The 144,179-nt window shown below is 44.3% G+C and overlaps 5 protein-coding genes and 1 pseudogene across 9 annotated transcripts in view; 4 read left to right on the plus strand and 2 right to left on the minus strand.

Annotated features, from left to right (window-relative positions):
* Nucleotides 1–12,017: 12,017 nt before the first annotated feature.
* On the minus strand, nucleotides 12,018–32,295 carry LOC125898206 (GTPase IMAP family member 7-like). 2 transcript variants are annotated; one of them, XR_007450593.1, is made up of 6 exons: nucleotides 32,199–32,295; nucleotides 16,267–16,323; nucleotides 15,526–15,636; nucleotides 13,638–15,083; nucleotides 12,217–12,322; nucleotides 12,018–12,136 (listed from the first exon to the last, which is right to left on the minus strand). XR_007450593.1 is itself a non-coding variant. In XM_049591938.1 (4 exons), exons 1-4 carry the CDS (start codon nucleotides 32,209–32,211, stop codon nucleotides 14,320–14,322), a joined length of 945 nt encoding a protein of 314 aa, XP_049447895.1. In that variant the 5' UTR covers nucleotides 32,212–32,295; the 3' UTR covers nucleotides 13,081–14,319. The 2 variants fall into 2 exon arrangements, 1 of the variants encoding a protein (XP_049447895.1); XM_049591938.1 differs by lacking the exons at nucleotides 12,018–12,136; nucleotides 12,217–12,322 and having other exon boundaries at nucleotides 13,081–15,083.
* An 8-nt stretch (nucleotides 32,296–32,303) lies between these two features.
* LOC125898199 (GTPase IMAP family member 1-like) lies at nucleotides 32,304–36,450 on the plus strand. Of its 3 annotated transcripts, none has more exons than XM_049591927.1 (3): nucleotides 32,304–32,413; nucleotides 33,945–34,536; nucleotides 35,412–36,450. In XM_049591927.1, the coding sequence occupies exons 2-3, from the start codon at nucleotides 33,963–33,965 to the stop codon at nucleotides 36,242–36,244; spliced, it is 1,407 nt and encodes a 468-aa protein (XP_049447884.1). In that variant the 5' UTR covers nucleotides 32,304–32,413; nucleotides 33,945–33,962; the 3' UTR covers nucleotides 36,245–36,450. The 3 variants fall into 3 exon arrangements, with proteins under 3 accessions (XP_049447884.1, XP_049447885.1, XP_049447886.1); XM_049591928.1 differs by lacking the exon at nucleotides 32,304–32,413 and adding an exon at nucleotides 32,898–32,918; XM_049591929.1 differs by lacking the exon at nucleotides 32,304–32,413 and adding an exon at nucleotides 33,874–33,894.
* Nucleotides 36,451–37,783: 1,333 nt separating this feature from the next.
* LOC125898195 (arf-GAP with Rho-GAP domain, ANK repeat and PH domain-containing protein 1) lies at nucleotides 37,784–66,645 on the minus strand. Its single transcript, XM_049591921.1, has 26 exons — nucleotides 66,450–66,645; nucleotides 62,346–62,431; nucleotides 62,200–62,258; nucleotides 60,159–60,653; nucleotides 58,954–59,052; nucleotides 57,335–57,530; nucleotides 57,166–57,261; nucleotides 56,708–56,812; nucleotides 54,785–54,845; nucleotides 54,571–54,691; nucleotides 52,500–52,764; nucleotides 51,733–51,932; nucleotides 51,131–51,216; nucleotides 50,347–50,529; nucleotides 50,082–50,150; nucleotides 48,712–48,811; nucleotides 48,476–48,532; nucleotides 48,180–48,306; nucleotides 46,702–46,801; nucleotides 45,967–46,168; nucleotides 45,220–45,265; nucleotides 43,009–43,223; nucleotides 42,705–42,914; nucleotides 41,207–41,312; nucleotides 38,607–38,748; nucleotides 37,784–38,287 (listed from the first exon to the last, which is right to left on the minus strand). The coding sequence occupies exons 2-26, from the start codon at nucleotides 62,429–62,431 to the stop codon at nucleotides 38,228–38,230; spliced, it is 3,486 nt and encodes a 1,161-aa protein (XP_049447878.1). The 5' UTR covers nucleotides 66,450–66,645; the 3' UTR covers nucleotides 37,784–38,227.
* A 13,514-nt stretch (nucleotides 66,646–80,159) lies between these two features.
* LOC125898196 (platelet-derived growth factor receptor beta-like) lies at nucleotides 80,160–117,972 on the plus strand. Its single transcript, XM_049591922.1, has 29 exons — nucleotides 80,160–80,383; nucleotides 81,166–81,239; nucleotides 84,916–84,992; nucleotides 86,699–86,767; nucleotides 86,871–86,965; nucleotides 87,144–87,339; nucleotides 87,424–87,684; nucleotides 87,911–88,041; nucleotides 88,151–88,232; nucleotides 88,397–88,471; nucleotides 88,625–88,808; nucleotides 91,986–92,101; nucleotides 92,226–92,337; nucleotides 92,428–92,530; nucleotides 92,688–92,796; nucleotides 93,565–93,659; nucleotides 98,209–98,341; nucleotides 98,436–98,540; nucleotides 98,632–98,736; nucleotides 103,586–103,688; nucleotides 103,793–103,914; nucleotides 108,320–108,435; nucleotides 114,441–114,563; nucleotides 114,644–114,755; nucleotides 114,839–114,938; nucleotides 115,051–115,156; nucleotides 116,411–116,528; nucleotides 116,724–116,850; nucleotides 117,296–117,972. Exons 3-29 carry the CDS (start codon nucleotides 84,962–84,964, stop codon nucleotides 117,417–117,419), a joined length of 3,153 nt encoding a protein of 1,050 aa, XP_049447879.1. The 5' UTR covers nucleotides 80,160–80,383; nucleotides 81,166–81,239; nucleotides 84,916–84,961; the 3' UTR covers nucleotides 117,420–117,972.
* Nucleotides 82,548–82,667, plus strand: LOC125899063 (U2 spliceosomal RNA; annotated as a pseudogene).
* Nucleotides 117,973–143,755: 25,783 nt separating the features above from the next.
* csf1rb (colony stimulating factor 1 receptor, b) overlaps nucleotides 143,756–144,179 on the plus strand; it is a 36,665-nt gene continuing 36,241 nt past the window's right edge. For both annotated transcript variants that reach the window (XM_049591923.1, XM_049591924.1), the window contains exon 1: nucleotides 143,756–143,877. In XM_049591923.1, coding sequence (XP_049447880.1) covers nucleotides 143,820–143,877 — 58 coding nt within the window. In that variant the 5' untranslated portion in view covers nucleotides 143,756–143,819. The remainder of the gene's footprint in view (nucleotides 143,878–144,179) is intronic.

The raw sequence follows: 144,179 nt of genomic DNA on the forward strand, positions 1-144,179 counted from the left end.
ATTTTTGGCTAATCAGCTCCAACGCAATAAAGAAAAATCTCTGATACCAACAATCCAGGGGCCGTCCGGAAATTATACACAATCTCCTCAGGAGATCAATCAGATTTTCTATTCTTTCTACCATAACTTATATTCAACAGTAAACAATCCAAACCCAGAAGATATTCAGGCTTTTCTCGATAACCTAGATTTACCTCAGTTATCCACGGAACACAGAAATATGTTAGACGCCCCCCTGACTATTAATGACCTGCAGAGCGCATTAGACAAAATGCCAACAGGTAAGGCTCCAGGTCCAGACGGCTTTCCTGCCGAATTTATAAAACATTTCTGGACAATATTAGCACCACTTTTCATCAGGACAGTGACAGAGATCAAAAAGAACGGAGGTATAAGACCTCACATGAATACAGCAGCAATCAAATTATTACTAAAGCCAGACAAAGACCCCACACTTCCTTCTAGCTACCGTCCTCTATCACTAATCAACAGTGATATCAAAATTATCTCAAAGGCACTCGCTTCTAGACTGGAGAAAATAATCGCATCAATAATTCATAATGATCAAACGGGCTTCATTAATGGCAGACACTCAAGTAATAATGTCAGAAGAGTTCTTAATCTGATAAGTAAAGTACAACGTGTTAATACAAAAGCAATTATTTTGTCACTTGATGCAGAAAAAGCCTTCGACAAGGTCAACTGGTCCTTCCTATTCGCCACCCTGAGTGGATTTGGCTTTGGAGAGTCATTTATCCAGTGGGTTTCAGCCTTATACAATTCCCCTAAGGCCACAGTCACCACCAACGGGATCACATCTAAAAGCTTCATTTTGCAGAGAGGAACCAGACAAGGGTGCCCACTCTCACCTCTACTGTTTGCAATATTCATCGAACCATTGGCTATGGCAGTCCGTCAGAACAGCAAGATCATAGGTATCCATTCCGCCAATTCAGAGCATAAAATTAATCTATATGCCGACGACATTTTACTTTATCTACAAGAACCGAAATCGTCTTTACATGAAGTATTTAATCTCATAACACATTTCTCGAAACTTTCGGACTACTCCATCAACTGACAATTGATGGAGTATTGACAAATTGACAATACTGCCATTAACGGAGAACTCTTGGAATCCTGCAGACCAAAAATTTTCTCTCCCTGTGGGCAACATAAGATATCTAGGCATAAATATTTCACCCAAACTATCAGACCTGGTCCACCTGAACTTTAGCCCGCTGCTAGATAAGATCTGTGGTGACCTGAAGCGCTGGAATAATCTTCCCATCTCCCTCCTGGGACGAATAGCCACAGTTAAAATGAAAATTCTACCCCAAATTAACTATTTTTTTTCCATGATTCCATTCACACCCCCATCGAAATGGTTCCTGTCATTAGATTCTGCAATTACAAAATTCTACTCAAAGAACAAGACAGCAAAAATTAGCCTAAGCACCCTTCAGAAAAACAAATTGGAAGGGGGATTAGATGCTCCTAACTTTAAACATTACTATTTAGCTAACCAACTACAATACCTATTGAAATGGTTATATCCTAACGAAGACTACAACTCCTGGCTCGAACTAGAACAGGCGGACTGCAACAATATAAGACTCTCTGACCTCCCGTTTATCACCACTACACTCAGACGTCATAACTGTTTTAAGAACCCAATGATTGCTTCCACCCTATCAGCCTGGTGGAAAACGCTAGAAATCACAAACTCTCCGATAGAACCTTGCTTGCTCTCTCCAATTTGGCACAACCCGGATTTTGAAATTAACAAAAGACCTCTCCATTTTAGCACATGGGAGATGAAGGGAGTAACTCACCTCCATCACGTTTTCCAAGACAATATACTTATGACATACACAAACTTATTTCAAACTTTTGAAATAAGAAATGGCAATTTTCTACAATATTTACAATTGATAAAAACAATCAAGAGGAGAATTCCAGCGCCTCAGGACACTTTGCAGCCACCAGAATTTGCCAAACATATTACAAAGCTTTCTCCGAGTAATAAGAAGAACCTTTCTAAGATCTATAAATTACTGTCAAAGACCAGTTCTATACATTTACCAACTTTAAAATGGGAAAAAGAGCTGGGTGTATCACCGGACCCTGACTTCTGGACTCAGATATGCAAAAATACATTTAAGATGACAAGACACACTAATATACAACTTATCCAATTTAAAGTACTCCACAGAACACACATCACCCAACAAAAGATGAATAGAATGGGCTTCAGTCAATCTGACACATGCACTCAGTGTACTCAGAACACTGCAGACACCTACTTTCATGCACTCTGGTTATGTTCACCCGTCCAGCACTTCTGGTCAACAGTCACTCAAAAACTCTCCTCCATTTTGGACTGCAGGATCCCATTATCTCCCAACCTGTGCTTAATTGGTGACCTGATGGCAATTGACCTCCCAAACAGCCACTGCAACTCTCTTCTTGTAGCTCTTGCCATCGCCAAGAAAACAATCCTAGTCAATTGGAAAGATAAACAGACCCTCAACATCAACCATTGGCTGAATCTCCTTGTAGAACATATTTCGCTGGAGAAAATATCTGCTAGCCACAGAAACCAATTAACATACTTTACAGAAAAATGGTCACCATTTATTCACTCACTAAACGTGTCTGTATAGTGCCACTCAGCCTGTGAGCATATGCCACCTGTACATATAAATATTACAACTCAAGAAAGACTGTTGTGTAATATGTAACGTGTTTCTGTTAATGATGTAACCCCTAATCCCTCTATCTCTCTCACCACAATACACCACAGCGGTTCATCAGAACTCAAGGTCTTAAGCATGTGTTAGGTGCACCTTCTTCCCTTTGAATCCGGGCCTGCTCCCTAGCTCTGTGGGGGATCGCGGGGCCGGGCGGTTTCCCCTGGGAGCGGATGCGTCTGGACTGCTCGCCCTGTGTGCCTGGGGCGGGGTCTCCTCGGGCTCCCTGGGCCTGGGGCGGCGTGGCCGGTCCCCCCTGGGGGGCTGTTTCCGCCCCTGGTGGTGCGGGGTGGGTGGGCTCCCCCCCCCTTCGCTCCGCTCCTGCCCTTCTCCCTCCCTCCTCCCTCCCCCCTCTCCCCGTCCCTCCCTGCTCCTCCCTCCCGGCCTCGGGTGGCCCGGGGTCCTCCCCTGGGTTGGGGGGCCTGGCGTGGGGGGTGGATGCTGCCCGCGGGGGGTGTTCTGGTGCTGCGCAGTGTGGGCCTGCCCGTTGGTGTGCGGCCGCCGGTGGGGCGGGTCGGATGGGCTGGGGTCCGGCCTTGGGTCTGTGGCGGTCTGGGGGGGTACTGGCGGGGTTGCGGGTTGGTCTGTGCTCCTGCGCGTCGGGGTTCGGGGGGGCTGGGGGGTGCCTGTCGTCCGTGCACCCTGGTGGTGCGCCTTGCCCTTCTGCTGGGGGCCGATTTGCTATGGGCGGTGTGGCCCAGGTCGGGACCACTGCGGGGGCCTGCCACTGCAGTTGCCAGTGGGGCGGGGTTAGGTAGGGGGCCCGTTGTGTTTCCCTGGGGACCGCCTGGCCCACTGTCCATGGGTGCTGGGGGCCTCGCGGCGCCGGGGTCTGGTTGGTGCCACCTCCTAGCCCCTCCCATCCATTCCTCCGGCCCTCGGGCCGGGCCTACACTGGCCTGGCCTCCTAAACCACATTTAGTTCACTCACCACACATTCCACAGTTTTAATGCACCACATACACTCACTCTTCGAGTGCGGACCACGGATGGATTGGGGGCTACATGATGGGGCAGGCTATGGGACAGTGGTGTCCGGTAGCCCTCCATGCTGCCCCCCGGCCCATCCTTATCTGCTCTCTAATTTTAAAGCACCACATACACCTACATTTTGGGGGACAGATGGGAACAGGTTCCAGGTGCCTTATGGCTGCACGGGCTGCAGGACAGCAGTGGGCTGTAGCCATCAGCCTTGCCCCCACCTGTCTCCTATGTCCCTCAATTTTAATGCACCACATCACACTTATGGGCACTCACATTCACATTCACGGTGTAGGGTTAATGTTTCTCCGTCAGGGATCGGAGAATCATAGTAAGGGGGGGGTGGTGGGTTTACACACACTGTAGATACGCATGGCATGGCTAGTGGGGCCGGCCCTCCTGGGCTGAGGGTTGAAGCCAGGGAGCCCATTTACATCATGGTGGTTTGGCTGGATTCCCGGTGTCCGGGGGGTCCTGCGGCCCCATGGCGGGTGGGCCGGGTGGCGCCCTGGGGGCTCTGTGGGTTCCTGCCGGGGTTCTGCCTCCTGACCGGCTGTGGTTTATGGGCCCTCTGCTAGGGGGTCCCGATGGGGGATTGACTGCTCGTGGCGGTCCGCTCTCGTGTGTTGGTGGGGGCCCATCCTGGTGGGTTCGGGCGGGTGGCCCTTCGCGGTCCCCTGGTTCCCGATGCGCCGGGGACATATGCCTTGCAGTACCACCGCCTCCTTGCCTCCCTCGTCCGCCCGGGCCTGGGTGGGCTCTCACTACTGTCCGGTCCGGCGTCTGCTGGTGGCTGGCGCCTGGTGCGGGCCCGTCCGGTGCGGTGCTGGTTCTCTCCCCGGGGGCGGTGCCGGGCCCCCGCGCCTGGCTCCTTGGGTTGGGGGTGGTCCCTGGGTGCATCCGTGGGTGGGGGGTGGGGGTGGGTGCGGGCGGGTGGTCGGGGGCGGGTGGTGGTTGGGGGTGGTGGGGGCGGTCCGCGTCGGGCGGTGGGGGGGCGGTCCGCGTCGGGCGGTGGGTGGGCGGGCCCTCCTGCCCCGCCTGTCTGGGGTGTGTCTCTGGCTCTCTGGGGGTGCCGGCCTTCGCTGCCCCGGGTCCTTGGGCCTGCGTGGTGTCCTGCGGCCTCTGCGGCTCCCTGGTCTTGGGGTCTGGGCGCTCCTGCGTTCTTGGGGTGCCATACCGCCCCCCTTCCCCCGCAGGGCTGGCCCTGGACCCTGGTGATGGTTTTCATAAACACATTGGGAGGGTTCAAATACACGCATGCATGTTCGATACTTCAGCTCCGTGACGCATCGCAAAGAACCGATGGGATCACTCCAAAGGGGCCCACTTGCTTCTCAAACCTACCACACCGCGCTGGCAACTCTTCTCTGCAATCGGGCTTTCCCCCTCCACCAAGACTCTCACATTTTTGGTGTTCAGTATAGACTTCTCTTTTGTTTTTGTTTTTCAGTACAGTATAGTAGACATGTATATGTTTATTTTTGATAATCTGCATGAAGCACAACCACCTTAAGGCTACAATACATCAGCTACACTGCCTGTTTCTCCCCGTTTTTTTTCTTTCGTTTGTTTGTTTATTTGTTTGTTTTTCCTCCTTCTTCTCCGCATGCACTGTCACTATATAACTCAGGACTTAAGCACCTACCCCCTCCCCCTTGCTTGTTTCCTTACTTTCCCCCTGACACACTTTGGTGTATCACGGCCCTCTCTGACTCATATTAGGAAGTTTTTCCAATAAAGGCTGTTAGGCTAGTCTCCAGGGAGGGTGGGTGATGGTCACAACCACGCATTATGGGTATAAAATACTTGACTGCAAGATTAACAGTGCATCAATCTTCACAAGAAGCTTACACCCTTTTGTGGCGCTAAGCTATGAAGACCAATGCAGACAAGTATTAAAAAAAAAAGAAAAAAAAAAAAAGAAGAGCTTGGATACAGGGAAGTGTTTCTGTTAAAGCTCCAGTGTGTCAGATTCAGGAAGATTCAGTGTTGTCTGTCAGTGCGGACTCAAACTGCTCCTGGTCAGAATTCCTTCAGAATTCAGGAGCTGAATTATCGAGAGGAACAAACACACCAGCTGATTCACACCAGGAAAGACTCTGAAAACACAGATTCATGTTACAGATCAGACTCGGGGAGATGATCCAGGCCTGCGCAGATCTGACCGTCAGTGACTGCCGCACAATGCATGCTGGGTAGTTTTGTGCTGGACTTCATCCTGCCTGCGCCTCTGACGTCATACAAATGTGGACAGTGATAATGTGGTGAGAGCGAGGTGGCTGCAGTTTGTAGAGGTAGACACTGCAGCGACTCTCCGCCGACTGTAAGACCCAGGGCATGATGGGAAACACCTGGCTCTCACCTGATCTAACAGCTGATTGGTTCAGATGTTGCCTCAACAAGATGACCCTTTAGATAAACTTTTCATTTGAGTTGAGTTTCAGAGATTAAGATTTGATTTGATGTGAAGGTTAATGAACAGAGTCCGTGTTGTGTGACTGAATCATGAACTCTGCAGAGACTTGGACTGTTTGAATGAGTCGAGTATTGTTTCATCTCCTTATCGATGCAGTTCATATCAAAGTACACAGCCAAGTGTGTTAATTGGTGTGGTGGTTTACTGTCTTTACTGGATATTTCTTTCTCAGGACCATCTGAAGTTACCACATTTATCCCTGTCAGTCCTTTCGTTAAACAGTGGTTTTTACCCTCACGTTAAAATATCACACAGCATTAAATCATCTCTAATCTCTGATATCTGCATATGTCAGCAACAGCTGGTTCTGAGACTGAGTCAGTCCCTGTTCAGAATAAAACCTCTGTCTATGTCTTTGTGTGAGCGGTCGTCACACTGTGAGTCTTCACACAGACAGCTGTCAGACTGTATGAGCACTTTACTAAGATGTTTATAGCATGTAATGTGTATCTCAGTTTTAATCATAGAAATAAAATGACTGGAAAAATCAGTCGGCATGAATAACTGTGTCTATCACTCATGCTGTGATTGGTCCCATTGACACAACATAACTCTTATAATACTGGAGACTGTTAATATTTCCTGACAGGAAACAGTCCAACTCTACAGGAAGTGTCTTCACACCGCACCGCTCACTGTTTGTTCATTCATTCATGTCAGAGCTCCTCCATAATCTGTCATAATCCAGACCTGGATTCAAACCAAGAAATGATCCAGGAGCTCTAATCATCCTCATTTCTCACATATGAAAACTATATTAACAAATATAGCCTACAGTGTTTGATGATGTCACCACATGTGAAGAGAAGTAAGCAAACAAGCTGACACTTCTTCTGGTCCTACACTTGCTACTCATTCGAGCTATTGGAAACTTAATTGCTCTACACTACAAAATGAAGAAAATAAAAAAAGATTATGGATATGATGTCATTCTTCTGGTGTAAAGCAAACAATGAAAACTCTTTTGGGCTTAACTGGGAACTTCTCAAATATGAGACAGGAACATTTTTAAGAAAGAGTGGTGCTCAAACAGTAAAAGCCAGGAAAGTGGAGGAGTTAAAGATTGTCTCAAGTATAACTAACTTATCCAGCAAAGACCCTGATTCCCTAACAGAGGAAGAAGAAGAAGAACTAGCTTACTCACAAATTAAACTTGACGAATTATTTCGGCAAAAAGCAAAGGGTGCTTTCATAAGGTCTCTCTGGTGTGGTTAGAAGAGGGGGAACAAAACTCATCATTTCTTTAATCAAGGGAAACATCGCTCCACCAGCAACAATATTAGTAAATTAAATATTAATGGAGCTATTACTGAAGATCAGCATAAAATAGCAGACTTTTGCTCAATGTTTATAAAGATCTGTATAGCTCTAAATTTAGCCAAATTGCAGCAGATCATTTCTTAAATTCCCTTTCAGTTAAAATAATAAGTGAAGCAGATAGAGAGTCCTGTGACAGGCCCATATCTCCTCAAGAAGTACAGCAAGCTATAAACCAACTCAAAAACGACAGATCTCCAGGGTCTGATGGACTGACATCTGAATTTTATAAACTCTTTGTTACTGATCTGACTCCTTTCTTACATAAAGTCTTTGTAGAATGGGTTAATAATGAATTTCTGACACAAGGAATTACTGTTTCAATTCCCAAATTAAACAACGACAAATTACTTTTAGACAATTGGTGTCTGATTTGCCTACTGAATAACAATTATAAAATAATAGCTCTCTTATTGGCTACAGGATTAAGGTCAGTACTGGACTCTATCACAGAAGAAACACAGTCAGGTTTAATAAATAAGAGGCATATAGCAAATAATGTTAGGCTAGTCTTAGACATTTTGGATTATCCAGAGATGGTGGGCTCATGCTGTTTGTAGATTTCTACACAGCATTTGACACTGTTGAGCATCCGTTCATTTTAAAGTCCCCTAAGAAATTCGGTTTTGGCAGTTACTTTTTTCTCAGCTATCAAAAGTCTGTACAACAAAAGTAATAGCTCAGTTAAACTAACGGGTGGTATGTCTCCCAGATTTAACGTGTCTAGAGGCATTAGACAAGGTTGCCCTGCTTCACCTCTTCCTACTGGTGGCTCAGCTTTTGGCTGATCACATCAGATCAAGTGAGGTAAATGGCATCAATATTTTAGGCAGAGAGCTTATTATTACTCAGCTGGCTGATGACACCACACATCAAGTTTCCATTGCAATAAATACTATAAATGAGTTTTCCAAGGCCTCTGGCTTCAGTTTGAATCTTAATAAACGTGAAAGGATTGTTCTAAATCATCTATTTGTAGTATCTCAGTCAGAAATGAAGTTGTTTACTTAGGCATAACAAAAAAGAACTTCATTAGATTTCAATCCTAATATCCAAAGAACAAAAAAAAAAAAAAAGAAGCTAAATCAGTGGTGATTACAGGATCTGTCTCTTAGAGGTGGAGTTCTACTCACTAAGGCAGAACATCTGCATCTCTATGTCTGTATGTGGACATCACACTTATTACTAAGACAAGCTGCTTTTCAGTTTCTTGTGGAAAAACAAAACTCATCATCCGAAGAAATCTGTTCTAATGAATGACGATGAAAATGGTGGACTAAATTAATCTAGATTTCTGCACCTTAAATAAATAACACGTTTAATATTAACTGGCTGAAACATTTTTCTAAAAACCTTAACTCTAGATTTAAATCTAAAGTCAGTATGCTGCTTATTTAACTTTGAATATTAACTGGTCAGGGGTATAAACTAGGGGTAGGGCATGACAAGCTTAGTGCTTCTCCCTATCCCCTTTTCTTTCAGACATATGGACTCAAAAATTATAAAAAAAACCCCCAAAAAACTGTTGAGTTTTCTAAAAAGGGTGTAATGATAGGATTTGTATTTCCTTTTGCATTTTTTTTCCTTTTCTCTCTTCATTTATATTTTCAAATAAATGTATTCTATTTGAATGTATTCTATTTTCTTTGTCCAACATCCGAAAAAATTAATAAACTAAACGTCACACCCTTCCATATTCTATCAAAACTGCGTGGGTTCAACTTTTTCTTAGCCTGTAACTTCAATACTGACAAAATGTCTTTCTTTCACTGCCAGGCCTTCCTTTCATGGTCTCTCACTTTCAAACAGAACTTTTCAGCCCATAAATATTATCTATGGAACATACTGTTTTTATTGAACACTGGTTTAATAATAACATTGTGTATGCAGCTCAGTTATTTAACAGGGACGTCTTCTCTACTCTTAGAATGAGTTTCTAGCAGAATACAATGTTCCTGTGTCACCTGGAGACTTTGCAAAAGTCTTTGGAACAATCCCTTCTGGTGTTTGCATGTTATTTAGATCTCAACCACGAATGTAAACCCAACAACTATCCCTGTTATCCTTGACAGACACTCCAGCTGGTACAATCTGTCTGTCCTGTGCTCATGGTAAAAACAATAAATTGATTAGATTCCTGTCATTACAGTTCTGTATGCGGTCTCACACTGGAATAAATACATGGTGGACAAAGGTCTGGCTCCTTCCAACCGATACCTGTTGACCAGCAAAGTTAGAGGAATTTCATTTAAAATAACTGATAGATTTTATCCATCTAATGATCATATTGTTAAAAGATTTAAAAGAGACATAGATGAGAAATGCACTTTCTGTTCTGTAAATACTGAAACTGTTACTCCTTTATTTTGGCACGGCCCCACTGTCAAAAGCCTCTGGAGTGATGTTTGTAATTTTATTGTGAACAATATTGAAAAGGAATTTAATCTGTTTTGGAGGGATGTTTGGACTTTAACAGAAATGCGGCAAAACCCAATGAAACATTTAATATTAATCTCATCTTATTTCAGTGTGTGAGGAGAAGAAACAGCTGATCAGCTTCAGCTCTGTGTGACACTCTTGAACAGAATATATCCTATCAACTGTCACAGGTATGGTTTGAACCCAATGGCAGCACTGACTTTAATATATAGCTTGTCCATCACAGAATGAGCAGGCAGGTGAAGCAACAGTGAAATCAGTTTCATGGTTCAGGGCCTTCTGAGACTCAGGGTTCAGTCCAATACTATTGGTGTAGCACACCGGAGCAGAGAGCAGGGGGGTATTCCATCAAAGTCGCTAAGAAAATCGGGACTATGGTGTAATCTTGAAGCTTGAATGAACGGCAACTCCAAACCAAACCCCAACCCGTTCCATCAAACGAGATCAGCTGGCTCCACTTGACGCTAATTCCAGCCTCACCTGTTAAGCCTCACACTGAGCGCCTCCCCGCGGAATATAAAAAGACCCAACAAGTCGAGTGCTGAAAGTGTTGCAAAATGGCTCAGAATGCCGCCAAACCACGGGCAGAGAGTTTCACTGCTGCTGAACAAACTCTCCTGATGGAACTATATGATGATTACCGGGAGATAATAATGAAAAAAGGTAACACCGCTCCAATAAACAAAGCCAGAGAGGCAGCATGGAAGACAATTGCCGACAGGCTGAATGCGTAAGTCTGAATGTTAAATATTATTCATGTTGTTTGCATTGTCAAAATTAATAAATCAAATCCTGCTGCAGCAGACTACCCCATCCTCAACCGGAAGGAGTGAAGTGAGTTACCATTCTTTTCTTTTTCCCGTTTTCAAAATCACCAGTAGCTGCATTTTGGCTGCACTCTGACACATTTTCTGATCATAGGATGTGAAGGTGCTCTACAAAAGGTACCTGAAGCTGCAGATCCAGCATAAACAACTGCAGATAAAAAAATTTAAAACTTGAAATCAACAAGATGGAAAAGGATGTAAGTATGAATCCATATGAGAATAAGGTCATTGTTTTTACAGTATTTAATTCTGTAGCATTCTGTCTCCCCAGCTTGGTGACTCAGGACAATAAATATTCAAAAGCCATTTGGTCTTGTTATTCCGTCTTGTTTCAGTGAGGGTCTAAGGGTAGAGGATGTCATGTTGCTATGTGAAGCCCTTTGTGACGCACTGTTTGTGAAAATGGGCCATACAATGTGGGGTGGGGGAATAAAGTGGCTAGGCTCAATAAATGGACATGACAAGGAATTTAACAAAATAGGGGGGTTGGGTTCAAGAGAAATAGGTGTCCCTGTACAGATTCCTCAGGATCCTCCCATCTCTGGGTTCCTGTACAGGGCAGGCTCTTCCCATCTGTCTTGGGTAGAAGCTGTGGAAGCCTCTCCTCCGGATGGTGGCTATGTTGTGGAGTACTCTGCCGCAACCACTATGTCGCAGAGCCGGTCAGGAGCCCGCCTTAGATATTTTAAGCACTGGAACCTGCAGAGATTGGAACAAGAAGACATGTTAAAATAAAATTCTGCATTAAAGGTTGATCAAAGCAGTCTCTAACCTGGACTTGAGCAGGCCAAAAACCATCTCAATTCATGCCCTCTTGGCGCTGAGGGCATTATTAAAGGCTGCCTCAGCTGCAGCCCTTGGCTCAGGATATGGGGTTAAAAGGTATGGGAGGCAGGGATAACCCCTGTCCCCGAGAAGGACCCCCTCAAACCCCCCTGCAAGGTGAGAAAACAGTGGCTATGAATTACATGATTCATTCATTCATCTTTGCAGACCCTCATCCATACTAGTGTTGAGACATGATGAAGGTTGTCTTACCTTGTGCAAGCCTTTGTGCCAGATGGCTTTCCTTAGTATCCTAGCATCATGGACACCGCCAGGCCATTTGGCCTCGATGTTTGTGATGAGCAACTCAGAATCACAGATCATCTGTCAGCATGCAGGGTGACATCAGTGACACTGGACACTAGCAGTGGGACATGTACAGTAGCTCCATGGGCTATGTACCTGCACATTCAGGCTGTGGTTATTCCTTCGATCCACAAAGTCCCTTTCCACAGGTCCAGGTGGGGCCTGGATCTGGATATGCGTGCAGTCAATGCAGCCAAGGACATTGGGAAAGCCTATGTAAAAGGATAAAAGTGCAATATGTCAACCTGTGGAACATTTAACTTCACATTGCATGCATTTAAATGTCACATACCTGCAATTGCATAAAATCCCTCTTTGATCCTTTGTATCCCATGATGGCTTGGGAAGGTGATGAAGATATTGAGGAACTCTTTAAGGGCAAGACAGACTGCTCTTACCTGTAATAAAGGTTTTTTTTTGTTAATGTATTAATTCATATCCATGTAATGTGATCATCTTGCAACCTATGTATGATGTTTGGTGATGTAAGAAATAATCCAACTGATCTAAGTTTTTATTTATTTATTTATTTTAGTAGGCCTACCTCTCTGCAAACAGTTGCCTTACTTAGTCCCTCAGCATCTCCAACACTATACAGAAATGTACCGCTGGCAAAGAACCGCAGTGCAATACATACAGATTGCACAGGGGTCAGTGATTGGCTGCGGCGAGTGACCTTCCTTATGTGTGCCTCCAGCAAAGTGCATAAATACACTATGCTTTGCCGGCTGAATCGATACCTCTCCCACAGGAAAGAATCACTTTGTTCCAGCGGGTTAGTCCTCTCCTGGAAGACCCTCGGGGCTGGTGGTCGCCTGAAGAAGGCCCTTTGAATTATTTGTGCCCCTTCATCAATTGGCTCCTCATCCTCAATGAATGGACATGCCATGTTCTCTTAGTCTTTGTCTCTGCTGAATGTGTGTCCCTCTGCCTGTCTTGACTGCTCTGCTTAATAGTCTCCACCTGGTGCAGTCATTTGGAGGACATTTTAGGTGACTGATGTAGGCTTCCTCTATGTGTTTTAATCATACCTTTAAATTTATTCATTGTAATTTATTTTATTTTATTTAATTCATCTTTATCTATAAGGATGAAATCAAGATAAACGAAAACAGATTGATTTTTATTTGTTACAAAATCATAATACTTACCAAATGCACTTTTTGCTTAGTTTCCAAAGTGGATGGAAAGCACGTTTTGGTTTCACAAATTATTTTATCAGTGCATTGTGTATGTAAATGCAAAACAGACATGTCTTTTGGACATTAGTGGAGTTCATCTTCACCTTAATCCTGCTCCAGACCAGGTTTGGCCGGCAGCATAAGTCACCATGGTTACAAGGCTGGCATTCGTGTTAACCACTTTCATGGAACAGAATTGAGGCTCAGATTGATGGAACAGAAAGTCAGAGCTTAGCTCCAAGTGTCCGACTTAGCCAGAACCATGTTTCCATGGTTACCAAGTTGGAGCTAATCTTAGCCACATTGGTGGAACTGAACTCTCACTAAAATAAGCGGGACTTGGCCATTTGAGCCAGACTTTGAGCTAAGCGAGCTTGATGGAATACCCCCCAGGTGAGTCCCTGGTGTCCGCTGAACGCACACAAACAGCAAACAGTTGAAATTGCACAGCGGTACTGTGAGGGAGCAGACAGGAGGTGACATCAGACGAGCAGAGGGTCCGATACCATATGAACACATGACGCCAACACACCTGTGAGGAGCCTGCTGCAGGTTGGTCAGAGCTGGCAAGGAGTCGAGGAACCAGCGGTGATGATGAGTTAATCCTGCGGCGCACACACGAAGGCAGAACGTACAGCCACATGGCGAGGTAATCCACAGCACAGGAAATGACAGGCAGCAGAACAGGTAATCTCACAACAAAGAGCTGACTAACAGTCCCTCCGCTCAGCCACAGGGAACAGGTGAGCAGAAACCAGAACACTGAAGCAGAACTCTTGATTGAGACATAAGGGTGAGTGGTTAATTAGGGAGCAGATGAAGCAGGAGACTCAGAGACAGGGAAGCGGTCTGGGAATAAATGCTGGAAAGTCTTGCTTCCCTGATACCATGGCACTACCAGAGGAAGACATTGGGGGACTTCAGATGGTACCATGGCACTACCAGAGGAAGACATTGGAGTACTTCAGATGGTACCATGGCACTACTAGAGGAAGACATTGGGGGACTTCAGATGGTACCATGGCACTACCAGAGGAAGATGGCATGGGACTCTCGACAGTATCATGGGGATGAGAAGACAATTCCTCATTTGAAAATCACAGAATCAAATGATAGTAAATTTGTTGCATTAATTCTCAAAAAAATTATGTTTTGAATTTTAAACAAAGCTGAAACACTTAAAGTCTGACTGGATGAGGACAATCAAACAGAGTTTAGTTCAGTTTCAGAGCCTCGTGAAACTTGAGAATGTTTTCCATGGAGTCAGTCGGCACCGTCTGCTCCACGACCTGACGGACTCCGCTCTCTAAAACCCGATAGTAGCGCTTCACCTCCTGCAGCTCAGCCTGCAGCCTCTCCTCCACCTTCTGACGCTCCTGTTGAGCTTCACTCAGCTTCTTCTGGTACTTTGACTCCACACGTTTGATTTCTTCCTCCACTTTCTTCTCGTAGAACTCTCTGAGCTCGGCCTCTCTCTGACGCAGCATCGTCACCACCTCCTGGTAGGTGTAGTTGGAGTAAAACTCTCCTCCGTTGGCACCAACCATCTCCTCCACCTTCTCCAGCAGATCCAGGACCTGTCCACGATCGTTGACTTTGATGTTGTTGAAGATGTGATACCTGTTTCCTGCCTTCCTCAGGACCTCCTGCAGCTCAGGTCCCGCCTTCTCCACCAGCAGTCTGAAGTCTGACGTGACTCTGTCTCCGTGTGTGAAGAGGATGATGGTGTACTTCCAGGCGTCCTCCCCAAAGATCTCCTCCACCTTCTTGACGGCGTCTCTTTCCTCTGCTGTGAAGGGCCCCAGCTTGATGACCAGCAGGATGGCGTGGGGCCCCGGGGCCGACATGTTGATGCATTTGGAGATCTCTCTCTTCACGGTGTGTTCAGCCTCAGAAGTGTCAAAGAGTCCTGGAGTGTCGATGACAGTCACCTGTCTGCCGAACACTTCACCTGTCTGCTTACAGCACTCTCTGGTGACTGAGGACAGAGAAGACATTATGTTGATTATTGATCAGATCAGTATTATTATCTTATCGGTATCTGACTTCCTGTGATCAGTGAGGAGATGTCATTGGAAAATCAACTGTCTAGCACAGTGGTTCCCAACTGGTCCAGATTTCTCCTTAGTCATCAGTTTAATGTCCTCAGTGTCATACCTGCATTAGTCCATGTCGTTGAGCATGTTCGTTGTCTCTGTCATGTAACTGTCCGTTAGTCACTAACTCTAAAGCTGGAGACGGCCCTTCAAAATAAGAGGTCTGTGCCAGAAATTCACTGCATGTCAAAATAACGTGTGTTTTTTTACAAACTTGACACTTTTGCTAGTCACTTGTGGTCCTGTCAGAATGGACCCTGAACCACTGGTCTGGCAGAAGGAGGTTTAATATTGTCAGGAATACAGTGTGTGTGTGTGTGTTACCTGACAGTCGGCTGACAGCTGCTGTAAAGGTGAGTCCTCCCAGTATGGTGTTTCCACTGGAACTCTTCCCTGACCCAGTCTTCCCAACAACAACCAGTCGCATGTCTGACACTGGAGCACAGAAAGAAGCACTGAGTCTGGAGGGAAGGTATTGATAAGTGATACTGATTTATCAGAAGCAGATCTCGTGATGTGTCTTGTGCTCTCAGTGAAACTACATAAATAAAGGTTATGACTTTAATGATCTGTGTCTTTGATGACTTATTTCAGGTTCCTGCAGTTAATGTTCATGTTTCAAACAGAAAATATTATTGATTCACAGTTTGATGAACATGAAACTCTTCTGTTTGAATCATGAAAACAAAACTGAACATATAACAGATATCAGGTTTTTGATAAAAGCTACAGGACATAAAGACTGAAGGAGAGATGTTAACTACACGCATTACATTAGTAATGACATGATATTAGGAAATATATCTTTATCACCAAACCCTTACTCCACGATCACCGTGTTATTACTGAGCTGAAATGTAAAGTGCTACAGAGAGCATGTGAGGTAACAGAACAGGAAACAGCGACTCTTCTAACCATCAAACAAACTGCTTTTGCTCTCAGAGTGGAAACATGAATCATCTCTGTGATGACAGTAAATCTCTCCAGACAAATAAAATACTGAAACAAACATAATCCAGAGCAACTTGTTGGAGAAGTTCAGTGAACTGATGAAATGTTTCAAACCTGTTGGAGGTTCGTCCATACTTAGTCTTCTTCTTCTGCCCTTTTCCCCCTTTGCTCCTGTTCATTTCAAAAGATAGAGAGAGGAGACATTTCACATATGGACAATTAAATATCTGATCCTGGACAGGTCACCAGACTATGACAGGACTGACACATAGAGACAGACAACCATTCACACCTACGGACAATTTAGAGTCACCAATTAACCTGCATGTCTTTGGACTGTGGGAGGAAGCCGGAGACAAAGTTGATCTGTTCTCTTCCAAAAGCAGGAGGTTATATGTTGAAGAAAAAAAAAAACATCAGGGTTTGTCTCAATGTCTTCAAAGAGCCGGTTCAAAGACTCGGCTCGTTCGCTAACGTCACATCACTAGTGCAGCATGACAGTTAAAAGACAAACATTAAATGGGCTAATAGGCTATCAACAGCATCCACTTTGTTGAAAATGAGCCAGCCAAGAAAGCGTAGCAGCATTTGGATGCACTTCAATTACATTGGTAATGACAGAGCTGAGTGCATGGTTTGCAAGGCAAAGATTTCATATCGAGCAGGCTCGACAAATAACCTGCATCGCCATTTAAAAACACGGCACACACACGAACAAGTTTCCCAGTCAAGAGGTAACGTTACCAATGAAGATAACGTTAGAGATACTAGATGCCAAGATGAAGATGCGACAGGACCAGGTACAAGTCAGGCCCCTGTTAATCAAACCCAGGCAGCCGATCCTCACTCTCAACCCAGAACAAGGGAATGTCTCCTTTGGCTAGTCACTGGGGCCAAACACCAGGAGCACGGCTAACGTTACAGGTGGTGCATCCAGTCGTGAACCCCCACTGCTGCCAAACAGACAGACACTGATACATGACTACCACAGTAAAGCACGTAGAGATACATTAACCCCTCTAGAAGTGGCGCAGATTGATGATACACTGGTCAAAATGATTGAAAAAAACTTTCAGCCATTCAAAATGGTAGAAGATGAAGGGTTCATTGGAAACAGCCAAGCTCTGTGCCCGTGTACGTGCCCCCATGTACAAGAACAGCTTCCAAACAGTGTAAAACCCTTGATGGGAGAGAGAGTGCCTCTTGGACTGTGTTGAAATGAATGAGAAGCACACGGCTGAAAATTTGGCCCAAACGCTGCGTCGTGTAGCACAAGAATGGAAACTGGAGAGTAAAGTTGTGGCCTGCATAACAGACAACGCTCCTAACATTGTCAAAGCTGTTAAAATCCTAAAGTGGACCCACCTTCCATGCCTGGCTCATGCCATCAATCTCATAGTTAAAGATGCCCTGAGACAGACAAGGCGAAAGAGGCGGAGGCATACTTCCATAACAGTACAGTGGCTGCTGAAAAACTACACAGATCCAGATGGGGATGGACGAGAGTCGACCCAAACAAGAACGTCCCACAAGATGGAACTTGACTTATGAGATGGTGAAGAGTGTTGTGCAATCCAAGGAGGCAATGGTCTCCACCCTGGCCATCCTCAATGCACCAGTCAGCCGCTCTCTCAGGAAGACTGGAACATTCTACAGGAGGTCTGCATGGTCCTGGAGCCCCTCAAGGATGTCACTGTTGAGATCCACTCTTTTCTCCACCAAACTGACCTTTGATATTTATCTGAGACAATAGAACACATCAACCACTTGTGTCAACCAACTGTGTTCTCCTCCTCTCACCGTGTTCTCCTCCTCTCACCGTGTTCTCCTCCTCTCACTGTGTTCTCCTCCTCTCACCGTGTTCTCTCCCTCTCACTGTGTTCTCCTCCTCTCACTGTGTTCTCTCCCTCTCACTGTGTTCTCCTCCTCTCACTGTGTTCTCTCCCTCTCACTGTGTTCTCCTCCTCTCACTGTGTTCTCCTCCTCTCACTGTGTTCTCTCCCTCTCACCGTGTTCTCCTCCTCTCACTGTGTTCTCTCCCTCTCACCGTGTTCTCCTCCTCTCACTGTGTTCTCCTCCTCTCACTGTGTTCTTTCCCTCTCACTGTGTTCTCCTCCTCTCACTGTGTTCTCTCCCTCTCACTGTGTTCTCTCCCTCTCACTGTGTTCTCTCCCTCTCACTGTGTTCTCCTCCTCTCACTGTGTTCTCCTCCTCTCACCGTGTTCTCTCCCTCTCACTGTGTTCTCCTCCTCTCACTGTGTTCTCTCCCTCTCACTGTGTTCTCCTCCTCTCACTGTGTTCTCCTCCTCTCACTGTGTTCTCCTCCTCTCACCGTGTTCTCCTCCTCTCACCGTGTTCTCTCCCTCTCACTGTGTTCTCCTCCTCTCACTGTGTTCTCCTCCTCTCACTGTGTTCTCCTCCTCTCACTGTGTTCTCCTCCTCTCACCGTGTTCTCTCCCTCTCACTGTGTTCTCCTCCTCTCACTGTGTTCTCCTCCTCTCACTGTGTTCTCCTCCTCTCACCGTGTTCTCTCCCTCTCACTGTGTTCTCCTCCTCTCACTGTGTTCTCCTCCTCTCACCGTGTTCTCTCCCTCTCACTGTGTTCTCCTCCTCTCACTGTGTTCTCTCCCTCTCACTGTGTTCTCTCCCTCTCACTGTGTTCTCCTCCTCTCACTGTGTTCTCCTCCTCTCACTGTGTTCTCCTCCTCTCACTGTGTTCTCTCCCTCTCACTGTGTTCTCCTCCTCTCACTGTGTTCTCTCCCTCTCACTGTGTTCTCTTCCTCTCACCGTGTTCTCCTCCTCTCACCGTGTTCTCCTCCTCTCACCGTGTTCTCTCCCTCTCACCGTGTTCTCCTCCTCTCACCGTGTTCTCCTCCTCTCACTGTGTTCTCCTCCTCTCACTGTGTTCTCTCCCTCTCACTGTGTTCTCCTCCTCTCACTGTGTTCTCCTCCTCTCACTGTGTTCTCTCCCTCTCACTGTGTTCTCCTCCTCTCACCGTGTTCTCCTCCTCTCACTGTGTTCTCCTCCTCTCACTGTGTTCTCTCCCTCTCACTGTGTTCTCCTCCTCTCACCGTGTTCTCTCCCTCTCACTGTGTTCTCCTCCTCTCACCGTGTTCTCCTCCTCTCACTGTGTTCTCCTCCTCTCACTGTGTTCTCCTCCTCTCACTGTGTTCTCTCCCTCTCACTGTGTTCTCCTCCTCTCACTGTGTTCTCTCCCTCTCACTGTGTTCTGTGTTCTCTCCCTCTCACTGTGTTCTCCTCCTCTCACCGTGTTCTCCTCCTCTCACTGTGTTCTCCTCCTCTCACTGTGTTCTCTTCCTCTCACTGTGTTCTCCTCCTCTCACTGTGTTCTCCCCCTCTCACTGTGTTCTCCTCCTCTCACTGTGTTCTCTTCCTCTCACTGTGTTCTCCTCCTCTCACTGTGTTCTCCCCCTCTCACTGTGTTCTCCTCCTCTCACTGTGTTCTCTCCCTCTCACTGTGTTCTCCTCCTCTCACTGTGTTCTCCTCCTCTCACTGTGTTCTCTCCCTCTCACCGTGTTCTCTTCCTCTCACCGTGTTCTCCTCCTCTCACCGTGTTCTCCTCCTCTCACTGTGTTCTCCTCCTCTCACCGTGTTCTCCTCCTCTCACTGTGTTCTCCTCCTCTCACTGTGTTCTCTCCCTCTCACTGTGTTCTCCTCCTCTCACTGTGTTCTCTCCCTCTCACTGTGTTCTCCTCCTCTCACTGTGTTCTCTCCCTCTCACCGTGTTCTCCTCCTCTCACTGTGTTCTCCTCCTCTCACTGTGTTCTCTCCCTCTCACTGTGTTCTCCTCCTCTCACTGTGTTCTCCTCCTCTCACCGTGTTCTCCTCCTCTCACTGTGTTCTCTCCCTCTCACCGTGTTCTCCTCCTCTCACCGTGTTCTCCTCCTCTCACTGTGTTCTCCTCCTCTCACTGTGTTCTCTCCCTCTCACCGTGTTCTCCTCCTCTCACTGTGTTCTCCTCCTCTCACTGTGTTCTCCTCCTCTCACTGTGTTCTCTCCTTCTCACTGTGTTCTCCTCCTCTCACTGTGTTCTCCTCCTCTCACTGTGTTCTCCTCCTCTCACCGTGTTCTCCTCTCACTGTGTTTTCCTCCTCTCACTGTGTTCTCTCCTTCTCACTGTGTTCTCTCCCTCTCACTGTGTTCTCCTCCTCTCACTGTGTTCTCTCCCTCTCACTGTGTTCTCCTCCTCTCACTGTGTTCTCCTCCTGTCACTGTGTTCTCCTCCTCTCACTGTGTTCTCCTCCTCTCACTGTGTTCTCCTCCTGTCACTGTGTTCTCCTCCTCTCACTGTGTTCTCCTCCTCTCACTGTGTTCTCCTCCTGTCACCGTGTTCTCTCCCTCTCACTGTGTTCTCCTCCTCTCACTGTGTTCTCCTCCTGTCACCGTGTTCTCTCCCTCTCACTGTGTTCTCCTCCTCTCACTGTGTTCTCCTCCTCTCACTGTGTTCTCTCCCTCTCACTGTGTTCTCTCCCTCTCACTGTGTTCTCCTCCTGTCACCGTGTTCTCTCCCTCTCACTGTGTTCTCCTCCTCTCACTGTGTTCTCCTCCTGTCACCGTGTTCTCTCCCTCTCACTGTGTTCTCCTCCTCTCACTGTGTTCTCTCCCTCTCACTGTGTTCTCCTCCTCTCACTGTGTTCTCTCCCTCTCACTGTGTTCTCCTCCTCTCACTGTGTTCTCCTCCTGTCACCGTGTTCTCTCCCTCTCACTGTGTTCTCCTCCTCTCACTGTGTTCTCCTCCTGTCACCGTGTTCTCTCCCTCTCACTGTGTTCTCCTCCTCTCACTGTGTTCTCCTCCTGTCACCGTGTTCTCTCCCTCTCACTGTGTTCTCCCCTTCTCACTGTGTTCTCCTCTCACTGTGTTCTCCTCCTCTCACTGTGTTCTCCTCCTCTCACTGTGTTCTCTCCCTCTCACTGTGTTCTCCTCCTCTCACCGTGTTCTCCTCCTCTCACTGTGTTCTCCTCCTCTCACTGTGTTCTCCTCCTCTCACCGTGTTCTCCTCCTCTCACTGTGTTCTCTCCCTCTCACTGTGTTCTCCTCCTCTCACCGTGTTCTCCTCCTCTCACTGTGTTCTCTCCCTCTCACCGTGTTCTCCTCCTCTCACTGTGTTCTCCTCTCACTGTGTTCTCCTCCTCTCACTGTGTTCTCCTCCTCTCACTGTGTTCTCTCCCTCTCACTGTGTTCTCCTCCTCTCACTGTGTTCTCCTCTCACTGTGTTCTCCTCCTCTCACTGTGTTCTCCTCCTCTCACTGTGTTCTCCTCCTCTCACCGTGTTCTCCTCCTCTCACTGTGTTCTCCTCCTCTCACTGTGTTCTCCTCTCACTGTGTTCTCCTCCTCTCACTGTGTTCTCTCCCTCTCACCGTGTTCTCCTCCTCTCACCGTGTTCTCCTCCTCTCACCGTGTTCTCCTCCTCTCACTGTGTTCTCCTCCTCTCACTGTGTTCTCCTCTCACTGTGTTCTCCTCCTCTCACTGTGTTCTCTCCCTCTCACCGTGTTCTCCTCCTCTCACTGTGTTCTCCTCCTCTCACTGTGTTCTCTCCCTCTCACCATGTTCTCCTCCTCTCACCGTGTTCTCCTCTCACTGTGTTCTCTCCCTCTCACTGTGTTCTCCTCCTCTCACCGTGTTCTCCTCTCACTGTGTTCTCTCCCTCTCACCGTGTTCTCTCCCTCTCACCGTGTTCTCCTCCTCTCACTGTGTTCTCCTCCTCTCACTGTGTTCTCCTCCTCTCACTGTGTTCTCTCCTTCTCACTGTGTTCTCCTCCTCTCACTGTGTTCTCCTCCTCTCACCGTGTTCTCCTCTCACTGTGTTCTCCTCCTCTCACTGTGTTCTCTCCTTCTCACTGTGTTCTCCTCCTCTCACTGTGTTCTCCTCCTCTCACTGTGTTCTCCTCCTCTCACTGTGTTCTCCACCTCTCACTGTGTTCTCCTCCTCTCACCGTGTTCTCCTCTCACTGTGTTCTCTCCCTCACTGTGTTCTCCTCTCACTGTGTTCTCCCCCTCTCACTGTGTTCTCCTACTGTCACTGTGTTCTCCCCCTCTCACTGTGTTCTCCCCCTCTCACTGTGTTCTCCTCCTCTCACTGTGTTCTCCTCCTCTCACCGTGTTCTCTCCCTCTCACTGTGTTCTCCTCCTCTCACTGTGTTCTCCTCTCACTGTGTTCTCCTCCTCTCACCGTGTTCTCTCCCTCTCACTGTGTTCTCCTCCTCTCACTGTGTTCTCTCCCTCTCACTGTGTTCTCCTCCTCTCACTGTGTTCTCCTCCTCTCACTGTGTTCTCTCCCTCTCACTGTGTTTTCCTCCTCTCACTGTGTTCTCCTCCTCTCACCGTGTTCTCTCCCTCTCACTGTGTTCTCCTCCTCTCACTGTGTTCTCCTCTCACTGTGTTTTCCTCCTCTCACTGTGTTCTCCTCCTCTCACTGTGTTCTCCTCTCACTGTGTTCTCCTCCTCTCACTGTGTTCTCCTCTCACTGTGTTCTCCTCCTCTCACTGTGTTCTCTCCCTCTCACCGTGTTCTCCTCCTCTCACTGTGTTCTCTCCCTCTCACTGTGTTCTCCTCCTCTCACTGTGTTCTCCTCCTCTCACTGTGTTCTCCTCCTCTCACTGTGTTCTCTCCCTCTCACTGTGTTCTCCTCCTCTCACTGTGTTCTCTCCCTCTCACTGTGTTCTCTCCCTCTCACTGTGTTCTCCTCCTCTCACTGTGTTCTCCTCCTCTCACTGTGTTCTCCTCCTCTCACTGTGTTCTCCTCCTCTCACTGTGTTCTCAACCTCTCACTGTGTTCTCCCCCTCTCACCGTGTTCTCTCCCTCTCACCGTGTTCTCCTCCTCTCACTGTGTTCTCCTCCTCTCACCGTGTTCTCTCCCTCTCACTGTGTTCTCCTCCTCTCACTGTGTTCTCTCCCTCTCACCGTGTTCTCCTCCTCTCACTGTGTTCTCCTCCTCTCACCGTGTTCTCCTCCTCTCACTGTGTTCTCCTCCTCTCACTGTGTTCTCTCCCTCTCACTGTGTTCTCCTCCTCTCACTGTGTTCTCCTCCTCTCACTGTGTTCTCTCCCTCTCACTGTGTTCTCTTCCTCTCACCGTGTTCTCCTCCTCTCACCGTGTTCTCCTCCTCTCACCGTGTTCTCCTCCTCTCACTGTGTTCTCTCCCTCTCACCGTGTTCTGCTCCTCTCACCGTGTTCTCCTCCTCTCACTGTGTTCTCTCCCTCTCACTGTGTTCTCTCCCTCTCACTGTGTTCTCCTCCTCTCACTGTGTTCTCTCCCTCTCACTGTGTTCTCCTCCTCTCACTGTGTTCTCCTCCTCTCACTGTGTTCTGTGTTCTCTCCCTCTCACTGTGTTCTGTGTTCTCTCCCTCTCACTGTGTTCTGTGTTCTCTCCCTCTCACTGTGTTCTCCTCCTCTCACTGTGTTCTCTCCCTCTCACCGTGTTCTCCTCCTCTCACCGTGTTCTCTCCCTCTCACTGTGTTCTCCTCCTCTCACCGTGTTCTCCTCCTCTCACTGTGTTCTCTCCCTCTCACCGTGTTCTCCTCCTCTCACCGTGTTCTCTCCCTCTCACTGTGTTCTCCTCCTCTCACTGTGTTCTCTCCCTCTCACTGTGTTCTCCTCCTCTCACTGTGTTCTCCTCCTCTCACCGTGTTCTCTCCCTCTCACTGTGTTCTCCTCCTCTCACTGTGTTCTCTCCCTCTCACTGTGTTTTCCTCCTCTCACTGTGTTCTCCTCCTCTCACTGTGTTCTCCTCTCACTGTGTTTTCCTCCTCTCACTGTGTTCTCCTCCTCTCTATGTGTTCTCCTCTCACTGTGTTCTCCTCCTCTCACTGTGTTGTCCTCCTCTCACTGTGTTCTCCTCCTCTCACTGTGTTCTCCTCTCACTGTGTTTTCCTCCTCTCACTGTGTTCTCCTCCTCTCACTGTGTTCTCCTCTCACTGTGTTTTCCTCCTCTCACTGTGTTCTCCTCTCACTGTGTTCTCCTCCTCTCACTGTGTTCTCCTCCTCTCACTGTGCTCTCCTCCTCTCACTGTGTTCTCCTCCTCTCACCGTGTTCTCCTCTCACTGTGCTCTCCTCCTCTCACTGTGTTCTCCTCCTCTCACTGTGTTTTCCTCCTCTCACTGTGTTCTCTCCCTCTCACTGTGTTCTCCTCCTCTCACCGTGTTCTCCTCTCACTGTGTTCTCTCCCTCTCACTGTGTTCTCCTCCTCTCACCGTGTTCTCCTCTCACTGTGTTCTCTCCCTCTCACCGTGTTCTCCTCTCACTGTGTTCTCCTCCTCTCACTGTGTTCTCTCCCTCTCACTGTGTTCTCCTCCTCTCACTGTGTTCTCCTCCTCTCACTGTGTTCTCTCCCTCTCACTGTGTTTTCCTCCTCTCACTGTGTTCTCTCCCTCTCACTGTGTTCTCCTCCTCTCACTGTGTTCTCCTCCTCTCACTGTGTTCTCTCCCTCTCACTGTGTTCTCCTCCTCTCACTGTGTTCTCCTCCTCTCACTGTGTTCTCCTCCTCTCACTGTGTTCTCCTCCTCTCACTGTGTTCTCTCCCTCTCACTGTGTTCTCCCCCTCTCACTGTGTTCTCCTCCTCTCACTGTGTTCTCCTCCTCTCACCGTGTTCTCTCCCTCTCACTGTGTTCTCCCCCTCTCACTGTGTTCTCCTCCTCTCACTGTGTTCTCCTCTCACTGTGTTCTCCTCCTCTCACCGTGTTCTCTCCCTCTCACTGTGTTCTCCTCCTCTCACTGTGTTCTCTCCCTCTCACTGTGTTTTCCTCCTCTCACTGTGTTCTCCTCCTCTCACTGTGTTCTCCTCCTCTCACTGTGTTCTCTCCCTCTCACTGTGTTCTCCTCCTCTCACTGTGTTCTCCTCCTCTCACCGTGTTCTCTCCCTCTCACTGTGTTCTCTCCCTCTCACTGTGTTCTCCTCCTCTCACCGTGTTCTCCCTCTCACTGTGTTCTCCTCCTCTCACTGTGTTCTCTCCCTCTCACTGTGTTTTCCTCCTCTCACTGTGTTCTCCTCCTCTCACTGTGTTCTCCTCTCACTGTGTTTTCCTCCTCTCACTGTGTTCTCCTCCTCTCACTGTGTTCTCCTCTCACTGTGTTCTCCTCCTCTCACTGTGTTTTCCTCCTCTCACTGTGTTCTCCTCCTCTCACTGTGTTCTCCTCTCACTGTGTTTTCCTCCTCTCACTGTGTTCTCCTCCTCTCACTGTGTTCTCCTCCTCTCACTGTGTTCTCCTCTCACTGTGTTCTCCTCCTCTCACTGTGTTTTCCTCCTCTCACTGTGTTCTCCTCCTCTCACTGTGTTCTCCTCTCACTGTGTTCTCCTCCTCTCACTGTGTTCTCCTCCTCTCACTGTGTTCTCCTCCTCTCACTGTGCTCTCCTCCTCTCACTGTGTTCTCCTCCTCTCACCGTGTTCTCCTCTCACTGTGCTCTCCTCCTCTCACTGTGTTCTCCTCCTCTCACTGTGTTTTCCTCCTCTCACTGTGTTCTCCTCCTCTCACTGTGTTCTCCTCCTCTCACTGTGTTCTCCTCTCACTGTGTTCTCCTCCTCTCACTGTGTTCTCCTCCTCTCACTGTGTTCTCCTCCTCTCACTGTGCTCTCCTCCTCTCACTGTGTTTTCCTCCTCTCACCGTGTTCTCCTCCTCTCACTGTGTTCTCCTCCTCTCACTGTGTTCTCCTCCTCTCACTGTGTTTTCCTCCTCTCACTGTGTTCTCCTCCTCTCACTGTGTTCTCCTCTCACTGTGTTCTCCTCCTCTCACCGTGTTCTCTCCCTCTCACTGTGTTCTCCTCCTCTCACTGTGTTCTCCTCCTCTCACTGTGCTCTCCTCCTCTCACTGTGTTCTCCTCCTGTCACTGTGTTCTCCTCTCACTGTGTTTTCCTCCTCTCACTGTGTTTTCCTCCTCTCACTGTGTTCTCTTCCTCTCACTGTGTTCTCCTCCTCTCACTGTGTTCTCCCCCTCTCACTGTGTTCTCCTCCTCTCACTGTGTTCTCTCCCTCTCACTGTGTTCTCTCCCTCTCACTGTGTTCTCCTCCTCTCACTGTGTTCTCTTCCTCTCACTGTGTTCTCCTCCTCTCACTGTGTTCTCCTCCTCTCACTGTGTTCTCGTCCTCTCACTGTGTTCTCCTCCTCTCACGGTGTTCTCCTCCTCTCACTGTGTTCTCCTCCTCTCACTGTGTTCTCTCCCTCTCACTGTGTTCTCTTCCTCTCACCGTGTTCTCCTCCTCTCACTGTGTTCTCCTCCTCTCACTGTGTTCTCCTCCTCTCACTGTGTTCTCCTCCTCTCACTGTGTTCTCTCCCTCTCACTGTGTTCTCCTCCTCTCACTGTGTTCTCTCCCTCTCACTGTGTTCTCCTCCTCTCACTGTGTTCTCTCCCTCTCACCGTGTTCTCCTCCTCTCACTGTGTTCTCCTCCTCTCACTGTGTTCTCTCCCTCTCACTGTGTTCTCCTCCTCTCACTGTGTTCTCCTCCTCTCACCGTGTTCTCCTCCTCTCACTGTGTTCTCTCCCTCTCACAGTGTTCTCCTCCTCTCACCGTGTTCTCCTCCTCTCACTGTGTTCTCCTCCTCTCACTGTGTTCTCTCCCTCTCACTGTGTTCTCCTCCTCTCACTGTGTTCTCCTCCTCTCACTGTGTTCTCCTCCTCTCACTGTGTTCTCTCCCTCTCACTGTGTTCTCCTCTCACTGTGTTCTCCTCCTCTCACCGTGTTCTCCTCCTCTCACTGTGTTCTCCTCTCACTGTGTTCTCCTCCTCTCACTGTGTTCTCCTCTCACTGTGTTCTCTCCTCTCACTGTGTTCGCCTCCACTCCCTGTGTTCTACGCCTCTCACTGTGTTCTCCTCCTCTCACTGTGTTCTCCTCCTGTCACTGTGTTCTCCTCCTCTCACTGTGTTCTCCTCCTCTCACTGTGTTCTCCTCCTGTCACTGTGTTCTCCTCCTCTCACTGTGTTCTCCTCCTCTCACTGTGTTCTCCTCCTCTCACCGTGTTCTCTCCCTCTCACTGTGTTCTCCTCCTCTCACTGTGTTCTCCTCCTGTCACCGTGTTCTCTCCCTCTCACTGTGTTCTCCTCCTCTCACTGTGTTCTCCTCCTCTCACTGTGTTCTCTCCCTCACTGTGTTCTCGTCCTCTCAATGTGTTCTCGTCCTGTCACTGTGTTCTCTACCTCTCACTGTGTTCTCATCCTCTCACTGTGTTCTCCTCCTGTCACCGTGTTCTCTCCCTCTCACTGTGTTCTCCTCCTCTCACTGTGTTCTCTCCCTCTCACTGTGTTCTCCTCCTCTCACTGTGTTCTCTCCCTCTCACTGTGTTCTCCTCCTCTCACTGTGTTCTCCTCCTGTCACTGTGTTCTCCTCCTCTCACTGTGTTCTCCTCCTCTCACTGTGTTCTCCTCCTGTCACTGTGTTCTCTCCCTCTCACTGTGTTCTCCTCCTCTCACTGTGTTCTCCTCCTGTCACCGTGTTCTCTCCCTCTCACTGTGTTCTCCTCCTCTCACCGTGTTCTCTCCCTCTCACTGTGTTCTCCCCTTCTCACTGTGTTCTCCTCTCACTGTGTTCTCCTCCTCTCACTGTGTTCTCCTCCTCTCACTGTGTTCTCTCCCTCTCACTGTGTTCTCCTCCTCTCACCGTGTTCTCCTCCTCTCACTGTGTTCTCCTCGGCTCACTGTGTTCTCCTCCGCTCTGCGTGTTCTCCTCCTCTCACTGTGTTCTCTCCTCTCACTGTGTTCTCCTCCGCTCCCCGCGTTCTCCTCCTCTCACTGTGTTCTCTCCCTCTCACTGTGTTCTCCTCCTCTCACCGTGTTCTCCTCCTCTCACTGTGTTCTCCTCTCACTGTGTTCTCCTCTCACTGTGTTCTCTCCCTCTCACTGTGTTCTCCTCCTCTCACCGTGTTCTCCTCCTCTCACTGTGTTCTCCTCTCACTGTGTTCTCCTCCTCTCACTGTGTTCTCCTCCTCTCACTGTGTTCTCCTCTCACTGTGTTCTCCTCCTCTCACTGTGTTCTCCTCTCACTGTGTTCTCCTCCTCTCACTGTGTTCTCCTCCTCTCACTGTGTTCTCCTCCTCTCACCGTGTTCTCCTCCTCTCACTGTGTTCTCCTCCTCTCACTGTGTTCTCCTCTCACTGTGTTCTCCTCCTCTCACTGTGTTCTCTCCCTCTCACCGTGTTCTCCTCCTCTCACCGTGTTCTCCTCCTCTCACCGTGTTCTCCTCCTCTCACTGTGTTCTCCTCCTCTCACTGTGTTCTCCTCTCACTGTGTTCTCTCCCTCTCACTGTGTTCTCTCCCTCTCACCGTGTTCTCCTCCTCTCACTGTGTTCTCCTCCTCTCACAGTGTTCTCTCCTTCTCACCATGTTCTCTCCTCCTCTCACCGTGTTCTCGACCTCTCAATGTGTTGTCCTCCTCTCACTGTGTTCTCCTCCTCTCACCGTGTTCTCCTCTCACTGTGCTCTCCTCCTCTCACCGTGTTCTCGCCCTCTCACTGTTCTCCTCCTCTCCCTGTGTTCTCCTCCTCTCACTGTGTTCTCTCCGTCTCACTGTGTTCTCCTCCTCTCACTGTGTTCTCCTCCTCTCACCGTGTTCTCCTCTCACTGTGTTCTCCTCCTCTCACTGTGTTCTCTCCTTCTCACTGTGTTCTCCTCCTCTCACTGTGTTCTCCTCCTCTCACTGTGTTCTCCTCCTCTCACTGTGTTCTCTCCCTCTCACTGTGTTCTCCTCCTCTCACCGTGTTCTCCTCCTCTCACTGTGTTCTCCTCCTCTCACTGTGTTCTCTCCCTCTCACTGTGTTCTCCCCCTCTCACTGTGTTCTCCTCCTCTCACTGTGTTCTCCTCCTCTCACTGTGTTCTCCTCCTCTCACTGTGTTCTCCTCCTCTCACTGTGTTCTCCTCCTCTCACTGTGTTCTCCTCCTCTCCCTCTCACTGTGCTCTCCTCCTCTCACCGTGTTCTCTCCCTCTCACTGTGTTCTCCTCCTCTCACTGTGTTCTCCTCCTCTCACTGTGTTCTCCTCCTCTCACTGTGTTCTCCTCCTCTCACTGTGTTCTCCTCCTCTCACTGTGTTCTCTCCCTCTCACTGTGTTCTCCTCCTCTCACTGTGTTCTCCTCCTCTCACCGTGTTCTCTCCCTCTCACTGTGTTTTCCTCCTCTCACTGTGTTCTCCTCCTCTCACCGTGTTCTCTCCCTCTCACTGTGTTCTCCTCCTCTCACTGTGTTCTCTCCCTCTCACTGTGTTCTCCTCCTCTCACTGTGTTCTCCTCCTCTCACTGTGTTCTCCTCTCCTCCTCCTCTCTCTGTGTTCTCCTCCTCCCCCTGTGTTCTCCTCTCACTTTGTTTTCCTCCTCTCCCTGTGTTCTCCTCCTCTCACTGTGTTCTCCTCTCACTGTGTTCTCCTCCTCTCACTGTGTTTTCCACCTCTCACTGTGTTCTCCCCCTCTCACTGTGTTCTCCTCCACTCTCTTTTTTCTCCTCTCACTGTGTTCTCCTCCTCTCACTGTGTTCTCCTCCTCTCACTGTGTTTTCCTCCTCTCACTGTGTTCTCCTCCTCTCACTGTGTTTTCCTCCTCTCACTGTGTTCTCCTCCTCTCACTGTGTTCTCCTCTCACTGTGTTCTCCTCCTCTCACTGTGTTCTCCTCCTCTCACTGTGTTCTCCTCCTCTCACTGTGCTCTCCTCCTCTCACTGTGTTCTCCTCCTCTCACCGTGTTCTCCTCTCACTGTGCTCTCCTCCTCTCACTGTGTTCTCCTCCTCTCACTGTGTTTTCCTCCTCTCACTGTGTTCTCCTCTCACTGTGTTCTCCTCCTCTCACTGTGTTCTCCTCTCACTGTGTTCTCCTCCTCTCACTGTGTTCTCCTCTCACTGTGTTCTCCTCCTCTCACTGTGTTCTCCTCCTCTCACTGTGTTCTCCTCCTCTCACTGTGCTCTCCTCCTCTCACTGTGTTTTCCTCCTCTCACTGTGTTCTCCTCCTCTCACTGTGCTCTCCTCCTCTCACTGTGATCTCCTCCTCTCACTGTGTTCTCCTCCTCTCACTGTGTTCTCCTCCTCTCACTGTGTTCTCCTCCTCTCACTGTGTTCTCCTCCTCTCACTGTGTTCTCCTCCTCTCACTGTGTTCTCCTCCTCTCACTGTGCTCTCCTCCTCTCACTGTGCTCTCCTCCTCTCACCGTGTTCTCCTCCTGTCACTGTGTTCTCCTCTCACTGTGTTTTCCTCCTCTCACTGTGTTTTCCTCCTCTCACTGTGTTCTCCTCTCACTGTGTTCTCTCCCTCTCACTGTGTTCTCCTCCTCTCACTGTGTTCTCCTCTCACTGTGTTCTCTCCCTCTCACTGTGTTCTCCTCCTCTCACTGTGTTCTCCTCCTCTCACTGTGTTTTCCTCCTCTCACTGTGTTCTCTCCCTCTCACTGTTCTCCTCCTCTCACTGTGTTCTCTCCCTCTCACTGTGTTCTCCTCCTGTCACTGTGTTCTCCTCTCACTGTGTTCTCCTCCTCTCACTGTGTTCTCCTCCTCTCACTGTGTTCTCCTCCTCTCACTGTGCTCTCCTCCTCTCACTGTGTTCTCCTCCTCTCACTGTGTTTTCCTCCTCTCACTGTGTTCTCCTCTCACTGTGTTCTCCTCCTCTCACTGTGTTCTCCTCTCACTGTGTTCTCCTCCTCTCACTGTGTTCTCCTCTCACTGTGTTCTCCTCCTCTCACTGTGTTCTCCTCCTCTCACTGTGTTCTCCTCCTCTCACTGTGCTCTCCTCCTCTCACTGTGTTTTCCTCCTCTCACCGTGTTCTCCTCTCACTGTGCTCTCCTCCTCTCACTGTGTTCTCCTCCTCTCACTGTGTTTTCCTCCTCTCACTGTGTTCTCCTCCTCTCACTGTGTTCTCCTCTCACTGTGTTCTCCTCCTCTCACCGTGTTCTCTCCCTCTCACTGTGTTCTCTCCCTCTCACTGTGTTCTCCTCCTCTCCCTCTCACTGTGCTCTCCTCCTCTCACCGTGTTCTCTCCCTCTCACTGTGTTCTCCTCCTCTCACCGTGTTCTCTCCCTCTCACTGTGTTCTCCTCCTCTCACTGTGTTCTCCTCCTCTCACTGTGTTCTCCTCCTCTCACTGTGTTCTCCTCTCACTGTGCTCTCCTCCTCTCACTGTGTTCTCCTCCTGTCACTGTGTTCTCCTCTCACTGTGTTTTCCTCCTCTCACTGTGTTCTCCTCCTCTCACTGTGTTCTCTCCCTCTCACTGTGTTCTCCTCCTCTCACTGTGTTCTCCTCCTCTCCCTCTCTGATGAACCAGAACCTGACGGAGAGTTGGAGGGAGACGGTGATTTTACAGCTGACTTCATGTGAAGCCTGTGACGGAGACAAACAGTCCTGAGGCTGAGGACAAACAGTCTTGACCTGTCTGTCCATGAAGACGTGATGCTGCTCTGCAGGACACTGGGTCTGTGTGCAGCTGACAACAAGGTCACCTGTGGGGGGAGGGGCGGGGCTTACGCGCAGGTGTCGGACACACAACACACCTTTAACTGAGATTCGATGGCACAATACCAAAAAACAGAAAAGCTTGTGTCACAGAGGGCTGTGGTCGACTCAGAGGGTGAAGGGCAGCTGCGTGAGCGCCACCTGGAGTCCACCTGTGCACCTGCCTGCAGTCCCTCAGTGAGACAGCAGACTGTCAGTGTGAGGAGGAGGAAACACACCTGCAGGGACATGTTCAAACCTGCAGCCTCAATGTGAGGAAGCTGAGACCAAACCTAGCCATCATCATCATCATCATCATCATCATCACTGTTTACACCATCCAAAACATCAGGTGTGAAAGTCTTCTTAGAGTGACGTAATCTCGAACACCTGTGTCACTTTGTTGTGAAGCTGAAACAGTGAAGCTTTTGAAATGCGGAAGCGTGACTGATCACACAGCTGATCCCGGGTCAGTGTCAACACTCCTGTTTCAACTTCACCTCCACACAATACCTGGCGCGGGCGGACGCACACGTACACACACACACACACACACACACACACACACACACACACACACACACACACACACACACACACGTGTAAAAGAACAAACTCACCTTCTTCTTCCATCGCGTCTGATGAAGCTTGGTTTCTGTTTCTGAACTGACGACTTCTCTTTGAGCCGAGTCACGAGTCAGTCGGTCCGTTTCCTGTCAGGACCTTCACAATAAAGTCCAGCTGCAGGACTCAGGAGACGAGCTGCGGATCCAGATTCAAAGATTCAAAGTGTGAGTCGGTCAGGAAGAAGACAGATCCAGTCAGCTGCTCTCAGGTCAGTGTTTCAACCTTTACTCATGTGTCCTTCATGTCTCTGGACTGTCTGTCTCCTGCTGGACCTGTGAGACACGTCCATCTACTTCCTGTTTATAAAACACCCCCACAGTAAATGTCACCTCACAGTTTAACTGTCAAACTTCTTTTTTTTCTGTTTCCTCCTTTGTTGTCAATCTGAGTGTTTTCACGTAACAAGAGGAAGAAGTTTTGATTCAGTAGTTTTAGTTTCGTTTTGACAATCTCAGTCTTTCTTTATATTATCACTTAAAAGTAGTTTAATGTCGAATATTTCAGGAGACGTTATCAACATCAGCCATCACATGTGTGACCTGACAGCGTGGAAACCAAACCTGCATCCAAAAGACTTCAATAAAAACAGTTTATTTATGTTTAATATTCAAACTGATTAACTTTATTGTTCTGTGTTAATCTGCAGCAGGTTTAATAAAGTGGAGTCCGAGACACACCTGTGTGTGACCTTCCACAGGTAAACAGGTCAACAGGTAACAGAGTGAGACACACCTGTGTGTGTGTGTGTGTGTGTGTGTGTGTGTGTGTGTGTGTCAAGTGACTCTTGTGAGGTTTAACCTGCAGCTTCCCCCCCTTGAAAAGGCAGCTTGCTTCAGAAGATTGGACAGGGATTCACTCAATGACCAAGATTCAGCTTTCTTTTTTTTATTTTTGAAAGTTGACGAGGCCAATAACAGGTGAAAAACCTTAAATACAAACACAAAAAAGAGCTTTAAGAAAATGTAACCCAAGAAACCATAACCAATTAACATAACCTAAACTTAAATACTTACATTTAAACCTACTAGAGATTAATCTTGAAAATAAGTAGAAAATACCAACACTTAAGCAGCTAAAATAAATTAAATATATTCTAAAGCACTGTTAAGTAATAATTTAACCAATCTTTAGCAGTTTTTAACTCTTTCAAATACACATAAAAGTTTATTAAATTATTTTTAGCTTGAATACTTTTTTAAAAATACACACCATTTCTTAACTGTACTTTTAACCCACATGATTATTAAATATAGTACATTTTAACTTGCATTTTAATCACAACCTTTTAATTCACCACGTTTTAACCTAAATTTAATCAGATTGGATTTTCCAAATGCTCAAGTCTACAGCCGTCCACAGTTCACAATGAAAGCTACAAACACATGACATAAATGAAAGCTCATCGGCTCCTTCTTCTTTGTTTGAAACAAGCTTTCTCCTGCAGTCTCCTTTTCCAAGCCCAGTCTCTCCAAACATTTCTTTCACACACTGATTCCTCTCACCATCCTGTGAGTGAGTGAGTGAGTGCCTTCCAACTCCCCCGATCACCAAATCATCTCCACCTGGTGCACTCAGTCTGCTGCCTTCAGGCTGGGAGACACACCCAAACCTGATGCACTCAGGCAAAGAGGGGCGCGGCCTGCAGCTCAACTCAACAGTGTGACCTTCCACAGGTAAACAGGTCAACAGGTAACAGAGTGAGAAACCATCCAAGATTTTTGTCTTTTTGTCACCACCAGGTTTTGTGTTGCTCAGACATGGATCCAGGTCCAGGTCCAGGTCCAGGTCTGACCATCATCCTTCTGGGAAACACTGGAGTTGGTAAAAGTGCGTCAGGAAACACCATCCTGGGCTGCCAGATGTTCGAGTCAGGACCTTCCCTCAAGTCACTGACAACAAAAATCAGTGAAGCCACTGAAACTGTGTTTGGGAAGCAGATCTCAGTGGTCGACACTCCAGGGATCTTAGGACATGAGGAGGAGATCCAGACCTGGTGTCAGGAGCTCCTGCAGTCCAACAGACCCTGTCTGTTCCTGGTGGTTCTCAGCGTCGGACGCTTCACTGATGAACAAGAGAAAGCTCTGAAGGCAACCATCTCTGTCCTCGGGGAGGAGGGGTTGAAGAGGAGTTACATGCTCTTCACAAATGGTGATGCCCTGAAGAAGATGTCACTGGAGGATTTTATCTTTGAAGAAGAAGACGGTTCACTTCCAGACATTGTTAAACTGTTTGCAGGAAAGTATCATCTGTTCAACAATGAAAATGGAGAACAGGAACAGGTCAGAGAGCTGCTGGTGAAGACAGGTCACCTTCAAGGATCTCATCCACCAGGTATCATGACATCATCATCATCTACCCTGTCTGTCTGTCTGTCTGTCTGTCTGTGACTCAGGGTGAAGTCGCACTAATTGAATTTTTCACATCAGATCCATCAGTTTTTTTCTCACCTTTGTTCTGACTGCCAACAAATGAAGACCTTCCTCAGATCATACGTACACACAAATGATGATGATGATGATGTCTCACAGCAAGTAAACAAACACACTTTTTAACTAGAGCTGCTTTCATTTAAAAAAGCTTTACTACACAACAATAATTTACTACTGCAGGTATTTATCTGACACCTGTTCATCCTCATCAGGTACAGTGGACTCTGAGAATTGGTTTTATTAATAAGAGGGTATATAAATTTTCTGGTCTTCCTCTGAGCAGGCGTTCAGACTTCATAGCTGAGTCTGTTGAAACATGTTAGTCCTTCAGGAGAGAGCCAATCACAGACCGGCATGTTTGAACCCGTCTGAAGAGTTGACAGGAGTGTCAGGACTTTAATGTGTGTGTGAAAACAACTTCTCTTCCTCCATGACACTCCTCCGGACTAACAGATTTCCTTGCATAGAGAAAAGGGGGCGTGGCAGTGAGCTGATGGCAGATTGCGGCAGCGTGCCCGTCAATTTAAAATCATTTTCATTCACCAACAAATGCACGTTGGTATAAACAAGATCAGGTGGTGTGTACGTGTCATTAATCTGACGGTGACTTTGTGTATTTAATGTGCAGAGTAAGAACATTTCCACACACACATTAGTGAATGAGGTCCCTTGTCATATTTGACTTGTTCCCACGAGGACCTCGGTGATAGTTACAGTCAGTGTTTATGAAAAGGTTGTCTCATATTTTTGGTTGACTCGATGTCTTCTGTCCTCCAGCTGTAGGTTCTGCGGAGTCCACAAGGTTGGAAGAAACAAGGATCGTGCTGCTGGGTCTCCCTGGAGGAGGGAAGAGTTCCTCAGGAAACACCATCCTGGGGTCACATCAGTTTGAATCAGGCTGTGACTTCGATTCAGTCAGTACTGAGACTGTCTGTAAGTCAGCAGAGGTGGAGGGTCGTCGGGTCACAGTGGTCGACACTCCTGGATTCACTGATGAAGTTCTGACTCCTGAACAGCTGTACCTGGAGATCATGAGGTCAATAGTTGAGGCCCAACCAGGACCTCATGCTTTTGTCATTGTGGTGAAGATTGGCAGGGTGTCCAGAACAGACTCTGCCCTGCTACACATGCTGCCTCAACTGTTTGACAACAATGTTCAGAACTATGCCATGGTCCTGTTCACCCATGGAGACGAACTGGGAGGTCAGTCCATTGGTCAGAAGATCCAGTCCAGCAGCTGTGTGAAAGATCTGGTCTCCATGTGTGCTGATAGATTCTGTGTGTTTGACAACAAAGGAAGACGAAGCAGACGGCAGGTTCAGACCTTCATGAAAATAATCGATGAGATGGTGTCAGTGAATGGTGGAGAGCACTACACCTCTGACATGTTCAAGATGGCCAACACGTTTGTTGAAGAAGCTGTAAGAACTCGGACAGTTGGGACTGTGGAGGAGCCGAGACAAGCTGCACAGAGACGACTGCAGCCTCATGTTAAACGCGGCTGGCGGTCAGTTTGCTGCTGTTTCACAGCATGCTGCCTTGGTCAACAGAGCGGATCAGATGATGAAGAAGAACCTCTCTTAAACACATCAAGTCCAGGAGTCAACTGAGAAATGTGAACCTTGATGGGATTACCTTCACAGAGTGGATGAAAGGTTTATGTTTTTATGTCTGTCTGTGAAAAGGTCACTTTTTATAACTTCAGATTCAGACAGTTGATTCTGTGGCGCAACACCAGCCAATTCCTGGAAATGAAATCGGATGGAAACCTGACCAACATTTAATATGTAATAAAATCCAAGTGCTCTCAGCTGAAGACGCAGGTGTTCAGAAAGTTTAATATTCAACAGGTTCAGTGCATTTAAAGCTGATCAATTACCTTTACGTTTACCTGATGATCAGTGATGAGCTGAGGGTGGGACCTCCAAGTCTCTCAGATTATTGATATTGTTTGTGAGGTCATTAAATCGAGCCAGTTCGTCCAGAGTCTGACAGGAAACAGAAGCAGTGATTCATTCCCAGAACTGTTCTGTGTTCCAGCAGGATTTATTAAAGAACGCTAACATCAGCGTCACATGACACATTGTTTGGGTTAAACATGAGCATGTTACAGTCCTGGAGGATTATTAATGTGCACCTCCTCCTGTACTGCCTTAATATGCACATTCAGCACATCCAATGCATCAAAACATTGTTTTCTAGTTGGAGCCGCGTTTGCCTCGTTTTCAAACTGTATGCTTTGACTAAAATGAACAATGACAGCAATATAGTCCACGATGAGCAGCGCTAAAATCAACCTGCGTAGTTGTCCCTCCATTGTGACATTAGAAAGTGTCACATTTATCTTGCAAGTGTACTCTTCTTCAACGTTTGCTTTACTTCCTGGATTTTTCCCACATGGAAATTCTGACCAATCAAGAGCAGCTTTCTCACACAAGGCATTTGATCTGGTCCTCTTGTAAATGCTGCCGTGAGAACACCAACCAACTCTAGGCAATTATACAACTTTGGAACAACACAAGTCCCTGATTCAGACCAGAGGAGACCGCTCTAGGGCTGACAGCAGCCTGAGACACAGATGAATGTATCAATAAGCACTGAAATAATTATTTACCACTACAGTGACCTGAAGTTACCTACAGATGAGAATATTACTCTCCAGAGAAATAAACAAACTTCATCTGTTAGGGACAGTGGGGACACCCTGTGGTAAATCATAGGTACTACAATGGCGTCACACACAGCAGACGTTTCTCCTCACAGGAAACAGCTGTTAACCTCTGTGTTCACAACAGCACGACTTTGTCTTAAACATACGACAGATAACAGCAACTAACTTCATATTTCCTCCAGTTAATTATAGTTCGTACATCGCAGCACTACTGGGACAACTGTTAGCACACTGCACACTCATGACACGACACGACACGACACGAGACGACACAACAAAGCAACAGGCACTTACGTTCCATCACCAAGTCAGTACTCAGAGTGTCATAATGAGGATCAGCTGCCTGGCTCAGAGGCACTGTGGCAGTCCTGTTCACACTGAGAATCAAAAAACAAACCTGCTCATTAAAAACCACGCTCAGGAGCCTCATGAAGCACTTCCTGTTTACACATAAAATGAACAAGGTCAAAACAACATGTGAGCACCAGACTTTTAATTTGACGAGACAGTTTAGGTTTAACCAAAATATGACAGAATAAAACTAGACACGTAAAATGTCCTCTGTTTTTCTGTGAGGAAAAATACACTGTAATATTTTTATAAAGAAGATGAATAAACTTTTTCTGAGAGGAAACATCGTCCTGCAGAGATGTTACAGACTTTATAGACAGACAGGGGGCGCTGTCTCTGCCCCAACATGGATCACACTTAAAGAACAAACAAGAGAAATTAAATATAAACTGAAGTAAACAGTAAAGTTTTAATCATAAAACAAACTTTATCTAAAACTATTTTTAATGAGGAGAAAAAAGATTTTATATTTTCATCCAAAAAACAAACTTAAAATCAAACTGAAGAGTTTTTAGAGTTTATCAGGAAATAATCTGAGATCTGAGGGAACAGACGTCCAACTTCATCTTCCTCAGAGGATGGTGATCTGCTCTTCATCCTCCTCTTCATTCTCTTTCTCTCTTTCTGGTGTCTGCACAGAAACAAATTCATTTAACCCTTTAAATCACCATCAGCACAAAGTAAACAACAACAACAACAAGTCAGTAAACAACAGAAACATTATTTGTATTATTCTGAGGAGCAGACTGTGGCTGTAAATAATAATATTAATCTAATTACTGATTTCTATCTAAAGTAACAGTGTAATCAGACGGTCCTGTTCAGTGAGTTGCTCGTTAATCTGAAATAAATCACAATACAGTGATGGATGACCGCCATGTGACATGTTTATGACACGTTTATAACATGTTTATAACGTGTTTAACATCAGAGCTGTGTGTGAGGTTTACCAGGAAGAGCAGCGTGTGGTGGATGATGAACTCTCTGGTGAGTCTGAGCAGATCCTGGTTCAGAGTCTGAAACAGAGTCGGGACCAAAACCAGAGCCAAGTTCTGAGCCGACATCTTGTTCACCTGAGAGAACACCTGGACCCTGAAGAGGAGGAGGAGACACCACTGAGGTCTACTGATCGCACCTGATTATTACACTGACACTAGACACTGACTAATCTCAGACACTGACTGACTGATGACATCAGAACACTGATTTAAAGACGACTTGAGAAATGAAAGTCATTTCAAATTTCTCTCCGAACATTGTTTTAGTCCTAAAACTGTCTTAACATTAATATTTCATTATAATACTTAACACTTTTGTCTGAAACAGGTCAGCCTGATCAACATGTGCGATCTGTGTGTGTGACAGTACGATCTGAAATATACTTCATCTTTAATTTAAACTTTATTAAACTGCAGCCCCAAGGGGGCACAAGCCAGTGTTCTCATTGGGCTGGTCCCAAGCCCAGATGAATGCAGAGGGCTGTATCAGGAACGGCACCTGAAGTAAAACCTATGTCAAATCAAACATGCGAATCCCGAATATGACCTCCATGCACGATCGGTCAAGGCCCGGGTTAACAACAACCGCTACCAGTGCTGTTGACCTACAGGGTGCCGGTGGATGTTGGATTACTGTTAGTCAAAAAAGGAGAGGAGGAAGGCGTGTCCATAGGCAGAGGGAGAAAAGGAAAGGCAAGAGAACTGAGAGTTGGGACTTTGAATGTTGGGACTGTGACAGGGAGAGCTAGAGAGGTGGCTGACATGAAGCAGAGGACGAGGTGGATATACTGTGTGTTCAGGAGACCAGGTGGAACGGTAGCAAGGCCAGAAGCTTAGGAGCAGGGTTCAAACTGTTTTATCATGGTGTGGATGGGAAGAGAAACGGAGTAGGAGTTATGCTGAAGGAGGAGTTTGTTAGGAATGTTGTGGAGGTGAAAAGAGTGTCAGATAGGGTGATGAGTCTGAAGCTAGAAACTGAAGGTGTAGGGGTTACGTCTCACAGGTAGGATGTGAGTTAGAGGACTACATCTTGTGTAGACGATGTAATCTGAAGGAGATCAGTCAGGTGAGAGTGTAGCCGGACAGCATAGGATGGTGGTGTGAAGGGTGACTCTGGTGGTGAGGAAGATGAAGAGGACAAAGGCAGAGCAGAGCACAAAGTGGTGGAAGCTGAAGAAGGAAGAGGGTTGTGTGATTTTCAGGGAGGAGGTGAGACAGGCTGTGGGTGGCCAGGAGGTGCTCCCAAATGACTGGACAACTACAGCTAATGTTACCAGAGAGACAGGTAGGAGAGTACTGGGTGTGTCATCTGGAAGGAAAGGAGATAAGGAGACTTAGTGATGGAGTGAGGAAGTGTAGGAGTGCATACAGAGAAAGAGGTTAGCTAAGAAGATGTGGGACGCTGAGAGGACTGAAGAGAGTCGACAGGGGTACACGGTGATTCAGCGTAAGGTGAAGGTGGAGGTGGCAAAGGCCAAACAAAGTGCATACGACTTGTATGATCGGTTGGACAGTCAGGAGGGAGAGACTGATTTATACAGGTTAGGGTGATTAAGGACAGAGATGGGAAGGTACTGACAGGTGCCACAAGTGTGATGGGAAGATGGAAAGAGTTCTTTGAAGAGTTGATGAATGAGGAAAATGAGAGAGAACAAAGAGTAGAAGAGGTGACCATCGTGGAGCAGGAAGGAGCAAAGATTAGTGAGGATGAAGTGAGGAGGGCACTGAGGAGGATGAAGAGTGAAGGCAGTTGGTCCTGATGATATACCTGTGGAGGTGTGGAAGTGGAGTTTCTGACTAGGTTTTTCAACAAGGTCTTAGAGAGTGAGAGGAGGCCTGAGGAAGAACAAGGGAGACGTGTAGAGTTGTGGCAACTACAGAGGGATAAAGTTGATGAGCCATACAATGAAGCTGCGGGAAAGAGAAGTGGAAGCTAGACTAAGAGCAGAGGTGAGCGTCTGTGAGCAGCAGACGTACAGAGAAGGTCAGAGGGAACTGCATATGACAGGGTGCCGAGAGAGGAGCTGTGGTGTTGTATGAGGATGCAGGTTAAAAGGAAAGGTGAACAAGACGGTGGTGAGAGCAGCCATGTTGTTTGGTTTAGAGACAGTGGCACTGAGGAGAAGACAGGAGGCAGCAGAGATGAAGATGTTGAGGTTCTCTTTGGGAGTGATGAGGATGGAGAGGATCAGGAATGAGGACATCAGAGGGACAGCTCATGTTAGATGTGTTGGACATGTTCAGGGGAGGGACAGTGAATATATCGGTAGAAGGATGCTGAGGTTGGAACTGCCAGGCGAGAGGCCGAGAGGAAGACCAAGGATTTATGGATGTAGTGAGAGAGGACATGAAGTCAGCTGGTGTGAGAGAAGAGGGTGCAGAGGACAGGGTTAGATGGAAGCAGATGATTGGCTGTGGCCACCCCTGAAGGGAACAGCCCAACATCCAGATGATTAGAAACATGACAGAGACGACCTGAGTGTTAAACATCTCACTGACTCATCTACTGCTGTGTGTGTGTGTGTGTGTGTGTGTGTGTGTGTGTGTGTTACATGTAAAAGTGTCCAAACAGTGCGTTCAGCGTTGCTCGGTTGTTGTCAGGAAGTTGCCGAAGCAACCGTCGGTAGGCTGAGAACCTGGAGCGCTCGTCTGGAATGACTGAGACAGAAAAAGTGCTGTTAGAGTAGAAATACTGCTGAAATACTACTGTTACTACTGACACTACTGACACTACTGTTACTACTGACACTACTGACACTACTGAAACTACTGACACTACTGACACTACTGTTACTACTGACACTACTGACAGTACTGAAACTACTGACACTACTGACACTACTGTTACTACTGACACTATTGTTACAACTGACACAAGTGACACTACTGTTACTCCTGACACTACTGACACTACTGAAACTACTGACACTACTGACACTACTGTTACTACTGACACTATTGTTACAACTGACACAAGTGACACTACTGTTACTCCTGACACTACTGACACTACTGAAACTACTGACACTACTGACACTACTGTTACTACTGACACTATTGTTACAACTGACACAAGTGACACTACTGTTACTCCTGACACTACTGACACTACTGTTACTACTGACACTATTGTTACAACTGACACAAGTGACACTACTGTTACTACTGACACTATTGTTACAAGTGACACCACTGTTACTCCTGACACTACTGACACTACTGTTACAACTGACACAAGTGACACCACTGTTACTCCTGACACTACTGTTACTACTGACACTACTGTTACTCCTGACACTATTGTTACAAGTGACACTACTGACACTACTGACAGTACTGAAACTACTGACACTACTGTTACTACTGACACTATTGTTACAACTGACACAAGTGACACTACTGTTACTACTGACACTACTGTTACTCCTGACACTATTGTTACAAGTGACACTACTGACACTACTGACACCACTGTTACTCCTGACACTACTGACACTACTGACACTACTGTTACTCCTGACACTACTGTTACTACTGACACTACTGACACTACTGTTACTCCTGACACTACTGACACTACTGTTACTACTGACACTACTGACACCACTGTTACTCCTGACACTACTGACACTACTGTTACTACTGACACTACTGTTACTCCTGACACTACTGACACTACTGTTACTCCTGACACTATTGTTACAACTGACACTACTGTTACTACTGACACTACTGACACCACTGTTACTCCTGACACTACTGACACTACTGTTACTCCTGACACTACTGACACTACTGTTACTCCTGACACTGCTGACACTACTGTTACTCCTGACACTACTGTTACTCCTGACACTATTGTTACTACTGACACTACTAACACTACTGTGACTACTGACACTACTGACACTACTCTCATTACTGACACTACTTCCACTACTGCCCCTGATGTCACCATCACCATGACGCTTACACAAACACTGCAGCACGGTTGTACAGACACCTGACACACAGGTACATTAAACACACAGTTCAGGTACATGTACTAACCTGCAGCGTGGACCCACTGCTGGCGGTCTCTGTCGGGGATCAAACTCTCTTGCTGGCGGACATATTGTTTGAGGGCGGAGCCAGCGTCTAAGACACCCTGCTCGTCATTCTCTAGAGGGGCAGAGCTGGGTGATGCCATCAGAGCCTTCACCAATTGATTGACTTTGCCGGCGAGGCCACAGCGACGGTACACGCCCTCCACCTTCAGACCTGAGAGACACAGACAGACAGAATGTCCCATGATGCCTCAGTCCTCTCTGACTGTCTCAGAGTTTCTGACTGTGTGAACATAAAGTGTTCGGACCGAAGGCTGTGATGTGGGAGATGCAGCGCTCCACAGCCGGTGGGACTGAACCCCTCGAGTCCACATCTATCACCGGGTACAGAGACTGACGAGCTGAGCTCTGATTGGGTGCAGGTGGACGCTGTGGAGCCGCCCTCTGATTGGTCAGAGCTCTCTGCAGGTGGTCGAACCAGGACTGACAACTGTGCTGCTCCTCGAAACGCAACAACACCCTCCTGGTGAGAAAAACAAGACCTAGCCTGTGATGTCACATTTACCTGTGGGAGTTCAGCCAGTCAGACGTCAGGAAATATAAAACCCTTAAATCATGTGAAGTGACAGTTCAGACCAAAGATTCAGGACCAGACGAGGTCAAACAGGAAGCTACTGTAAAAAGCTGGCGGTTCACAGGAAGTGACCACGATGAGACGGTGTATCATCTCTAGTCAACAACTCTGTGTAACCAGCATCAGATGGACTGTATTCATAATCAATACGCCACAATAATATAAATAACCAGCACCAATTCATCAGTCAGTGAGAATGTTTGTGTGTGGGCGGGGCATAAGCACTACCAATCCTATTCACTCTATATATGCTTCCTTTAGGTAACATCATAAGAAATCACTCTATAAATTTCCATTGTTATGCGGATGATACTCAGTTGTATTTATTGATGAAGCCAGAAGAAAGCAATCAATTAACTAAACTCCATAACTGCCTTAAAGACATAAAAACCTGGATGAGCACCAATTTCCTGATGTTAAATTCAGACAAAACTGAAGTTATTGTTCTTGGCCCCAAACAACTCAGAGACTCTTTATCTGATGACATAGTTTCTCTAGATGGCATTGCTCTGGCCTCTAGCACTACCGTAAGAAACCTCGGAGTAATATTTGATCAAGATTTGTCTTTTAATTCTCATTTAAAACAAACCTCACGGACTGCATTTTTTCATCTGCGTAATATTGTGAAAATTAGGCCTGTCCTGACCCGAAAAGATGCAGAAAAATTGGTCCACGCTTTTGTTACCTCAAGGCTGGATTACTGTAACTCTCTATTATCAGGTAGCTCTAGTAAGTCCTTAAAAACTCTCCTGCTAATTCAGAATGCAGCAGCACGTGTACTAACAGGAACTAAGAAACACGATCATATTTCTCCTGTTTTAGCTTCTCTGCACTGGCTCCCTGTAAAATCCAGAATTGAATTTAAAATCCTACTGTTAACTTATAAAGCTCTAAATGGTCAAGCTCCGTCATATCTTAGAGAGCTCATAGTGCCATATTATCCCACCAGAACACTGCGCTCTGAGAACGCAGGGTTACTCGTGGTCCCTAAAGTCTCCAAAAGTAGATCAGGAGCCAGAGCCTTCAGCTATCAGGCTCCTCTCCTGTGGAATCATCTTCCTGTTACGGTCCGGGAGGCAGACACCGTCTCCACATTTAAGACTAGACTTAAGACTTTCCTCTTTGATAAAGCTTATAGTTAGGGCTGGCTCAGGCTTGCCCTGTACCAGCCCCTAGTTAGGCTGACTTAGGCCTAGTCTGCCGGAGGACCCCCCTATAATACACCGGGCCCCTTCTCTCATTAGTCATACTTCTTCTGTTATTATACACATATGATTATTGTCACACATGTATACTGTCAGGTATTAATACATACTTTCAACATATTGTACCACAGTAGCCAGAACTATAACTATAATATTATTACTTTCATTAATGTTGTTGTAAGCTACTGTCATTACCGTCTGTCCTGCATCTCTCTCTCTCTGTCTCATTGTGTCATACAGATCCCTCCTCAGTTGCTCTTCCTGAGCTTTCTACCATTTTTTCCGCCATTAAAGTTTTTTTGGGGAGTTTTTCTTCTTTTAAGGACAGAGGGATGTTGTATGCTGTAAAGCCCTGTGAGGCAAATTGTGATTTGTGATATTGGGCTTTCTAAATAAAACTGATTGATTGATATATTGATTGATACAGCTAGCAGCAGCAGCAGTGACCCACCGTCTGACACCGGCACACCGTGAGTTTTTCTTCTTTTAAGGACAGAGGGATGTTGTATGCTGGCCATTTGACCAGCTGAGTGTCAGGTGACACCATCAGCTGGCTTGAGTCGAGCTCAGATCGGCCAGTTCACACCACTGACACTTTTCTCTGACACGTTTCATCTCGTCGCGAGTCTTTGGTCTGAACTGGACTTTAAGAATCTGTTGATGAGAGAAAAGTTTCACACCTGTCAGCCGTCACCATGGTGATGATGTTTTCTGATGGATCCATTTCTGAAAAAGAGTGTAAATCAAACTTTGATTCACAGGTTGTTGGTTTTTTTTTTTTTGTTCATTCACACCAGTTTAACCTTGTTACATCTAAAGTTTGTGACACTGAGATCAAATACGTCTCTTTCAGCTGATAAAACATTTTCCACACCTGGTGACATTGCACTGAAAAATACTGAGGGTCTGTGAACGTAACACCCAGAGCATACATCATTTCTTTATTTAAAACACTGATATTTCTGTCTTCATCGAACCTGACAGGACACTGAGATGACAGAGGATAATAACAGACAGATTTCTTACCTGCAGTGTGAGACATATTTGAGTTATCTGTGAGCTGGTTTCTATTTTAAGAAATGAATAAAACTCCTAGTTCTGTCCCGACTCAACTGCAGATGTTCTCACACTGATCTCAGAAAATATAATATTTATAATATATAATATTTATATATTTATAACATGTAACAGGCTCAGATCTTCTGTACCAACAGCTGTAGAGAGCTGCGTTTCGTCTGCATAGAGACGAACTCAGTCTGCTTTGGTAACATGTGAAAAGTGGAGGACCCAGGACGGAGCCCTGTGGGACTCCAGCTGGGTCCATGTTTCTCCTCATATTAAATACATACAGAAACAAAGCCTTTCAGATCTAACAGTGCAAACACAGGTGTGACGTGTCGTCTGTAAGAGACAATAAACACTGTTACCGTGGTGACTGAGCGTGCTCAGATCCATCTTCAGAGGCTGCTGTGTGTGTCTGTGGACGGGATGAATGCTGACTCCGTCCTCCCACAGCAACAACCAGGCATCAGAGTGAATAGAAGCTCCGCCCACTTCTACAACACACACTTTACTGGCTGCAGAAGCTCCGCCCACCTCAGCATAACTCACGCCCCCTGGGAGAATCACCTAGAAACATAAACTCAGGTTATAGTGATGAGTAGTGTTGTGTCTCAAATCAAATACTTCTGTCAGCACATGTACAGCTAGTACACACACTACATAAAGTACACACACGATACTGTGTGTACTTTGTGTAGTGTGTGAATTTTGAACGTAGATTTTAATATTAACGAGTTACCGGTCGCCAAGATGGCGCCTATTTATTCCAATGGAGCTGCTCGCCTGGCCCATACGCCAAAAAACTTTTCTGGACGGGTCCAACAAACACTGGACTTTCACCCGTGATGCCGCCATTCACTTCCTGTATGAATGTTGAGCAAAACCATGAATTTTTTTTCTAACCTAACCAGGTGCATTTGTTGATGTCCCGACTTTGGTAGTGGCAACATTTCATGAGTTCATAACCAAAGTCTGGACATCCTAAAAGTCTAAATTTAAACTGAACCCTGAGACAGAGACGTCTGAAAGTGAGGACACTTTGTCCTCTTTTCTTCTTCTACTGTCTGACACTCCGTCCTCACAGAGGCACTCAGGTGTACCTTCAGGATGTGAACCAGGTGACTCAGCAGTGCCTCCTTGTTGTCAGCAGCACAGATCATCTGATCGCTCAGCGTCACCATCTCAAACTGATGAACCGGTCTGGGAACACAGGAAATCAAATACAGGAAGTCAGAATTCAAGTACAGGCAGTCAGAAAACTCAACTCAACTCAACTTTATTTATAGAGCACTTTAAAAACAACCACAGCTGAAACAAAGTGCTGTACAAAAATAAAAACATAAAACAAACAATAAAAACAATAAAACAGTAAAACAAGAACAGAGTCTCATGCTAGGTTAAAAGCCAAGGAATAAAAAAACAAGTACAGGAAGTAGTAAGTCAAATACAGGAGGTCAGAAATGAAGAACAGGAAATCAGAAATCGAGTACAGGAAGACAGAATTGAAGTACAGGAAGTCAGAAAACAAGTACAGGAGGTCAGAAATCAAGTGCAGGAAGTCAGAACACAAGTACAGGAAGTCAGAATTGAAGTACAGGAAGTCAGAAAACAAGTGCAGGAAGTTAGAAATCAAGTACAGGAAGCAAAGAGCATGGATACCAAGAGGCGAAGCTCTGTTGAATTTCTGCCAACAGCCACTGGGGCGCTGCCGCCATTTTGGACTGTTGAGCTTGGACTGTTGCGCCCAGACAACATGCAGGATGTCAAGGAGAGAGGAGACGAAAAGTAAAAGAAAACAGTGTAGTGCAATTAACTGCAACAACTATCAGTGGAACACCCCGCACCTGGCCTTCCACCGTTTCCCGAAGAATCCCGACAGGTAGGCCTATATATGGCCTCTTGGACCATTTATATCAGAACTGATTACTGCTTTAGCATTAAAATATATCATATTAAAACAGCCTGTATATTATTATTATTACTGTCCCCTTACTGTACAAACTGTAAATAAATCTTTATTCCTGACTATGTGACGTCACCATTAATGTGTTTGTAGTTAAAATATTGATTTATTTTTTATTTTATGTTTTGGTAGATTGGCTTATGGGGTGATTTTGAAGGAGTAATTAAGTTAATCTTCTCATAAGTGGATGTAATATGTAGAGATGCCATCTAGGCCGTTTTTCTTCTTTTGGTTTTTTTAAAAGTCTATATTTTGCTTTACAAAAACGTGAAAAAGCAGCTGTGACCAAGCTATCACGAGGTGAGTAGCATTGTAAGCATAATTAATAGCGATATACTTCAGTTTGTCTGTGTGTCTTTGTATGCAAGCGGGTCTGCTGACAGTCCAAAATGGCGGCGGTAGGACGAAACCATGGGCGAGTCTGTTGCTATGGGGCGTTCTGTTGAGCTTCGCCTCTTGGTATCCATGCTCTTTGCAGGAAGTCAGAGATCAAGTACAGGAAGTAGTAAGTCCAATACAGGAAGTCAGAAATCAAGTACAGGAAGTACTAAGCCAAATACAGGAAGTCAGAGATCAAGTACAGGAAGTAGTACCAGTAGTATTTATAATATTTACCCATCCTTGAGGAACACTGAGAGAACTTCTCGCAGGTCGAGGACGTCACATGCAGCTGAATCATTTTCTAATGAGAAGAGGAAACGATCGTCCTCCAGTTTACCATGAAGCTCCTCCTCTTCCTCACCTGCACACACAGGTAACACACACACACACACACACACACACACACACACACACACGGTGAACAGAATGACTTCATCAGATCTACGGTGGCCTTTTGGTCTCATTTTCCTGAAGTCTGTTCATCATGTTTCACTCCTGCAGTCACTTTTAATCTGTGTGTTCCATCCTACCTGAGGGGGCGGAGTCAGCTCTCCTATTGGCTGACTGTGGCAGGTATGGCGGGACGTCTGAATGAAAATAAAAGTAGATAAATAAACCACCAGAGTCTGACATCACTGCAGCCAGGTGAGATGGTTCACCACAGGAGGTGAGCAGAGACCAGATTTACACAGTGCTGTTACCTGTGTGTGTGTGTGTGTGTGTGTGTGTGTGTGTGTGTCTGTGTGTGTGTGTGTGTGTGTGCTACCTGTGTACTCGTTGAGGCGGAGCAGCTCAGTTTGCAGAGCCTTCCCAGCCCTCTCGGCCAGCAGGATGGGGGAGGGGCTCTGAGGGTCTGACTGACACACCTGCACACAGGTAACATCACCTGTCACACTTCTCTCAGTGATGTCACACCAGGAGTTCTCTACCTGACTGGAAACACGTTCCACATGCTAACTGAAGCTAACAATGCTAATGCTAACAGCACTAAGACACAGTAACTGGGTTTCCATCCAAATGTATCACAAATTTTAAGCAAATTTTGTGAAAATGTGCAAAAGAAAATGCAAATTTCTGCACGTCTTCATTCATTATTGTTTTGTGAGTATTGGGAGTCAACAGGTCGAGCAGTAGGTGGCGCTTCTCGTGAAAAATAAAAATGCAAAAGAACACCCGTAGCAGAGGAGGGCGCCGTGAGATGACGTCATTGAGCGTCTCATGTCCACAACTGATGTGAACAACTACCGGCACATCCATGACTACGACGAGATGGAGAGATTCCCTGGGAACTTCTTGGCTATTGCGAGAGATCTCATCACACTCATATCAGCGTTGTCAGCGTAGCCTACATAATGCCATGATGTCTGTGTTGGTACACCAGGCAGCGCACATGATGCAGCGGTATTCAACACGTCCAGTCTATTCAGGTAAGTTGTGAAATACACTCACCTGACACTGGAGTAATCACACACAAGTTCACACAGGTGTGTGTGTGAAGTAGAAGCAGGATCTGGGAGCCTATGTCATTGTTTATTCGCTAAATCTGTTTCCATTGCCAAAAGTCACATTTTCCTAATATTGTCACGCTGACTTTTCCACTCCCTCCAAGCACAAAAACCTTTTTTTCTCGAATTTCTTCCTTTTTTTCTCAATTGTTGAAAATGCAAATAAAAACAGGCGGATGGAAAGCAGACTAGAGTCACGTGGTGCAGTCACCATGACAACAGAAACACATCAGTTATTTCATGGATCCTGATTGGCTGCTGAGACGTGACTCTTATTGTGTCACTCCCCAAACAACGAAACACTTCAACTTCCTGTTGTAACAAAAAAAACGACCTCCTGAGGAGTCGTTCAGAAAAACATCAAATACTGAACAACAGAGACACAAACAGGAAACTGGGACTGATGTAAATATTTATATTTACATTTATCTTTTCAGGTAAACTTCATGTGTGATGTCATCTGTGTGATGTCATTAAACATCAAATAAAAACACTGAAAACATATTTACAGCCATATGTTTCAAATTACTATTATGACACCTGTGTGTGTGTGTGTGTGTGTGTGTGTGAGATCAATCATTAATGACTTATTGTATGGGTCATGAAGGACCAAAGTCTGAGACCATCAGACCTTTGCTCCGGAGCAGATCAGAGACATCGTCTCCTCCACGTCGTCTCCACATACCACCTGACGCAGCCTCTGAAACACACACACACACACACACACACACCATCATCACCATCACACACGTCCAGGTGATGTTTGTATCGACTCATCTACAGCTGATCATGTTAAACAAACATGTTACATCCTGTGTGACTGTACGTATCAGACTCTACTCGACCTGACGTCTGTTACCACGGTAACGAGTCTACAAGTGTGAATGGAGTCAGACCTGATCCATCAGAGAGTGTGAGGAGGCCAGAGCGTGGACTCGTCTGTAGCGCCCCCTGCTGTATTTATCCTGGATGAACCTGAACCTCTCCTCGTCAGATGACTCAGGAAGCAGCTGCTCCGCCGCCGGTACCGCCGGAGCCCACATCTGATTGGCCAGCCGGTTACCATAGGTAACAAACAGCTGGGAGGGGAACAGGTTAAAAGTCAGACATGCCTCCTGTACAAGTGGCTAAGCCCCCCCCCCCCCCCACACACACACACATACACACTTGTATGAGTGGTTCAGTCCCCCCCTCACCTGTACAAGTGGCTAAGCCCCCCCCCCCCCCCCCACACACATACACACTTGTATGAGTGGTTCAGTCCCCTCACCTGTACAAGTGGTTCAGTCCCCACTTGTATGAGTGGTTCAGCCCCACTTGTTTGAGTGATTCAGTCCCCACTTGTATGAGTGGTTCAGTCCCCCTCACCTGTACAAGTGATTTAGGCCCCCTCACCTGTATGAGTGGTTCAGTCCCCACTTGTATGAGTGGTTCAGTCCCCCACTTGTATGAGTGGTTCAGTCCCCTCACCTGTACAAGTGATTTAGGCCCCCTCACCTGTATGAGTGGTTCAGTCCCCACTTGTATGAGTGGTTCAGTCCCCTCACCTGTACAAGTGATTTAGGCCCCCTCACCTGTATGGCGGTTCAGTCCCCACTTGTATGAGTGGTTCAGTCCCCCACTTGTATGAGTGGTTCAGTCCCCCCCTCACCTGTACAAGTGATTTAGGCCCCCCCTCACCTGTATGAGTGGTTCAGTCCAGACTTTGTTGTCCATCTTCAGACTGCGTACCTTGGACAGGTTGGTGCCCAGAGCTCGATGCTGACCTGAGAACAGACCCCTTTTAGCAATATTATCATTCTGCATTAAAACTAATGTATCTGTTAGCAACATTAGAATTCTGCATTTAAACCAATACACCTGCTAGCAACATTAGCATTAAACACAGGTGTGTTAGACACCTGTCCTCAGGTAGTTCAGATGACTGCTCGTCTAAATAAAATCTCCTTTATCTGATGAACGATCCTTTCTAGCTCCCCGATGTTTTAACTTAAGGTCCGCCTACTTTGACCAGCTCCTCACATTCCAACGTCTGAGTCATCTGAGTCATCTGAGTCATCGTCTGAGTCGTCGTCTGAGTCGTCTGAGTCATCTGAGTCATCTGAGTCATCTGAGTCATCGTCTGAGTCGTCTGAGTCATCGTCTGAGTCATCTGAGTCATCGTCTGAGTCGTCTGAGTCATTGTCTGAGTCGTCTGAGTCGACCTGGTTTGACACCAGCAGTCATGTCCAGGTCCAGGTCCAAGTGTGTTGTACACGTGATTAGCCTTCGTTAGCTCATACCTGCACAGGCCTGACAGATGACCAGCAGCAGGTTGACCGACGCCCACTCAGGATTGGCTGAGCCGCAGTCACCACACACCTTGTTGTCGGGGTTTTCCCAGAGACGCAGCGCCACCTGGCTGCTGGACAGAGCGCTGCGGATAGATGAGGACAGACTGTCCAACCACATGGACAGGTCCTTTGACGAATCAACAGACAGGCTGCAGGCAGGGGGCGGGGCCAAGGGGAGACAAGGGGGTACAGGGGGTGGGGTCAAGTGGAGTTTGGGGTGGGGGCGGGAAGAACACAAGAAAAAACGTTACACAGGTAGATACAGACAGGTGGAGACAGACAGGTGGAGATGGACGGTTGTACTTGAAGCTCCTGTGGGGTGGGATGAAGGTAAAGAAGTGTTTTCCTGTATGTCTGACCATAGAGAGACAGACAGGTGGAGACAGAGATAGAGACAGAGACAGAGATACAGGGACAGAGACAGAGAGACAGACAGGTGGAGACAGAGACAGATAGGTGGAGACAGAGATAGAGACAGAGACAGAGATACAGATACAGATACAGAGACAGAGAGACAAGGACAGGGAGACAGAGACAGACACAGACAGGTGGCAACAGAGACAGAGAGACAGAGACAGACAGACAGACAGACAGAGACACAGATAGAGACAGACAGGGACAGAGACAGAGACAGACAGACAGAGACAGACAGACAGACAGAGACACAGATAGAGACAGACAGGGACAGAGACAGGTGGAGACAGACAGGTGCGTACTTGAAGCTCCTGTATGGCGTGATGAGGGTGAAGGAGTGTTTTCCTGTGGGTTTGACCGTGGCCACGTTCAGGGGGACGGAGAAGGAGGCAAGACCCAGCTGGAAGCCTTCCTTGCTGGGGTAAATCCAGAGGTCGTGACCCCACAGGGCGGCGTAGGCGCGGCTCCGTGGGTCCTTGATGGTGATTTGTCCATGGAGTTCTGGGGGGGCGGGGCTTGGCTGCCCTCGAGATGCTAGCAGAGATGTGACCCAACCTTCATGGACCTCTGAGAGACGAGAAAACCAAGAAGAAGAATCAGTACAAAACAGATTCAGCCTGGAGACTGTTTGTCCCTCAACGTCCCTCGACATCTTCCTGCAGATAACCTCCGTCCTGCTCATATAGCACGCAGCCACCATGTTTTACTGATCCTGGTACAGTTGGACGCAGCTGATGACCCGTAGCTGAACGTATAAATGAACGTACCCACAAACACCTGTTCTCATTCTGAAGTCATCAAACACTTTGATTTCGGAGTCAGACACCTGACCGCTGTAACGCCACCTTTAGCGGCGGTATGTGCTGCCAGGCGGTGTCAGTTGTTAACACGGTTGGATAGTGTTATGATATGCCGCCGGTCGGCTGGACGGCGCCTGTTGCACCCTGGAACCCTGGACTATGACCTTGGATGTTTTTTTCTAAACCAGGTGATTTGTTGATGTCCCCTCTCAGAATGTCACCAGGAGACACAGTACGATACCCTGGGTGTAATATGTAGACGTGAAAGTCCGCTGACGAAGCGTCTATATTTGACGAGATGAGAACACGTTGGTCTTTTCTCTGACACGTTAAAGGAGAGGTCTGGTATTTTGCACTTTGAGCTCCATTGCTGGGTTGTTTATGATGAAATAGAGTGGCTAAGACCAAAACAGTGATGATTGCTCATTTTCAGAGAATTTGTCTTTCCCCTGCCTGGCTTATCACTGCTGCCTATGGCCATGTGTGAACCTGTCCTCAAACCACCCTAAACGTTCGTTTCCAAAGCCATGAAACTCACTGAGTGGTCAGTGGTGTTCGCTGATGTTCTGGCATAAAAATCGTAGCAAACTCTGGTTTCCATCGTGTTTTCGCTGTTCATCGCGATTGTGGAACTATTTTTTCAGCCGCCTCACACCCGTGGGTAAACTTCCACTTGATCGTTCGTTTGACCCTGAAGCATTACACACTCCAGCCCACTTGATGGTGATAATGCTCCTTTACGTGGGTGTCGCCAACTGGCAGGAAACCATTGCAATGTAATGGGACACAGAAAACAAGAAGGTTGGCGTTGTGTTTCAAGGCATCATACTGCGAAGGTTGTTTACAAGAGAGTAATAATGGGCAAGTTTTGTGCAGTCAGTGACTGCGGGAGAATTCCTCCGAAGAGGAGTTGTCATCGACCTCCCTTTCTCCAGGACCGCACACAGCTGTGTCGAGTCGGCACTTTCGCTGAGCTAAAAGACTACAATGACTACAACCTTGTTGTAAACAACCCCCTTTACGTTTCTGACAATGAGGCTTCTATAGGGTAGACAAAATGTCAAATAAATCATCACAGAAACCAAAGTTTGCTACGATTTTTATGCCAGAACATCAGCGAACACCACTGACCACTTGGTGAGTTTCATGGCTTTGGATACAAACGTTTAGGGTGGTTTGAGGACAGGTTCACACATGGCCATAGGCAGCAGTGATAAGCCAGGCAGGGGAAAGACAAATTCTCTGAAAATGAGCAATCGTCACTGTTTTGGTCTTAGCCACTCTATTTCATCATAAACAACCCAGAAATTGGGCTCAAAGTGCAAAATACCAGACTTCTCCTTTAACAGGTGTTCAATAAGTAAGAACGTGCACCTGTCACACGTTCCTCTGACAGGTATCAGCTGAGATATCTGCAGTGATATGTAGATAAATATTACATCTCAGGTGAGACATAACCATATGATAAAACACTGCTTTTAGGTTGTTTGATGGTGTTATTATTTCTGCTGCATAGACTCAGTTTTATTTTTGGATGCAGCATGAACGGCGGTGACAGCAGTGATGATCTCACCATCATTATGAGCCATGAAGTCATAATGTTTCTTCTTGAAGTAAATGGAGAATCTGCCTTTGTCCTGTTTCTTCACATTGGTGATACTGGAGACGTGAAAGAGCAGCTCACTGAACCGGTTCTGATCAAAGAAACAAACACACCCATCACTGACAGGAAGACAGACAGGTATGTATCCACAGACAGACAGACAGACAGACAGACAGACACTTACTGTGCGTTTTTTCCACAGAGACATCAGCTGTCCGTCCAATGTCGCCCATAAAACACTGTGTCTGTGAGACAAAGAGAGAAGACATGTCTGTTTATCTTTGTCTCTATCTGCCTCCGTCCATCCATCTGTCCTGATGAACAGCTGTTGGTCTGGTGTCCCTCAGGGGTCAGTTCTGCATCTCCTGTTGTTTTACATTTAAATGATCACCTGACCGGTCTGATGCAGCTTCACTAACACACTGTTACTGATGGACTCAACTTAATGTCTCTGTGAATACTGAAGCACCAGAGTCTGAAGGACAGATCACTGAGGTTTGTTATTAAAGTCTTAAGATGACCCTAAATTCATCTTAAAAAGATTCTTTCAGAATCAAACCCGCAGTAAAATGTACACACATGGTCTCATCTGAAAGGAAACACTGTGGTTTCTCCCAACACTCAGAATCTCTGTCAGAGCTTCAGTTACTGAGTCAGACATTCATTCATTCATTCATCTTCTAACCGCTTCATCCTCTTGAGGGTTGCGGGGGGGGGGGGACTGGAGCCTATCCCAGCTGACACTGGGTGAGAGGCAGGGTTCACCCTGGACAGGTCGCCAGACTATCACAGGGCTGACACATAGAGACAGACAACCATTCACACTCACATTCACACCTACGGATAATTTAGAGTTTATCAATTAACCTAGTCCCCAATCTGCATGTCTTTGGACTGTGGGAGGAAGCCGGAGTGCCCGGAGAGAACCCACGCTGACACGGGGAGAACATGCAAACTCCGCACAGAAGGGCTCCCGCACCCGGGATCAAACCGGCAACCCTCTTGCTGTGAGGCGAGAGTGCTAACCACCACACCACTGTGCCACCCTGAGTCAGACATGTTTAATAAGAAGATTTTTATCTGAATGTTCTCTTGAACAAAGCTGCTGCAGATGACTGGGAGGAGTGGGAGGACTGGGAGGACTGAGGAAACTGGGAGGACTGGAAGGACTGGGGGAACTGGGAGGACTGGAAGGACTGGGGGAACTGGGAGGACTGGAAGGACTGGGGGAACTGGGAGGACTGGGAGGTATGAGGTGTAAAGACAGTGGGACCAGATGACTCAGCGTCACACAGTCAGAGTTGACAGTAGCAAATCAACATGTGTTTGTGAGGTGAAACAATGAAATGAATGATTGTGAATGAAAGAGTGATGAACACAGGCACAAAGGTCTCTTCAGGATCTGACTGTGAATCAAACACAGAAACACAGAGGACACAGAGACACACAGACACAGAGGACGCAGAGGACACATCACTTCATCATGTCTCTACATGTCTCACAGTCTGTGGGACAAGAAGGCTCCAAATCTGCTCACTGACTACTTGCTGGCTACTGATTGTCTCTGTAACCTGAGAAGGGAGGTGGGCCCTTGGTGGCTGATACAGACATGTTGGCTCCTATTGGCTGAAGTGAGGTGTCAATGAAAAGGTCAGGAGGTCACCTCCATTTTGGCAGCGAGCAGTCGATATGTTTACAGACAGGACAGAAGACATGATGACAGAATGAGGAGACATATCAAGGGTTGAAAGGAGGCAGCAGCGGTTGGTGGATATCTGTGGATGTGATCATGTGATTGGACCAAATATTTGACAGGATTTAGATCGTCCGGACTGTTGTCAGTATGTATTAATATTACTGATCTGTGGGTTATGATAACACTTTATAGGAGAGTAATAATTGTTTGTTTGTCTGACAGGTGTTTATTGTGGTGGTTGTATCTTGAAATGTTCCGTGTTAGTGGAACCACGAGGAGCAAAGCTTTCAGATGATTCGTCGTATGAGTAAATACAGCTGCTGTTTATGTGTCATCTGATAAACCATACGAGGGCCCACAGGAGGGCTGTCGGATTAATGATAATACTGATACTGATACTGATGATGTTACCTGAAGCCCTTCCAGACATCCAACCAGCTGGCTCTAACCACGGTGCCCTGTGGAGATGAACTCCCGCTGCCGCCCTTCTTCCTGGACACTCTGATGGTCGCCGCCCTGCAGGACAAACAGCAGAATTCTGATACAGAAACACCTGTAGACTCTAAACAACCCCGGGCCTGAGTGTTGGCTAAACATAACCACATGCTTTTATTTTGAAAGAGATTGTATCAAACTGTACATTTCCTGTGAAAACAGAAGTGTATGTTGAAAACAGACAATGCATGTAATAGGCTGAAGTTGACACGGCGTCCCAGAACGTCAACAACCAACACACCCAGGGTACCTTGGACGCCATATGTGGACGTGGAAAGTCCATGACCAAACGTGGACATGTGACGAGGTCACAGTGAGGATGATGATGGTGAATGTGACTGTGTGTGTGTGTGTTTGTGTGTTTGCAGGTGTACCGCGGGGTCTTCTGTTTCACAGGCTTTGCTGATTGTCTGGGAGGATGAGGAGGAGGCGGGGCTGGTCGAGTGGGGACGATCCGATTGGTCGGGATGCTGCAGAACACAAACACCAGTCATGAGTCAACAGCAGGACGCAGCAGCAGGTAGTGCAGTACTTTATACTCACCTGTTGGTGTTTGAAGATGGGTCAGAAGCAGGATCCTCACTCACTGGTCCATCAGCACCAGAGGGGGCGTGGCCAGTGCCTGTGTCTTCATCCTCATTGGATGAGTCAGTGTCAGGTTCCTCTTGACTCGCCCAGCTCGCCAATATGGTGATGTACGGGTTCTCTTCTCTGGGAGTGTGAGGAGGCTGTTTGACACCTGCAACCCGGAAAGGAGGAGAAGATGAGACTGAGGAGGAGCAGGAGAAGGTGGAGGAGGAGGAGGAGGAGCAGGAGGAGGAGCAGGAGGAGGAACAGGTGGTGCTTCTCAGAGTCAAGGATCCTTAAACGTCCGAATTTCCATCATTGAATTGATGGACCAATGTGACATCAAGGGTCCTTTGAAGTGTCCTTCCTTCGTCTCGTCTCTATACTTGTTTTATTAGATCTTAGTGCGGCGTTTGACACTATTGACCATCAAATTCTACTGCAGAGACTGGATCACTTAATTGGCCTAAAAGGTTCTGCACTAAGCTGGTTTAAATCTTATTTATCTGATCGTTTTCAGTTTGTTCACGTTCATAATGAATCATCCTTATGTACCAAAGTTTGTTTTGGAGTTCCACAAGGTTCTGTGCTTGGACCAATCCTATTTACTCTATATATGCTTCCTTTAGGTAACATCATTAGAAATCACTCTATAAATTTCCATTGTTATGCGGATGATACTCAATTGTATTTATTGATGAAGCCAGAAGAAAGTAATCAATTAACTAAACTCCATAACTGCCTTAAAGACATAAAAACCTGGATGAGCACCAATTTCCTGATGTTAAATTCAGACAAAACTGAAGTTATTGTTCTTGGCCCCAAACAACTCAGAGACTCTTTATCTGATGACATAGTTTCTCTAGATGGCATTGCTCTGGCCTCTAGCACTACCGTAAGAAACCTCGGAGTAATATTTGATCAAGATTTGTCTTTTAATTCTCATTTAAAACAAACCTCACGGACTGCATTTTTTCATCTGCGTAATATTGTGAAAATTAGGCCTATCCTGACCCGAAAAGATGCAGAAAAATTGGTCCACGCTTTTGTTACCTCAAGGCTGGATTACTGTAACTCTCTATTATCAGGTAGCTCTAGTAAGCCCTTAAAAACGTCCTGGAAGAGGGATCCCTCCTCAGTTGCTCTTCCTGAGGTTTCTACCGTTTTTTCCCCGTTAAAGGGTTTTTTGGGGAGTTTTTCCTGATCAGCTGTGAGGGTCATAAGGACAGAGGGATGTTGTATGCTGTAAAGCCCTGTGAGGCAAATTGTGATTTGCGATATTGGGCTTTCTAAATAAAATTGATTGATTGATTGATTGATTGATTGATTCAGAGAATTTACAAGGACATGTGTGTGTCCTCAGCTGACAGGAAGTATCCATAATTCTTTGTGCACGATTTGCCTGAATTCAAAGCGGAGCCTCTTTAGTGACTCACAACTGGGCCCACGTTAACCTGGGTCCATCATGCGTTCACTTAACGTTAGGAAGGAGTCTCACCGAGACTCTGTAGAACCCTTTTTAGGTAGGAAGAATCCTTCCTACCTAGGAAGCATCCTTGACCTTGAGAAGCTTTGAGAGTTAACCCCTTCAGTACCTTCCTCTGGTGGCTCAGCTGCTCCCTCTAGAGGAGGTAATGTGACTCCTGCATTCTGGTCTAACGCTGACATCACCAGCTGTGACAGCGCTCCCACATCTGGACACACAAACACAGACAACACGTTTGTTTCCTGCTGTAAAGATTAATCGATCAGTTCTTTATCACCGATTGATCTGATCATCAGTTCATCAGTTTTTTTATTTAACAGAAAGTCAAATATTCAGATTTAATGTGAATATTTTCTGGTTTCTTTGCGACACTGAACTGAACGTCTCTGAGGACAAATCAGGACACTGATCGATCCATCATGGAACTGATCGATCCATTGTGGTAGTGATCGACAGACGAATCAATAATGAAAACAATTTTTAGTTTCAGCCTCAGTTTTGAGCTGTCAAGCTTTAATCTGCTGAAAGAGTTAAAAACTGACCTGAGAGCAGTTTCATACAATAACAGGGACGCAGACTTTGGGGGTTCGTGAAGGACTCTCAGTCTCATCCTGTCAAACACGTCGCTACGTCAGACATCTCAGCGCCAGACTGCGACACACAGAGGAAACCTTCGGTGGCGGCAGATTGTGACGCTGCCCTCAAAGGGCCGTGATATAAAGACCGAGACAGTGCGTACAGGTCAGGTGGGAGCGGAGGTGGGCGGGTCAAACAAACTCTGAACTTTCAACAAGAAGCTCGCTGTTCACTTCCTGTCAAACTAAAAGTCACTCCAGCTATTTTAATAACAACGTAGAGTAGCAGTACGTGTAGCATGCTATGCTAGTGATGACACGGTAACAACCATCGTTTTTTTAAACCAAACCATGACGTGTTTTTGTTTGTTTGTTTGTTTTTTTTAACCAATCAGGTGCTTCCATGTTTAAACATCAGGAAATCAACCTAAAAACAAAAAGTTTAACCTACAGTCTGAATTTATTTTGAAAAAGATTGTACACAGAAACTGTCTACTTCCTGTCAATACTAAACTTTATTTTGAAAAGCCACAGTGAATGTAACAAGTGCAAATTAATATGCCGTCCCTGAACGTCCTGAACTGAAGCAGGACAGAGCGTCATATTTAGACGTGTTGGTCTCTGACAAAGCGACGGTATTTGGCGAGTTGAGACAAGAACATGTTGGTTCCCCCAAAATAAAACTGTTAAGGAAGAAGAAAGACAGCAGTGCCTCCGTCTGATTGGCCGACGGCTGTACCTGTGTGAGTGGCTCCAATCCTTGGCAGTGACGGGGGTCGGGGTTTACCAGCTGAGGGGGGCGGGGCTGACGGGGTGGCCAGAGTCGCATCGGTGCTAACAGCAGGGTTAGCCACACTGCTAACAATCCCTGCTAGCATGGGTATGTTAGCTAATGAGCTAACAATGTTGTCTAAGCTAACAGCATCAGCAGCAGGTGCAGGTGTGGCGGTGGAGCCAGAGTTTAACGGAGCAGTGGCAGCACCTGGGTTAGTCACAGTGCTAGCAGTTCCTGCTAAGCTAGGTATGTGGCTGGCGATGCTGTTAGCCACACTGTCTAAGGACGGGGGGGGTGGGGGGGCTGAGGGGGTGGGGGGGCTGTGGGCGGAGCCTCCAATGGCGGTGGCAAATCCAGCCAATGACGGGATACTGGTGGCGATGATGTCAGTGACTCCGGCCAGAGACGGGAAGACAGCGCCACGGTCCAGCCCAACGACAGGAGGAGGAGCATATACACCTGAGGAGGAGGACACAGTGACATCATCATCGTCATCATCAACATCATCAATCAAACACAGCTGCAGTTCCTCTGATGTCCACTAGGAGATGATCACACTGAAAACTACAACTACAAACACAGGAAGTACAGTTTTTTCACAATAAGAGTCTTATTAAAGAGGGGAGACTTTCAAAGTTAATGTTACTAAATAAATAAATGTTTGATTCAGAGTCAAACAGGAAGTGGAGGTTCACTGAGTTCATGTGATTTTGCCTGTCTTTAACATCACCAGTTAGACTGGTTTGACATAATCACCAGCTGCTTCACAACAACATGGACAAACTGGTTCTACTGAAAACACAACATGCTGCAACACGTCAGCACAGTCAGCATGCCACCAACATGCCACCAACACGCTCTGACCTCAGATCAGTTTAGTAAACTGTCTGCCCACAGACGGTTAGACTCAGATCACACCTCAAACATCCTCACTGTGACCTCGTCACATGTCCACGTTTGGTCATGGACTTTCCACGTCCACATATGGCGTCCAAGGTACCCTGGGTGTGTTGGTTGTTGACGTTCTGGGACGCCGTGTCAACTTCAGCCTGTTACATGCATTGTCTGTTTTCAAACTACACTTCTGTTTTCACAGGAAATGTACAGTTTGATACAGTCTCTTTCAAAGTAAAAGCACTACGGCAGTACAACACCACCAACTGATGTTTTTTTCCTTCAACAACACACATGTGGTTACGTTTAGCCCACACACACACACACACACACACACACACGTGGTTATGTTTAGCCGACATACACATGTGGTTACATTTAGCCGACACACACACACACACACACACACACACACGTGGTTATGTTTAGCCGACATACACACGTGGTTACGTTTAGCCGACACACACACACACACACACACACACACACACACATGGTTACATTTAGCCAACACACACACGTGGTTACGTTTAGCCGACACACACACGTGGTTACGTTTAGCCGACACACACACGTGGTTACGTTTAGCCGACACACACACACGTGGTTACGTTTAGCCGACACACACACACGTGGTTACGTTTAGCCCACACACACACACACACACACACACACACACACACACACACACACGTGGTTATGTTTAGCCGACACACACACGTGGTTACGTTTAGCCGACACACACACACACACACACGGTTACATTTAGCCAACACACACACGTGGTTACGTTTAGCCAACACACACACACACACACACACACACACGGTTACATTTAGCCAACACACACACGTGGTTACGTTTAGCCGACACACACACACACACACACACATGGTTACATTTAGCCAACACACACACGTGGTTACGTTTAGCCAACACACACACACACGTGGTTACGTTTAGCCGACACACACACGTGGTTACGTTTAACCGACACACACACACGTGGTTACGTTTGGCCAACACACACACACGTGGTTACGTTTAGCCGACACACACACGTGATTACGTTTAGCCGACACACCGTGTATGTGTGTGTGTGTGTGCGTACCTGTGCTCAGGAGAACTCCATTAGAGAAAGCTGGTTGTTGATTTTCAGTGTTCTCGTCTCTGAAACACAAAAAAGTCACCTTTATTCTGTGTGTGTGTGTGTGTGTGTGTGTGTGTGTGTGTGTCTGTGTGTGAAGGTCAGCTCACCTGTCCAGTGAGGAGGCGGAGCTCAGACTGTCCCTCATGTAACGAGCTCGAGGTTTGGGGACCGGAGGAGGAGGAGGAGGAGTCATCTGGAGGAGAAAGGAGACTGTCAATATGATGCATGGACATCAGAGCCATTGTAAGTGCGTGAGACAAGTCCCGGAAATATACCGAAACCAACAGTCAGACCCTCAAACCGACTTAATGTTACTCATGTCGGTGATTTCGGCACTTTCTCCGTGCTGTCCCCTTGACAAAAAAAAAAAAAAGCCGTGTAAGTCACGTGACTCCGCCCCCTCCATCTAGTCTGCATTCACTCAAAGCAAGTCTGACGCTGCGTACATGGAGGAGACGAGCACAAGGCCCACTGGCATACTGCATACTACTACTACGTACTACCACTAGATACTACTCCTACCTACTAAACAAGTTGGGTCCATTCGGACATACTAAAATATTGGTGGGAAAACACTCCATCTGCTGGCAGAGCAGAGGTACGGCACATGTGCCATACCTCTGCTCTGCCAGCAGATGGAGTGCCTATGAAAGCACTCCATCTGCTGGTTTGGCTGAGGTACTGCACCAAAATCTGAACGCACCTGTGACAATTAAAATTGCCCAAAAATGAAGCTGGCCACTCTTTACCCACCTGACTGTTCTTTGGGTCTGTCCCCTGTCCCCTCTCACTCATGTAACATGTAACGTGAGGTTTTACAGCTGTACACTTGTGATGTGACAATAGTGTTTATTCTGATGTCTGATTGTTGGGCTCATAAATGTCGCTAAATGTTACAGCAGGGCTGTACAGTGCTACAGTCTTTATAGCATATGCTACTAGAAATGATCCCGTGCTAAGTGATATCTGTATCTACTGCACATGTGCTGGTGAGTTGTGAAAGGTTTGCAAGATATTACATCCAGGGTGTCTGCAGAGATTTAAGAAGTATTGAAAGTTGATGAATCAATTTAGTGAAAATTGAGGCCTTTAAGTTTAACATAGTCTAATATTCCTCTAATATTACACAGTTGGTTTGGCATCCAGAGGTCACATGGTCAATAATAGCTTAATATGAGTATTTTTTTACATTTAAAAAGTCCTCAAAACTTCATAGGCTACATAGGATATATTTCAAAAAGAAGTGTTGTGGCATGTGAGGAATATTAGCCTCCATGTTAAACAGTTGGTTCGACATCATTCACTCAAATGGTTTTAGCATATAATAGATATTTACTTTTCTTTTGAATGCCAAACGAATGTGAATGTCCAATATCAAACTAACTTAATACTGGTATAACACAGACCACTTTGTTCATAATCATATTAGCAGAAATACATTTTTGACCAATGAAAGCTGTGTGTGTTGATAATTGTATATTTGTGCAACTTAAATCTTTAGCTTGTCGCACATAATGAAGGAGGCGTACAGACCTGTGCAGCCACAACAATGCCACATTATACATGAAATGGTCAAACAGATTATACATACAGATTATACATACATACATATATATATATATATATACATATACATATATACATATATATATATATATATGTAATGTAACAAAGTGTGCGTGTAGTTAAATCTGTATTGATGCGCTGCTCCAGCCGCCAGCTGCCGTTGCTCAGCCATGATGTTCTGAATCTTGTCGGGCAGTGAGCACATTACATTTAAATAGGAGACTGATGATGGCGGTAACATGCTGTGCAACGTCTACAGTGAAGAAGAAGAAGATGAAGAAGAAGCCCATGGTGCATTTTGGGTAAGTAGTAGCCCTGCAGTATGCTCTGCGATCATACTACAATGTAGGCGTGTTTAGTAGAGGTGGTAGCATACTACTCCTCCCTACTACGGTTTCGGACATACTACATACTAATTTGGTCTACTACAATCCATACTACTTGGCCTTTCAGACGCAGCCCGAGCCAACAAATCGACTGGAGCAGTTTATACCCAAACACAGGGTTGTCCCTGCCTATCTAAGACAAAGGTGGGACGTTTGGGTGATTTTGGCCACTGCCTTGGTTAAAGCGTGTGTGTGCACGGGGGGCGTCCAGATGTAGCGTCTTTTGCGCACACAAACCCATTACTTTCATGTGTGCTCACAACCCAAAGCGACACCATAGCAGCGCACATTCGGTATGACGCACTTATTTTTTCGTCCGGCGCACACAGCTCCATGGACCTGCTTCTCCCTCCGGTGTTGTGTCAGATCCCGGTTCGTTGCCTCCGAGATGTAGAATGTGTATTATAGAAGAGAAACACACATTTCAGGACTGCTGACTTGTGTCATCAGAACAGACATGTTCTATGATTTTCAACCTCCTTTCATATTTAATAGGGAGGGGACAAACAAGAGGGAGACTGACAGGCGCCCTGCAACTAGTGCTTCCACAAAGCAACTGTTGCTGTCACAGGCGTTTACAAATGGCACACAATATGCAACAGATTCAAGAGTAATAGCCAAGCATATTAACCCCCCCAAAAGATTTTTTTTTTTTAAATAATAAAATAATTCTTCATTTATTGTAATCAAGGTTCAATTACTCATGATATTGATTTTAAGTAATATTGCCCAGCCCTAACTGAAATATTGAGAGCCTTCAACTATCAGGCTCCTCTCCTGTGGAATCATCTTCCTGTTACCGTCCGGGAGGCAGACACCGTCTCCACATTTAAGACTAGACTTAAGACTTTCCTCTTTGATAAAGCTTATAGTTAGGGCTGGCTCAGGCTTGCCCTGTACCAGCCCCTAGTTAGGCTGACTTAGGCCTAGTCTGCCGGAGGACCCCCCTATAATACACCGGGCACCTTCTCTCTCTCTGTCTCTCTCTCTCTCTCTCGTATCCTATTACTGCATCTTGCTAACTCGGCCATTCTGGATGTCACTAACTCGGCTTCTTCTCCGGAGCCTTTGTGCTCCACTGTCTCTCAGATTAACTCATATCACAGCGGTGCCTGGACAGCGTGACGTGTGTGGTTGTGCTGCTGCTGTGGTCCTGCCAGATGCCTCCTGCTGCTGCTGCTGCCATCATTAGTCATTAGTCATACTTCTACTGTTATTATACACATATGACTATTGTCACATATGTTTAGCCAACATATGTTCATGTGTGAACAGTAGTTTATAATTTATTCCAGTCTACAAACACAATCAGAACATCATGTAATAATCTACAAACTGCAGATACTTTGACAGTTTAATTCAAAACTTTACAGTGAAGTCACTGAACCGACTGATGCTGCAGCTGAAAACACCGACTCTTTAACAACACGTCATATTTCATGATCAACAACAACACAAACCACAACAGGTAAACAAGACAACATAGCAACAAAAACACAACACACACACAAACTTTAACTTCCTGTCCGCAGCTCTTCTACCTCAGTTTGATCAGTTATTGTCATATGTGATTAAACATTAGTTGATCTCAGCTCCTCACTGTAACTGCTCCAGTAACTGACTCCTGTCATGGCGTCGCTCCGTCTGAACAGCTCCATCACTTTCTGTCTTTGTCAGGTAATAGTTGTTGTTTTTCTCCGTAGATGATCTGATCTGTTTTAAAGTCCACTGACTCACTTTCATATTTCAGAGTCTTTAGTTTAATAGATAATAATTAATGAGTGTGTTGGTCTGTCTGAGGTTTAATGGCTCTCTGATGAAGGAGGAACGTTAAGGTCAGAGAAACATCTGCTCCATCTTTAAGAAGAAATAAACTTAATCATCCTCAGTGTTCAGATGCTCACTTCCTCATCACCAACATTTACTTTTACTCTCAGTACTTGATTACATTTAAACACACACACACACACACACACACATATATATATATATATATATTTACATATACATACATACATACATATATATATATATATATATATATATATATATATATGGATACATCCTGACGTCTGACAGTCAGAGTCCCACACTCAGTAAAGTCCAGGTACGTCAGACTGTGCTGAAGTATCCGAGTAAAAGTACTGAGCTGTGTTAGAAACATTTAAGCACAAAGGACAAACTGAGTCCAACACACAGAATGAACACATGAATATTCACCAGTCAGAAGAAGAAAGAGTCTGATGTTAAAGTTCTTACCTTGTTTTAAACTCCTCTGTGCCGACACACCTGAGAAACACCTGAGATACCTGCTGCTGCCTGTTTACTTGTGTATTTACCTGTGTGTGTGTGTGTGTGTGTGTGAGAGTGTGTGTGTGTGTGTGTGTGGAGCTTGACATGTGGACCGTCCTGTTTCAGATCTACCTGCACTCATAAACAGTGAACCATCTAATCAGCTCTCTGCAGGTGTGTCTGTCTCTGTGAACACCCGTGTGACAGGCTGAGTCCGTACCTGCAGAGGTCACATGGACACAACCAGAGCTGTGATTGGTCAGTGGATACACACCTGGACACCGGAACCTGTCAGCTGGTTTAACTCTGTCTGTTTTTACAGTGAACTCAGAAGAATGTCACCAAACCTGCTGCAGGAATATGACGGTGTGTGTGTGTGTGTGTGTGTGTGTGTGTGTGTGTGTGTGTGTGTGTGCGTGTGAACTTTGTCACGTTACAGTCGTGTTCAGCTGTTCTCATCTGCAGAAAAACAGAAACACATTAATGGTTCTTAGAAACAAGGAGAACTCTGAATCAACAGAGGAGGAGGAGGAGGAGGAGGAGGAGGAGGAGGAAGAAGACAGAGACCTGCACGATGAATGTATCCACAGTTTCTGTCTCAGGGTGGAGACATGTTGTGTAACTGAGTGAAGACAGAGACAGAAACTATGAAGACGTCTTTGACTGTCGAGGAGACAGCGACCTCCTCTGTAGGAGGAGCAGACTGCAGGCAGGAGGAGGAGGAGGAGCAGAAGGAGGAGTAGGAGCAGTCTGCGGGCAGGAGAGAGGAGGGAACCATGAAGACATCTCTGGGCGTTTCTCAGAGTCAAGGATCCTGCAGAGACAAGAGTCCTCCCTCTCATTCATTGGACCAGACTAACAGGTATCCTCATGTGATCATCATTATTCACCATGGTGACATCACAGAGGCCCAACGTTCATCTGTCTGTGTTATTTATTTATCCTATTTAATAAACAGTTAATGTTCCTGTTGTTACTGATCGACCTGTCATCAGTCACCTGATGTCGTACAGCGTCTGGTCACTGTGACTCCTGACAGTCGATGAGATGTATCGTCTGCTGTGCAGAGGATTGTGGGTCAGAACGCAGTAACTCATGGGTTAGCTCACAGACGGCAGGATCAGACCGGACGCTGTACGACATCCTGGTGTTTCTGGCGTACTGCATCTGACACACTCTGTATTTGGACACACTAAATCTCTTCCTGCTGTAGCATAGCTTACAATAACGTGGCGTACAATAACATGGTGTACAGTACTGTGGCATATAATACCGTGGCGTACAATAACATCGTGTACAGTACTGTGGCATATAATAATGTGGTGTATAGTACTGTGGCATATAATAACGTGGCGTACAATAACGCGGCGTACAGTACTGTGGCATATAATAACGTGGCGTACAATAACGTGGCGTACAGTACTGTGGCATATAACAATGTGGCGTACAATAACGTGGTGTACAGTACTGTGGCATATAATAACGTGGCGTACAATAACGCGGCGTACAGTACTGTGGCATATAATAACGTGGCGTACAATAACGTGGCGTACAGTACTGTGGCATATAATAATGTGGCGTACAATAACGTGGTGTACAGTACTGTGGCATATAATAACGTGGCGTACAATAACGCGGCGTACAGTACTGTGGCATATAATAACGTGGCGTACAATAACGTGGCGTACAATAACATGGTGTACAGTACTGTGGCATATAATAACGTGGCTTACAATAACGTGGTGTACAGTACTGTGGCATATAATACCGTGGCATATAATAACGTGGCGTTCAGTACCATGGTGTACAATAACGTGGTATACAGTACTGTGGCATATAATAACGTGGCTTACAATAACGTGGTGTACAATAACGTAGTGTACAGTATTGTGACGTACAATAACGTGGAATACAATAACATGGCGTACAATAATGTGGCTTACAATAACGTGGTGTACAGTACCGTGACGTACAATAACATGGCATACAATAACGTGGTGTACAATAACATGGTGTACAGTACTGTGGCATATCATATAATAACGTGGTGTACAATAACATGGTGTACAGTACTGTGGCATATCATATAATAACGTGGTGTACAATAACGTGGTGTACAATAACGTGGTGTACAATAACGGTGTACAGTACTGTGGCATATCATATAATAACGTGGCGTACAATAACATGGTGTACAGTACTGTGGCATATCATATAATAACGTGGTGTACAGTACTGTGGCATATCATATAATAACGTGGCGTACAATAACATGGTGTACAGTACTGTGGCATATCATATAATAACGTGGCGTACAATAACATGGTGTACAATAACGTGGCATATAATAACGTGGTGTACAATAACATGGTGTACAGTACTGTGGCATATCATATAATAACGTGGTGTACAATAACATGGTGTACAATACTGTGGCATATCATAAAATAACGTGGTGTACAATAACATGGTGTACAGTACTGTGGCATATCATATAATAACGTGGTGTACAATAACATGGTGTACAGTACTGTGGCATATCATATAATAACGTGGTGTACAATAACGTGGCATATAATAACGTGGTGTACAATAACGTGGCATATAATAACGTGGTGTACAATAACATGGTGTACAGTACTGTGGCATATCATATAATAACGTGGTGTACAATAACATGGTGTACAATACTGTGGCATATCATATAATAACGTGGTGTACAATAACGTGGCGTACAATAACATGGTGTACAGTACTGTGGCATATCATATAATAACGTGGTGTACAATAACGTGGCGTACAATAACGTGGTGTACAATAACGTGGCATATAATAACGTGGCGTACAATAACGTGGCGTACAGTACCGTGGCATATAATAACGTGGTGTACAATAACATGGTGTACAGTACTGTGGCATATAATAATGTGGCGTACAATAACGTGGCGTACAATAACGTGGTGTACAGTACCGTGGCATATAATAATGTGGTGTACAATAACATGGTGTACAATAATGTGGTGTACAATAACGTGGTGTACAATAACATGGTGTACAATAACATGGTGTACAGTACCGTGGCATATAATAATGTGGTGTACAATAACGTGGCGTACAGTACCGTGGCATATAATAATGTGGCGTACAATAACGTGGCGTACAGTACCGTGGCATATAATAATGTGGTGTACAATAACATGGTGTACAATAATGTGGTGTACAATAACGTGGTGTACAATAACATGGTGTACAATAACATGGTGTACAGTACCGTGGCATATAATAATGTGGTGTACAATAACATGGTGTACAATAATGTGGTGTACAATAACGTGGTGTACAATAACATGGTGTACAGTACCGTGGCATATAACGTTGTGTACAATAACATGGTGTACAATAACGTGGTGTACAGTACCGTGGCATATAACGTTGTGTACAATAACGTGGTGTACAGTACCGTGGCATATAATAACGTGGTGTACAATAACATGGTGTACAGTACCGTGGCATATAACGTTGTGTACAATAACGTGGTGTACAGTACCGTGGCATATAATAACGTGGTGTACAATAACATGGTGTACAATAACATGGTGTACAGTACCGTGGCATATAACGTTGTGTACAATAATGTGGTGTACAGTACCGTGGCATATAACGTGGTGTACAATAACGTGGTGTACAATAACATGGTGTACAATAACATGGTGTACAGTACCGTGGCATATAACGTTGTGTACAATAACGTGGTGTACAGTACCGTGGCATATAACGTGGTGTACAATAACGTGGTGTACAATAACATGGTGTACAGTACCGTGGTATATAACGTTGTGTACAATAACGTGGTGTACAGTACCGTGGCATATAATAACGTGGTATACAATAACATGGTGTACAATAACGTGGCGTACAATAACGTGGTGTACAATAACGTGGTGTACAGTACCGTGGAATATAATAACGTGGTGGGTGTACAATAACGTGGTGTACAATAACGTGGCGCATACAATAACGCGTGGCATATAATAACGTGGTGTACAATAACGTGGCGTACACTACCGTGGCATATAATAACGTGGCGTGCATATAACGTTGTGTACAATAACGTGGTGTACAGTACCGTGGCATATAATAACATGGTGTACAATAACATGGTGTACAATAACGTGGCATATAATAACGTGGCGTACAATAACATGGTGTACAGTACCGTGGCATATAATAACGTGGTGTACAATAACGTGGCGTACAATAACATGGTGTACAGTACCGTGGCATATAATAACGTGGTGTACAATAACATGGTGTACAGTACCGTGGCATATAATAACATGGTGTACAATAACATGGTGTACAGTACCGTGGCATATAATAACGTGGTGTACAATAACATGGCGTACAATAACGTGGTGTACAGTACCGTGGCATATAATAACGTGGTGTACAATAACGTGGCGTACAATAACATGGTGTACAATAACGTGGTGTACAGTACCGTGGCATATAATAACGTGGTGTACAATAACGTGGCGTACAATAACATGGTGTACAATAACGTGGCGTACAATAACATGGTGTACAATAACGTGGTGTACAGTACCGTGGCGTACAATAACGTGGTGTACAATAACATGGCGTACAGTATCGTGGCGTACAATAACGTGGTGTACAATAACATGGTGTACAGTACCGTGGCATATAACGTTGTGTACAATAATGTGGTGTACAGTACCGTGGCATATAACGTGGTGTACAATAATGTGGTGTACAGTACCGTGGCATATAATAACGTGGTGTACAATAACATGGTGTACAATAACATGGTGTACAGTACCGTGGCATATAACGTTGTGTACAATAATGTGGTGTACAGTACCGTGGCATATAACGTTGTGTACAATAATGTGGTGTACAATAACATGGTGTACAGTACTGTGGCATATAATAACGTGGCGTACAATAACGTGGCGTACAGTACCGTGGCATATAATAACGTGGCGTACAATAACGTGGCGTACAGTACCGTGGCATATAATAACGTGGCGTACAATAACATGGTGTACAGTACTGTGGCATATAATAACGTGGCTTACAATAACGTAGTGTACAGTATCGTGACGTACAATAACGTGGTGTACAGTACTGTGGCATATAATACCGTGGCATATAATAACGTGGCGTTCAGTACCATGGTGTACAATAACGTGGTATACAGTACTGTGGCATGGTGTACAGTACCGTGGCATATAATAACGTGGCGTACAATAACGCGCCGTACAGTACCGTGGCATATAATAACGTGGTGTACAATAACCTGGTGTACAATAATGTGGTGTACAATAACGTGGTGTACAATAACATGGTGTACAATAACATGGTGTACAGTACCGTGGCATATAACGTGGTGTACAATAACGTGGTGTACAATAACATGGTGTACAATAACATGGTGTACAGTACCGTGGCATATAACGTTGTGTACAATAACATGGTGTACAATAACATGGTGTACAGTACCGTGGCATATAACGTTGTGTACAATAACGTGGTGTACAGTACCGTGGCATATAATAACGTGGTGTACAATAACATGGTGTACAGTACCGTGGCATATAACGTTGTGTACAATAACGTGGTGTACAGTACCGTGGCATATAATAACGTGGTGTACAATAACATGGTGTACAATAACATGGTGTACAGTACCGTGGCATATAACGTTGTGTACAATAATGTGGTGTACAGTACCGCGGCATATAACGTGGTGTACAATAACGTGGTGTACAATAACATGGTGTACAATAACATGGTGTACAGTACCGTGGCATATAACGTTGTGTACAATAATGTGGTGTACAGTACCGTGGCATATAATAACGTGGTGTACAATAACATGGTGTACAATAACATGGTGTACAGTACCGTGGCATATAACGTTGTGTACAATAACGTGGTGTACAGTACCGTGGCATATAACGTGGTGTACAATAACGTGGTGTACAATAACATGGTGTACAGTACCGTGGTATATAACGTTGTGTACAATAACGTGGTGTACAGTACCGTGGCATATAATAACGTGGTGTACAATAACATGGTGTACAATAACGTGGCGTACAATAACGTGGTGTACAATAACGTGGTGTACAGTACCGTGGCATATAATAACGTGGTGTACAATAACGTGGCGTACAATAACGTGGTGTACAATAATGTGGTGTACAATAACGTGGTGTACAATAACGTGGCGTACAATAACGTGGCATATAATAACGTGGTGTACAATAACGTGGCGTACAATAACGTGGCATATAATAACGTGGCGTACAATAACATGGTGTACAATAACGTGGTGTACAGTACCGTGGCATATAATAACATGGTGTACAATAACATGGTGTACAATAACGTGGCATATAATAACGTGGCGTACAATAACATGGTGTACAGTACCGTGGCATATAATAACGTGGTGTACAATAACATGGTGTACAGTACCGTGGCATATAATAACGTGGTGTACAATAACATGGTGTACAGTACCGTGGCATATAATAACATGGTGTACAATAACATGGTGTACAGTACCGTGGCATATAATAACGTGGCGTACAATAACATGGTGTACAGTACCGTGGCATATAATAACGTGGTGTACAATAACATGGCGTACAATAACGTGGTGTACAGTACCGTGGCATATAATAACGTGGTGTACAATAACATGGTGTACAATAACGTGGCATATAATAACGTGGTGTACAATAACATGGCGTACAATAACGTGGTGTACAGTACCGTGGCATATAATAACGTGGTGTACAATAACGTGGCGTACAGTACCGTGGCATATAACGTGGTGTACAATAATGTGGTGTACAGTACCGTGGCATATAACGTGGTGTACAATAATGTGGTGTACAGTACCGTGGCATATAATAACGTGGTGTACAATAACATGGTGTACAATAACATGGTGTACAGTACCGTGGCATATAACGTTGTGTACAATAATGTGGTGTACAGTACCGTGGCATATAACGTTGTGTACAATAATGTGGTGTACAGTACCGTGGCATATAATAACGTGGTGTACAATAACATGGTGTACAATAACATGGTGTACAGTACCGTGGCATATAACGTTGTGTACAATAATGTGGTGTACAGTACCGTGGCATATAACGTGGTGTACAATAACATGGTGTACAATAACATGGTGTACAGTACCGTGGCATATAACGTTGTGTACAATAACGTGGTGTACAGTACCGTGGCATATAACGTGGTGTACAATAACGTGGTGTACAATAACATGGTGTACAGTACCGTGGCATATAGCGTTGTGTACAATAACGTGGTGTACAGTACCGTGGCATATAACGTGGTGTACAATAACGTGGTGTACAATAACATGGTGTACAGTACCGTGGCATATAACGTTGTGTACAATAACGTGGTGTACAATAACGTGGTGTACAGTACCGTGGCATATAATAACGTGGTGTACAATAACATGGTGTACAATAACGTGGCGTACAATAACGTGGTGTACAATAACGTGGTGTACAGTACCGTGGCATATAATAACGTGGTGTACAATAACGTGGTGTACAGTACCGTGGCATATAATAACGTGGTGTACAATAACGTGGCGTACAATAACGTGGCATATAATAACGTGGTGTACAATAACGTGGTGTACAATAACATGGCGTACAATAACGTGGCATATAATAACGTGGCGTACAATAACATGGTGTACAATAACGTGGTGTACAGTACCGTGGCATATAATAACATGGTGTACAATAACATGGTGTACAATAACGTGGCATATAATAACGTGGCGTACAATAACATGGTGTGCAATAACATGGTGTACAGTACCGTGGCATATAATAACGTGGTGTACAATAACGTGGCGTACAATAACATGGTGTACAGTACCGTGGCATATAATAACGTGGTGTACAATAACGTGGCGTACAATAACATGGTGTACAGTACCGTGGCATATAATAACATGGTGTACAATAACATGGTGTACAGTACCGTGGCATATAATAACGTGGTGTACAATAACATGGTGTACAGTACCGTGGCATATAATAACGTGGTGTACAATAACATGGCGTACAATAACATGGTGTACAGTACCGTGGCATATAATAACGTGGTGTACAATAACATGGTGTACAGTACCGTGGCATATAATAACATGGTGTACAATAACATGGTGTACAGTACCGTGGCATATAATAACGTGGCGTACAATAACATGGTGTACAGTACCGTGGCATATAATAACGTGGTGTACAATAACATGGCGTACAATAACATGGTGTACAGTACCGTGGCATATAATAACGTGGTGTACAATAACATGGTGTACAATAACGTGGTGTACAGTACCGTGGCATATAATAACGTGGTGTACAATAACGTGGCGTACAATAACATGGTGTACAGTACCGTGGCATATAATAACGTGGTGTACAGTACCGTGGCGTACAATAACGTGGTGTACAATAACGTGGTGTACAGTACCGTGGCGTACAATAACGTGGTGTACAATAACATGGCGTACAGTATCGTGGCGTACAATAACGTGGCGTAGAGTGGCATACAGAAGCGTAGCGTACGATACATAGCATAGCATACAGTACCGTGGCGTACAGTACTGTGCTAGCTCCTTTGTTGTGGTAGTGTGTTGTGGTAGTTTGTTGTGATTGTGTGTTGTGTTAGTTTGTTTTGTTAGTGTGTTGTGTTAATATGTTGTGTTAGTCTGTTGTCTTAGTGTGTTGTGTTAGTGTGTTGTGTTAGTGTATTGTGTTAGTTTGTTGTGTTAGTGTGTTGTGATAGTTTGTTGTGTTAGTGTGTTGTGGTAGTGTGCTTTGTTAGTATATTGTGTTACTGTGTTGTGACAGTTTCTTGTGTTAGTGTGTTGTGTTAGTGTATTGTGTTAGTGTGTTGTGTTAGTGTATTGTGTTAGTTTGTTGTGTTAGTGTGTTGTGTTAGTGTATTGTGTTAGTTTGTTGTGTTAGTGTGTTGTGTTAGTGTGCTGTGTTAGTGTGTTGTGACAGTTTGTTGTGTTAGTCTGTTGTGTTAGTGTGTTGTGTTAGTGTGCTGTGTTAGTGTGTTGTGATAGTTTGTTGTGTTAGTGTGCTGTGTTAGTGTGTTGTGTTAGTGTGCTGTGTTAGTGTGTTGTGTTAGTGTGTTGTGACAGTTTGTTGTGTTAGTCTGTTGTGTTAGTGTGTTGTGTTAGTGTGCTGTGTTAGTGTGTTGTGTTAGTTTGTTGTGTTAGTGTGTTGTGACAGTGTGTTGTGTTAGTGTGCTGTGCTAGTGTGTTGTGTTAGTGTGTTGTGGTAGTTTGTTGTGTTAGTGTGTTGTGTTAGTGTGTTGTATTAGTTTGTTGTGGTAGTTTGTTGTGTTAGTGTGTTGTGTTCGTGTGTTGTGACAGTTTGTTGTGTTAGTGTGCTGTGTTAGTGTGTTGTGTTAGTGTGTCGTGGTAGTTTGTTGTGTTAGTGTGTTGTGACAGTTTGTTATGTCAGTGTGCTGTGTTAGTGTGTTGTGTTTGTTGTCTTAGTGTGTTGTGTTCGTGTGTTGTGACACTTTGTTGTGTTAGTGTGTTGTGTTAGTGTATTGTGTTAGTTTGTTGTGTTATTGTGTTGTGTTAGTTTGTTGTGTTAGTCTGTTGTGTTAGTGTGCTGTGTTAGTGTGTTGTGTTAGTTTGTTGCGTTAATGTGTTGTGTTAGTTTGTTGTGTTAGTGTGTTGTGGTAGTGTGCTGTGTTAGTGTGTTGTGTTAGTGTGCTGTGTTAGTCTGTTGTGTTAGTGTGTTGTGTTAGTGTGTTGTGGTTGTGTGTTGTGTTAGTGTGTTGTGGTAGTTTGTTGTGACAGTTTGTTGTGTTTGTCTGTTGTGTTAGTGTGTTGTGTTAGTGTGCTGTGTTAGTGTGTTGTGATAGTTTGTTGTGTTAGTGTGCTGTGTTAGTGTGTTGTGTTAGTGTGTTGTGACAGTTTGTTGTGTTAGTCTGTTGTGTTAGTGTGTTGTGTTAGTGTGCTGTGTTAGTGTGTTGTTAGTTTGTTGTGTTAGTGTTTTGTGACTGTTGTGTTAGTGTGCTGTGCTAGTGTGTTGTGTTAGTGTGTTGTGGTAGTTTGTTGTGTTAGTGTGTTGTGTTAGTGTGTTGTATTAGTTTGTTGTGGTAGTTTGTTGTGTTAGTGTATTGTGTTAGTGTGTTGTGACAGTTTGTTGTGTTAGTGTGCTGTGTTAGTGTGTTGTGTTAGTGTGTCGTGGTAGTTTGTTGTGTTAGTGTGTTGTGACAGTTTGTTGTGTCAGTGTGCTGTGTTAGTGTGTTGTTTTTGTTGTCTTAGTGTGTTGTGTTAGTGTGTTGTGACACTTTGTTGTGTTAGTGTGTTGTGTTAGTGTGTTGTGTTAGTGTGTTGTGTTAATTTGTTGTGTTATTGTGTTGTGTTAGTTTGTTGTGTTAGTCTGTTGTGTTAGTTTGTTGTGTTAGTGTGCTGTGTTAGTGTGTTGTGTTAGTTTGTTGCGTTAATGTGTTGTGTTAGTTTGTTGTGTTAGTGTGTTGTGGTAGTGTGCTGTGTTAGTGTGTTGTGTTAGTGTGTTGTGTTAGTTTGTTGTGTTAGTGTGTTGTGGTAGTGTGCTGTGTTAGTCTGTTGTGTTAGTGTGTTGTGTTAGTGTGTTGTGGTTGTGTGTTGTGTTAGTGTGTTGTGTTAGTGTGTTGTGGTTGTGTGTTGTGTTAGTTTGTTGTGTTAGTTTGTTGTGTTAGTGTGCTGTGTTAGTGTGTTGTGTTAGTTTGTTGCGTTAATGTGTTAGTGTGTTGTGGTAGTGTGCTGTGTTAGTGTGTTGTGTTAGTTTGTTGTGTTAGTGTGTTGTGGTAGTGTGCTGTGTTAGTCTGTTGTGTTAGTGTGTTGTGTTAGTGTGTTGTGGTTGTGTGTTGTGTTAGTGTGTTGTGTTAGTGTGCTGTGTTAGTGTGTTGTGATAGTTTGTTGTGTTAGTGTGCTGTGTTAGTGTGTTGTGTTAGTGTGTTGTGACAGTTTGTTGTGTTAGTCTGTTGTGTTAGTGTGTTGTGTTAGTGTGCTGTGTTAGTGTGTTGTGTTAGTTTGTTGTGTTAGTGTTTTGTGACTGTTGTGTTAGTGTGCTGTGCTAGTGTGTTGTGTTAGTGTGTTGTGGTAGTTTGTTGTGTTAGTGTGTTGTGTTAGTGTGTTGTATTAGTTTGTTGTGGTAGTTTGTTGTGTTAGTGTATTGTGTTCGTGTGTTGTGACAGTTTGTTGTGTTAGTGTGCTGTGTTAGTGTGTTGTGTTAGTGTGTCGTGGTAGTTTGTTGTGTTAGTGTGTTGTGACAGTTTGTTGTGTCAGTGTGCTGTGTTAGTGTGTTGTATTTGTTGTCTTAGTGTGTTGTGTTCGTGTGTTGTGACACTTTGTTGTGTTAGTGTGTTGTGTTAGTGTGTTGTGTTAGTGTGTTGTGTTAATTTGTTGTGTTATTGTGTTGTGTTAGTTTGTTGTGTTAGTCTGTTGTGTTAGTTTGTTGTGTTAGTGTGCTGTGTTAGTGTGTTGTGTTAGTTTGTTGCGTTAATGTGTTGTGTTAGTTTGTTGTGTTAGTGTGTTGTGGTAGTGTGCTGTGTTAGTGTGTTGTGTTAGTTTGTTGTGTTAGTGTGTTGTGGTAGTGTGCTGTGTTAGTCTGTTGTGTTAGTGTGTTGTGTTAGTGTGTTGTGGTTGTGTGTTGTGTTAGTGTGTTGTGTTAGTGTGTTGTGGTTGTGTGTTGTGTTAGTTTGTTGTGTTAGTTTGTTGTGTTAGTGTGCTGTGTTAGTGTGTTGTGTTAGTTTGTTGCGTTAATGTGTTGTGTTAGTTTGTTGTGTTAGTGTGTTGTGGTAGTGTGCTGTGTTAGTGTGTTGTGTTAGTGTGTTGTGGTAGTGTGCTGTGTTAGTGTGTTGTGGTAGTGTGCTGTGTTAGTCTGTTGTGTTAGTGTGTTGTGTTAGTGTGTTGTGGTTGTGTGTTGTGTTAGTGTGTTGTGTTAGTGTGTTGTGGTTGTGTGTTGTGTTAGTGTGTTGTGGTAGTTTGTTGTGAAATTCACCACATGTGTAAATTAATATTAGTGACAGACTGTTTATCACATTTATCACATAACTGATTGTAGATTATGACATTTCTGAAATGATCAGTTTATAGGAAATAATCACATGACATTTATCTATTGATTGTAGATAATGACATTTAGCAAATCCATCAGTTCAGTGGAGATGAGGAAAACTATGAAGTGAATGCAGGTGAGAGTGAATCAGTTATCTATTTCTCATCATGTGGGAGTCAACTGTGAGCTCTGTCCCTGATTATATCAAAATAAGGAAAACCCCCTTAAATGTATGGCATGTGCTATAGGATGAGGAACAGACAGACCTCAGTGGTGTGTGTCCCATTTTCATCCCTCACTGTGATGTCTCAACAGAAGCAGGCTCAGTAGCCAGAGGAGGACTTGGCAGCAGGTCAACATAAGACCTAAGAATATAAACTGAAATGTGTCAGTCAGTACAGGTGTAAAGCTGTGACTCTGTGCTTTGCAGCTACCAGGAAAAGAACGCACATGATGGCTGCTGGTGGGGGACCCCCACCTGAAGAGTTTACTCCAGCAGAGACCCTGGCCCTCAGTCTCAATAAGGGGCCCAAAATCAATGGGATCCAGGGGGGGAGCTCCTCCAACCCTGTGGCCCCAGAGATCTGGGCCCCATATGTTGAAGGTATTGTCCATCAATGCCCCTCAGTCTGTATAACTAGCTCTCCTCCTGTGTTTCTGTCAGTGGTAGGGCACAAATTAATCTTCTGGATCCTCCAGTCCTACCAAGGCCTGAGGAGGCAGTCAGGCCAGAAGACCACCCAGTAGGTCCCAACCTGTTGAACCAACAACTGATTGGCTCTCCTGTTGTGTTTTTTTTAATTATCTTGTTTTTATTACATTTTAATTTGTTTTTTAATAATTCATTTTTTTTTTATTAATTATGTTTTATATTTTATAATCTACATATTATTTTATCCTGACAGTTGTGAGGGTGTAAAGCTCTGGCAGAACTGTCTTTTAGGTGTCTGTCTATTGATCATAGATGGAGCTAATCCTCACCTTAATCCTGCTACAGACCATCATAAGTTACCATGGTTACTAGGCTGGGATTCAGGTTAACCACCTTGATGGAACAGAGTTGTGGCTCAGGTTGATGGAACAGAAACCGGAGTTTAGCTCGATGTATCAGGCTTAGCCAGAGCCATGGCACAAAGCTTCAGCCTGTGTTGAAGAGAAAAAAGAAACATCTGATTGGACAGGAGATAAAACCTGTGATGACATCATCAGTAATCATCAGAGCATCACAAACAGACGCTCAGATCCTGATTTATTACTGATCAATTCAGCACACACACACACACACACACACACACACACACACACACACACACACACACACACACAGCACTTTATTTAATCAGCTCGCACCAGTGGAAACCTCACAGAAAGACCTCTGTGTGTGTGTGTGTGTGTGTGTGTGTGTGTGTGTGTGTGTGTATGTGTGTGTGTGTTGGATGGGGTTCACTTCCTGTCGGGGTGGGGGGGGCAACAGATTGAAAACAGACGTTGGCACTCGCTGTGAGTCAGTCTGTCTGTTGGTTTCCATTCGTCGTCAGTCTGGAATGAACTCCGACTGAAGAGGAGGAGTAGGAAGAGGAGGAGGAATACAGAGAGTCGTGGAGGAAAGCAGAGTAAAAAGCAGTGAAGAAGACCAAGAAAAGGAGTAGGAAGGAGAGGACGAAGAAGAAAGGAGAAGAAGAGGAGGAGGAAGGAGAAGAAGAGGAGGAGGAAGGAGTAAGGGTGGAGGATCATCAGCATCAGAAGGTTTGAACAAACTAAACATCTCCATCTTTTCTTCTTCTTCTGTGTTTCTGTTCCTGCTGAGTGGACGTGTTAATACTCTGATTACTCTGCAGTGACAGTATCAGAATAATACTCTCTGTAGTCACAGGTCCTATCAGATTAAAGTACAGATTAATTATAGATTATTGATTATTATCAGTGATGCTGTCACATGTACAAACTATAATACACACACAGGTTCATGAGTTCAATAAACTGATCACATGACATCACACATTCAGGTTCACATGTAAACACACACACACGCACGCACACACACACACACACACACACACACACACACACATTTTATATCAAAATAATATTATTATGTGACAGATAATTTTAACGTTTTACACTGTGAAGATTAAATGATTCTTAAACATGTTTACGTTCTATTCAGTAGAAATTTGATTATACACACGCACACATATATATATATACACATATGTGTGTGTGTGTATATATATATATATATACACACACACACATATACATATATATATATATATATATATATATATATAAATTAACACAGTATACTGTAGAAATGTAATAACATAAATCTAAACCTTCACAATAAAAGCCCAGGACGGGGTCGGTGGTCTTTGAGTCGTTGAGAGCTTTTATTGTGGTACTCCCACAGGAAGTGGATCTTATTGAGTTTCAGCTCAGCAGTGAAAATAAAAGTTTGATATAAATATTAACGTGTCAGCTGATAATCAATATTATATGTAAAGTTTCGGTTGTCTCTGACTCTGAAGGTCGCTGACAATCATCTGATCTCAACCAATCAGGACGCAGAAAACAACCTTCAACATGGACCAGTGACAGACAGGTGAGTTCACACCTGTACAGCAGTGATTACACACCTGGTTAAATGTGGTTCAGGTGTGACGTGTCAGAGGATCAGCTGACAAACAACAACAGGAAGTGTAGAAACTTAAATTACTGACAGCAGGTACGGAGACGCAGCTCCGTCCTGCAGCGTCCGCCATCATAAACCTGTGACACTGGTGACTCTGTCTGCTGTGAGTGTTTGATCCAGGGAAGGTTTAACCAAGCTTCAAAAACATCTACACCCTGCAGTTCCTCTAACATCCACCAGAGGCTGTCTCCAGGACTGAGTTCGTCCCCACAGTCCTCCATGTTAATGTCATGTTTACAGCCTGTCTGGTCTCTGCAGATCATTTCAACATCCATGACACATCTTATACAACTCACCTGTTTACATTTATTAAGTTACATCACTGAGTGTCGACCTACCAAGACAGACCACCGTAGAGTCACTTCCTGTATCTGTGTCACATGGGTTACTCCTCTGCTCCACCCCTTTAGGAGACTGGTGGCGGTCCTGTGAGTCCTCCAGTCAACATGGGTTCAGATTATGAATGTTTCCATCACCTCAAAGTCACTGAAGTAAATGGTAGACCCATTTATCACAAGCCCCACCCCCTTAAACATCCTGACATCATGTTTTTCAGACACACAAATCAGGAGAAAATTTATTTTATTGTGACAGCAGCCTCACACTCTGCTGATACCAGATGTTCAGCGGGCTGATAAAACCAGAACAAACATAAATCTGTACTGTGTCGTGTTGTTTTCAATCTGATTCACTTACCCAGAGTTGAGATCAGGACTCAGAGTCACAGTCTTACACACTTCTCTGAGCTTCGAGTGCAGTTACCCACCCATAGTTTTATACAAACGGTGTCTGTCCCCCGACCACCTAAATTATTTAAATCTAAAATTAAACAAAGAGGAGCTGTGCATAACAACCTCATAAAAATTAAAACCTCTTCTGTGACAGAAAGACAAAACGGGAGAATTAAATGTGGACTGTTAAATATCAGGTCTCTATCGTCTAAAGCAGTGTTAGTAAACAAATTAATATCAGATAATCATATTGATTTACTCAGTCTCACTGAAACCTGGCTGTGTCCAGATGAATATGTCAGTCTAAATGAGTCCACTCCTCCCAGTCATAATAATACCCACATTCCTCGAGGCAGCGGCCGAGGAGGGGGAGTTGCAGCCATTTTTAACTCTAGCCTGTTAATCAGCCCTACCCTCGATCTAGTTCTGACGTATGGAATTGAAATTGATAACCTAACAGTCTTTCCACAGAATCCCTCGCTATCGGATCACTTCTCTGCCTTTTGGCTAAGATTAAGTGTAGTATCTGTTTTTTGGGGGGCGGCAGTAGCTCAGTCCATGGGGACCTGAGTTGGGTCGCCTGTTCGAGTCCCCATCCGGACCAAATATGGAGCGTGGACTGGTAGCTGGAGAGGTGCCAGTTCACCTCCTGAGCACTGCCGAGGTGCCCTTGAGCAAGGCACCGAACCCCCCAACCACTTGGGGCACCTGACCAAGGCACGCCACTCAGCAACAGTTACTATAGGCCTACTAGATGTTTATCAGATAGTGCTGTCACAAAATTTAAGGAAAAGATTACTCCGTCATTAAATTCAATACCAGGTCCCTAAGTAACAGAGGTTTCCTGTATCGACTTTGATCATCTTGTCGATATCGCTGTAGGCTTGCTGCGAACAGCACTTGACTCTGTAGCTCCTCTTAAAAAGAAGTTAACAAAGCAAAGAAAGTTCGCTCCTTGGTATAACTCTCAAACCCGTAAGTTAAAACAATTATCGCGAAAATTTGAAAGGAATTGGCAATGAACCAAACTGGAAGAATCTCGTTTAATCTGGGCAGACAGTCTCAAAACTTATAAGAGGGGCCTCCGCAATGCCAGAGCAAACTATTACTCAGCATTAATAGAAGACAATAAGAACAACCCCAGGTTTCTTTTCAGCACTGTAGCCAGGCTGACTGAGAGTCAGAGCTCTATTGAGCCTTGTATTCCTTTAGCCCTAAGCAGTAATGATTTTATGAGCTTTTTTAATGACAAAATTCTAACTATTAGAGGCAAAATTCATGACCTCCTGTCCTCAGATAGTACCTATCTAACCTCAAACACAGCTGTAAAACCTAATATATATTTAGATTGCTTCTCCAAAATTTCTCTTCAAGAATTGACCGCAGTGATTTCTTCATCTAAATCATCAACGTGTCTCTTAGACCCCATCCCAACTAGGCTACTTAAGGAGGTCTTTCCTTTAGTTAACACTCATATATTAGATATGATCAATATATCCTTATTAACAGGCTATGTACAATCAATCAATCAATCTCAATCAATTTTATTTATAAAGCCCAATATCACAAATCACAATTTGCCTCACAGGGCTTTACAGCATACGACATCCCTCTGTCCTTATGACCCTCACAGCTGATCAGGAAAAACTCCCCAAAAAACCCTTTAACGGGGAAAAAATGGTAGAAACCTCAGGAAGAGCAACTGAGGAGGGATCCCTCTTCCAGGACGGGCAGACGTGCAATAGATGTCGTACAGAACAGATCAACATGATAAATTAACAGTAATCTGTATGACACAATGAGACAGAGAGAGAGAGAGAGAGAGAGAGACAGAGACACAGAGAGAGAGAGAGACAGACAGAGAGACAATGAGAGAGAGAGACAGAGACATGTTCAAATGTAACACATATGAAGAACTTAGAACCAAGTTCTTTTCAAAAATGAAACATAAACTCCAAGATTTTGATCCCCTCTGTGATCAGGAGAACATGCATCATCTACTTGGAGAAAACAATGTCAGTGCCATAGAAGCAGCAAAATATGTCAGTGCATGTCACAGCCTGAGAGACACAACAACACAGTCTCCTTATAACACTCTGCCTATTTAATGTAACATGGACTTAATGTAAAATATTGAATGTATTTGTATTAATTGTATTGTAATTGAATTGTATGTTTGTATGTACGTTCTGCTTTCGGCAACAACAGTTGATACCATTCATGCCAATAAAGCTAACTGAATTTAATTGAATTGAAATTGAATAGGTGCCCGATGTATTATAGAGGGGTCCTCCGGCAGACTAGGCCTAAGTCAGCCTAACTAGGGGCTGGTACAGGGCAAGCCTGAGCCAGCCCTAACTATAAGCTTTATCAAAGAGGAAAGTCTTAAGTCTAGTCTTAAATGTGGAGACGGTGTCTGCCTCCCGGACCATAACAGGAAGATGATTCCACAGGAGAGGAGCCTGATAGCTGAAGGCTCTCAATATTTCAGTTAGGGCTGGGCAATATTACTTAAAATCAATATCATGAGTAATTGAAGCTTTTACCTTGATTACAATAAATGAACAATTATTTTATTATTTAAAAAAAAAAATCTTTTGGGGGGGTTAATATGCTTGGCTATTACTCTTGAATCTGTTGCATATTGTGTGCCATTTGTAAACGCCTGTGACAGCAACAGTTGCTTTGTGGAAGCACTAGTTGCAGGGCGCCTGTCAGTCTCCCTCTTGTTTGTCCCCTCCCTATTAAATATGAAAGGAGGTTGAAAATCATAGAACATGTCTGTTCTGATGACACAAGTCAGCAGTCCTGAAATGTGTGTTTCTCTTCTATAATACACATTCTACATCTCGGAGGCAACGAACCGGGATCTGACACAACACCAGAGGGAGAAGCAGGTCCATGGAGCTGTGTGCGCCGGACGAAAAAATAAGTGCGTCGTACCGAATGTGCGCTGCTATGGTGTCGCTTTGGGTTGTGAGCATGCATGAAAGTAATGGGTTTGTGTGCGCAAAAGACGCTACATCTGGACGCCCCCCGTGCACACACACGCTTTAGATTTCAACAAATGACAAATCATCTGTGGTCCTGTGAATCCACACTGTAATCAGTTACTCATTACACATTACTGAGTGAAAAGTAATTAAATTACTTTATAAATTCAACAATAAACTGACATAAACTAAATACAGATAAAGTCTTACATGACTCGTCAATCTCGTTAAACAGCTTTAAATCTTCCACAACCTCATCACATCATCTGACTTTAACTGCAGCTAGCTTAGCATTAGCATCAGCTGTTCAGACCATGGATTTATAAAAAGACCTGGATACAGTGTTGGAGGCGGGGCCTCGTTCATTCCTGTGACAGTTGTTTAGTGAAACCAAAAACACTCTTTGTCTGTGGTATGAAAATACTCCGATGATCAGCGCTGCCTCCACATTATTGGACCCACGGAGCAGACGTACAACAGTTGTCCACCAACTGAACTGCTACTTCCTGTTTAGTGCTCCGCTAACCTGAATGGAGATGCAATGATTTAATCTTTGGCACTGAGACTCTCCAGATGTTCTCAGACTGAATGGATCAAACACTGATAGTGAAACGAGACGTTTCTCTGTGGTTGTGACACTAAAAATAAACGTGTCCACTGATTAACAGACGTCTCTTTAACAATTGGAGTGTCCATGACATCACGTGATTAACCAGGAAATTGTATTTCCATGTTTGGTCACTACAGTGGCTTCAAAGCATGCCGCCGTTCGAGGTCTGACTCAGACCCTCAGATTCAGAATCAAACCTGCTGAGTCCTGGACACGTGGCCCCTCCCTCCGTCAGGTCTGCAGATACGTCCTAACACTGTAGATCAGTAACATCATCAGTGACATCACTGCGGTCCTGCAGGACTGAACTCGGGGCAGATTGAAGTGAAGCAGTGGCTGCACGGCTGTGATTGGCTGAAAACTGTGTGAAGAACTGATGTTAGAGTGGTGCAGGAGCGACTCCTCTCACTGCCGCCCACAGGAAATACTTCACTGTTTATTTTCTTCTTCTGTGGTCAACCCACATTCCTCACACACGTTCAGTCAGACCTCTGATTGGCCCAAATCCCCAGATTGGACGACTGGATTCAGTCTTTTTATTTTCCTCTGAAAGACGAAGAAGAAAAACACACACACACACACACACACACACACACACAGTGACACACACACACACACACACACACACACACACACACACACACACACACAGTGACACACACACACACACACACACACAGAGTCAGAGGAATGTGTTGAGGTCTGCTCTGACCATCAGAGCTCTGACTGGATGATTTAAACAGACTGTTTGTGTTTCACTGACGGCCGACAAATTTCAGAATAAAAGTCCTTCAGTCAGCAGCTGTTTGAAAAACACCACATTTCCCATCATGCCCTGCCCCGTAATCAGACTGTGTTACAGTAACTCTGTGAAGAATTTTACCCAGATACCTGAGGAGCAAATATATAAATAAAGGTTATACTGACTGTGCTCCAGATGTTTCACAAACACAAAGAGCTGCTAATGTTTCTCTGGTTCGACCAAATCAGACTTTTAATTTGAAATCTCTCCTTGTTGTTGTTGCTGTTGCTCAGGATCAGCAGTCATGATGGCATCCACTAGAGGACAAACAGGAAGTCTGAGTGTGCTGCACTTCCTGTTTGGTGGGTAACATGTCAGACTTTAAATGTGGACTGATAGCTGTCTGTCTGTCTGTCTGACTGACTGTCTGTGTGTCTGTCTGACTGACTGTCTGTCTGTCTGCAGGTGTGTTCCTGTTGTGTCCTGATGGAGGTGTCTCTCTGGAGCTGCTTCCTTCAAACCCTGAAGTTCTGCTGAACTCAAACTCAAACTACAGTGTGGTCAGTAAACACTTGTCTGTCTCTGCAGATGTGGTCAGGTACCTGTCTGTCTCTGCAGGTGTGTTCAGGTACCTGTCTGTCTCTGCAGGTGTGTTCAGGTACCTGTCTGTCTCTACGGGTGTGTTCAGGTACCTGTCTGTCTCTGCAGGTGTGTTCAGGTACCTGTTTGTCTCTGCAGGTGTGTTCGGGATGGAGTCAGGTGACGTGGCGGTTACCTCAGGACACTCAGGTGGACGGGGTTGTTGTGGAGAATCAGGGGTCCAGCAGCATCCTGCAGCTCTTTAACGCCACCTGGAGGAATTCTGGGAGATACACCTGTGAGGAGGCGTCGTCCTATCAGAGAAGAGACGTGGACATCTTCATACCTGGTCGAGGTGACATGATATTCATCATGTAGCCATGATGTCCGTCCCACCTGTGAGACACCTGTTGTCCTGACCCTACCTGTCCCCCCTCAGGTCCGGAAGAATGGTTCGTCCTGCTGGGTCCAGGTGTGGTGATGAAGGAGGCGGAGGAAGACACCATCCCCTGCGTGGTGTCCGACCCGCAGCTCAACGTCACGCTGTACCAACGTCCCGGCAGGACGCCAGTTACCGGGATGACATACGAGCCGGGCCATGGCTTCACGGGTCGTCTGAACGACACGTCATACATATGTGTGGCCTCCCACGGAGACGAGGAGACAGAGTCACAGGTGTACTACGTCTTCAGCATCGTAGGTGAGTCCATCAGGACGAGATGAGAGGACGCTAATGTCTCAGCACCTGATCTGTATGTCTCTCTCTCCACCTGTCTGTCTGTCTCTGTCTCCACCTGTATGTCTCTGTCTCCACCTGTCTGTCTGACTTTGTCTCCACCTGACCTGTCTGTCTGTCTCCATCTGACCTGCCTGTCTCTGTCTCCACCTGACCTGTCTCTGTCTGTCTCCATTTGTCTGTCCCTCAGTTCCTAAGGTCATGGAGGTGGACCTGACGGTGTCCAGCAGTGTGTTGAAGCAGGGGGAGGTCCTCACTGTCAACTGCACCGTCAAAGACACAGAGATGGTCTTCTTCACCTGGGACTTCCCCCGAAGACAGGTACCTGTCTCTGTCTCCATCTGTCTCTGTCTCTGTCTCTTTGTCCGTCTGTCCGTCTGTAGTGTCTGGTGTGTTCTCTGTTTAAAGATCTTCTCTGGTGTCGATTCAGGAAGTTGAGCCTCTGACTGACTTCCTACCCAATCGGATTCGCTCCTTCGTCAATATCTCCACGGCAACTGTGGCAGATTCTGGTAGGTCACTGATGTAACCCTGACTCTAACTCTCCAGACAGACCGCAAGCTAAAGTCGTTCAACAGATACAGCGAAATCACTAACATATATCAGTTGCTATGGTAACATGTGGTTTGTCTCCTGGGTAACCAAGGTGACGGGGACGTGTGTGTGTTTCCTGTAGGTGTGTATGTGTGTGTGGTGCAGGAGACGGTGCAGGAACGAACCGTGAGGAAAAACATCACAGTGACAGTGCTGGGTGAGTACACACACACACACACACACACATACACACACGCACACACACACGCACGCGCACATGCACACACACACACACACACACACACACACACGCACACGCACACACACACACACACACACACACACAGGTAAAGTGTGTGTGTCTCTGCAGATCGAGGGTACGTCTACCTGTGGCCATCAGGTGACACCAACATATCGTCTCTCCTCCATCACACGGTGGAGTTCAGTGTGGAGGTCGACGCCCATCCCGCCCCCACCGTCCTCTGGACCAAAGACAACCAGACCATCGCCACGGAAACCACCTCTGTCACCACCACACACCTGACAGGAAGCAGGTAGATCACAGCTGATACCTCAGTGGTCACACACAAGCTCATAGCTTGGCTCATCAGTCAAGTCAGACTTCTCGTCCTGTCTGAGTACGTCTGACTCCAACTCGATAGGCGGCGCTGTGTCCTTTTTAATATTGTGTGTATTGAGTGAGCTGCGGTTGACTCAAAGAGGAAGCTAATGACGAATGAAGATGACAGAGATGAATATATGGAAATACCATCCATAAACTTCCAAATGTTGAGCTCCGTCAGCTGTGACTGTAGTTTCCTCGTCCGTCCAGAGGTGCCTCTTCTGCTTCTCGGTCATCATGGTGTTTGTTTGTTTGTTTTTCGGGGAGTAACTGAACTACTGCTATGACATCTCCTTCTTCTGGGTGAAAGAAAAAGTGGTGCATGTGCAGAAAGCCGAGTCTGACTCCAGTCACACTGACTCCAGTGTCACTGACTCCAATGGCACTGACTCCAGTCACACTGACTCCAGTCACACTGACTCCAATGGCACTGACTCCAATGGCAATGACTCAGGTCACACTGACTCCAGCGGCACTGACTCCAGCGGCACTGACTCCAGTGGCACTGACACCAGTCAAACTGACTCCAATGGCACTGACTCCAGTCACACTGACTCCAGCAGCACTGACTCCAGCAGCACTGACTCCAGTCACACTGACTCCAGCGGCACTGACTCCAGCGGCACTGACTCCAGTCGAACTGACTCCAATGCCACTGACTCCAGTCACACTGACTCCAATGGCACTGACTCAGGTCACACCGACTCCAGTGGCACTGACTCCAGTCACACTGACTCCAGTCACACTGACTCCAATGGCACTGACTCCAGTCACACTAACTCCAATGGCACTGACTCAGGTCACACCGACTCCAGTGGCACTGACTCCAGTGGCACTGACTGCAGTCACACTGACTCCAGTCACACTGACTCCAGCGGCATTGACTCCAGCGGCACTGACTCCAGTGGCACTGACTCCAGTCGAACTCACTCCAATGTCACTGACTCCAGTCACACTGACTCCAGTGGCACTGACTCCAGTCACACTGACTCCAATGGCACTGACTCCAGTCACACTGACTCCAGCGGCACTGACTCCAACTCCAGTGGCACTGACTCCAGTCACACTGACTCCAATGGCACTGACTCCAGTCACACTGACTCCAGCGGCACTGACTCCAGTGGCACTGACTGCAGTCACACTGACTCCAGTCACACTGACTCCAGCGGCATTGACTCCAGCGGCACTGACTCCAGTGGCACTGACTCCAGTCGAACTCACTCCAATGTCACTGACTCCAGTCACACTGACTCCAGTGGCACTGACTCCAGTCACACTGACTCCAATGCCACTGACTCCAATGGCACTGACTCCAGTCACACTGACTCCAATGGCACTGACTCAGGTCACACCGACTCCAGTGGCACTGACTCCAGTCACACTGACTCCAATGGTACTGACTCCAGTCACACTGACTCCAATGGCACTGACTCCAGTGGCACTGACTCCAATGGCACTGACTCCAGTCACACTGACTCCAGTCGAACTGACTCCTGCGGCACTGACTCCAGTCACACTGACTCCAATGGCACTGACTCCAATGGCACTGACTCCAGCGGCACTGACTCCAGTCACACTGACTCCAATGGCACTGACTCCAATGGCACTGACTCCAGTCACACTGACTCCAGTCGAACTGACTCCGGCGGCATTGACTCCAGCGGCACTGACTCCAGTGGCACTGACTCCAATAGCACTGACTCAGGTCACACTGACTGCAGTCACACTGACTCCAGCGGCACTGACTCCAGTCACACTGAGTCCAGCGGCACTGACTCCAGTGGCACTGACTCCAGTCGAACTGACTCCAGCGGCACTGACTTCAGTGGCACTGACTCCAATGGCACTGACTCCAGTCACACTGACTCCAGTCGAACTGACTCCGGCGGCATTGACTCCAGCAGCACTGACTCCAGTGGCACTGACTCGAGTGGCACTGACTCCAATGGCACTGACTCCAGTCACACTGACTCCAGTCGCACTGACTCCAGTGGCACTGACTCCAGTCACACTGACTCCAGTCGAACTGACTCCAGCGGCACTGACTCCAATGGCACTGACTCCAGTCACACTGACTCCAGCGGCACTGACTCCAGTGGCACTGACTCCAGTCGAACTGACTCCAATGGCACTGACTCCAGTCACACTGACTCCAATGGCACTGACTCCAGTCACACTGGCTCCAACGGCACTGACTCCAGTCGCACTGACTCCAGTCGCACTGACTCCAGCGGCACTGACTCCAGTGGCACTGACTCCAATGGCACTGACTCCAGTCACACTGACTCCAGTGGCACTGACCCCAGTCACACTGACTCCAGTCACACTGACTCCAGTGGCACTGACTCCAGTCACACTGACTCCAGTCGAACTGACTCTGGCGGCATTGACTCCAGTGGCACTGACTCCAGTGGCACTGACTCAGGTCACACTGACTCCAGTCGAACTGACTCCGGCGGCATTGACTCCAGCGGCACTGACTCCAGTGGCACTGACTCCAGTCACACTGACTCCAATGGCACTGACTCCAGTGGCACTGACTCCAGTCACACTGACTCCAATGCCACTGACTCCAGTCACACTGACTCCAGTCGAACTGACTCCGGCGGCATTGACTCCAGTGGCACTGACTCCAGTGGCACTGACTCAGGTCACACTGACTCCAGTCGAACTGACTCCGGCGGCATTGACTCCAGCGGCACTGACTCCAGTGGCACTGACTCCAGTCACACTGACTCCAATGGCACTGACTCCAGTGGCACTGACTCCAGTCACACTGACTCCAATGGCACTGACTCCAGTCACACTGACTCCAGTCGAACTGACTCCGGCGGCATTGACTCCAGCGGCACTGACTCCAGTGGCACTGACTCCAGTCACACTGACTCCAATAGCACTGACTCCAGTCAGACTGACTCCAATAGCACTGACTCCAGTCACACTGACTCCAGCGGCACTGACTCCAGTCGCACTGACTCCAGTCGCACTGAGTGGACACATGCAGTATTATTATTGTTGGACTGAGCTGATAGCTGCATGTAAACGTACTGACTGAAGGCTGGTTGATTGATTGGTTTATTGATTGATTCATTGATTCATTGATGTGCAGGTATGTGAGCACACTGACACTGGTTCGAGTCCAAATGGATCAGACAGGAAGTTACACAGCGACCGTTTCCAACGAAGACGATGCCGAGGAGGTCATCTTTAACCTGGAGGTCAAAGGTCAGAGAGACAGACAGTGTGTGTGTGTGTGTGTGTGTGTGTGTGTGTGTTTGTTTACTTGTGTGTGTGTGTTTGTTTACCTGTGTGTGTGTGTGTGTGTGTGTGTGTGTGTGTGCGTGTGTAGCGGCTCCCAAGATCACATCTCTGTCGGAGGTCGACAGTAAGGCAATGGTGTGTGTCAGCGAAGCAGGTCCGCCCCCCTCTGTTACCTGGTACACCTGTCACAGCTCACACAGGTAAACACACACACACACACACACACACACACACACACACCAGTGTGACAGTATGCGTGTTGCCTTGGTTATGGTGTTCGTCTCCTCCAGGTGCAGTAATGTGACAGGTGGCTGGAGGAGCCTATCAGCAGCCTCGGAGGGCGTGGCTCTACAGGAGACCTTCACTGAGGTGGAGGAGAGAGGCGTCACCCAGGTAACCAGTGACATCATCAGTGTGATGTCATCAGGTGATGTGAAGATGACTAACAGCTGTGTGTGTATGTGTGTGTGTGTGTGTGTGTGTGTGTGTGTGTGTGTGTGTGTGTGTGTGTGTGTGTGTGTGTGTGTGTGTGTGTGTGTCACCTGTGCAGGTCCGCAGTGTGTTGACTCTGCAGAGTTTCAGCTCGCTGTCAGCTGTTCGCTGTGAAGCCAAAAACTCTGCAGGACGAAGAGCCAGAGACATGCGAGTCGTGTCCAACTGTACGTACTGTCCACCTGTCCAACTGTCCACCTGTCCTACTGTCCACCTGTCCAACTATACGTACTGTCCACCTGTCCTGCTGTCCACCTGTCAATCTATACGCACTGTCCACCTGTCCTACTGTCCACCTGTCCAACTGTACGTACTGTCTACGTGTCCACCTGTCCAACTGTACATACTGTCTACCTGTCCTACTGTCCAACTGTATGTACTGTCCACCTGTCCTACTGTCTACCCTTCCACCTGTCTACCTTTCAACCCTCTGTCCTTGGATTCTGTTGTTGAACCCCCTGCCCTTGAACTCTCAGTCCTTGGACTCTCTGTCCTTGGACTCTCTGTCCTTGAACCCTCTGTCCTTGGACTCTCTGTCCTTGGACTCTCTGTCCTTGGACTCTCTGTCCTTGATCCCTCTGTCCTTGGACTCTGTCCTTGGACTCTCTGTCCTTGAACCCTCTGTCCTTGGACTCTCTGTCCTTGAACCCTCTGTCCTTGGACTCTCAGTCCTTGGACTCTCTGTCCTTGGACTCTCTGTCCTTGGACTCTGTCCTTGGACCCTCTGCCCTTGGACTCTCTGTCCTTGGACCCTCTGTCCTTGGATGCTCGGACTCTCTGTCCTTGGACTCTCTGTCCTTGTCCTCTCTACAGGATGGACAGACAGTAATCTGTAGTGATGTACATTATTTATCTGTGTTCTTGTCTCTCTGTCTGTCCGTCCTCCTGTCTGACTCTGTCCTCCTGTCTCTCTCTGACCTCCTGTCTGTCTCCAGCTCTTCTGTCTCAGGTCACAGTGTTGGCGGTTGTTCTGGTTCTGGTCATCCTCGCCGTTGTCTTCCTCATCATCCTCATCCTCCTCTGGAGAAAAGTCAGTACTATGACGTACTGTAGTTTCAGTGTTACAGTAGTTTGTAGTTTCAGTGCTACAGTAGTTTGTAGTTTCAGTGCTACAGTAGTTTGTAGTTTCAGTGTTACAGTAATTTGTAGTTTCAGTGTTACAGTAGTTTGTAGTTTCAGTGTTACAGTAATTTGTAGTTTCAGTGTTACAGTAGTTTGTAGTTTCAGTGCTGCAGTAGTTTGTAGTTTCAGTGTTACAGTAATTTGTAGTTTCAGTGCTACAATACTTTGTAGTTTCAGTGTTACAGTAGTTTGTAGTTTCAGTGTTACAGAACTTTGTAGTTTAAGTGTTACAGTAATTTGTAGTTTCAGTGCTGCAGTAGTTTCTAGTTTCAGTGCTACAGTAGTTTGTAGTTTTAGTGTTACAGTAGTTTGTAGTTTCAGTGCTGCAGTAGTTTCTAGTTTCAGTGTTATAGTAGTTTGTAGTTTCAGTGCTGCAGTACTTTGTAGTTTCAGTGTTACAGTAGTTTGTAGTTTCAGTGCTGCAGTACTTTGTAGTTTCAGTGTTACAGTAGTTTGTAGTTTCAGTGCTGCAGTAGTTTGTAGTTTCAGTGTTACAGTAATTTGTAGTTTCAGTGCTGCAGTACTTTGTAGTTTCAGTGTTACAGTTCTTTGTAGTTTAAGTGTTACAGTAGTTTGTAGTTTCAGTGCTGCAGTAGTTTGTAGTATCAGTGTTACAGTAGTTTGTAGTTTCAGTGTTATAGAACTTTGTAGTTTCAGTGTTACAGTAGTTTGTAGTTTCAGTGTTACAGTAATTTGTAGTTTCAGTGCTACAGTAGTTTATAGTTTCAGTGTTACAGTAGTTTGTAGTTTCAGTGCTACAGTAGTTTGTAGTTTCAGTGTTACAGTAATTTGTAGTTTCAGTGCTACAGTAGTTTATAGTTTCAGTGTTACAGTAGTTTGTAGTTTCAGTGTTACAGTAATTTGTAGTTTCAGTGCTACAGTAGTTTGTAGTTTCAGTTTTACAGTAGTTTGTAGTTTCAGAGTAACAGTTCTTTGTAGTTTCAGTGCTACAGTAGTTTGTAGTTTCTGTGTGACAGCAGTTTGTAGTTTCAGTGCTGCAGTACTTTGTAGTTTCAGTGTTACAGTAGTTTGTAGTTTCAGTGCTGCAGTACTTTGTAGTTTCAGTGTTACAGAATTTTGTAGTTTAAGTGTTACAGTAATTTGTTGTTTCAGTGCTGCAGTAGTTTGTAGTTTTAGTGTTACAGTAGTTTGTAGTTTCAGTGCTGCAGTACTTTGTAGTTTCAGTGTTACAGTTCTTTGTAGTTTAAGTGTTACAGTAGTTTTTTCGTTTCAGTGTTACAGTAGTTTGTCGTTTCAGTGCTGCAGTAATTTGTAGTTTCAGTGTTACAGTAGTTTGTAGTTTCAGTGTTACAGTAATTTGTAGTTTCAGTGCTACAGTAGTTTGTAGTTTCAGTGTTACAGTAATTTGTAGTTTCAGTGCTGCAGTACTTTGTAGTTTCAGTGTTACAGAATTTTGTAGTTTAAGTGTTACAGTAATTTGTCGTTTCAGTGCTGCAGTAGTTTGTAGTTTTAGTGTTACAGTAGTTTGTAGTTTCAGTGCTGCAGTACTTTGTAGTTTCAGTGTTACAGTTCTTTGTAGTTTAAGTGTTACAGTAGTTTGTCGTTTCAGTGCTGCAGTAGTTTGTAGTATCAGTGTTACAGTAGTTTGTAGTTTCAGTGTTATAGAACTTTGTAGTTTCAGTGTTACAGTAGTTTGTAGTTTCAGTGTTACAGTAATTTGTAGTTTCAGTGCTACAGTAGTTTATAGTTTCAGTGTTACAGTAGTTTGTAGTTTCAGTGCTACAGTAGTTTGTAGTTTCAGTGTTACAGTAATTTGTAGTTTCAGTGCTACAGTAGTTTATAGTTTCAGTGTTACAGTAGTTTGTAGTTTCAGTGTTACAGTAATTTGTAGTTTCAGTGCTACAGTAGTTTGTAGTTTCAGTTTTACAGTAGTTTGTAGTTTCAGTGTTACAGTTCTTTGTAGTTTCAGTGCTACAGTAGTTTGTAGTTTCTGTGTGACAGCAGTTTGTAGTTTCAGTGCTGCAGTACTTTGTAGTTTCAGTGTTACAGTAGTTTGTAGTTTCAGTGCTGCAGTACTTTGTAGTTTCAGTGTTACAGTAATTTTTGTAGTTTAAGTGCAGTAGTTTGTAGTTTTAGTGTTACAGTAGTTTGTAGTTTCAGTGCTGCAGTACTTTGTAGTTTCAGTGTTACAGTTCTTTGTAGTTTAAGTGTTACAGTAGTTTTTTCGTTTCAGTGTTACAGTAGTTTGTCGTTTCAGTGCTGCAGTAATTTGTAGTTTCAGTGTTACAGTAGTTTGTAGTTTCAGTGTTACAGTAATTTGTAGTTTCAGTGTTACAGTAGTTTGTAGTTTCAGTGTTACAGTAATTTGTAGTTTCAGTGTTACAGTAATTTGTAGTTTCAGTGTTACAGTAGTTTATAGTTTCAGTGCTGCAGTAGTTTGTAGTTTCAGTGTTACAGTAATTTGTAGTTTCAGTGCTGCAGTAGTTTAAAGTTTCAGTGTTACAGTAATTTGTAGTTTCAGTGCTACAATACTTTGTAGTTTCAGTGTTACAGTAGTTTGTAGTTTCAGTGTTACAGAACTTTGTAGTTTAAGTGTTACAGTAATTTGTAGTTTCAGTGTTACAGTAATTTGTAGTTTCAGTGCTACAGTAGTTTGTAGTTTTAGTGTTACAGTAGTTTGTAGTTTCAGTGCTGCAGTAGTTTCTAGTTTCAGTGTTATAGTAGTTTGTAGTTTCAGTGCTGCAGTACTTTGTAGTTTCAGTGTTACAGTAGTTTGTAGTTTCAGTGCTGCAGTAGTTTGTAGTTTCAGTGTTACAGTAATTTGTAGTTTCAGTGCTGCAGTAGTTTGTAGTTTCAGTGTTACAGTAATTTGTAGTTTCAGTGCTACAATACTTTGTAGTTTCAGTGTTACAGTAGTTTGTAGTTTCAGTGTTACAGTAATTTGTAGTTTCAGTGCTGCAGTAGTTTGTAGTTTCAGTGCTACAGTAGTTTGTAGTTTTAGTGTTACAGTAGTTTGTAGTTTCAGTGCTGCAGTAGTTTCTAGTTTCAGTGTTATAGTAGTTTGTAGTTTCAGTGCTGCAGTACTTTGTAGTTTCAGTGTTACAGTAGTTTGTAGTTTCAGTGCTGCAGTACTTTGTAGTTTCAGTGTTACAGAATTTTGTAGTTTAAGTGTTACAGTAATTTGTCGTTTCAGTGCTGCAGTAGTTTGTAGTTTTAGTGTTACAGTAGTTTGTAGTTTCAGTGCTGCAGTACTTTGTAGTTTCAGTGTTACAGTTCTTTGTAGTTTAAGTGTTACAGTAGTTTGTCGTTTCAGTGCTGCAGTAGTTTGTAGTATCAGTGTTACAGTAGTTTGTAGTTTCAGTGTTATAGAACTTTGTAGTTTCAGTGTTACAGTAGTTTGTAGTTTCAGTGTTACAGTAATTTGTAGTTTCAGTGCTACAGTAGTTTATAGTTTCAGTGTTACAGTAGTTTGTAGTTTCAGTGCTACAGTAGTTTGTAGTTTCAGTGTTACAGTAATTTGTAGTTTCAGTGCTACAGTAGTTTATAGTTTCAGTGTTACAGTAGTTTGTAGTTTCAGTGTTACAGTAATTTGTAGTTTCAGTGCTACAGTAGTTTGTAGTTTCAGTTTTACAGTAGTTTGTAGTTTCAGAGTAACAGTTCTTTGTAGTTTCAGTGCTACAGTAGTTTGTAGTTTCTGTGTGACAGCAGTTTGTAGTTTCAGTGCTAGAGTTCTTTGTAGTTTCTGTGTGACAGCAGTTTGTAGTTTCAGTGCTAGAGTTCTTTGTAGTTTCAGTGTGACAGTAGTTTGTAGTTTCAGTGCTGCAGTAGTTTGTAGTTTCAGTGTGACAGCAGTTTGTAGTTTCAGTGTTACAGTTCTTTGTAGTTTCAGTGTTACAGTAGTTTGTAGTTTCAGTGCTGCAGTAGTTTGTAGTTTCAGTGTGACAGCAGTTTGTAGTTTAAGTGTTACAGTAGTTTGTAGTTTCAGTGTTACAGTTCTTTGTAGTTTCAGTGTTACAGTAGTTTGTAGTTTCAGTGCTGCAGTAGTTTGTAGTTCAGTGCTACAGTAGTTTGTAGTTTCAGTGCTACAGTAGTCTGTAGTTTCAGTGTCACAGTAGTTTGTAGTTTCAGTGCTACAGTTCTTTGTAGTTTCAGTGTTACAGTAGTTTGTAGTTTCAGTGCTGCAGTAGTTTGTAGTTCAGTGCTACAGTAGTTTGTAGTGTCAGTGTCACAGTAGTTTGTAGTTTCAGTGCTACAGTAGTTTGTGGTGTCAGTGTCAGAGTAGTTTGTAGTTTCAGTGTCAGAGTAGTTTGTAGTTTCAGTGCTACAGTAGTTTGTAGTTTCAGTGTTTCAGTAGTTTGCAGTTTCAGTGTTTCAGTAGTTTGTAGTTTCAGTGCTACAGTAGTTTGTAGTTTCAGTGTTTCAGTAGTTTGTAGTTCAGTGTAACAGCAGTACCTCAGCAGAATCTTTTATTTGACCAAGTTCTTCCTGTTTGTTAGAAACCTCGTTATGAAGTTCGTTGGAAGGTGATTGAGTCGGTGAGTCCTGATGGACAGCAGTACACCTACCTTGACCCCGCCCACCTGCCCTACAACTCCACCTGGGAAGTACCACGAGACAACGTAGTCCTAGGTAATACTCTGAGTACTAGGTACTGATACTTCTTAATCCCCACAGACAACTGTGGATCAGAAATCTCTGATTCTGTCTGCCTGTCTGTCTCCAGGTCGGGTGTTGGGTTCAGGTGCGTTTGGTCGTGTTGTCGAGGCGACTGTCTCCGGTCTGCTTCACTCTCATTCTACGACTAAAGCAGCCGTTAAGATGGTCAAACGTATGTACCTGTCAGACTGATTATTGATTAACTTCAGTCCTGAAATCAATTCTGTAACGTCATCTGTCTTTGTGTGTGTGTGTGTGTTCAGCCAGCAGTGGTGCTGTTCAGTCTTTGATGTCGGAGTTGAAGGTGTTGGTTCATCTCGGTCCTCACCTGAACGTTGTCAACCTGCTCGGAGCGTGCACCAGAGGAGGTGAACACTTGGATCCTGAACTTATCCTTACTGAACCTCCTGAGACCCTGCATCCTCACATGAGGACATTGTCACAAACCGGGCCAGTTAGTTGCAACAAGGGAGTCCACACATGAAGTACCAAATCAAAATATAATTTATTACTAAATCATTTAAGTTGAAATTAGATCAAAATAAACCAAGAAGTATGAGTGGGATTAAATGTTAAGTGTCAGTCATGCATGCAGTGTATGGGTGAGTGGAGTGTGCTGTGTCAAAGTGTTGAATGCAGGAGGAAACAATACTTAGTTCCCCATGGCAGGTGGAAACCAGCAAGCAGCAAGAGGGAGAATGCCAGTTTAGACAGCCCTTCAATACCCTGGTCCACATACACACAGGTGAGGCAAATTGGCCTGACAACCTGCCCACAACTTCCACCCAGGAAGTGAGAAAGCCAGAGACCGGGCAGAGGAGCAGCATCTCATTCTGGGTTTCATCCTGCTTCACTCAGACCTGTTGTCCTCCATCGTGGACACTCTCTGTCCCACCTAGTGGTAGTGAGACCACAATACACTAATCCATGTAAAAACAAGGTGTCTGCCATCTCTGCCAAGTCAGTCTGCGGCTGATCCTGAGACAGACATGGAAAAAACCTGATCAGAGTTTATGGTTCAAACTTTATTTATGATAAATAATGTTTGTAAAGGACACTGGGACTGTATTATTGTCAGACTGTCTCTACAGACAAAAGGACAGACCTTGCTCAGAGTATGGAGCAAAGAAAATTCATCCACAGTTACAAACAAATCACAAAAGATTTTTCACAACAACGTTCAGATATTGAAATTAACAGTTTGATTCTTTATGACACACTGTGTGTGTTGAAATTAAACATCCTCATATGAGGACATCTGTTTTTTCTAAAACTACTTCCTGTTTAAAGACAATGTTAAGTTTTTCTATTCATCAGGTCTGACTGATCCCAAACAGCTCAGAGACATTAAAGATTCAGACCAAACAGAACCTGAGGTCTCAGGAGGTTCATCATCTAATCTTGAGTTAATCCACATTAATCTGATCTAATCTCACAGTTTGTTTAACGAACCAATGAACTAACTAACTCGTCTGTGAACTGAGAGCCTGGTGAGATGGCCTGATGTTGTGAGCTCTACATGTTGTTTGTACTAGTCTGGACTCTGACACCTCAGACACTTTCAGGAGGACTCACCTGGACAGACAAACTCCTTCAGCCAATCAGAGAAACAGAACACCAGGAACATCAAGTCAGCTGACAGGCTTTTCTCAAATCTGTCAGAAGAACGATGACAACGTTGTTTCCTCTGAGAAACTCTGTGAGGTCAAACTGTTGTTGTTGTTGATTGATTGATTGATTGATTTATTTCAGGAAGATGATAAGACAGTAATCCTAAGGATGACATGCTAAAGTAAAATACTTATTTCCAGCATGGCCCTTGGTGTTTACACACAAGAAACAAATAAACAAGAAGCAGACAAAATCCACATGACATTGAATCAGAGTTAATACCAACAATTTATTTCTTCTTTTTATTGTCTTGTGATATAAAACTTCAACTTACAGGCACATTTGGCTAAAATTTTGGCTGCAATGGATTCACCTATAAGTGATTGATCCAGTGTTAGACCCAAATATGTGACACTTGATTTAGACACAATTTCAGACCCATTACACATCACCTTTAAAGTTTAGCTTTAAGTGATTTTATTAACTTCCTTTTTGTACCAAACAAGATTGATTCAGTCTTGCCGAGATGCATAGAGAGCTTAATGTCTACAAGCCACTGGTAGACAGACTCAAACTCTATGCCAAGAGTATTTTCAATGTCTTTAACATTACACCCTGGGACAAGTAAAGCAGAATCATTGGCATATAATAGCAACTTGCACCGTACCGCAGCTGACATGTCATTTATGTATATTAAAAATAACAGGGGCCCCAGGATCGAACCTTGGGGCACCCTGCATGTTATACTCTGCGGATCAGAGAGGGTCCCCTCAACATCGTATACTTGTGACCTATCCGTTAGGTAAGAAGTGAACCATTTGAGTGTTTCTAAAACCCATGCACTGTAATTTAGAAATCAAAATGTCATGGTTCACAGTATCAAATGCTTTTTGCAAGTCAAGTAGAAGCACACCAACATAATTCCCTAGATCAAAATTCTGATGCACATAGTCGAAGAGGTGAATGAGACAGGTGTCAGTAGAATATGCAGCTCTAAAACCAGACTGGAGCTCATATAATAGATCATGCCCAATGAGATACTCCTCCACCTGTTTATACACAAAATGCTCAAAAATCTTTGATATAGTTGACAGACTGGCCTATAATTCCCAACATCAGCTCTGCTATTTTTCTTTAAGAGCGGAACCATCCTAGCATTCTTCATATCGTTTGGGAAAACATCCTGACTTATGGACGGATTTATGACATAGCTAAGAATACTAGATGTAACCCCAGCACTATCCCTAAGAAACCTGGAGGGGATAAGGTCCAAGCCAGTGGACCACTTTATCCTCTGAGACAGGACTAATTGCAAATGCATCTGCAGAGACATTTTTGCTTCTATAAAAGGAGTTAACAAATGAATTGCCATATTTATCAGAAGCACCTGGCAATTTACTGACCAGACAGGCAGCAACAGTTGTAAAGTAATGGTTAAAATGGCAGGCAATCAGCCGCTTATCAAAACACATCTCATCTTCAATAATAAGCCCCGCTTTACCAGACTTTGATTTTGATTTTGCTGTTGATCCCATATCATTGAGAATTTTCCATAGTTTTTTAGGCTGTTTTGCATTTGCAGCAATGGAATCAGAATAAAATTCAGACTTAGCCTGTTGGACCTTGTAACTAACTTGATTTCTAAGATTAGCATAAGAGTTATAGTCAGCTGGTAGTTTAGACTTTTTAAACTTTATGAAATATCTGTTACGTTGTCTGATCAGATCAACTATTTCAGATGACATCCAACATGCACTTCTGTGCTTAATTCTTGTTTCCCTCATTGGTGCAACTTTATCAAGAACAGCTATGAAATGTTGCTTGAACAAATCCCAAGCTTTGTCAACATCATTACATTCGAGTACATCCGACCAGTTTCTCTCAGATAGCCTTTGATTGAACACCTCAGCAGAGTACTATTTGGTACATCTGTATTTGATGGAACAATGCTCATTTATTGGCTGAGATTTCATTTTCTTGCGTGTGCAAAAAACTGCATTATGATCACTGAAAGCCACATCCAACACACCTGAGTGACATATCATTCCACAGTCAGATACTAAAATCAAGTCAAGAAGGGACTGGCTATTAATAGACAACCTAGTCAGCTCAGTAATTAATTGCTGTAAACCAGACACCTTACAGAGACATGAAAGAGACTCTTTTAGGCTATTTCGTGGCAATAATAGATTTGTATTAAAATCACCTATGATGATATATTCTTTCTCTAGGCAAATATTGGTTTTGCAACAGACAGATTCAAGGAGTTCATAGAAGTCTGTTTGTTTAGGTGGGCGGTAACAGACACCTACAATGATGGGCTTGGTTTTAGGAAGAATTAACTCCACCCAAGCTGCCTCCAAGCCATCCACCTGTAGATCATGATGCGGATTGAAACTTATGTCAGTCCTTATAAAAAGGCACACTCCTCCTCTGTGTCTGTTGCGATCTCGTTGGCAGATGTAATAACCTAAAAGCCCAACTTCACCATCTTGAATAGAACTGTCCAGCCAGGTCTCCGACACAGCGATCACAGCAGCCTTTGAAGTAGTCGTGAGGTGCCCGATTTCATCCAGTTTGGGAAGAAGACTCCTGGCATTGACGTGAATAAAATGCATCCCTTTCCGATTTAAAAGGCCGAGTGAATCATAGTCTCTCCCATCGATGCAATCCTCATCATAAGTCCTCATATCATTTGTGTCATCAAAGACATCGGTGCTGCACATTTCCTGCACACAATACCGGTTACAAACCAGCGGGATATCTGACTTATTTCTTACAGCCTGGTCATACAATTTTGGAGCAATATTTCCGCACCTTATATGAGCAAAAATGTCACAAAAGTCACATGCAACTGCTTTGGAGTTTGCGCTTACCACCTTTCCGCAGTTAGGGCAGCGGCCGCTGCTGCTGATGTTAGGCTTATTTTGCCGGTGTTTTGTTGTTTGCAAGTTTGTAGGGCCCGGACACTGATGGATATCTCCCGAAAGCAGTAGGCAGATTGATAATATTTTGCCGAAGGCATCGGGTCACTGGGTTCCTCTGGAACTTGCTTTGAATGCGGCTTTAGACTGCAAGGTGATCCAGGCAACACTGCCATATCCACAAAGCTTGTCAGCTTTGACTGACAGGCGACAGATTTCGTCCAAAAACGCTCAGTTCTCAGCTGCGTAAACATATCATATCCAAGGCACTCCTCAGAATTTTTAAAATGGTGACCTAAAATGCTTAAAAACACAGCATAAACTGATACTGCTACCAGAGCTCCAAACGCACCTGGCGCAACTGACGCCGTCTTAAAACGATGTTGTTTACTTGTTGTTATTTACTCTGTGTCTGCAGTAACATCATTCATTGTTGTATTCACTAATGTCAGAGTCAGCGCCTACAGTGCTGATCCCTGATTGGCTCTGATTGGATTTGAATTATCAGGTGTGTGAGGCGTCAGTGAGTCCAGACAGAGACTGAGCATAGAGCTCACAACATCAGGATGGTCTCACCAGGTTAGAGCTCTGCAGTGATGCCACCCTGTGGAGGAACAGAGAACTACAGCTGATTATACAGGACACATCAACTGGCTCTTTGTCTGTCTGTCTGTCTGTCCAGGTCCTGTATATCTCATCACTGAGTTTTGTCGTCATGGAGACCTGGTGAACTACCTGCAGAGGAACAAACACACCTTCCTACAGAGTGACACACACACCAAGAGGTCAACACACACACACACACACACACACACACACACCTGTCTCTCTATCTCTACCTGTCTGTCTCTGAGGTTGACACTGCCTGTCTTTCTGTCTGTCCCTGCAGTGAGAGTGATGGAGGGTACATGGACATGAATAAAGAGGAGAGCGTTCAGTATGTGGCAATGAAGGAGCTCAGCTATGCCGATATTGAGCCTGCGGTCTACGAGACACCGTACATGCCCACAGGTGATACATGACATATTCTGTGTACAAATACTGTACATATTACATGTGTTTACATTCATGTGTTTTATATGTTCAAACTGAAGGACGTCACAGTGTTAAAGACAGGATCTTTATTTTGATCTTTGACAGAATCATTCACATAAACCCTGATCAGGTTTTGTCCACGTCTGTCTCAGGATCAGCTGTAAACTGTCTTTTTTATTTTTTTTATTTATTTAACCTTTATTTAGCTAGGTTAGTCCCGTTGAGATTAAGAATCTCTTTTTCAAGGGAGACCTGGCTAAGACGGTCAGCAGCAAAAACACAAAGTTGCAGACAGAGACGTACAGGGAGAACAAGTACAATTCACAAGCACTAAAATTTGCATAAAGAAAAACTACCAATAAATCAAGACAAGTGTTTCTGGGAGTAATTTGTACAAACAGTCAAGCTAAAAACATCGACATTCCATAGAAACTGCTTCCAAGTCCTTCATTTTAGATTTAAAAACATTTATCGACATGAGCTCCTTCAGTTTTAAATCATTCTGCAACAAATTCCAGGCTGAGGGTGCAGAATACCCAAAAGCCCTTTTCCCAATTTCAGTCCGAGCATTTGGGACAGAGAGCATAAAGAGGTCCTGAGAACGCAGGGAATACTGCCCGGTGTTTTTTTGCGTGATGAAAACACACAGGTAATATGGAAGCAGACCAAGAATTGCCTTATATATAAAGGTGTACCAATGTAGGAGCCTACGGGTCGCCAGGGGGGGCCATCCTACCCGAGAGTACAACTCACAGTGATGAGTCAGTGCTTTACAATTTGTAATGAACCTTAGGGACGCATGGTAGGCTGAGTCAACCATATGGAGACATTGAGCAGAGGCATGCATGTACAAGAGATCACCATAGTCTAATACAGGTAAAAAAGTTGCAGCAACTAGACGCTTTTTTACATTAAAAGAAAAACACAACTTATTCCGAAAATAAAAACCCAGTTTTAGCCTCAGTTTTTTCACCAGGTTCAGCACATGAGGTTTAAAATTAAGGGAGTCATCGATCAAGATACCCAGGTACTTGTACGAGTTAACAACTTCTATCTCCTTTCCATCAACAGTGACCACCACAGGTACATTTTGTAACCTAGCCTTTGAGGTGGTAAACAACATAAGCTTCGTCTTATCTGCATTTAAAACGAGTTTCAGCTCATGCAGTTTATCCTGAACAACCACAAAAGCATTTTGCAAGTGCTCAACTGCCAGTGCAAGAGATGCTGCACAGCAGTATAAAACAGTGTCATCAGCATAAAAATGGAAAGTAGCATTTGACACATTTTGACCCAGATTATTCACATAAATAGTGAACAAAAGTGGACCTAATACAGAGCCTTGTGGCACACCTTTGTGGATCGACACAAAATCTGAGCATAGACCATCATACTTAATGCACTGAGACCGATTACTAAGATAGTTTGAAAATCAAGAAACTGCTTCTTTTGAGAGACCTGAGTTCAGAAGTCTAAGTTTTAAAACATCGTGGTCGACTGTGTCGAAAGCTTTGGACAAATCAAGAAAAAGTGCTGCACAATGTTGCTTCTTATCAAGACCTACAGAAATGTCATTTACCACCTTCAGTGCAGCCATGATAGTGCTATGCTTTTTTCTAAAACCTGATTGATATGTTGATAAAATATCATTGGTGTATAAAAACTCCTTTAGCTGAGCACTCACAAGAGATTCAAGAATTTTAATCAGTACTGACAAATTAGATATTGGCCTATAGTTATTTAAAATACTTGGCCCCCTTTCAATAAGGGGAGGACAAAGGCAGATTTCCATATTCTTGGAATTTCCTTAGTCAGCAAAGTTAGGTTAAAAAGATATGTAAGAGGCTCGGCCACAAAATCGGCTGCCAATTTCAAGAAATAAGGATCAATCAAATCAGGTCCTGAAGGTTTTCTCGGGTCTAGTTCTTTTAGAGCCCTACAAACTTCCTGTGCAGAGAAAGGCACAAAGTTAAAAGACTGACCAACACAGACAGACACATCAGTACTGGGTTTCACAGACGCACTGCAAGCAGAGTCAAACAGGGAGCCAGTAGCCACAAAATGCTCATTACAACAGTTCAAAATTTCCATTTTGTCATGAATAGCAACAAAATCCTTCATAACAAGGTTGGGCACTGTTAGGGAATGATTGCTGACAGAAAAGGACTTTATGGCTTTCCAAAATTTCCTTGGATCATTTAAATTTTTTGTGGTGACAGACAAATGATATTCTGATTTTGCTTTCTTAATAAGAGAGGAACATTTGTTTCAGTTGTCTGAAAATAGTCCAGTCAGTAGCAGAACCTGTTGCCCTTGCCTTCGCCCAAGCCACATTACGTGCATGAATAAATTCAGTTAGTTCAGGGGGAAACCAGGGGTTATCACGCCCCTTAACTCTGTATCTTTTAAAAGGTGCATGTCTATTTAAAATTTGTGTGAAACCATCATAAAAAAATGTCCATGCTGCTTCAACATCAGGGATCTGCTCTATTCTACTCCAATTAAAATTGAACAAATCATGAAAAAACCCCTGTTCATTTAAGTGTTTAAGATCCCTCTTCAAAATAACACGTGGCTTGGATTTAGGGATTTTAGTGTTTCTAGTAACAGCAACAACACAATGGTCACTTAAATCATTGCAAAAAACACCAACAGCTGAAAATTTATGAGGAACATTATTCAGGATCAAATCAATTAGAGTGGATCTCTCGGGCTGTTTAGGATTTGGCCGAGTTGGTGAATTAATCAACTGGGTAAGACTGACAGAGTCACAAAATGATTTAAATTCATCTGATACTGGCTTGAGCCAATCCCAGTTAAGATCACCAGCTAACACAATTTCATTATAATTTAGTTTGGATAAAAGGTGCATCAAAGACTGCAACGCATCACTCAGTGCAGATGGGGGTCTATAACACCCAACAACAGTTAAACAGAGACCCTTAGACAATTCTAAACTCACTGCCAGAAATTCCAGCTGTTTGCTGAGTGATTCAGTCAGAATTACCCTAACACAAAATTTTGATTTTACAAAAATGGCCACACTGCCACCTTTCTTTGGTCTGTCAGCACGATAAACATTGTATCCATCTATGTTAATGTCTCTGTCAGTGACTGATTTTGTCAGCCATGTTTCTGATATTACAACAATGTCCTCATCTGTTGATTTAACCCATATTCTGACCATATCCACTTTAGACAACAAGCTGCGCACATTGAGATGAATGATTTTTAGCCCTGACAGAGATTTAAAATCAGATGGTGTCTGAACACACTGCAGCTCAGGGCCCGGGTTAGGTTGTACATTACCAGATATAAGCAACAGCAAAACAATCAACCACCTCCGTTTGACACAGTTACATGTGGAAACCTTCGTCATCTCATATTTCTGGTCCGACTGAGATTTCTCATTCAATGTAAAACAGTCATTTAAAGTCAGAAGGCTTTGAAGGCGGAGCAAGTCTTTGGGCAAAGTTTGTGAAATGTTTATGTCCTGTGCCAAACACTTCGGGGTTTGCACGGATTTAAACACAGTCAAAGCGCAAGTGCCTCCATACGCAATGTCCTGCAGGCAAAACACATTGTTAGACGTACTCACCCAGGAGAGATCACTTGCTCGCAAGTCCCAGACAGATAACGTGAAAAGTAGTCACGAGAAACGCCATTCTCATTGTCCAGCAAGAGATAGTGTGTGCGTGTGTGCGTACCTGTGTGAGTATGTGTGTGTGAGACAGAGACAGCGCAAGCGAGCGCACTGCAGGCCGTCAGCCAAAGCCGCACAGTCAAGGAGGAGGAGGGGGTGTGGTGGGGAGGCCGGGTGGCGAGGCAGGTGAGAGCCTGGGAGGCCTGGAGGATTTTTGCAACCCCGGAGCGCTGGAGAGCAGGCCGCCGGTAGAGAGGGGTGGGAACCGGAGTAGGAGATGCAGTGGCAAAGCCCAGGAGGAGAGGCCAGGCAGGTAGAGCCGGTGAGGCGCAAGAGGGCCCAGTGGCCAATGCGTAGACCACAATCAGATTCAGAGGATCGGATCAGTTTAAAATCCAATTCGATGAGCCAGAAAGGGGAGACTTTTAGAGAAGAGTGTGCATATATGCACTATGAAGGTTCTTTGCTTAATTTAAATGAATGTTAAAAGAATAAGAGCATTATTAGTAAAAACAGAGGACACATAACACCGACGTGAACAGACATGCCGCCATCTTGGATTTACGAGTCTTGGCAGAGATGGCAGCCATCTTGTTTTTACATGGATTAGTGTATTGTGGTCTCACTACCACTTGATGGGACAGAGAGTGTCCATGATGGAGGACAACAGGTCTGAGTGAAACAGGATGAAGTATAAGGAGCATTAAACCTGTAACTGACCGTGTCCTTCTCCTTCAGACCAGAAGGAGGCGCCAGCTGTCCTCCTCAGTGACTCTCCTGTCCTCAGTCTCAACGACCTCCTCAGTTTCTCCTACCAGATCTCTCAGGCCATGGACTTCCTGTCCTCCAGAAACGTACGTCACTCAGTCATCAACACTGCTGCATGTTCATGTATTGTGTGTTCACGTCTTGTGTGTTTATGTGTTGTGTTGTGTGTTCATGTGTTGTGTGCTCATGTGTTCAATCAATCAATCAATCAATTTTATTTATAAAGCCCAATATCACAAATCACAATTTGCCTCACAGGGCTTTACAGCATACGACATCCCTCTGTCCTTAAGACCCTCACAGCTGATCAGGAAAAACTCCCCAAAAAACCCTTTAACGGGGAAAAAAAACGGTAGAAACCTCAGGAAGAGCAACTGAGGAGGGATCCCTCTTCCAGGACGGACAGACGTGCAATAGATGTCGTACAGAACAGATCAGCATGATAAATTAACAGTAATCCACATGACACAGAGAGAGAGAGAGAGAGAGAAAGAGAGAGATGCAGGTAATGACAGTAGCTTACAACAACATTAATGAAAGTAATAATATTAAAGTTATAGTTCTGGTTACTGCGGTACAATATGTTGAAAGTATGTATTAATATCTGGCAGTATACATGTGTGACAATAATCATATGTGTATAATAACAGAAGAAGTATGACTAATGACTAATGATGGCAGCAGCAGCAGGAGGCATCTGGCAGGACCACGGCAGCAGCACAACCACACACGTCACGCTGTCCAGGCACCGCTGTGATATGAGTTAATCTGAGAGACAGTGGAGCACAAAGGCTCCGGAGAAGAAGCCGAGTTAGTGACATCCAGAATGGCCGAGTTAGCAAGATGCAGTTATAGAATACGAGAGAGAGAGAGAGAGAGAGAGAGAGAGAGAGAGAGAGATGTTGATAAAATATCAACTCACCATCTACATTTTTCTTTATTCATTTTTTTCCCTATATTATATATTGGTGTATTGTATTGTAGATTGGTGTATTTTGTATTATATAACATATATTTAATCTTTTTTTTATAGTTTTCTGACTTACTTTTATTATTGTACTTTATTTGTAAATTTTTAATGTCTTTGGCAATATTGTTAATCTACAGTCATGCCAATAAAGATTATTGAATTGAGAATTGAGAATTGAGAGAGAGAGAAGGTGCCCGGTGTATTATAGAGGGGTCCTCCGGCAGACTAGGCCTAAGTCAGCCTAACTAGGGGCTGGTACAGGGCAAGCCTGAGCCAGCCCTAACTATAAGCTTTATCAAAGAGGAAAGTCTTAAGTCTAGTCTTAAATGTGGAGACGGTGTCTGCCTCCCGGACCGTAACAGGAAGATGATTCCACAGGAGAGGAGCCTGATAGCTGAAGGCTCTGGCTCCTGATCTACTTTTGGAGACTTTAGGGACCACGAGTAACCCTGCGTTCTCAGAGCGCAGTGTTCTGGTGGGATAATATGGCACTATGAGCTCTCTAAGATATGACGGAGCTTGACCATTTAGAGCTTTATAAGTTAACAGTAGGATTTTAAATTCAGTTCTGGATTTTACAGGGAGCCAGTGCAGAGAAGCTAAAACAGGAGAGATATGATCTCGTTTCTTAGTTCCTGTTAGTACACGTGCTGCTGCATTCTGAATTAGCTGGAGAGTTTTTAAGGACTTACTAGAGCTACCTGATAATAGAGAGTTACAGTAATCCAGCCTTGAGGTAACAAAAGCGTGGACCAATTTTTCTGCATCGTTTCGGGTCAGGATAGGCCTAATTTTCGCAATATTACGCAGATGAAAAAATGCAGTCCGTGAGGTTTGTTTTAAATGAGAATTAAAAGACAAATCTTGATCAAATATTACTCCGAGATTTCTTACGGTAGTGCTAGAGGCCAGAGCAATGCCATCTGGAGAAACTATGTCATCAGATAAAGAGTCTCTGAGTTGTTTGGGGCCAAGAACAATAACTTCAGTTTTGTCTGAATTTAACATCAGGAAATTGGTGCTCATCCAAGTTTTTATGTCTTTAAGGCAATTATGGAGTTTAGTTAATTGATTGCTTTCTTCTGGCTTCATTGATAAATACAACTGAGTATCATCCGCATAACAATGGAAATTTATAGAGTGATTTCTAATGATGTTACCTAAAGGAAGCATATATAGAGTAAACAGGATTGGTCCGAGCACAGAACCTTGCGGAACTCCAAAACAAACTTTAGTACGTAAGGATGGTTCATTGCGAACGTCAACAAATTGAAAACGATCAGATAAATAAGATTTAAACCAGCTCAGTGCAGAACCTTTTAAGCCAATTAAGTGTTCCAGTCTCTGCAGTAGAATTTGATGGTCAATAGTGTCAAACGCCGCACTAAGATCTAATAAAACAAGTACAGAGACAAGTCCTTTGTCTGAAGCAATCAGAAGGTCATTTGTAATTTTAACTAGTGCTGTCTCAGTGCTATGATGCACTCTAAATCCTGACTGAAATTCCTCAAATAAATTATTATCATGGAGAAAATCACACAGCTGGTCTGCGACTACTTTCTCAAGGATCTTTGACATAAAGGGAACATTAGATATTGGTCTATAGTTGGCTAACACCTCTGGATCCAGGGTGGGCTTTTTTAGTAGAGGTTTAATTACAGCTATCTTAAAAGACTGTGGTACATAGCCTGTTAATAAGGATATATTGATCATATCTAATATATGAGTGTTAACTAAAGGAAAGACCTCCTTAAGTAGCCTAGTTGGGATGGGGTCTAAGAGACATGTTGATGATTTAGATGAAGAAATCACTGCGGTCAATTCTTGAAGAGAAATTGGGGAGAAGCAATCTAAATATATATTAGATTTTACAGCTGTGTTTGAGGTTAGATAGGTACTATCTGAGGACAGGAGGTCATGAATTTTGCCTCTAATAGTTAGAATTTTGTCATGAAAAAAGCTCATAAAATCATTACTGCTAAGGGCTAAGGGAATACAAGGCTCAATAGAGCTCTGACTCTCAGTCAGCCTGGCTACAGTGCTGAAAAGAAACCTGGGATTGTTCTTATTGTCTTCTATTAGAGCTGAGTAATAGTTTGCTCTGGCATTGCGGGGGCCCCTCTTATAAGTTTTGAGACTGTCTGTCCAGATTAAACAAGATTCTTCCAGTTTGGTTAATCGCCAATTCCTTTCAAATTTTCGCGATATTTGTTTTAACTTACGGGTTTGACAGTTATACCAAGGAGCGAACTTTCTTTGCTTTTTAAACTTCTTTTTAAGAGGAGCTACAGAGTCGAGCATGTTCGCAGCGAGCCTACGGTGCTATCAACAAAATGATCAATTCTGGAGAGGTTAAAGTCGGCACAGGAAACCTCTGTTACTGAAGGTATTGGTATTGAATTTAACGACGAAGTAATCTTTTCCTTAAGTTTTGCGACAGCACTATCTGATAAACATCTAGTATAGTAACTGTTGCTGAGTGGCGTGTAATCGAGTAAAAAGAAATCAAAAGTAATCAGATAATGATCCGATAGTGAGGAATTCTGTGGAAAGACTGTTAGGTTATCAATTTCAATTCCATACGTCAGAACTAGATCGAGGGTATGGTTAAAACAGTGAGTGGGGTCATGTACACCCTGACTGAAGCCAATGGAGTCTAATAATGAGATAAACGCGGTAGCCAGGGAGTCATTATCAACGTCGACATGAATGTTAAAATCGCCTACAATAATAACTTTATCTGATTTAAGAACTAAACTGGATAAAAACTCTGAGAATTCAGATACAAATTCAGAATACGGGCCAGGAGCACGGTACACTATAACAAATAAAAGTGGCTGCGAGGTTTTCCAGGTCGGATGTAAAAGACTAAAACGAGGCTTTCAAATGAATTATAATCTAGTTTAGGTTTAGGCTGATTAACAGACTAGAGTTAAAAATGGCTGCAACTCCCCCTCCTCGGCCGCTGCCTCGAGGAATGTGGGTATTATTATGACTGGGAGGAGTGGACTCATTTAGACTAACATATTCATCTGGACACAGCCAGGTTTCAGTGAGACTGAGTAAATCAATATGATTATCTGATATTAATTTCGTTTAGTAACACTGCTTTAGACGATAGAGACCTGATATTCAACAGTCCATATTTAATTCTCCTGTTTTGTCTTTCTGTCACAGAAGAGGTTTTAATTTTTATGAGGTTGTTATGCACAACTCCTCTTTGTTTAATTTTAGATTTAAATAATTTAGGCGGTCGGGGGACAGACACCGTGTGTATAAAACTATGAAAATTATGGCTGGGTAACTGAACTAGAAGCTCAGAGAGGCGTTTAGGACTGCAACTCTCTGTCCTGGTCTTAAATTACTAATAAAGTTTGCCAGGTCCCTAGAAATGAGAGCAGCTCCATCCAAAGTGGGATGAATGCCGTCTCTCCTAATAAGACCAGGTTTTCCCCAGAAAGTTTGCCAATTATTAACGAAACCCACATCGTTTGCTGGACACCACCTGGACAGCGGTTAAATGATGACATGCGGCTAAACATGTCATCACTGGTCAGATTTGGGAGGGGTCCAGAGAAAACTACGGAGTCCGACATCGTTTTTGCGTATTCACACACCGAAGCAATATTAATTTTAGTGACCTCCGATTGGCGTAACCGGGTGTCATTGACGCCGACGTGAATAACAATCTTACTGAATCTACATTTAGCTTTAGCCAGCAGCTTTAAATTTGATTCAATGTCGCCCGCTCTGGCCCCAGGGATACATTTGACTATGGCCGCTGGTGTTGCTAACTTCACGTTTCTCAGAATAGAGCTGCCAATAACCAGAGTTTTATCCTCAGCGGGTGTGTCACTGAGTGGGGAAAAGCGGTTGGAAACGTGAACAGGCTGGTGGTGAGCCGTGGGCTTCGGCTTGGAGCTGTGCTTCTGGCGGACCGTGACCCAAACTCCCGGCTGAACGGGAGTTACCGGAGGACAGTTAGCGGAGGCTAAGGCTATGCTATGTGGCTCCGCACCGGCTACAGGGGACTGGCTAACTACCGCAGCTGCTGAATGGTTTTCCATGGTGCGGAGCCGCGCTTCTAATTCACTAAGCCTCGCCTCCAACGCAGCAAATAAGCTACACTTATTACAATTACCACTGTCGCTAAAGGAGGCAGAGGCATAACTGAACATTTGACACACCGGGCAAGAAAGAGCAGGAGAAGGAGAAGCCATGGCTAAGCTAATGTAGCTAACAAGGCTAAGAGCGTGCAAACAACAGCTAAGAGATTAGCGAGAAAGTCATAGAAAGGAGGAGAGCTATAGGTGCTTAAACAGAACCAGTGTGGGTTATGACTTGAAGTAGACGTAAAAGCAGCGTTAAAGCAACTGAGGTGAGAAAGCAGGCAAGTGGAATTCACCAGAGCAGCACAGAGACGCTGTCACAGAAACACCGGAAATGACACAACTTGCTTACCGCAATACGTCAGCACGTCAGCAGGCGTAAGGTGTTGTGTGTTCATGGGTTGTATGTTCATGTGTTGTGTGTTCACGTGTTGTGTGTTTATGTGTTGTGTGTTCACGTGTTGTGTGTTTATGTGTTGTGTTGTGCGTTCATGTGTTGTGTGCTCATGTGTTGTGTGTTCATGGGTTGTGTTGTGTGCTCATGGGTTGTGTGTTCATGTATTGTGCATTCACGTGTTGTGTGTTTATGTGTTGTGTTGTGTGTTCACGTGTTGTGTGTTCACGTGTTGTGTTGTGTGGTCATGTGTTGTGTGTTCATGTGTTGTGTTGTGTGTTCACGTGTTGTGTGTTCATGTGTTGTGTGTTCAGGTGTTGTGTGTTCATGTGTTGTGTTATGTGTTCATTTGTTGTGTTGTGTGTTCATTTGTTGTGTGTTCATGTGTTGTGTGTTCACGTGTTGTGTTGTGTGTTCACGTGTTGTGTTGTGTGTTCACATGTTGTGTGTTCATGTGTTGTGTTGTGTGTTCAGGTGGTGTGTTGTGTGTTCATGTGTTGTGTTGTGTGTTTAGGTGTTGTGTCGTGTGTTAATATGTTGTGTTGTGTGTTCAGGTGTTGTGGTGTGGGTTAACATGTTTTGTTATGTATAGACACGTGTCACTCTGCTGTCCCACAGTGTGTCCACAGAGACCTGGCAGCGAGGAACGTCCTGGTGTGTGAGGGGAAGCTGGTGAAGATCTGTGACTTTGGTTTGGCCAGGGATCTGATGAAAGACCAGGACTACGTCGCCCGAGGAAACGTCAGTGAATGACATTGATTATTAATAAACAATCGTAGTTTCATAAACAGACGGTAAAAAGTGCAGCCTGTAATTTTCAGAGCTTCCTGCCGGTGAAGTGGATGTCTCCAGAGAGCATCTTCCAGAACATTTACAGCTCTCAAAGCGACGTCTGGTCCTATGGAGTCTTACTGTGGGAGATCTTCTCTCTAGGTAAACCAGTTTAGACCAGTGCACACACCAGTCCACCCATTCTCCATCTGCCTCACTGCAGCATGATATGTGTTTTGTCCCAGGTGGGAGCCCATACCCTGACCTCCCCATGACCCAGGAGTTCTACTCGTCCCTGAAGAGAGGATACAGGATGAGTCGACCTGATCACGCTTCGCACAACATGTATGAGTCAGACTGAGCTCCGCATGCTTCGCTTTACTGTCATTATGACATCATCTGTTTCATCTCCACATCAGTCTGAGGTGTCCTCATGTCTGTCTCTGTGTGTCCTCAGTTACGACCTGATGAGACAGTGTTGGGAGGAGAAACCTCAGTCTAGACCATCTTTCTCCTCATTGGTCGTCTCCCTTGCCAACACGTTGACTGACGACTACAAAAAGGTACCAAGTCACTTTATTATGATTCGTCCTAGGTGAGTCTGTTCAACCAAACTCACAACAAAAACATCATTACAGGAAGTCCAACTTGTTACTGTTTCCTGTTTGACACAAACACTCTCTTCCCAAAACCGAACCATCCTCCTCCCCCGTCACAGAGTGTAACTCCATCTGTCCCCTCTGTCACAGCTGGATGAAACTGCTTTGTTATAGTGGAGGAGATAAATACGGTTGTGTTTGATTCTTTCTGGTGTTGTGTTTGACTCTTCCCGGTGTTGTATTTGATTCTTTCTGGTGTTGTGTTTGACTCTTCCTGGTGTTATGATTAATTCTTCCTGATGTTGTGTGTTTGATTCTTCCTGGTGTTGTATGTTTGGTTCTTCCTGATGTTGTGTTTTATTCTTCCTGGTTTTGTATGTTTGATTCTGTCTGGTGTTGTGTTTGAGTCTTCCTGGTTTTGTATGTTTGATTCTGTCTGGTGTTGTGTTTGATTCTTCCTGATGTTGTGTTTCATTCTTCCTGATGTTGTGTGTTTGATTCTTTCTGGTGTTGTGTTTCATTCTTCCTGATGTTGTGTTTGATTCTTCCTAATGTTGTGTTTGATTCTTCCTGATGTTATATGTTTGGTTCTTCCTGATGTTGTGTTTGATTCTTTCTGGTGTTGCATGTTTGGTTTTTCCTGATGTTGTGTTTGATTCATGCTGATGTTGTGTGTTTGATTGTTTCTGGTGTTGTGTTTAATTCTTCCTGATGTTGTGTGTTTGATTCTTTCCGGTGTTGTATTTTGGGTTCTTCCTGATGTTGTGTTTGAATCTTCCTGATGTTGTGTGTTTGATTCTTTCTGGTGTTGTATGTTTGGTTCTTCCTGATGTTGTGTTTGATTCTTTCTGATGTTGTGTGTTGATTCTCCCTGATGTTGTGTTTGATTCTTCCTGGTGTTGTATGTTTGATTCTTTCTGGTGTTGTGTTTGATTTGTCCTGATGTTGTGTGTTTCATTCTTTCTAGTGTTGTGTTTGATTCTTCCTGGTGTTGTGTTTGATTCTTCCCAATGTTGTGTTTGATTTTTTTCTGGTGTTGTGTGTGATTCTTCTTGATGTTGTGTTTGATTCTTCCTGGTGTTGTGTTTGATTCTTCCTAATGTTGTGTTTGATTCTTTCTGGTGCTGTGTTTGATTCTTCCTGGTGTTGTGTTTGATTCTTCCTGATGTTATCTCAGATACAGCTCTCTCAGTACCTGTTGTTGTTCCTGTGTTTCAGCGTTACCTCCGGCTGACGGAGGACTTCATGAAAGGGGACCATCCAGCTGTTGTTGGATCCAGACTGAGTCCATCCAGAGCTGCTGGTGATCAGACTGATGGACAGACAGACACAGACGGTCAGAGACACACTGACGTCATGCTATTGAATGTGTTACTGATCACGTCATCGATCGTGTTATCGATCTTGTTACTGATCATCTTTTCGATCATGTTCCTGATCATGTGACTGATCATGTGACTGATCATGTCACCGATCATATTATTGATCAGAGAAGATGAACTCACGAGATCACTCGTCGTGTTGTTAACAGGACGCCCCGCCCCTCACATTTCAGAGGTGGGGCCAGAGGAGGCAGGCCCCTCCCACGGTACTTACATCATCCCAATCACTGACATCACCATAGAAACCAGCGGAGATGCTGCGCTGGCCGCAGTCAGGTAAGAAGGTGTCTGAGGCTCATAAAGAAGGATCTCTTTATTACATCAGATTAATGATGACACAACATGTTTATGTTGTTTCTGTATTATATTGTTGTTGTTGTTGATAGATTTAGTTTTTATTGTTTAGCTTTTTTTTTTTGTTGTTATTTGTGTCTTTGCTGATAATCTGAATCAGCTGCTGTGTGGAGTCCTCTGCTGGATGTTTACAGTACTGCATGTTTCACTTGAAGCAAAGACTGCTGGGAAATCTGGATGATTCATTCATTCATTCATTCATTCATTAATGATCAGAGTCTTTAACTGATTACTCTGATGTTTATTTTCATTTATCTGAATTCACTGATCAATTAGTTTTATTCAAAATTCTTTGTGAACTAGATAATACTACTGATGATGATGATGATGATGATGATAGTGATGAAGATGTCTCTCTTCTCTGCAGCCCTCAGCTGTCTCAGGACACACCAGAAGTACAGGAAGTGACATCATCAGAGGACAGCCATCAAGTTGAGGATGCTCCTGAGTCATCCCAACGGCGTGAGAAAGAGGAGGAGAGCTGCCTGTGAAGGCTCCGCTGCCTTCCAGACAAGAGGAAGGGTTTAATTAACCCTCAACAACGGGTGATTAATTCATTCATAAAGACATGACATCATCAGACAGGTAACGTGGGTTGTTTTTACTCACAGTTATGACTGTAAGGCGCCAAAGGAAACAGGATTGTTTACATGTTTGTGTTTGTAAACAGAAAACAGAACTCTTCTTCCAGCAGGTCCTGAGTCAGATTAATGACGTTATAATCTGCAGCTGTATATTCTGTATTTACTCTGTGATATAATCTCCTGCATCTTTATTCTAACTGCTTTTAGACAAACTGATCAGAGTCAGAACGCTTTATTAAAGATACTTTTCAGAGTAAAATCCTCTCAGCTTGTCTCTGTCTTTCATTAATTATTATTTTAACTGAAGGTTTCTGATGTGTCTCCTTTATAAAGACTATAATCCATGAGATTATTTATCACCTGGGCCCAGTATTTCAAAGTGATCTGATAGCTTTATCCTGGCTGGATTGGATTAAATCCTGATCTGATCTGAAAACTGGGTATTTCAACACAGATCCTGAGGATCAGGATTCAGATCTGGTAATGCAATCCTCCCTTTAATCCAGATAAAGGCTGCATTTGGGTATTTCAAAGTTAAGGCAGAGATCTGGATCAATTTGATACCAAATTTCAGGATTATTTGGATCCCACCTCAGAGGTGGATTTGACAAAACCTCAGCTCCACTTCTCCTAGATATTGTTACTCAAGATGTTCATTACACTTAATCTAAATTAGTGTTTTAGTTGTAAGTAATTTCAAGCATAGACAATATTATTTGGCCATACTTCCTGAAACTGCTGTGAATAAGAGTAACAAATACAGACCTATTTCTCAACGTCTAGTTTCACCTAACAGTGAGCGCGTTTACATGCGCACTAATAAACCGATCATTATCTGATTTCTGGAGTTACCTGATTATTCAAGTGGTCATGTAAACAACATAATCCGATAGGCTTTATCAGATAAAAGACATTATCTGATTATGAGAAATCAGATAAACACACCTAGCTTTTTCCCCAATAGTCAGATTATTCTGTGCATGTATACCCTTTAATCTGGTTTCTTTCGGGTTTTGCTATTTTATACTCCCACTCCACTACAGTTTAGAGGGCAATATTGTACTTTCTACTCCACTACGTTAATCTGACAGCTTTTGTTTCCTTTCAGATAAAGATTTTCCATAAAATAATATATTTTTATATCCTCAGTGTTTAAATTGTCACTTTTATTTTATCTTACTTCTATGTTATGCACTTTGTGTGACAAGTTTATATACAATACACTCGTATATTGCACTTTGCAGTACTTTTACTCCAAATCTACCCAAAGTATGTAAAACTGGCTCCACACTGATAAACTACACATTAGAATGCTCTCACATGTATTTGTTAATGATAAAAACAAACAGTACTGTAAAAATATAAGATGTCAGCATGATGGGTGCTTTATTTTGCAAATATATGACTTGCATACTTTTCGAGGTGAGTACCTACTGTAACAAGAAGATTGAGTTTTATGTCATGTACTTGAGGAGAAATCCAACTGAAGGACTGAATCATGTAAACCAGGTTTTTCTGATTATCAGATTATTGAAGTGCACGTTAACACGTCAAATCAGATTATTACCATTACCTGATTATTCACAGTTATCTGATTATTGTGCGCATGTAACCGTGCTCATTGTAACTTGTTTGTACCAAAACATCCAACATATGTTTGTGGTCAGACAAAGGCAAGGAAATGCAATGCACATTTATTTGTATAGCACATTCTTTTCTTTACAGAGAGTGACAGAAACAACACAGGGATTAACATAATAAGCACATGGACAACAACTCAGTCCTCTGACACTTCTGAATGAACCACATAATTCATACTAGTACTGTGTATTTTTCGTATACTGCAGCAGTCTGCTCTGCACACATGTAAATTAAAAAAAAAAAGTCTGCTGTGTTGGCAATAACATGACGTTAACCTCTGAACAGGTTGGTGTTTAAAGAGTTCATGTATGCAAGTTCATGCAAGTCAATGGAGCCGCATCAGCTACTGTTAGCATGACCTCAGCTCAATTAGAGATCGGTACGGCCACATTTGAAGTAGGTGACAAATCAAATAGCGGGCTCACATCAGATGGTGGGTGGCCTTTGTATGGTCTTAACCCTATGGGCCCTACATTTTTGGGGTATTTTTACTGCCTTTACTTTTAAGCTTATATCACAGTCATTATAAAGGCTACATCTTGGTTTTTTTCAGGACAGTATGGGCTATCCAGATTTGCCATCATTTCATGTCTTTCTATGTGCCTGTATTTTATATTAATTTTCATATCAATGAAAAAAACAAATCTGTGTGACTAAATTCTTACATTTTTACATGTATCTCACCATAGCAAGTTGGAAAAAGACATATTCTGCCATATATGAAGAGGGGAGACTCTCTGGAATCTGGCAATATAAGAACCATGATGCTGGGACATTCTGTCACTTCACAGCTGTCCAAAACATGTGGTTTGTGCCAGTATTTTTTCATTATTGCAAGAAATTCCATTGACTCATTCACAAGTCAAAAATGTGTTTTATCTGAAGGAAACATGCAATATTTACATCTAAGATATCAGAAAAATAGTCAACCCAGTGCAATGATGTCCTCCAAGATAATATTTGCCACTTTGTTTGCAGTAAACAAAGTTTATTGTTGTTTTTCAGTTTCAGTTATATATTGGGGGGCATTTTGGGCATTGTTGGGGGGGGGCACATGTCCCCCTCAATGTATATGGTGACTACGGCCCTGTCAGCATGCATAATTAGGCTGCAGTTGTCCGGGTGGGCAAAGGTGAAGTGCGCTGGCCTTGTCATACAAAGTTTGATGTGTCAACTGGACAATATGGAGATATTTGCATCTTGAAAGCCGGACTACAAATGTGGATAGACAGGGAGAAACACACGCAAGCCTAAGACGTGGTAAGATACGATATTCCTCACTATATGAAGTGACTGATAACAAGATCTGTATAATGGATTGTAAAGAAATTCGTCAGGTGGATTTATAGCGTGATGGGATGATAGCACAATGATGTGTGTGGTATCAGTGGAAAGCTCTAGTCCTGCGCTTTCATGTGTTATGCGTGGCATTTCTGTGCGAGCCTGCATTCGTGAGTAATGGTGGTTGGTCTTGTCAGAAAGCTACAATTTTGCTGTTTCCCGTGATATGCGTGGCTTCTCGCTATGACGCACGGTCGTGGAGAAAATTAATAAAGAAGAACAGGTGTGAATTTGGACGCACTATGCGTTGTTGGGCTCGTAGGGTTAAAAACACTACACGTTAGGTAACTGTAAAGTTACATTTTGATGCGAAAGCTGTGTTACCAACTGCTCCTTTCGTGAAGTAGTCCGCCATAGAGACAGAGCGCAACGCGTCATAATCTGAAAGCCACGCCCCCAAAGGGGAAACGTTTCAGATCTGGGGACGGAGTCATGAGATTTGGAAATCTGTGTCCAGTCAGACTGGGATCAAAGTGATCCACCCTGCCAATGTTTTGAAATACCCTGATAAAGTCAGCAGGATCACCTTGATCCCTGACTGAGAACAGGAGGATTTCATTATCCGGATTATTCTGATCCAGATTACAAGTTTTGAAATACTGGGCCCTGGTGTCCTGATGAAGCCAATCAGTTTAAACTTTTAATCAACAAAACCTGAATATTCTGAATGAAACTAAGCTGCCAGGACACTATTGTAATCCTAGGTATTCTCCTTCTTCTTCTTCTTCCTCTTCTTCTTCTTCTTCTTTCTTCTTCTTCCGAGGAAATCATACTTCCCATGGGTGAAAACTCACCAAACTTTGCACAAAGGTCCAGTCTCATGCCAGATATCCTCAGCTGTAAACTCAAGCCAATAGTCCTGATGGTGGTGCTACAGCAAGCCTCTAAAGTTCAAAACTTTGAACTTTGAAAAACATGCTACAACTTAACAACTTTCATCAAACTGTAGCCCCTATACTGAAGAAACTTTTGTACATTTAAACCTATTAAAAATTATGAAGTTCATCTCTCTGTTTTTTTTCAAAAACTGTAAAACTTCTTAAACCTATCTCCTCCCACAGTTTTGCTCAGTTGACACCAAACTTGCTACAGAGCATCTTCAGACTGTCCTACAAACTATGTTTCTCAGATTTTTGATTCATCAAAAATATGAGCCTACAGTGCATCAAAATGTTTGACTGTAAACGGTACTGTAAACATATACATGCAAATTCTTGCTAAATAAATCTTCAATGTTCATGAAAAAAATGACAAAATTCTAGAGTCATGGTAGATGATGTGTGGCAAATTTCAGAATTTTATCTGAAAAACTGAATTTTTGACAGCATTTTGAATTTTGCTCTAATGTGAACAATTGGAGTCAATGTAAAAATGTCAATTTTAAACATCAGTTTTTCACTTATGGAGCAAATCAATCATTGTTACAAACAAATTACCAACATCTCCATGCTGTCTAGATGCAATATGTGTATTTTCAGATTTTTGTCTGAATAACTGAATTTTTTTACAGTGGTTTGAAATCTGCTTTTCCATGCATGGACGGCTGCTAAACCTGCACGTCTGGCTTAGTCAATTTGTGAAGCTACACATGAATTGTCACTGACTAATTTGCTCAGTGAGATAGAAATTGATTATTAGTCTCAGAGGTTGTGAGTTCAAGTCTCAGCTGATGCAAAAGGCAGATTGTGTTGCTAAATTCCTAAATGTCTTCCAATTCTTCTGCTTGTTGCTCAGAATTGCCTAAAAATGCCCGGACCCAACCCATTGCTGTGCAGCAGCTATAATTAAATCTGATGTTTATCTCATAAAATTTAAAGTTAGAAAGAGATATTTCAGATTTTAAACTAGCTGTTCTCACAGTTCCTACATTTTCCTACAGAAAGTCATGTATTAGAATATAAAATATTCAGCAGAGAGCCACCTCCTCCAACAAAACTATAAACACTGATTCATTTTTCTGTGCTCACCCTCGACTCCGACATCTAGTTTCAAAGTCCCGACTGTTGATGAAATATCTGATGTTTTTCCAACCTGATCTCACAGAAATACGTGAAATGACCACGACCTCTTAACACCACATTCCGTGGTGGCAGCACGTAATGGGTTGAAATTACGTACCAGTACCACGGAAACAATGCCAATGTAAAGTCAATTAGGATCCATTGTCGTGGTGGACACACGGATTCCCTGATTCAATAACATCACGTCAACCTCGTTTTCCTCGATATCTTTAACATTCCTGTATACACACAAAAACTCCTTGATAACTCAACAATATGACAGGTTAATGTGAAGGCCATGAAATAAAATAAATGTATTTTATATATAACCTCTGTTCATACATCAGTAAACTAGAACTATAAAATGAAAGAGAAAAAATAACTTCATTCACTGGGCCGACTGCCGGCAACTTTTAAGGTGGAACGTTAACTTGTAATGTTACTCAATGCATGAGTTGATGACGTGAATCCATCAGCACACCTTAAATTTCACTGTGACAACTTTGACCATCACTTTAGTTTTTATATGACACACACTTTTAGTAATGACTTTAAAAATATAGATTCATTTGGAGCGGATTATGTGAAGGTCATATATTCTAATCCTCACTTCCTGTGGGCTACAGCAACACTAAACCCCTGAGCTTGCCTGAGAAGGACTAAATGCACAAAGCTGCTATTTTGAAATATCCCATGGAGAGAGACTCTCACTGCAGCCTGTTCTATTTTGTTGTGAAAATGTGGGCGTGCAGCCTCGTTCTGTGGACGATAAACCAGGTGCAGACTTCCATCTGTGTCACCGCTGATGAGGAAATACAGCGAGTGCTGGACGGAGCAGTGAGTGACAACAACCCCGCCCACATTTAAGAGGACTGTCTGAACACACCGAGGGTCTAGGTACCATGTCTGAAGGCTTACTGCTGGTTTCAAAGGGACTGGACTGAAAAGGTTTGGTGGAGACGGGGCTTTAGAGTCTGTCCTTGTTCCCTTCCCTCCTAATTACTGAGATGAGTCCTTCCTCTCTAACCTCTGCTCATCTTCCCTCACCTCTTAAACCTCATGCTATAACTCAAATACTCCAGAACCTTTTGCAGATCCTGAACCACCTAAGAGACAACCATCTGTTTTAACAGTTTCAGTCCTGTTTCCATCCTCTCACAGTTCACAGACAGTCTTGGTGACATTCATGAATCATCTGTTGACAGCAGCTGATTCTGGTCATTAACCATTCTTGTTCTTCTCGTTCTGAGTGCAGCCTTCGAAACCTTCTCACATAACTTCCTCCTGGAAATATCAGCTTCTGTTAAAATCACTCTGGACTGGTTTTAATCATCTCTCTCTGACCTAATTCACCTCCGATCAGATTCTTTCCCAGTGACTGGTGGTGTTCCTCAGGGCTCTGTCCTATGTCCCCTTTTATTTATCATCTACCCTCTTCCTCTTGTCCATATTTTCAGGACACTGGGCATTCAGTTCCACCTCACAGTGAGCTCTATCTGTCCACTGTCACTCCCCTACCCACTTCCCTTTCTGACTGAAAATTAAATCTCGGTTCTTGAACCACTTCCTCAAATCTAACAGTGATAAAACTGAGGTTCTCTTCGTAGTTACCAAACCACATTTTCATTATCAGTGGTTGTAGTTTCTCTGTGACCACTGACAACAGTCACAGTCCATCTGTCTCCTCAGGTACAGAGTCTTGGTGACCTTCTGGACAGTGCATTATCCTCTGAGGCCCACATCAATAATGTTACTCCGTCTGCAGACTTTCATCTACGAAATATTAATCGTCTTCACCGTCACTTACATCTCAGAACATTGCCATCCTCGTTCACTCTTTGGTTACATCCTGTATTGATTATTGTCCTCTTTGGTCTTCCTCTCAAGTTTCTTCATAAACTCCACTTGGTCCAGAATCATTACTAGGACCTCTTCCCTAGATTATATCACTCTGTTCTCCAGCAGCTTCACTTACTTCTTGTTAAATATCACATCCATTTCAAGGTTCTGCTTCTCCCCTGTAAGAACCTCCATAACCACACCCCTTCATAGCCACACCCTTTCATACCTGTCTGACCTCCTTCATAACTACAAACCCTCCCTACTCTGAGATCCTTTTCTGTAGTCCAGCTCACATCACCATCTGTTATTTGGACTACTATGACATCTAGATCCTTCAGACTACCAAAGGTTCTAAATCCTTCAGACTACCATGGGTTGTAGATCCTTCAGACCACCATGGGATCTAGATCCTTCAGACTATGATAGGTTCTAGATCCTTCAGACCATCATGGGTTCTAGGTCCTTCAGACCAGCATGGGTTCTAGATCCTTCAGACTATGATAGGTTCTAGATCCTTCAGACCACCATGGGATCTAGATCAGCGGCGATTCTAGGATCAGAGGTTTAGGGGTGCTGAGCACCCAGAGAGCTGCCCGGCCAGGCAAGATAAATTTTACTGTTTTGTACATTTTAACTCAATTTCATTCCCACATTTGTGAAAGAAAAACACTTTTTGGGAAAGTCTGTGACTAAACCATCAAATCTGATAAAGGTTATTTAAATGCTGAGCCACAGCAAGAGAGGAATGGATTGGAATCATAAAAGAAACATATCATAACCCTAATTTCTGGGGAGGACAACTCATTTTGATACAGCAGCTCCACAACATACACATATTTTTTTTTCTTTTTTTTCCTACTTGTCTGCATTGGTCTTCATAGCTTAGCGCCACAAAAGGGTGTAAGCTTCTTGTGAAGATTGATGCACTGTTAATCTTGCAGTCAAGTATTTTATACCCATAATGCGTGGTTGTGACCGTCACCCACCCTCCCTGGAGACTAGCCTAACAGCCTTTATTGGAAAAACTTCCTAATATGAGCCAGAGAGGGCCGTGATACACCAAAGTGTGTCAAGGGGAAAGTAAGGAAACAAGCAAGGGGGAGGGGGCAGGTGCTTAAGTCCTGAGTTATATAGTGACAGTGCATGCGGAGAAGAAGGAGGAAAAACAAACAAACAAATAAACAAACAAACAAACAAACAAACAAAAAAAAACGGGAGAAACAGGCAGTGTAGCTGATGTATTGTGGCCTTGAGGTGGTTGTGCTCCATGCAGATTATCAAAAATAAACATATACATGTCTACTATACCGTACTGAAAAACAAAAACAAGAGAAGTCTATACTGAACACCAAAAATGTGAGAGTCTTGGTGGAGGGGGAAAGCCCGATTGTAGAGAAGAGTTGCCAGCGCGGTGTGGTAGGTTTGAGAAGCAAGTGGGCCCCTTTGGAGTGATCCCATCGGTTCTTTGCAATGCGTCACGGAGCTGAAGTATCGAACATGCGTGCATGTATTTGAACCCTCCCAATGTGTTTATGAAAACCATCACCAGGGTCCAGGGCCAGCCCTGCGGGGGAAGGGGGGCGGTATGGCACCCCAAGAACGCAGGAGCGCCCAGACCCCAAGACCAGGGAGCCGCAGAGGGCGCAGGACACCACGCAGGCCCAAGGACCCGGGGCAGCGAAGGCCGGCACCCCCAGAGAGCCAGAGACACACCCCAGACAGGCGGGCCCGCCCACCCACCGCCCGACGCGGAACGCCCCCCCCCCCACCACCACCACCCCCCGCCCCCAACCATCCGCCCGCCCCCACCCCCATCCCCCACCCACGGACGCACCCAAGGACCGCCCCCAACCCAAGGAGCCAGGCGCGGGGGCCCGGCACCGCCCCCGGGGAGAGAACCAGCACCGCACCAGACGGGCCCGCACCAGGCGCCGGCCACCAGCAGACGCCGGACCGGACGGTAGTGAGAGCCCACCCAGGCCCGGGCGGATGAGGGAGGCAAGGAGGCGGTGATGCTGCAAGGCATATGTCCCCAGCGCATCGAGAACCAGGGGACCGCGAAGGGCCACCTGCCTGAACCCCCCAGGATGGGCCCCCACCAACACACAGGAGAGAGCGGCCCGCCACGAGCAGCTACTCCCCCATCGGGACCCCCTAGCAGAGGGCCCAATAACCACAGCCAGTCAGGAGGCAGAACCCTGGCAGGAACCCACAGAGCCCCCAGGGCGCCACCCGGCCCACCTGCCGCAGGGCCACGGGAACCCCCAAACACCGGGAACCCGGCAACACCACCATGATGTAAATGGGCTCCCTGGGTCCAACCCCCAGCCCAGGAGGGCCGGGCCCCACGAGCCACGCCATGCGTATCTACAGTGTGTGTAAACCCACCACCCCCCCTCTTACTATGATTCTCCGATCCCTGACGGAGAAACATTAACCCTACACCGTGAATGTGAATGTGAGTGCCCATAAGTGTGATGTGGTGCATTAAAATTGAGGGACATAAGAGACAGGTGGGGGCAAGGCTGATGGCTACAGCACACTGCTGTCCTGCAGCCCATGCAGCCATAGGCACCTGGAACCTGTTCCCATCTGTCCCACAAGATGTAGGTGTATGTGGTGCTTTAAAATTGGAGAACAGATAAGGACCAACCCCGCCCCCCAAGCAACTGCAGTGTCAGGCCCCCGCAATGGTCCCGACCTGGGCCACACCGCCTGCAGCAAATCGACCCCCAGCAGAAGGACGGAGCGAAGGGGGAGGGGGGGGGAGCCCACCCACCCCGCACCACCAGGGGCGGAAACAGCCCCCCAGGGGGGACCGGCCACGCCGCCCCAGGCCCAGGGAGCACGAGGAGACCCCGCCCCCCCCAGGCACACAGGGCGAGCAGTCCAGACGCACCCGCCCCCAAGGGAAACCGCCTGGCCCCGCGATCCCCCACAGAGCCAGGGAGCAGGCCTGGATTCAAGGGGGAGAAGGTGCACCTAACACATGCTTAAGACCTTGAGTTCTGATGAACCGCTGTGGTGTATTGTGGTGAGAGAGATAGAGGGATTAGGGGTTACATCATTAACAGAAACACGTTACATATTACACAACAGTCTTTCTTGAGTTGTAATATTTATATGTACAGGTGGCATATGCTCACAGGCTGAGTGGCACTATACAGACACGTTTAGTGAGTGAATAAATGGTGACCATTTTTCTGTAAAGTATGTTAATTGGTTTCTGTGGCTAGCAGATATTTTTCTCCAGCGAAATGTGTTCTACAAGTAGATTCAGCCAATGGTTGATGTTGAGGGTCTGTTTATCTTTCCAATTGACGAGGATTGTTTTCTTGGCGATGGCGAGAGCTACAAGAAGAGAGTTGCAGTGGCTGTTTGGGAGGTCAGTTGTCATCAGGTCACCAATTAAGCACAGGTTGGGAGATAATGGGATCCTGCAGTCCAAAATGGAGGAGAGTTTTTGAGTGACTGTTGACCAGAAGTGCTGGACGGGTGAACATAACCAGAGTGCATGAAAGTAGGTGTCTGCAGTGTTCTGAGTGCACTGAGTGCATGTGTCAGATTGACTGAAGCCCATTCTATTCATCTTTTGTTGGGTGATGTGTGTTCTGTGGAGTACTTTAAATTGGATAAGTTGTATATTAGTGTGTCTTGTCATCTTAAATGTATTTTTGCATATCTGAGTCCAGAAGTCAGGGTCCGGTGATACACCCAGCTCTTTTTCCCATTTTAAAATTGGTAAATGTATAGAACTGGTCTTTGACAGTAATTTATAAATCTTAGAAAGGTTCTTCTTATTGCTCGGAGAAAGCTTTGTAATATGTTTGGCAAATTCTGGTGGCTGCAAAGTGTCCTGAGGCACTGGAATTCTCCTCTTGATTGTTTTTATCAATTGTAAATATTGTAGAAAATTGCCATTTCTTATTTCAAAAGTTTGCAATAAGTTTGTATATGTCATAAGTATATTGTCTTGGAAAAGGTGATGGAGATGAGTTACTCCCTTCATCTCCCATGTGTTAAAATGGAGAGGTCTTTTGTTAATTTCAAAATCCGGGTTGTGCCAAATTGGAGAGAGCAAGCAAGGTTCTATCGGAGAGTTTGTGATTTCTAGCGTTTTCCACCAGGCTGATAAGGTGGAAGCAATCATTGGGTTCTTAAAACAGTTATGACGTCTGAGTGTAGTGGTGATAAACGGGAGGTCAGAGAGTTTTATATTGTTGCAGTCCGCCTGTTCTAGTTTGAGCCAGGAGTTGTAGTCTTCGTTAGGATATAACCATTTCAATAGATATTGTAGTTAGTTAGCTAAATAGTAATGTTTAAAGTTAGGAGCATCTAATCCCCCTTCCAATTTGTTTTTCTGAAGGGTGCTTAGGCTAATTTTTGCTGTTTTGTTCTTTGAGTAGAATTTTATAATTGCAGAATCTAATGACAGGAACCATTTCGATGGGGGTGTGAATGGAATCATGGAAAAAAAATAGTTAATTTGGGGTAGAATTTTCATTTTAACTGTGGCTATTCGTCCCAGGAGGGAGATGGGAAGATTATTCCAGCGCTTCAGGTCACCACAGATCTTATCTAGCAGCGGGCTAAAGTTCAGGTGGACCAGGTCTGATAGTTTGGGTGAAATATTTATGCCAAGATATCTTATGTTGCCCACAGGGAGAGAAAATTTTTGGTCTGCAGGATTCCAAGAGTTCTCCGTTAATGGCAGTATTGTCAATTTGTCAATACTCCATCAATTGTCAGTTGATGGAGTAGTCCGAAAGTTTAGAAAAATTTGTTATGAGATTAAATACTTCATGTAAAGACAATTTCGGTTCTTATAGATAAAGTAAAATGTCGTTGGCATATAGATTAATTTTATGCTCTGAATTGGCGGAATGGATACCTATGATCTTGCTGTTCTGACGGACTGCCATAGCCAATGGTTCGATGAATATTGCAAACAGTAGAGGTGAGAGTGGGCATCCTTGTCTTGTTCCTCTCTGCAAAGTGAAGCTTTGAGATGTGATCCCGTTGGTGTTGACTGTGGCCTTAGGGGAATTATATAAGGCTGAAACCCACTGGATAAATGACTCTCCAAATCCACTCAGGGTGGCAAATAGGAAGGACCAGTTGACCTTGTCAAAGGCTTTTTCTGCATCAAGTGACAGAATAATTGCTTTGGTATTAACACGTTGTACTTTACTTATCAGATTAAGAACTCTTCTGACATTATTACTTGAGTGTCTGCCATTAATGAAGCCCGTTTGATCGTTATGAATTATTGATGCGATTATTTTCTCCAGTCTAGAAGCAAGTGCCTTTGAGATAATTTTGATATCACTGTTGATTAGTGATAGAGGACGGTAGCTAGAAGGAAGTGTGGGGTCTTTGTCTGGCTTTAGTAATAATTTGATTGCTGCTGTATTCATGTGAGGTCTTATACCTCCGTTCTTTTTGATCTCTGTCACTGTCCTGATGAAAAGTGGTGCTAATATTGTCCAGAAATGTTTTATAAATTCGGCAGGAAAACCATCTGGACCTGGAGCCTTACCTGTTGGCATTTTGTCTAATGCGCTCTGCAGGTCATTAATAGTCAGGGGGGTGTCTAACATATTCCTGTGTTCCGTGGATAATTGAGGTAAATTTAGGTTATCGAGAAAAGCTTGAATATCTTCTGGGTTTGGATTGTTTACTGTTGAATATAAGTTATGGTAGAAAGAATAGAAAATCTGATTGATCTCCTGAGGAGATTGTGTATAATTTCCGGACGGCCCCTGGATTGTTGGTATCAGAGATTTTTCTTTATTGCGTTGAAGCTGATTAGCCAAAAATTTTCCTGATTTGTTACTGTGTTCAAAATTATTATATCTTAGTTGCTGTATGATAGATTCAGTTTTCTTTGATAGAATATTGTTGCGATTTTGTACACTGTAATTGGGTCCATACTTGATCACTTGGATTGTTTGCATATTCCTGTGTTAGTTGTTTAATTTTTTCCTCAATGTTTTTTTCTGCTTGCAATTCCTTTTTCTTCTTGTAGGAGGAGTATGATATAATTTTTCCTCTGATTACTGCCTTCCCAGCTTCCCATATTAAAGATGGCGATAAAGTTGGAGAGTCATTGTCTTCAAGAAAGTTTGCCCACTCCCGTCTCACCATTTTGTCAAAGTCTGGGTCTTTAAGTAAAGAGATATTAAAGCGCCATGTTGGGGGCCGTTTATGGATGGTTTCTATTTGCAGATTGAGTGATATTGGTGCATGGTCGCTGATAATGATCGGGTGTATTTTTGTGGTAATTTTTTGTGAGATGGAGTTATTTAAGAGAAAAAAGTCAATTCTTGAAAATGAGCGATGCACAGGAGAGAAGAAAGTATATTCCCTCTTCGATGGGTATTTGAGTCTCCAGCCATCGCCAAGCCCAAAATCATCCATATATTCCTGTATTACCTTAGCCGTTTGTGATTGCTTTGTGTGTACTGAGTTACTAGATCGGTCCAATGAAGCATTTAGGACTGTGTTAAAGTCTCCTCCAATTATAGTTGTCGAGCTGTCTGATAGGTTAGATAGTAGAGAGAAGACTGTGTGAAAGAAGGCTGGATCATCATTATTAGGGGCATACAGATTAATGATTGTATATAATTTGTTAAAGACTGTTGCCTGAATAATGATGTAGCGGCCTTCCGGGTCTGTTACCGTGCTGTTTAAAGTAAATGGTAGTCTCTTGTGGACCATGATAGAGACACCTCTTTGTCTGTTGTTATAGCAGGATGAAAAAATTTGATTAAAATTTGGATCTTTAAGAGATTTTTCTTCTGACTTTAGCAAGTGGGTTTCTTGTAGGAGAAAAATATCTGTTTTCAATTTTGTGACAAAGTCCATCACTTTAATTTTTTTTCGCCTGTGAGCGGATGCCATGTACATTCCAGGAAACCAAGTTTAGGTGTGACACTGACAAAGTGGGGGTTTTATCATACTGTGTGTGGGTATGGAGAATAATCTGTGTGTGTTTCTATGTGAGTTTCTATCTGCGTGGATTTTGCATGAGTATATGTAATTGTTAAGTGTATGTATTACAGTCAACCGATGTGTCATGGTGAGGCATCGCAGAGTTATGGAGCAGAGCATTAGAATATATACAAGCATGTTCAACAACCAGAAGCGCCTGCGCCTTGAGGTATTCACAAACCTGAAAAACAAAGGGGTTACATGGAGTGTATTTGTGTGTGAGGTGAGGGGGATTGAGTGAGAGGGATAGGGGGAGGAAGAGGGGAGGGGACATGAAGGAGGGAAAAAAATAGAGGAGGAAAGGGAGAACGCTGGGTGGAGTATGTGAAGTGTACATTCACACCCTGTGAGATTTTTTTTTTTCCTTTTTTTCCTTTTCAATAAGTCAGTGTTGTGTTCATTATATATACATATATATCCATATATCCACATGTACATACATATACATCTGCATACATACATACATACATACATACATACATATATACCAGGGCCGCACGATTAATTGCATTGCAATCGCAGGAATGCTTAATTATCTGTTGCAGGAGAAATGTGTCAGAGTACCATTTTGAATGAAATATACATATTTCAAGAATAGTGCAGCCCCAGTATATATATACATGCATACACACATCTTTTGGTCTTTTTTTTTAATTAATTTATTTTTTTTTATTCCTTTTATAATACAATTAAGCTATGGTTCTACTTTGTTTTGTGGTTTTAGGGGCACTTATCTCACTTAGAAGAGCCATGGGGTGATGGTAGAGTGCCGGAACAGCTGCCCATCTATGTATAATTTGTCAACCACAAGAGAGGTCCTATTTCCCCTCTGCCTGTGCTCTTTTAAAATGGGATATAACACTTTCCGCCGCTCGTTGATTTCCCTGGGGAACTGATCGTTCATACCGAACGAAGTGCCTTTTAGCTCTCGTCCTTTACTCTTAACGAGCATTTTCTGCTGATAATGTTCGAATTTGGCGATGATCGGACGAGGACGCTGACCTCCTCGGGGTCCGAGCCTGTGGACACGGTGAAAGGTGATGTTGTTTACAGTCTCCGTCGGGATCTTGAGGGCCGTCACCATGAACTTTTTTACCTGGACTTCTGGGTTGTCTGGTGTGCTCTCCAGGATGCCAGAAATGATTAAATTGTCTCTCATGCTTCTGGACTGCACGTCGAGGACAGTTTCCTTAAGGAGTTTATTTTCCTTTTTGAGGAGATCTACATCTGAAGTGACCGCCGCTAAGGTGGAGCGGTCAGATGGCAGGTACAGGGCAGGGGGTGGCTTATTACACCAGACGTTCCTCAGGAGGCCAGTGGTCAGTGTGAGTCATTTTAAGGAACATCCTCAAACAAATTTTTATAACCCAGCCACAGTAACTTTACAATGAGGACGTCACATCATTCACTGGGCGCTAATTCGTAGGATATCATACGAAGTATTGTGTGAGGATATGGTCTTTCAAAACACGTTCTGTCCCAGTTACGAAGTGATTAATAAACTTGGGTATTTATTGATGGTTAAACAAATTAATATCTGTATTATGAGCATTAAGTCATCTTTTAATCTGAACTTTTTTTTGTGAAGATCTGAGTCCTCTTCCTCTTCACAAAATCTGCGTAAGTCACATTGTTGGATGCCCCATTTTTTGAGTCTTTTTTTGGTGGGCAAATAACTGTAAATGATTTTTAGCTGTATAATTCTAAAAGAAACATCAAAAATGGTTGTATAAATGTTTGTGCAAACTTTTTTCCATGGAATACATAAATTCCTCCCATTTTGAACATACAGCAACCTTTTTTTGTGCATACAGAAATGATATATTTTTTTATTTATCTTCCTCTTATTTACCCATGTTCTATCCTTGATAGCAGGGCAACATTAATGATAATTTCCTCTTCCAAGTCTGTGGAATAGCTGCGCAAAGTTGGTTATGTCAAGGAGTCACAAACATGACCGTATGTAGCTGTCAATTCATTGTAAGCCATAATTTCACCTTTACTATTTGAAAGCTCATTTATAAATAATAAACCCACTGTAAACACTGATTCAATAAAAAAAAGGACATATTGTTAATCATAATATTACTGTTGTACCATAACAATTGACTTCGAATTTCATGAGATGATTCTGGTTGATGGTATTGGCATTACAGTTTTTTTCAGTTGCTAACAAGCGCTTACCCATACTTCAGATACTTTTTCTAAACTCTTAACACAGACTCACACCTACAAAACACAATTGGCCAAATGGATAATTTTCTTCTCAAAAACACATTTTGTTAAATATATACTAACTCTTCATTTCGAAATAGAACACATCTTTCTCTGCACACATTAACTTTACCAAAACACTGGAAATCTGACTCAAAATGAAATTATTCTGTCAAAGAATAACACTTGTTTTCACTTCACAAGGTACATGCAGTCAATCAAAGTACACCAGGTTTCAAAATACTGGCTGTTGTTGACATTACAAAAACTGCGTAGACTTTTATGTTTCAGTTTTACAGGTATTTGCATGCAAAACATGCAATCCACCGTTTTTACACTAAATTTCTTGGTTGGGAACTGTATGTCCACATGTAATGTTCACATTCAAAAGCGTTCCAGTAAAAAGCAAATCAGTTTTTTTTTCCTTTACTGTTTACTACAGGAGGTACAGTAGAAATACTGTTTACAATATGATAGAACAGAAAAAGTTTTACAGTATTGCTTACAGTGAACAAAATATCCATGAAACACACAAGAGCATTCTGAACAAAAAAACAACAGCAAAAATCCCAGATAAAAAGGGGGGGGGACTAAAAAAAGCACAAAATTACTGTATCTAATCTCTGCGATCTTCAGGGTTAGGCCACATGTTTTCATCAACATCGTATCTGATATTATCCAAGGCAATGCACCTGGGATAAAACCACTTGGTATGTCGGATCCACCCTTGGCAATCATCAACTGTGATGTCCCTGCAGCCAGCATCCATGGCTTCAAGGAGGGACATCTGGTCATGTGGCTGATGGTCATAAACCTTCCACCTCCATGCAGAAAAGAACTCCTCTATGGGGTTGAGGAAAGGTGAATAGGGTGGAAGGAAGAGGCGTACCAGTCTTGGGTGGACTTCAAACCATGTTGTTATTGCTTGTGAATGATGGAAAGCCACACTGTCCCAGGTGATTACAAAGGTCCTCATGTTTTCACCCTCCTGATCCTGCTCTGGAACCAGGCGCTGGAGATCATTGAGAAAGGCAAGGAGGCGCTCGGTATTGTAGGGTCCAACCTGACATCTGTGAAGGAGTAATCCTGCATTTGCAATTGCTGCACACATGGTAATGTTTGCCCCTCTCTGTCCTGGCACATCAGCTGTGGCCCTTTTTCCAATTACATTTTGTCCACGTCAACGCCTTTTGGCCAGATTGAATCCTGCCTCATCTATGTATATGAATTCATGAGGGGCCTGGTTGGCCTCCAATTTCTTAACTCTCTGAAACAAAGTTCATGTAAATCTCATTACTGTATACCATACTGTACTGTAACCTATTACTGTGTAGGTTACCTGATCCTGCCTCATCTATGTATATGAATTCATGAGGGGCCTGGTTGGCCTCCAATTTCTTAACTCTCTGAAACAAAGTTCATGTAAATCTCATTACTGTATACCATACTGTACTGTAACCTATTACTGTGTAGGTTACCTACTTGCAAAGTGCAAAGCTTATAGAACTGGACATTGAATTGAATATACAGTACTATACCTGGATATATTGTCGTCGTAGCTCCTTGACTCCTTGTTCCTCTCAAAGGGAACAGTGTAGAGCTGCTTCATCCGCACTCTGTGTTTGGACAATGTCCGCGTAATGGTTGTGAGGCTGATGCTATCGATATTGTCAAATATCTCATGGTCCTCCACAATTCTAGTTTGAATTTCATGCAGTTTTATTGCATTATTTGCAACAACCATTTCTACAATGGCAAGCTCTTGATCATTATTGAGGAGCTTTCCTCTTCCCCCAGAGGGAGGAAGACGTTGCATTCTTTAGAGGGACAAAAAAAATCAACATATGCATTACTGTATGGCCTTATTGACATGTCAAGTGAGAATAGAAACAATCCTTGTAAAATGCAATACTTACCTGTTGGTTTGTTGAAAGATGCATATAATGGAGGCAACCGTTGACTACCTCAAATTGGGCTGCACTCTTTCACCAGCCTCTCTTAGTGAAAGACCGTGGTTGATTACATGGTCAATGATAGTGGCACGAATTTCATCACTGACTACTGTTCCTGCAGCCCTTGGAATGCCACCACCACGCATTCTTACACCTCCACCTTGCCCTCTCCTTGGGCCTGCTCTTCCCCCTGGCCCTGCTCCTCTCACTGCACCTGCTCCTCTCGCTGCACCTCTCACTGCACCTGCTCCTCTCACTGCACCTCTCACTGCACCTGCACCTCTCACTGCTCCTGCTCCTCTCACTGCACCTCTCACTGCACCTGCTCCTCTCACTGCTCCTCTCACCGCTCCTGCACCTCTCACTGCACCTGCACCTCTCACTGCACCTGCTCCTCTCACTGCACCTCTCACTGCACCTGCTCCTCTCACTGCTCCTCTCACTGCACCTGCTCCTCTCACTGCTCTTCTCACCGCTCCTGCACCTCTCACTGCACCTGCACCTCTCACTGTACCTGCACCTCTCACTGCATCTCTCACTGCACCTGCTCCTCTCACTGCTCCTCTCACTGCACCTGCTCCTCTCACTGCTCCTCTCACCGCTCCTGCACCTCTCACTGCACCTGCTCCTCTCACTGCACCTCTCACTGCACCTGCTCCTCTCACTGCACCTCTCACTGCACCTGCTCCTCTCACTGCTCCTCTCACCGCTCCTGCTCCTCTCACTGCACCTCTCACTGCACCTGCACCTCTCACTGTACCTGCACCTCTCACTGCATCTCTCACTGCATTTCTCACTGCACCTGCATCTCTCATTGTACCTGCACCTCTCACTGCATCTCTCACTGCACCTGCACCTCTCACTGCATCTCTCACTGCACCTGCTCCTCTCACTGCTCCTCTCACTGCATCTCTCACTGGGCCTGCTCCTCTCACTGCACCTGCTCCTCTCACTGCATCTCTCACTGGGCCTGCACCTCTCACTGCACCTGCTCCTCTCACTGCTCCTGCACCTCTCACTGCACCTGCTCCTCTCACTGCTCCTCTCACTGCACCTGCTCCTCTCACTGCTCCTCTCACTGGGCCTGCTCTTCTCCCTGGGCCCCTTGCTCTTACTCTTCCTCGTCCAGATATTACAGTGTTTCTCTTTTTTTGTTTCTGTTTCCAAAAACATCACTCCTCAAAGTCTTCCTTTTAACCCCTGTCACTGAGTCTAAGCCAGACTGGAATCAGCTGTGGTTGGCCCAATTTACCCAACATAAATCAGCTGTGTGTCAATTATTCAATTGTTTGTTTATTATCAGCTGAGATATATTGTTTTTGAACTGATATCATTGCAGAAGCAGAGGTTTTCATACTGTATCTAAGGTTTGGAATATTGTTTTTGCTATTATGGGATGTTGTGTGTTAACATTCGTAAATAATACAAAAACAATCCATAATTTTGTTGGGAGGTATAGCTTGTCTGTTAAGAAAATGTAAGCATTGTGGAAATGTGTTCACTGACTCCATATTGTGTGAAAACAACATGAAATGTGTGAATGGTATAGCCACAAAAGACCAATGCTGTGCTAATTGTGTTTAGAGTTTTGAAAATGTGACAACTGGTTGGACAAACGCTTGTTAGCGACTGAAAAAAACTGTAAAAACCAACTAACTATAACTTCTTCCAAGAAACCCGATAGATAAACCCGATAGAAAAACTTTTCTCTTCAACAGAGCAAATGGAGAGGCAGTTAACTGAAAGTAAGGATAAAGTTGTTTATGAAAAAGAGGATGAAAGGTTGTTAATAGCTTTGCTGAAAACCACTGGGGATTTGAGTTAAATTTGGGCTGAAGGGATGCCTTCAGTGCAAAGTTAAGTGCTCTGAGACTCAATAGTTTAAGCCCACCATGGCTGTAATCGTTATATAGGTAACCACACTTTATTTTGTCTGGCTTGCCTCTCCATAAAAAACCAAAAACCATTCTTTCATATTTTTTAAAAAGATCCTCCTTTGGTGACGGTAAGTCCATAAGGATGTAAACAGACTGAGGGATCACTAAAGAATTTAACACTATTCCTTTCCCATAAACAGTCAGACTAGCCATTCTCCAGGCTTTTAATATTCTGTCACTTTTAAGAAGCTTTCTTTCAAAGTTTTCTTTTGTTATATGTTCCATATTTCTAGGCATATGTCTATAGGACCATCAGATCATTTAATTGGCACGTCACAACAAAACTCAAAGTTGGAGCCTCTTAAGGACCCTATGTATGCAGTACTGTACATTTTTCATAGTTAGGCTTCAAACCAGAAATACTGGAAAAATCATTCAACTCATCAACTAGTGTAGTAAAAGTTGTTATATTTGGTGGAAATTTACATCATCCACATACACTGAAATTTTTGATTCTAAAGTAAGTATTCTCAAACCTTCAATTTTACTATTTGCTCTCACTTTTTGGGCTAAAATTTCTATAGCTAGAATAAATAAGTACGCTGAAATCGGACAAGCCTGTTTCAGTCTTCTGTGTAACTTAATTGTTTCTGAAAAAAATCCATTATTTAGAACTTTACAGTTTGGATTACTATAAATTACTTTAATCCAGTTAATCAAAGAGGGTCCAAAATTAAAATATTCTAAACATCTATGAATGAAATCCAAATGTACTTTATCAAAGGCTTTCTCACAATCGACAGAAAAGATCAAGACAGGAATGGTTTTCTGGTCATAATATTCAATTACTTCAGTTACTTGTCTAATATTATCAGTAATAGATCTACCTTGCAGTAATCCACATTGATCGGGGTGTGTAATATTTGGTAATACTTTGTTTAGTCTATTTGCATTTTTGTTCTTTTGGGAAACTTTGTGACGACTTCAGAAAATACTTCTGTAGAAAACTGAAAAAAATATTTATAAAGTCTAAAATCACAAATTATTCTCAGCTCAGAGGGTTTAACAGCAGAACGTCCATCTGTCCTCAGACCTTTTGTCCCCAGACCTTCTGTCCTCAGACCGTCTGTCCCCAGACCTTCTGTCCTCAGACCTTCTGTCCCCAGACCGTCTGTCCTCAGACTGTCTGTCCTCATACCTTCTGTCCCCAGACCATCTGTCCCTGGACCGTCTGTCCTCAGACCATCTGTCCCCGGACCCTCTGTCCTTGGACCATCTGTCCTCGGACCGTCTGTCCCCAGACATTCTGTCCCCAAACCATCTGTCCCCGGACCGTCTGTCCTCAGACCGTCTGTCCCCGGACCCTCTGTCCTCGGACCTTCTGTCCTCGGACCATTTGTCCTCAGACCTTCTGTCCTCATACCTTCTGTCCTCAGACCTTCTGTCCTCAGACCTTCTGTCCTCAGACCGTCTGTCCTCATACCTTTTGTCCTCAGACCGTCTGTCCTCATACCTTCTGTCCTCAGACCATCTGTCCTCATACCGTCTGTCCTCATATCTTTTGTCCTCAGACCTTCTGTCCTCAGACCTTCTGTCCTCAGACCGTCTGTCCTCAGACCTTCTGTCCTCAGACCATCTGTCCTCAGACCTTCTGTCCTCAGACCTTCTGTCCTCAGACCCTATGTCCTCGGACCATCTGTCCTCAGACCTTCTGTCCTGAGACCCTATGTCCTCGGACCATCTGTCCTCAGACCTTCTGTCCTGAGACCCTATGTCCTCGGACCATCTGTCCTCAGACCTTCTGTCCTTGGACTCTCGTGGCTGATCAGTAAAAACTCTTTAACAGGGTTGACACATCAGAACGATCAGCTGAGGAGGGATCTGTCTGCAGGATGGACAGATATGTCCCAACATCACAGTGGAGTAAAGTCCACTCTGAAGACATGACTGTCCTCTGACTGATGTATAAAGATTTATTACAGGATAAAGTTAATCCTGATGAATGTGTTAAAACTGATGTACACATCTGGTTGTGGGTGGTACCACAGCAACAGTCTGTCTGTGTTGGGTGGACTTCCTGTCGTGATGTGAATAAAGAGAAGTTGAGAAAAGTGCTGAATGTTTAAATCTGTTTTCCTGCGACATGAACTGAGTCACGAAACTAAAAGTTCTTCCTCATTTTCTCTCAAAGTCCCAAAAACATCAAGTTTGACTTCAGACTTTGTTTCATGTGTTCATTCACTCACAAACCAACACTTTGTAGTACTCTGTACATGAACTACAGTACTGTGTGAGCACATGAACTACAGTACTGTGTATGAGCACATGAACTACAGTACTGTGTGAGCACATGAACTACGGTACTATATGAGCACATGAACTACAGTACTGTGTGAGCACATGAACTACAGTACTGTGTGAGCACATGAACTACGGTACTATATGAGCACATGAACTACAGTACTGTGTGAGCACATGAACTACAGTACTGTATGAGCACATGAACTACAGTACCGTGTGAGCACATGAACTACAGTACCGTGTGAGCACATGAACTACAGTACTGTGTGAGGTACTTTTACTTTACCCGAGTAGCCTTTTTCTGTTACTTTCCTCTTTTCTGTCTCAGAGGGAAATCATTTCACTGACCTAAATTTATCAGCTTCAGTTCTTTTACAGATTCAGATTATTGATACTAAATCTGATCAATAATCAATGATGATGTGTTTTTATAGATTGATATAAAGATTGATATGGATTTATACTTTAAACAGAGACACCACAGGACACACACACACACACACACACGTATATATACAACATATAAAAGTTCAGTTTCAGGACTCAGAGAGAAAACAGAAAACAGAAAACAGAACTTTACAGATCTGGATCATGAGCTTAAATATTTTTACACAATAAAAAAGAGACCAGGTTAAAAACTTTAACTAACACATATCATCATTAAACGTCCTTCCTTCAGAGAAATTTAAAGGATGCGTGTCTGTATCCTCAGCGGACATGAAGTGCCCACAATTCTGTGCTCATGATTTGCCTGAATTGAAGGCGGAGCCTGTTCAGTGACGCTCACCTGAGCACACTGTTCCACCATGTGTTCACTGGATGTGAGGGCGGAATCTCACCTGGACTCTGTAGGACTCGAACAGGCTCCTACCAAGGACGTGTCTATGACTCTGAGAAGCATCCAGTGTCTCTAGGCATTTCTCAATGCTCAAGTTCAGCAGTCCGGACTTCCCAAGAACGGGAGGACGGGAGTAGGCTAGGGTCATTTCTGCTTTTGGAACAGCAGCGAACTTGATGATGTCACCACCTCTGCTCGCCTTGGCTGTTGTACTGTGTTGTATACATGCATGTAGAATAAACCAATATAAACACAGCCCTGCGGCTTTTCATAGACATTGTAAGAAATGAATATGTACATGTTTTTAACATTTCAACATATATAACTGACACACTACAAAAACATAGAAATAGCCAAAATATTTTCATAAAATGTCTTTTAAAACCTTTTGATCGTATTTAATCTGTATCCAATTCCAGCAGCTGGTTTCTGATTATAATTAAAAGTCAAGTGCGGGGGAAAGTTTGTGGAGAGTCGGTGGTTACTGTGATCGTGAGCATTGGCGAGATGGAAATCAATAACAGACATGGATCGGAGAAGACGTCTTGGCGCAGTTATTGCAGCAGGATTGCTGGACCTGCAGGCTGAGGAGGAGGCTGCAGCTGAGGAGGAGGCTGCCCAGCTGAGGAGGAGGCTGCCCAGCTGAGGAGAAGGCTGCCCAACTGAGGAGGAGGCTGCCCAACTAAAGAGGAGGCTGCCCAGCTGAGGAGGAGGCAGATCCCAGAAAGACAGCGGAGAATGAGGCGGAGGATGAGACGATATGTTCGATATGTTTGTCCAGTTGTGGACAAAGTACCAGGAAAAGTAGTAATATCACAACAAAGAACAAAAACTCAGTCACAAGTCAAAGTGCTGCAAATGTGACTTGAGTAAAAGTATCTGGGTATTATCAGCAGAATGTAGGACTACTTCAAATGAAGAGTTCAAAGTACTCATGATGCAGAGTGACCCAGTTTCAAGTGTTGTGATCATCATACACATGAATATGTATTGAGTATTAATTGATCAACGTCGGCTTCATGTGAGCAGCATTTAAATGTTGTCATGGTAGAACTCATTTTAACAGCTGTCTCTGGTGCACTAGTCTGATCTGTAACAACACACAGCAACTTGTAAATATGAAACAACAACATATAAAACAAACTATCTGAACAGTAATTATAGATATCAAATAAATGTAGCTTGAGTAGAATGTACAGTATTTCCCTCTCAGTAAATGAAACACCCAAAGTACATCAGATTTGTACTTAAGTACAGTAGCTACTTGAGTAAATATACTTAGTTACTGTCCCTCACTGCATTTGTCTCATCATTATGCTTTCTGTCTACATTTTTATGGAGACGTGACAGTTTACTTGGTGCACCTAGAACAAACAACAGCAGTTTAACATTTTATTGAAGTGTTGAGTTGTAGATTGTGGTGCTGTTGAACTGTACTGGATTACACTGACAGCAGTTTGTCATTTAGTCTGTCCTCACCAATATAAATGGATCAGACAGGTCAGATGTGAAGAGGAGAAGTTTATTCAGACATCAGGAATACAATTCATATCAGATAATCAATATTTAAAATGCTGTTGAATAAATACTACAATAAAGACAATTAATCTTTAAATACAATAAATAAATTACAATAAATTCTTAAAATCATTATTGAATGGTAAAAACACATCAATAAGCAAAAGAATACAAAGAACATTTAATAATATAATAATATATCTTATATAGTGAGACTGAATGTTGCCCATTAGACATTCCCCAAACGAATTACATGTCATATTTAACCACTACAGAGATATCAGTGACGAGTTTAAAAGGACGACCAGAGAGAGGCTGCTCTCTGTGGGGCAGCCTGAGCGCTCATACACATGTTTATTATCTATGAGCGCTGACACCGCTGTCATCTAGCGGACCTCACATTCAACTGGGCTCTATATTAAAACATCGACCACGAGTCTGACGTTTAAACTACGCATGAAAACACTACGTTCTGTGACAACACAACAGTCACATATCGGTAATTACGACTTACAATTGTGCGCCTGATGGTTGCTGTCTGAAGTCCACAGAAGTCTGCTCCGATGCATCCCCGATGAAATGGGTGTGGCGAGAACACATCCGGGCATTTGGACTGAACTTGGCCAGATGTGAACTTTGAATTGGAACAGTACTTGGACTGTGACTGATGACGTGTCACAAGTCCACAAGAACACATGTTGAGAAACGGCTTGTGTGTCTTTAAGTTGTAGTCCACTGTCCTCAGGACTACAACTCCCTGTATGTGTAGCTCCACAGGTTCACCTGGCTGACTCAGGTGTCCTGCATGAAGACTAATCAGTGAATGAGTGAATGAGTGACCTGCTGATGAAGAAGCTCAGACTCAGAGAGGTGACCTCAGTCCTGCTTTGATTTTTAATCTATTTCCTTCAGTAAAGTTTGAACACAGTATTCTTGCTCCACCTCTGGATGTCGCGCAGAGAGACGACTCTGTGACGCTGTGTTAACCCCAGGGAGGGAGATCAGCCGTTTATTTTGTCTGTTACAGATATATAAACATTTTGTTTTGAAGTTGTTCAGACACCAGTCCTGGAGATGTGTCTCATAGCGCTAAGAATTCTGAGTCAGTTGTCTCAGATGTGTAGTCAGACGTGAATGATTATTTTGCAGCTACAGTGACTCCAGAGATCATGGCGTCCTGTAGTAAAGTTAACATGTTAAATTCTATGACTGTGGCGCCCCCCCCAACAGCTGCAGGCAGAAAATAAAAAGCTTTTCTATAAAATGAACTTCACTGGAGAAAATACGGAAACTGAGGTTCCATATAAAAACATGATTAATGGATTCATGTGTAACATCTTCACACAGATGTGTGAAACTGAAAGGAACCAGGACTCGAGGAATTCAAACACACAGTGGTAACAAATATAAAACTGTGATTATTATTCTGTATTAATGTTTTTATTCTCTGCGGTTCTTTCAGTTTATTTTAATAGAAGTGAATCTCAGCAGTAACTCAGAGTCGCTGTGATGAGTTCAACTTTCTGTCCTTTCTCTTTGTTTTCTATTTTCAATTTGATGCCTCCATGTCTTTTATTATTTGTCAGCCTAATCCCCCTCAGAGAAAATTTTACAACGACATACTAATGCTGCTGTTAACTAGCACTACCCAGAGCGGACACAGAGGGTGGAGCACAGAGGGCGGTGGGTGGTGTGGGTGGCGTCAGGTCAGGTGGTTGACAGGAAGTTGTTCTGCTTCAGTTTGACTTCGACTGTCTGAAGAACAACAGCAAATAGAGAGAGAGAGAGAGATGAGGGTCCATTGTCTGCTGCTGACGATCGCCCTCAGCTGCTGCTGCTCTGCTGCAGGTCAGAAAATTTTATTAGCAACACTTTGTTATTAAACTTTATTAATGAACAGGTTGATTATCTGCAGTCGAGGCTGAGACAGAAAACTTAAAACCACCAAACACAGAGATTCATAAATTAATTAACCAGAACATGTTTTAATTTAAACATCTGTTAATTAACATTAATTATACATATGTGAATATATAAACCCCATATCTGTGTCTCTGATATTAATAAATCATCATTTATAAACTCCAGTCTATAAACATGAGTACATCCTGTTCACTGATGATAATCAACGAGTCAGTTCACTGTGACTG

The sequence above is a fragment of the Epinephelus fuscoguttatus genome, linkage group LG12, assembly GCF_011397635.1.
Source record: "Epinephelus fuscoguttatus linkage group LG12, E.fuscoguttatus.final_Chr_v1".
Classification (NCBI taxonomy): domain Eukaryota; kingdom Metazoa; phylum Chordata; class Actinopteri; order Perciformes; family Serranidae; genus Epinephelus; species Epinephelus fuscoguttatus.

Coding starts and splice junctions, on each gene's coding strand:
- LOC125898206 (XM_049591938.1), bottom strand. Junction 15,637..16,266: donor TATGGACGAACCTCCAACAG/GTTTGAAACATT, acceptor TCTGTGCTCCAG/TGTCAGACATGCGACTGGTT. Junction 15,084..15,525: donor AGCTGTCAGCCGACTGTCAG/GTAACACACACA, acceptor CTCTGTCCTCAG/TCACCAGAGAGTGCTGTAAG.
- LOC125898199 (XM_049591927.1), top strand. CDS start 33,963: ATGGATCCAGGTCCAGGTCCAGGTCCAGGTCTGACCATCATCCTTCTG. Junction 34,537..35,411: donor TCAAGGATCTCATCCACCAG/GTATCATGACAT, acceptor TCTGTCCTCCAG/CTGTAGGTTCTGCGGAGTCC.
- LOC125898195 (XM_049591921.1), bottom strand. CDS start 62,431: ATGACTCCTCCTCCTCCTCCTCCGGTCCCCAAACCTCGAGCTCGTTAC. Junction 48,533..48,711: donor CCGCCTCAACGAGTACACAG/GTAGCACACACA, acceptor ATTTTCATTCAG/ACGTCCCGCCATACCTGCCA. Junction 41,313..42,704: donor GCAGTGGGTCCACGCTGCAG/GTTAGTACATGT, acceptor TTTCTGTCTCAG/TCATTCCAGACGAGCGCTCC.
- LOC125898196 (XM_049591922.1), top strand. CDS start 84,962: ATGGAGCTGTGTGCGCCGGACGAAAAAATAA. Junction 88,809..91,985: donor ACACACCTGACAGGAAGCAG/GTAGATCACAGC, acceptor ATTGATGTGCAG/GTATGTGAGCACACTGACAC. Junction 114,756..114,838: donor GTGGGAGATCTTCTCTCTAG/GTAAACCAGTTT, acceptor GTTTTGTCCCAG/GTGGGAGCCCATACCCTGAC.